Source organism: Urocampus carinirostris, chromosome 11 (genome assembly GCF_059441175.1).
Source record: "Urocampus carinirostris isolate Australia breed hairy pipefish chromosome 11, RoL_Ucar_1.0, whole genome shotgun sequence".
Lineage (NCBI taxonomy): Eukaryota > Metazoa > Chordata > Actinopteri > Syngnathiformes > Syngnathidae > Urocampus > Urocampus carinirostris.
This window is the reverse complement of record NC_142359.1, coordinates 41,085,372-41,229,550: the sequence shown is the minus strand read 5'-3', so window position 1 is coordinate 41,229,550 and position 144,179 is coordinate 41,085,372. Positions and strand designations below refer to the sequence as shown.

At 41.9% G+C, this 144,179-nt stretch overlaps 2 protein-coding genes, 1 long non-coding RNA gene, 1 other non-coding gene and 4 pseudogenes across 5 annotated transcripts in view; 3 read left to right on the top strand and 5 right to left on the bottom strand.

Annotated features, from left to right (window-relative positions):
* LOC148357390 (uncharacterized) overlaps positions 1-1,966 on the top strand; it is a 3,124-nt gene extending 1,158 nt beyond the window's left edge. The window contains exons 1-3 of the mRNA XM_088347693.1: positions 1-667; positions 765-1,256; positions 1,597-1,966. The exon at positions 1-667 is cut by the window's left edge and continues 1,158 nt beyond it. Of these exons, the coding sequence (XP_088203819.1) occupies positions 457-667; positions 765-1,256; positions 1,597-1,964 (1,071 nt within the window). The 5' untranslated portion in view covers positions 1-456 and the 3' untranslated portion in view covers positions 1,965-1,966. The remainder of the gene's footprint in view (positions 668-764; positions 1,257-1,596) is intronic.
* An 11,585-nt stretch (positions 1,967-13,551) lies between these two features.
* On the bottom strand, positions 13,552-13,623 carry trnaq-cug (transfer RNA glutamine (anticodon CUG)). The gene has a single exon. It is a non-coding gene; the product is annotated as a tRNA-Gln (tRNA).
* An 8,885-nt stretch (positions 13,624-22,508) lies between these two features.
* LOC148357388 (U2 spliceosomal RNA) lies at positions 22,509-22,623 on the bottom strand (annotated as a pseudogene).
* Positions 22,624-23,446: 823 nt separating this feature from the next.
* Positions 23,447-23,715, bottom strand: LOC148357387 (U2 spliceosomal RNA; annotated as a pseudogene).
* A 6,649-nt stretch (positions 23,716-30,364) lies between these two features.
* Positions 30,365-31,711, bottom strand: LOC148357386 (uncharacterized). Its single transcript, XR_015852077.1, has 2 exons — positions 31,584-31,711; positions 30,365-30,831 (listed from the first exon to the last, which is right to left on the bottom strand). It is a non-coding gene; the product is annotated as an uncharacterized LOC148357386 (long non-coding RNA).
* Positions 31,712-37,585: 5,874 nt separating this feature from the next.
* Positions 37,586-37,755, top strand: LOC148357385 (U2 spliceosomal RNA; annotated as a pseudogene).
* A 1,417-nt stretch (positions 37,756-39,172) lies between these two features.
* Positions 39,173-39,338, top strand: LOC148357384 (U2 spliceosomal RNA; annotated as a pseudogene).
* Positions 39,339-63,445: 24,107 nt separating this feature from the next.
* lrig3 (leucine-rich repeats and immunoglobulin-like domains 3) lies at positions 63,446-114,054 on the bottom strand. 2 transcript variants are annotated; one of them, XM_088347680.1, is made up of 18 exons: positions 113,600-114,054; positions 104,583-104,657; positions 92,094-92,228; positions 90,855-90,998; positions 87,442-87,585; positions 87,224-87,367; positions 84,086-84,229; positions 83,191-83,271; positions 83,035-83,106; positions 79,301-79,372; positions 77,748-77,911; positions 74,727-75,062; positions 73,413-73,694; positions 68,372-68,848; positions 67,273-67,431; positions 67,059-67,199; positions 65,048-65,284; positions 63,446-64,177 (listed from the first exon to the last, which is right to left on the bottom strand). In XM_088347680.1, the coding sequence occupies exons 1-18, from the start codon at positions 113,788-113,790 to the stop codon at positions 63,939-63,941; spliced, it is 3,237 nt and encodes a 1,078-aa protein (XP_088203806.1). In that variant the 5' UTR covers positions 113,791-114,054; the 3' UTR covers positions 63,446-63,938. The 2 variants fall into 2 exon arrangements, with proteins under 2 accessions (XP_088203806.1, XP_088203807.1); XM_088347681.1 differs by lacking the exon at positions 73,413-73,694.
* Between the last annotated feature and the right edge of the window lie 30,125 nt (positions 114,055-144,179).

Genomic DNA, 144,179 nt, shown 5'->3' with positions numbered 1-144,179 from the left:
GAGGCTGTGAAAAAGAAAATAAAAGGGGGGAAGGCGCCTGGGTTGGATGGTTGTACTGCTGAATGCTTGAAGAAAGGTGGCACGGCTATGATTGACTGGTTAGTAAGCTTGCTGAATACATGCTTTTTAAGTAGTGTGGTTCCTGTTGAATGGTGTAGTGCATGTGTGGTGCCATTGTATAAGGGTAAAGGTTAGGGGCCGGTCACACAGACATTTGCGGCTGAATCACGGCTAAAATTTTGCGTTTTTTTTTGCCCGTGGTTGCCCGGGATCGAAAATGCGCAAAATTTGACAACCCGCCGTTCGTCTGTGGTATGGCCGGAAAAAAGACACCGGCGACTGTTCCGCTTCCTCTCATCGCGTCATTTGTGCGTCATTTCCGTGTTTAGACCACGTGTATAAATACTGCCGAGCAATCATAACAGCGAAGTCCCGCGAAGCTAAAAATAGCAAACTATGGCACCGAAGAAGAGGCCAACGACGAGGTCCACGACCAAAAAGAAGAAGCAGTGTGCCAAGAAGCCCAAGTCAGGAACCACAGTGGAGGTGCAAGCTGTCGTCCATTCTGCCGCTGAATGTCCGAGTGCTCGTGGCGAGTTCGTGGCCAGTCCTGCTGCGAGTCCAAGAGATGCCGGTCTAGTTGAAGAGGAGGAAAAATCTCTTGATAGTAAGAATAATTTATAATATACTTTTTAAAAATTTTAAATCTTCGTCAAACAATTATTGTTAATCAAAAATACACTTTTACTAATCTGGCTTTTCAGGTGTTACATCTACTGCCACCACTGCTCCCACCACCACCCTCGCTGCCAACACTGGGGAGGGTGCCATGCGAGTGGAGGATCCTGTGTCGGAAGAGCCTGGTTCTCCTAAATTCCCGGGACCCACCCCACATCAAGAGGAGGAGGGGGGGCAAGAGCCAGGTCGCAATAATAAGAATGGCAAGGGCAAGAGGAAGGCCGATGGTGCTCCAAAGCAAGCTTGGAGTCTCCCCGACCAGGTAGAGCAGGATCTGGTTGAGTGGCTTCAGGGCAACCATTACCTTTGGCTCCGAAGCACCAAGGACTACCACAAGAAAAAGTCAGCGTGGGAGATGAAAGCACAGGAGATCGGGGTCTCGTACACGCATCTGCATAACTGGTGGAAGAACGTCAAAGATTGGTTCGTAAAGCTATCCAAGAAGACGAGTGGCCAGGCAAAAAAGCAATTGACGGATAGGGATAAGTGGGTGCTGAAGAACATTGCCTTCTACAAAAGTAAGTACATGTTATCACATTTATTTGAAAAGTTTTGAAATTTCACTAAAATAGTTAAATATAGTAATTTTATTGTATGAATTTCTGACAAATTCCGCTCAATTTGTTTTTGTTTTTTTTGTAAAGACATTCAATATATTTGTACGCTTCAGTAAACTTCATGATAATACAGTTTATTAAAGTTCATTTAACTTTATTCCAAAACTAAATTGCAAAACTATATTCAAAAGGTATATTCTAAGAAATTGTTGAGGTGATTAAATGTATGCAATGTCTTAACATGTTTTAATGCAATATGTCAATATACCATTATATTAAACAAATTTTTAACTTGTTTCAGGTTCGATCCACACTGAGGCTCCAGACACCCTCATCAATCTGCCACGTGCCTGCTCCCATGCGCTGCCATCACTGGAAACTCCTGACTCCATGGCAAGCCAGTCCAACATCCTGGAAGAGATGGAATTTGCAGCAGCGCAAGAGGGCTCGACCACGTGTAGTCACCGGCGCAAGACCAGGAGGAGGGATGAGGAGAGCCTGGATGAGGAGGCCTGGATCCAGGAACTAAATTCCACCATGAGGGCCAACCAAGCACTGCTGGAGAAGCTGGTGGAGGAGAAGTGTCAGGCTCAGTCAGACCGAGAGGCCTTCATCCGCTTGATGCTGACACGCTCCGCACTGCTCCCCAGGAGCAGTTCTCTGCCATGAAAGATCTCTTCACGGATATTATGCGTGATGGAGGACAGAGTCAACATTACAGCAGGCGTGACACTCAAGGGCCTTCTTCATCGTGGGCCAGACCGGGCCCCTCAGCGTCTGCACCACCAGGCTGCACAGCCTCCTCACAGCCCTACTTCAGTAACAGCCAGTATTACCTGCCCCAGCCCAACTATGACCAGTACAGCCAGTGGCAGTATGGTGGTGTTTTTCTGCAGCAGCAGGCTCCCCAGCAGCAGCAGCAGGCTCCCCAGCAGCAGCAGCAGCAGCAGCACCAGGAGGATGCTACGGAGTAGCGTATGATGTTTGATATTTTTCTGTTACTGTGTTTTTCAGCTGTGGAAGATGGGCTATGTTATGCCTTGCTGTTTACTTTGCTGTTTACTTCATTACTTTTGATACTTTTGATATAATAATAAAGTTGTTGTTAAATTGTTAACAATTGTTTGTGTTTCCTTGGTAAATAAAAGGAAGTGTGTGAATTGTGTGCAATAAAAATGTGAAGAAATATTACAGTAATAAAATAGTAAACCTCAAAAAACAAGAAATAATACGTAGATTAAGATTTATGTCTAAATTGAATGTTTAGTTATTGTCATTTGAAATTAGCCGATATGTTATTATTGTAATAGTTTATCATTTTTAATTTATTATCTTGTTATGAAATGTATTGTCAAGAAATAAAAATGGATTAAGACGAGGTCTCTATGGTGACAGGGATCCATGTTGTTACCCCATGACGTCTCGAGCAGCAAATCGCGCTGTATATACGCGGAGAAAGATCAGAAGATAATAGCTTTAATACAATATTTATTTATTGTTTACTAATATTTCCACCACCCCCCAACACAAATTAACACACAAACAATCAAATAAAAATCGACTGTGTCGCTGTCACAATAATTATAAACTGGGTAGGAGCATGTCTTCCTGCCATGGAACCCTTCCAGCCGGTGAGTTGCACCACTCCATGATGAGGTTCCTCTGAGCCTTGGCTTTCCTCAAATCTCTGTTGGGGCCTGGTACTCGGTCAGGTCTCGTGTCGTTGAGGTTCCTTCCCGCGCGCCAGGCACCAGGCACCAGGGTTCCATTTGGACGCTCCAAATCTACTAGTGTGTTATGCATCACCGGGTAACGTGTTCGCATCAGGTTGTGGAGGAGTACACACGCCTTGACCAGGAGCCTCACAGTGTCAGGTTTATGCGACATGGTAGTCAGGAGCACTTGAAATCGGTTGGCAAGGATGCCAAACGAGTTCTCCACTACCCTTCTGGCTCGCGAGAGTCTATAGTTAAATATTCTCTGCTTCCTGGTCATGTCCTTGTTACCATACGGCTTCATTAGGCAGGTCCGGAGTGCGAAAGCATCATCTCCCACCAGGAAGTAGGGTACATCCTCAGTGTCACCTGGGAGAGGATCAGGCTGTGGGAAACCAAGTAGGTCGTTGTTCAGGAGACCCTCTCTTAAATCACTTCGATTATAGATTTGGGCATCAGACGAAGACCCCTTGCCGCTGACGTCTATCCATAGGAACCTGTTTTTGGTTTGAACAAATTTATTGACACTAATAACAGAAAACAATCATGACAATCTCAACAGCAATTAAGCACATTCACAATAGCATATTTCAATATGACGTTTAACAGCAAACACAATGTGAGGTTTGAACGAACCTGTAATCCGATGTGACGACTGCCAGGAGAATGACACTGAAGAAGCCTTTATAATTGTAGTAGTCAGACCCAGTGTTGGCAGGAGCTTTACAGGCAATATGTTTGCCATCTATAGCACCAATGACGTGTGGAAAGTTCCAATTGTTCATCCAGCCGTCACTAATCTGACGCCACTCTCCATCAGTCTGTGGTGGCGAGAGCAGCTCATCAAGGTACTCCTCCACGATGGCTGCACACACTTCGCGCACCACCACACTGATGGTGTTGTGAGGGACCCTCCAGCCATACTGCATCTCGCGGTACTTGGCGCCAGAAGCAAGGTGCCTCAGGGTGAGTGCGACCTTCAGGCCTGGATCAAGGGGTGCTCGCCAGTTGGTGGTCTCCTTGGTAAGGGCAGGTGTTAGTCTTTGCACTACCTCGTCAAACATGGCAGGTGGCATTCTCATAAAGTTCTGGAATGCCCTTGGATCTTCATTACGGAGCTCCACCATGAGATGGTCGTACAGCCCAAGCTCAGGTCTCCTGCCAATCCAGTTGCGCGCCCAGATTTTCCGGACCACTCCACTCCTCCTCTTTCGTCGTCTTTTATCAGTGAGGAACCGATAGACCAGTAACATTTGATTCTGATGCTGCTGGAGCAGCAAGACGAGGTCACTACGGTGACGGGGATCCATTTTCAAATCTTGACTGTGAACGTGTGCTCCGCAAATTGCGCTATGACCGTGCTCGTGATTACCCGCTGCTATTTATAGCGTCGTAACCACGCCCTGGCCGCGGCCATAGCACGTCATTTTCGCGTCATTGCCTCGTGTTGACCACGTGTGCGGCACGCGGTTTAACACGTGCTCAAACTTTTGAGCAGCTCAAAAGTTTTGAACGCGGCCGACCACGTGAAAATTTCCGACCGCGAGTAAAGCACAGCTCTATCTCGTCTATATGGCGGTCTCAAAACGTCCAACAGCGCCCAACGGCATCTGCTTCACGGCCAGAAATTTCTGGTCGTGGTTCAGCCTCAATACGCTCGTGAGAGGCCGTGTACCCGCGCTCTGAATAATTGAGCAGGGTAAAACTTTTTCGCGCTGCCACCCGCGCGCGAATTTCCGAACTCGTGTTGAGCACCGCTGTATCTCGTCTTAATGGAGAACTCAATGCGTCCAATAGCGTCCGCCTCAAAGGCAGAAATTTCTGGCCGTGATTCAGCCGTAAATGTCTGTGTGACCGGCCCCTTATAAGTATGAATGCAGCAATTCGAGAGGTATCAGTTTGTTGTCCATGCCCGGTAAGCTGCATGGAAGAGTCTTGATTAAGGGAGTGAGAGGAAGAACGGATGAGGTGGGGATGGAGGAGCAGAGTGGATTCAGTAAAGGAAGAGTATGTGTGGATCAGGTTTTTGCAGTACGACAGGTGTGTGAGAAATATTTTGCAAACGGTAAGGATGTTTGTTTGGCTTTCACGGATTTGGAAAAGGCGTATGACAGTGTTGATAGAGAGGCGTTGTGGTTTACACGTCATTTAGCACTGGGGTCTCCACAACAAGTGGTGAGCGGTTAAAGGATAAAGAAAAGATTTATGAATAGGATTTCTTACCTTTGTGGTGGTCTGCAGAAGCCATGCTCTATTCCCTCGAAAGAAGGGAAACTCGCACATCTTCTTCATATTTTGCTATTATTTCTTTCTTAAATGCAATAGTTGTACGCACTACTCTTCTTTTTTCACCTGTAGCAACTTTGCTGCTTGCACCGACCTTCTTCCGAGGCATAATTAGGGGTTAAAGCACTCCGTTCACCGATATTAAAAACAAAAGCAAAAAGAAGTGCGCGGTCATGTGACAACAGTTCTTCACGAGGGGTGGGGGCAATCTACACTCGTACGCCACTCAGCATCGCCCCTAGCGTACCGGCGTTCGAACTCCGATTTTTTTGAACGAAAAGCGAAGCAAGAATTTCTCGAAATATTTGGTCAAGAACCGATTTGTTCGAACTGAGAGGCGTTCGAAAACCGACGTTCCACTGTAATACATTTTCTTATTCAAATTATGAATTCATTTTCTGCATTAAATTATTGTTGGTAATATACTGATTAAAAGGGATCACTACAAACCTGTCTTTTTTCATTTTCTCCTTTTATACTTCCGCAGCGAGACTGCAGACAGACATGTTGGCGACTTCTAGCTATGGATTCCTCAAAGTAAAAGAAATACAAATTTCTCATCCGGGACATAGGGGGAAATCAGATCTGAAAGATAATAGGGAGCAAGTCCATATATGATTTTATATAATACTAAGAGAACCTTGAAATCACATCTAAGGCTAACTGGGAGCCAATGCAGGTTAGCCAAAATCGGTGTGATGTGATCGGACTTTTTTGTCCTAGTTAAAAGCCTCGCTGCGGCATTTTGTACCAGCTGAAGAGACTTGATTCTAGACTTCGGGAGACCAGAGAGTAGTGCATTACAGTAATCAAGATGGGAGGTAACAAACGCATGAATTATGATTTCCGCATCCGACTGAGACAGTATAAAACGAATTTTAGCAATGTTACGAAGATGGAAGAAAGCGGTTCTAGTAATTCTCTTTACATGCGTTTCAAAGGATAGATCAGGGTCAAATATGACACCTAAATTTTTAACTGAGTCACTCTGTGTGATGTGACATTTGTCAATGTTCACAGCAGTTTTTGAGAATAAGTCACGGCATTTAGATGGACCAATGACTAACATTTCGGTCTTTTCGGAGTTAAGATGCAAGAAATTGAGTGACATTCACTCTTTTATCTCAATGAGGCAGGCCTCCAAATTTCCACAGTTTAGTGTGGCAGATTCCTCCAACGGAAGATATAGTTGAGTGTCGTCTGCGTAGCAGTGGAAACTGATATTGTACTTGCGAATAATATCACCTAATGGAAGCATGTAAATGCTGAATAGAAGGGGTCCAAGCACTGAACCCTGCGGAACACCACAGGTAACATTAAAGGGCTCAGTTGTGAGTGGTTCCCTGTGTTGACTCGTGTGAGACAGGGGTGTGTGATGTCACCATGCCTATTTAATGTGTACATGGATAGTGTGGTGAGAGAGGTGAATGTAAGAGTAGTTGGCAGAGGTGTAGAGATAATGGATAACAGTGGAACCGTGTGGCAGGTAAGTCAGTTGTTGTTTGCAATGACACAGCGCTTGTGGCTGCTTTTGAGGAAACATTGAGACGGTTGGTTAATGGAGTTTGGAAGAGTGTGTGATAAGCTTAAGTTATGTGTGAATGTTGGGAAGAGTAAGATGATGAAGTTTTCACTTGATGGTGTGGGCATGGCGTTGGAAATAAGGTAGCATGGACTGGTGCTGGAAGAAGTTTAAAGCTTTAGGTACTTGGGTTGTGATGTGGTTGCAGTTGGTGGAATGCAGTGCGGAGTATTGCGCAGAGTGAATCAAGGACGCAAGGTTTTGGGTGCCCTGAGGAGACTGATGAGCAACAAGAGTATGAGTATGGATTTAAGAGGGGACTGTATGAGAGTGTGATTGTGCCGACTGAGTGTATGTTGCAGAGACTTGGAGTCTTAACACAGATTTGAGAAGGAAATTAAGCGTTTTTGAGATGAAATGTTTGAGGAGTATGTTAGGAGTGACAAGACTGGATGGATTGAGACATGAAATTTTGAGAGACCGAACTGGAGTAGTAGTGGAACTGTGCAAGCGTGTGGATAAGAGAGTACTCGGTTGGTTTGGGCACATGGAGAGGATGGATGAGGAGCGAATGTTGAAGCGGATCTACAGAGCAGAAGTCAATGGAAGGAGACCAAGAGGAAGGCCGCGATTGACGTGGATGGATGGTGTTATGAGTGCACTGCAGGAAAGAGGTCTAAATATAGTGGAAGCTAGAGCTCTTGTTGGTGATAGGAATTAGTGGAAGGTGTTGTAAAAGGATAGTGGGATGTTTGGACGTGTTCTAAGGGATGGGCAGGGCACCTGTATGATGCGGCAGGGGTAAACCAGTCAAAGCTGTCGGGCCCTGCTGTTGAACAGACGAGTGTGTTGTGTCACCCTGACCCGAGTGACATGGCCACTTTCTTGTGTCCCGTTTCATCTGGAGGGACAAAAGCATGACCGACTTGGGTGCCGAGGTGCTGAACTTTTTTGGGTGTTTGGGCATTTGGATTGGCCATGGTCAAAAAAAAAGTGGTGTATGTTTTTTGCTACTTTTTCCCTTTTTTTATTTTCTTTGTTTTTGTGTATGTGTTTGTTTTGCTGTCGGTCACCCCTCTCGAGGGATGTGACCAGGTTAGATAGATAACGTGGCACAGTTCCAAGGTCATGGGATCAAATCCAGATACCAGCCTTCCTGTGCGGAGTTTGCATGTTCTCCCTGTGCTTGCGTGGGTTTCGTTCAGTTGCCTCCCACAGTTCAAAAGCATATATGTCAGGTTAATTGTCTTTAGGTGTGATTGACCGAGCGAGTTGTCTGTCTCTGAACCCAGCTGGGGATGGGTTCCAGCACCCCTGAAACCCTACTGAGGATAAGCGGTGCAGATAATGTATGGTTTTTAGATAACTTTTTGGTGTCTCACATGCTCAATTTTATTGTGTCTGCAATATATTCTCATCAATGGGTGTAGGCCATAAAATTATATCATTTATTTTCTTTAATAATGTGAACCAAAGTTCATTTTGCAATTAAGTGTTATGAATGTATATTTCTACTTGCTATTTTGTTCAATTTCTTTATGCCTCTGTCGTAAATACAATATGTGCTCATGGCCCTAAAAAGACTACAATTCCATAAAAGCCATTTACAGTAAAGGATTTTATACATTTGACTATAAAGGATTTTATACGATTGACTACAAATTATTCAGTTTAATGCAATACTGTGCTTTAGTTCAAGGCTGTTTTGTAATGCATGTTTTGTTTAGTGCTGTTGATAAGAGAACGCGTGGCGTTGCTGATGCAGAGTGGCCCGGCGTTGTTTTGAGAAGTCAGACATCTAGGCGCTCGTGCATGAGATTGTGAAACCCAGGGGGCTTCCTTGACACGCCCATGGGAGGAGCCGAGATGCCATCTAGAGGGAAACATGAGCCAAAAAGAGAAAGCTAAAGGACTTCAGAAAAAGGCTTCACACACACTGCAGCGTCACTACTTCAGCCGTCTTCGATGGAGTACACTTAGGTCTTCTGTTAAGGAAAATAAATCCGCCCCGTGTGAAAATGTCGACTTTCCTGTTAATTTTTTCTCAAGAAACGAGCGCGCATTAATTGTTGGGTGAATGTAGGTTGTGTTTGTTTAATGGAGTCAGATAACTAATTCGAACAATTTGGTAAACGATACATTTTGATAATCAAATTCCAACAACTGGAAATGACATTATTTGATTTTGGCGGGAGTTCAACTGTGGAAAAAAATAGATAAGTACTGTAGACTTAAATTTTTACTCTTCTTACTTTTTTATTTTAAATGTGTTTTACTTGTATGAGTGACTCTTAAATGTATACCTTGTTATGACAAATTATGGGAAATGTTTTCTTGAGAATTTTTTTTTTCAAACATAAGATTTAGTTTTTAAAGTTTTGTTAATTTGTGGAAAGTTAGTTAGCTAAGTTTATCACCTAAAGAGCTAAAGGTAGAATAGCTAAAAACATAACAAAATAACAAAAAAGACTCCGTGAGGTTCCACCCCGTTAGCCTATGAACAGGTTGGAGTGGGGACCAAACGGGGGAATTAGGTGGGGGAGTCATAATAGTAGTTTGTACTTTTGTAAAGACTCAATATTCTTGAAATCACATATTTTGAACGATCAACTTGTCTTGTTATGGCTGAAGGGTCATCCCTTTGGTTTGTATTTGGACAACCTGCTGCCTCAGGCTTTCAGTCACTTGCAAAGTAAGTGAAACTGAAAGTTAGAACACCAGTTAAATAGGGGTTGACAGATAATGAAGGATATTAAAAACATGTGCTTGAGTAGTACCATTAAGTGGGAGGCACCTGAGCCTGTTCTCGAATTTTGATCGGTGCATTTTTGGCAAAATACAGTTTATTGTTGAAATGCGTTATCAATTTTGTGAAAAAGCCTTATACTAGCATGTTATAGGCACAACAAAATGTCCTTAAACTGTTGAGTTGTGAAGATGACATTTTTTCAGAATTATTTAATTGTTTGTATATTGTTCTCCAATTTTTATTTACATTGTATGTGTTAATAAAAAAAACCTTTTCCCTCAAAAAAAAAACCTTTTGGGTAAAATCCTTGTTAGGAAACGTCAGGATCGACAATATACAATACAGTACAGAGACTCTATTTAAGAAAGCAAGCTATAACTAAAATTATACCCGTCCCTGAGCTTGACCACTGCGTATTTCTTAGTGTTCAACATATTAGTGTTTTGATAAAATGATCAAACATGTGACTTTCTTTTTTCTTTTCTTTTTTTGCAAAAATCATGACACCAAAATGTTGCTGCAACAAAGAATCACCCGTGTTTTAAAATTGTTTTGTGATGGTTGATGTATTTCCACGACGGTTTTGGGGTGACATGAGCTCTCATTATGGTGCTACTCTGATTTAAAAAAAAACAGTGTTTTAATTATTCAACATTCATTATGATTTGTTTTAAATATCACCTTCGATGAGTATAACGTATGCTGGCATTCTAATCCTCATTTACTTTGCTAATGACATGCATGACATTAATTAGAGCAGTTCGATTAGCATTAGAAACTGCTGCTGGACAGTTCAGTTTTTTTCATTATGAAGTCTCATCTCATTTCATTAGCTGCACCGCTTATCCTCAGTAGGGTCGCGGGGGTGCTGGAGCCCATCCCAGCAATCATCGGGCAGTGGGCTGGGGACACCCTCAACTGGTTGCTAGCCAATCGCAGGGCACACAGGGACAGACAACTCGCTCGCTCATTCACACCAAGGGACAATTCGGACCGGTCAATCCACCTGAAATGCATGTCTTTGGGATGTGGGGGGAAACCGGAGTGCCCGGAGGAAACTTACGCAAGCACGGGGAGAACATACAAACTCCGCACAGTAAGTCCGGTAGCTGGATTTGAACCCACACAGGAGGTTCCCAAGACCTTAGACCTGTGCCGCACACCCGCTAACCACTTGCTCTTGAAGTCCCCAAGAGCAAATTTAAAAGCCCCAATGTGTAATATTTGACCACTAGATGACATTGTGTTGTCTTTTGTGGCAGCTTCCTGGGATTGTGTGGTATTCCACTGTGTAAAAGAAACACAAGTTTTTCCACCTATAATTTTTTTCTGTAAATTACCATTGGTATGCTAGATCATGTATTTTTGCCTAGTGTTCAAATCGTTGTTGGTTTTTTTTTTTTACTCAATTAATGGTTTTGTAGTTAATTTGTGGAAAGTTAGTTAGCTAAGTTTATCACCTAGGAGAAACTAAATATTACCCGCTGTCCATTTAAACCAGGGTTCTAAAATGTATGGCCTGGCGGCCAATTGTGGCCCTCAGGATTATAGTTTGAGGCTCCCACCTTAATACAAAAGTTAAAGGGACAGTGTGAATCATATGACCACTAGATCTCTCTGTATTGTGGGACTGTAGTGCAACCAAAAATGAGTGCTAAAAAGCACATAGGAAAAAGAACCTAGAGAATCAGTGTGCCCAATACAAACGTTATTACTTTTAAAAAGAGAAATAAGTAGATAAAAAAGCAAGAAAAAAAGGAAAGAAGAAAAGAGAAAAAATAAAGAAAGAAGGAAGGACAAATAAAAAATAAAAAGACAGGTAGGAAACATTTGAGTAAATAAAAGGGGGTAAAAAAGAAATAAAATGGAAAAAAAGTAAAATAATGTAAAAAAGAAATACATTTGAAAATAAAATAAAAACAGGTCTTGTTTTGTGGGGGTACAATATATCCATATACTGGACTGTCTCAGAAAATTAGAATATTGTGATAAAGTTCTTTATTTTCTGTAATGCAATTAAAAAAACAAAAATGTCATACATTCTGGATTCATTACACATCAACTGAACTATTTCAAGCCTTTTATTATTTGAATATTGCTGATTTTGGCTTACAGCTGAAAAAAACTCAAAAATCCTATCTCAAAATATTAGAATACTTCCTCGACCAAGTAAAAAAATAATTTTATAACAGCAAAACTAAATCAAACATTTGAAAATGTCCATTGATGCACTCAGTACTTGGTTGGGAATCCTTTTGCACGGATTACTGCATCAATCCGGCGTGGCATGGAGGCAATCAGCCTGTGGCATTGCTGAGGTGTTATTGATGCCCAGGATGCTTCGATAGCGGCTTTCAGCTTATTTGCATTTGTAGGTCTGGTGTCTTTCATCTTCTTCTTAACTATACCCCACAAATTCTCAATGGGGTTCAGGTCAGGGGAATTAGCAGGCCAATCAAGGACAGTGATGCCATGGTCAGTGCACCAGTTACTGGTGGTTTTGGCACTGTGGGCAGGTGCCAGATCATGCTGGAAAATGAAATCCTCATCTCCATAGAGCTTTTCAGCAGATGGAAGCATGTAGTGCTCTAAAATCTCTTGGTACACAGTTGCATTTACTCTGGACTTGATGAAACACAGTGGACCAACACCAGCAGCTGACATGGCTCCCCAAACCATTGCTGACTGTGGGAACTTCACACTGGATTTCAAGCAACTTGGATTTTGCTCCTCTCCAGCCTTTCTCCAGACTCTGGCGCCTTGACTTCCAAATGAAATGCAAAACTTGCTTTCGTCTGAAAAGAGGACTTTGGACCACTCTGCAACTGTCCATTGCTTCTTCTCCATAGCCCAAGTCAGACGCTTCTTCCGTTGTCTTGAGTTCAGAAGTGGCTTGACCATGGGAATACGGCTATTGTAGCCCATTTCCCGGACACGTCTGTGAACTGTGGCTTTTGATACCTGGACTCCAGCTTCAGCCCACTGTCTTTGAAGCTCCCCCAAATTCTGGAAGCGGCTCTTCTTCACAATTTTGTTAAGGCTGCGGTCATCTCTCTTGGTTGTGCAGCGTTTCCGGCCACATTTTTCCCTTCCAACAGACTTTTTGTGGATATGCTTTGAAACTGCACTCTGTGAACAGTCTGCTCTTTGAGAAATTTCTTTTTGTGTCTTACCCTCCATCAGGAGGGTATCAATGATGGTCCTCTGGACAGCAGACAGATCAGCAGTCTTCCCCATACTTGTGATTTAGTTTACTGAACCAAGCTGAGTGTTTTTAAGGCTCAGGAAACCCTCGCAAGGTGTTTCGAGTTAATTAGGTGATTCAGGTGATTAGTTGAATAGCCTACTTGTATACTTTTTCATGATATTCTAATATTTTGAGATAGGATTTTTGAGTTTTCTTAAGCTGTAAGCCAAATTCAGCAATATTCAAATAATAAAAGGCTTGAAATAGTTCAGTTGATGTGTAATGAATCCAGAATGTATGACATTTTTGTTTTTTTATTGCATTACAGAAAATAAAGAACTTTATCACAATATTCTAATTTTCTGAGACAGTCCAGTATAAGCACTAAATAATACACAATGATTGTTTAATGAATTTGATTTTTTTTTAGATCTTATTTTTAACAGAATTATTTTTGAAGCTATTAGAATGCCATTATCGGCTCTTTTTCTTTTTTTTTTTGAAAACCTCATTCTCCCCAACCTCACCTGGGCCCTAGCTCTGACGGTCCCCAGGAAAGTTTGAGATCCATGTCAAGTCATTTTCATTTTTATTTGTATAGCCCTTAATCACAATTAGTCTCTAAGGGCTTCTTTAAACTAACTTTCTAAGATTCTTTGTACTCTTCAGACAACACATTCACAGGCACACAATGAATATAGCCTTAAACTCCAAAGTTTTTATTTCAAACAAAACAGTGGGGTATTAAATTACTGCACACATGTAAAAAGAAAGGCCGCAAGAAATTAAAACGGGCAAGGTTCCACCGAGATTTGAACTCGGATCGCTGGATTCAGAGTCCAGAGTGCTAACCATTACACCATGGAACCGAAGGACTGCTTTTGTACGCCAAAAGATTCTATCTATAATATCATGAGCAGAACCTGTCACTCTTAGGGCCTATATTCGTTTTCCTTGAGCTACATTACCGTGTATCACACTACTGTGACAGAAGGCCAAATTCTTCTGGTCCTTGACGAGAAATTCCACTAACCAGACACAACAGCAGGCCGTTTGAAAAGAGTCGGGACTTTCGGCTCCCAAGCGGCTCTGAAGATTGTTTTTGGTGCTATACAAATAAAAATGATTTGACCTGACTTGCTTCAATCAATTACCAATTATTAGGTAACATTATGCTCAAAATTATTTAAAAGCAGGGTGGGGGTTGGTGATTGCATACAGATAGACAGATAGGAAAAAAAGACAACAATGAAAAAAAACAAAAGAAGAAAAAGGAAAAACAAATAAGAGTCACTAGCCAGGACGGGAGAGCAAGGGCGGTATCGAAACAGGTATCAGGCAGGAAACAGGGCAAAACAGATCGGTGGTCGGGATGGCAGATCAGGGCAGAAACAGATGCAGAAACAGGTCGGCAACAGGTATCAGGCAGAAGAAAACAGGGCAGGAGAATGTCGGACAGAATAAGCCTGCCTGGCTGGCTGGGAGCAAAGGTTCGCAACGATCTGACGGAATCCTCTTGAAACTCATGGGTTTAAAAGGAGTCTCTGAGCCAATCAGCTCTCAGGGCTGTTGGTGCCAATTGGGCAGTCACAGGTGCCCTGAATCAGCAATCATGAGAAACTAGTTTGGGTGTTTTCCTGTTAGAATGGGTCACTGAGTATGTTGTCACTACCGCATTAGTTTTCCTGCAATATTAGTTTTATGATTCGTCACATCATTACTTTGATAACCATACTAATCTTTTTGTAGTTATAGTTGCGCATAATATCTATTCACAAATTGTAATGAAATATTTACTTGTTGTATTTATATAAATGTCTTCTTTCACATCAGTAGTTTTACAGGAATGGTCTTCCGATGAGTCAACCATATCTTATCATACAACCTCAAATTACATACTTGTGCAGTTTTAACAAAAATATCTTGTTCATTGAGTTTTTTTCTTTTGCCTTGTAATGAGAGTTCTCAGAAGCACCTGTTTCATGTTTTCCTTTTTGGAAATCCGCACCTTTTTCCTATAAGGGACGAGGGATACATTTTTTCAAAGGGGGATGCTCTCCTGAACAATTGGTCCGGAGTGCACAATAAAAGTCCTAAACTGAATTGCTCTTTTCAGCTCAATCTTTTTCTTTGGCCTGATCCCAGGGGTTGAACACGCAGCATGGACAAAGATTGTCTAATGCAAACGATCCTTTTTTGAAAGGCATTGAGGGAAATGTATGAAAACAGAATGGAGGTAATAAGAGGTTCTCTTAAGCAGGAGCTAGTAAGTTTTTCTCCTACTTTCTTCTCCTCTTTTCCATAAATGTGTTAAATGACATGGCTTGGACGATCATTAGAATCAGTAGGCTCACATGCTTGTGAGGTTTCCCGAGCATGCGTAAATTTGGAATGGAGAAAGGAAAATCTGGCTGCTGTTAAAAGTCATGGCCATTTTGTCACAGGTGGTAGTGCATGGTAGGTTATTCGAGCTATTTATTTAAAGGCGAATGTTTAAAAAGGTGTCCGTTCACCCAGATGTCATTTATTTGGCGGAAATGATTTTTTTTGTGTAATGGAAAATACTGTGCACGGAAATGGTTACGGTTAGGGGGGCTAGGAGTTAGGCCTAGGGCTTAGAGTTACAGGTTTAGGGATTAGATGTTGGAGCATGGTTCTCAAGCTCAATTGAGTTGAGGGCAGCTGAAGCCAGGGTCTGGTGAGCTTGGACAAATGGGATTTTCTACAAAAACAGCACCGATAAAAACATTACACTGTTAAAGGCACAGTTTTTTATATGTGTTTATATGTGTTTTTTATGTGTAGTGCAACCAAAAAAACGAGACCAAGGAAGACTACAAACTACGGAGACTGAAAGTCAGCGAAAAGCAACATTTTCTTGCAATTTTTACCCAGCCTTTCTCAAAGAAATACATAAAGAAGGGAAAAAATGTTTTTTTTTCCTTTTTTATCTTTTCTTTTCTTTCTTTTATTTGTCCCTTTTTCTTTTCTTTTTCTTTATTTTTTTATTTTCTATTTATTTTATTTTCAAAAGTAATAAGGTGTGTTTTGGTCACTTTGAGTCTCAGTATTTTGAATGAAAACTTTATTTCGAACATTAAAATAAAAACCGGACCAAAATAATGAGTCAACAACAAAGTAATGTCACATGACATGTTCGAAAAGGGGTAGTCAGAAGGAGATGCTTATTTTCCCTACCCCTTTATCTTCCCTATTTAATACATTTTACAAATCCTCTTCTCCTCTTGTGTCAAATATAACAAAATCTCATGGATATACTTATTACATAGGTCAGATATCAATAATTATAATAATTACAATAATCACATATTTTATACACTGATCTTCGTAATACCCATCCCTCAACGTCACTAGTTACTAAATATCACTGCGGCACCAATGGTAATAAAAACAATAAAAATAAACATAATATTTATAATAACAGTTATGATATAATAATAGCAACAATAACAACAAGTTAACCATAGTTTTAAACGCAGTATTTCCAATCTCACTCATATCCCATTTTCTTCATCCCTGTATTTTGCCCGTAATGTTTTTTTTTGTATTTAAATTTGAACACATGATTAGTTGGACATTGTTTGATCTCATTTTGTAAATTATTCCAAAGATTGACTCCACACACAGACACACACATACTTTTCCTGGTTGTTCTCACCTTTGGGATTTTGAATTTACTACAGCCCCTCAAGTTATAATTTTCCTCTTTCCGAATGAATAATTTTTGGATGTTTTCTGGCACCATGTTTTTGTTGACCTTAGATAACAGTTGTGAAATGAAAGATTTTATTAAATCATCCAATTTCAAGAATTTGGACTGCATGAATAAGATATTAGTATGATCCCGTTATCCTACCCTGTGTATGGTTTTTATTGCACGTTTTTGAAGGATAAAAAGGGGCTGTAGTGAACTTTTGTAATTATTGCCCCAGACTTCTGCACAATATGTTAAGTATGGCAGAACTAGGGAACAATATAATAAATAGAATGCATTATAATTTAAAACGAATTTGGCTTTATTAATTATTGAAATGCTTTTAGATACCTCAGTTTGTATGTGTCTGATGTGTGTTTTCCAACTTAATGTACTGTCTATTATGACGCCAAAAAACTTAATTTCTGATACAATGCCTATTGCGGCACCATCCATTTTTACTTCTAAATCTTGATTTGCCTTGCAATTACCAAAGAATATTACTTTGGTTTTATTTAAATTTAAAGATAATTTATTTATATCTATCCATACTTTTAGGTTAATTAATTCACAATTAATGCAGGTTACCAAATCATTATAGTTATCATTTGAATAGAAAATGTTAGCGTCGCCTGCAAATATTGCTAATTTTAATAGTTTTGAAACATTAAAAATATAATAAATATATAAATTAAATAACTTTGCACCCAGGGTAGAACCCTGTGGTACTCCACAACAGATGTCTAAGTATTCAGATTACAACTCTCCCATTTTCACGTCTTGCTTCCTTCTCGTCAAATAATAACAATAACTGTTTTTTTCTTCTATTATGATTTTAGCACTTGTTTTTGTTGGCATGGCAAAATACAATAACATTTAGTAACCAATGATCTTCTACTGTCAATAGACTTCAGCGCTTTATCACTGTTGCCGCTGGACCTTAGTGCTGCTTTTGACACTGTGGACCATGATATCTTACTAGACCGGCTGGAAAAATAGATTGGTCTCTCAGGAACCGTCCTCTTATGGTTCAGATCCTACCTCTCAGATAGGATGCATTGTCGACAGGACCCGCTTGTGTGCGTTTCTCTTAGTTTTATTGGGAAGAAGGGAAAGGATAGTACACACGAGCCGTAGATCGCTCTTTGCAGGGAGCAGGTTGCTCAGACGGGGAAGTGGTATTTCCGTGGCGAGCGATGGCGGTGTCGAGAGCGGAAAAGAACAGACCAGTAGCCGGGACGGGTAGCAAAAATCGTAGTCGAGATCAGAAAAGGGGTCGTTAGCCGGGAAACAGACGAGAATCAGAACAGGAGAGACTCAGGGTCGAAAAGCTTGCCAGCATAAGCTGAGGTCCGCAGACGGACTGACAACGGTGACAGGAAGACGGGGGTATAAAAAGTGACGAGTAGCCAATCAGCGTCCGAGGCATTTGGCACCAAAGGAGCAAGTGTGCCATTCTTGTGTTTCCAAATCAAACTTCTTTAAAAAATCCCGAATAAAGAGATGTGTTGGTGGCAAGTTAAATGAAACTGGAATCAAACGATTGTTTGTTCCCCCCTTTTTCCTTTTTCTTTTTCATTGTATCTCTTTTTATCCTTTCCCACTTTGAGCCCCAGACAAAGCGAAAGATGGCTCGGTCCAGTTGTAACAGCACGTTTCTTTTGGGCATAAAAACTAAACTGATTGACAAAAGCATTGGGAGGATGATCGCTTTGATGATTAGGACCTTCCCCTCTATTGTCATTTTTCTTAGTGACCAAAAAACAAGTCTTTGCTTAACTTTCCTTGTCACGTCATCCCAGTTGGTCTCGCCTCCTCCATCCGCATTAAATTTTATCCCTAGGATTTTCTGGTCTGTCTTTAACACCTTCAGCGGGAGTCCTGCCTTTTCTGTCTCTTTCCACGTTCCATAAAACTTCACTTGTGATTTTTCTCTATTTAGCCTTGACCCAGACGCCCTCCCAAACAGGTCAGTCAAGTCAAGGGCTCTTCCAACAGATGCGCGGTCAGTACATAAAATATTAAAATCATCCATGTACAAAACACACTTGGTAATTTGTCCCCCACTTCCTGGGATATTGATCCCTTCGACAAATATATCCTTTCTTAACATTTGTGCCAAAGGTTCAATGCAAAGAACATAGAGAAGGGGGAGACATAGGGCAACCTTGACGTACACCGCAGTTAAATTCCCTTTAATCATGAATTTGCTGTAGATGTCTCGGTATAGCAGTCCCACCCACTTGATGTATTTTTGGGGAAAACCACATTTTTGCAATACCCTGAAGAGGTATTGGTGCGAGACTCGATTAAAGTCTAGGTTTAGGACCGCTAGTCGCATGTTTCTGTCTTTCGCATAACAAATGGTGTCACGGATCAGCATGAGACTGTCGCTGATCTTCCTTCCCACGATGGCACAGGTTTGGTCTGGATCAACCAAGTATCCCAAGACTACAGACATTCGTGTTGCTAGAAGCTTGCTGAAAATTTTACAGTCCACGTTTAAAAGCGTTATGGGTCGCCAGTTTTTTAAGTCAATTTTGTCTCCTTTTTGTGCAATAGAGTAACTATCCCTATTCTGAAACTGTCTGGCATATTGTCTCGACTGGAAAATTCGTTAAAAACAGTAATCAGATCTGGTGCTAAAATATCCCAAAAAGTCCGGTAAAATTCGAGGTTGAGTCCGTCCTCCCCGGGTGATTTGCCTTTTTTCATAGTCTTTATGCAATCATTCAGTTGGTCTTGGGTAAAGTCCGATGTTAAAAAGGGGTCGTGACGCACTGATCTTGAAATATGATCTAATACATGCCCCATTTCATTCTCATGTGTTTCTTTCTTTTCAAATAATTTTTTGTAGTAGTCTTCGACTAATTTGGTTATTTCGCTACTTTCCTTTGTTATTTGCCCGTTTTCGTTTTGAAGTTTAAAAAGCCCCTCATTTTTGCTCATAATTTTTTTTTTAAAAATAGCGTGTACATTTTTCCCCTTCTTCTATTTCTCTTTCTCTGCTTCTTATTATGATGCCTTTGCTCTTTATTTCCGCCAAAGCGTTTAGTTCTTGTTTGGTCTCTTTGATTTCATCATTAAAGTCCATCCCCTTTTCTGTTAGGATGAAATAGCGTTGGAGTCTTCTTTGTAGTCCCGACATGCGTTTCATCTCTTTAAGTTTCTTGTTTTTCCCTGCATTTTTAAAAAAGGTCTGTGTTCGTTTCTTTGTCATTTCCCACCATTGTGCTCGTGAATCATACGAGTCTTGAAGGGTCTGCCAGTCTTTGTACAGCTCCCTGTATTGTGCGGCTAGAGCCTCATCCTCCAGCAGGGAGCAATTTAACTTCCACAGACCCTTCCCAACAGTCATACCTGAAGGAAATGAGAGAGAGCAGGACAGTAGCAAGTGATCCGAAAAAAAAAACAGGAATTAATCTTGCATCACTCTGTGCTAAACCCCTTGTAAATATGTAGTCTATTCGAGAGGCTCTGGCATTGTCACTACTGAACCAGGTGAAGCCCTCCTCTCCTGGATGTATGGATTTGAAACAGTCCACCAGTTTAAATGTCCGGCACATGTCTTGTAATAAAGTTGATGTTTTATCTACTTTAAACTCCTCATCGGTCCTCTTTCTATCCTTCCTACTTAGGATGCAATTAAAATCTCCTCCCACGATTAGTGGTTGATGGCCTAGCATATGCGACTGGATGTCCTCTAAGAGTTCGTACCTGAGTTGTCTGTCGGCATGGCCGTATATGTTAATGAGGTTAAAATCATTCCCTATATAAGAAAGTCTTGCTACGATTGCGCGTCCGTCTCTCATCACAGTACTCCCCTTTATGATGAGTTGAGGGTTGTTTATTAAAATGGCTACCCCATCGTTACGGTTTTCATTCGAGCCACTCCATAATGATGGATATGGCCAAATCTCTTCCCACTGTTTATAATTTTTTAGAAAGGGGATGCAGCATTCTTGTAGTAAAAACACATCCGTTCTGATAGTTTTTAAGAGCGATAAAACACTGTGAGCCTTAACCTTTGATCTCACACTTCTCACATTGATAGTAGAGAATGTAATGTTCATAATTGTTGTTAAAGTATTTAAACTAGTTAGACAAAACCGGGGGATCTGAGTCCATTCTTTGGTGATCATCGAGAGTGTCACCTGTGTCAGACACATCACTTAAGAGCAGTTCCTCATTTGGAGACTCACCGGGGAAAACTCTGGAATCCTCTGACTCTCTGTCTGTGGTTCCAGGTCTTCCCCTTTTTTCTGGGTTAGGGGGTGAGCCAGAGGACCTATCAAGGGGTCTCTTACTTCCCTGCCCACAAAGGGTCAGATTTTTTCCCTCCCCAACTTCCTCCGGCTCAACTTCATACAGTTCCCTTGTGGGCTTATTCATCGGCAATCGGCTTTCTTCTAAATCTCTTCTCTTTGTTTCCGGTGTTTTCACCACTCCCGATTTTGTCTTACTTTTACCCCTCTTTCCAGTGCCCGTATGGGTTTTTGGAGAGTCGTTCGCCTTTTCGATTTGTTTGTCTTCTCCAAATCCCGGCAGTGGCGTAGCAAACAAATTTGCTAATTTGGACTCTCTTCCAGGCCCTTCCTGATTAATGTGTTTTTGGAGTGGCAGTTGCCTTTTCTATTTGTTTGTTATGTCCAAATTCAGGTTTTTTTTTGAGAAATCGAATTAGAATTTCCAGGTCCTTCCTGATTCAAATTTGATTCTCTGGTCTTTCCTCCAGGGGTTTTGGTAGGGACATCTGTTTTTTCAATTTGTTTGTCTTGTCCATTTTCTTTGTGCATTTCTTGATCAAATTCATTGGGTATTTCCATAACTTTATTCATTTCCTGTTCATCTTCATTGGGTATTTCCATAACTTTATTCATTTCTTGTTCATTTTCATTTTGTATTTCCATAACTTTATTAATTTCATGTCTTTGTTATCTTTATTCATTTCATTGTCTTTGTTACATGTATTCATTTCATTATCTATGTTGTCTGACATCATTTCATTGTCTTTGTTGTCTTTGTTAACTGCCTTCCTAGCTTTCAATTTGTTAGCAAACGATTTCGGGCAGTTTCTATAGAGGTGATTCGTTTCTCCACAGAGATTGCATTTTCTGCTATTGATACATTCCTCAAAGGAATGTCCAATTGTTCTGCACTTTCCACAAAAAAAATTGATCACATACCTCAGCCAGATGCCCATGCTCACCACATTTGCGACAGAGTTTCGGTTGCCCTTGATAGTGGATAAAGCCATGGTTTTCCCCCAGGAATATAGTCGACGGGAGTTGTTTCAGTCCCTGAAAGCCCTGAGGATCTTGCCATTGTTGGACGGGTACCCTCCAGGCACCAGTCCAATAGCCTTTCTCACCCCTCACCTTCATAGCCTGGCCTTTTACCGTGCAGTATCTACTCAACCAATAACAGACGTCATCAGCACTGACTACTTCACTAAACATTCTGACAATGACAATCTTGTTAGCATTATCAGTCAGCTTCTCCACTGTAAATCCAGAAAACTGGGGCCTCACTCCCTCAAAGCGATTCCAAAACTCTTGATAAAGAGCCGCCGTTTCAAAACTTACATCAAAGCCCTTGCCAGAAGGCATTTTTATGACAGCATGTACCTCCTCCTTTTTAAACTTCAGAAGCTTTTCAATAAACTTGTTTATAAAATCCAGCCTTGACATCCCTCCGAAATTGCCACAAAATCTTTGAGCAAGAATCTCACGCAGTTACGTCTCCGCCCGCCGGTATAATGCCCGGCCATGGCAGGACTCGGCTGCTTTACTTCTAACTATGTTAAAATGGTTAGAATTGTAAAATTAATAATTAACAATATACTTAAAAGTACCCTCAAAGTTAGACAGATAGTACACAATGGGGTTTTTAAGGGTTATTATTCTATCTTCGTTATTCATTATCCATTATCCGTTATCGGTCAGTTCATAATACGCTACAAAGCCCAGGAGCCGGGACACTTACTCTCAGCCACTAGGCCAAGCTAAGGTCCTAGCCCTAAAGCCTTGCTGCGATCATTGCGAATGCACCGTTCCCGGAGGTACTGCAATACCGGGCCGATGCGTGGAGCGGACAGAGCAAGCTCTTATTCTATCTCCGGATTGCAAAAATCAAAGATCATGGCAAGAGGTAATGTCCTACCAACCTTTGAGCTCCACAGCTTACCACAATGCATCAATTTTTGGTTTGAACAAATTTATGTACACTAAAAAACAGAAAACAATCATGACACTCTCAACAGCAATTAAGCACATTCACAATATTATATTCCAATATGACGTTTTTAACAGCAAACACAAAGTGAGGTTTGAACAAACCTTCTCGAAAATCTTATTAGCAATCAAGCATATTCACAATTTCATTATATAACATCTTTGTTAGTGTCAATAGATCCGTCCAGGCCAAAGTCGATTGTCCTCGGTCTGAACAAATCTACCGACACCAACAGCAGCAAAACAAACACGACAATCTCAACAGCCATCAAGCATATTCACAATTTTTTTATATCTGACAATATGACGTGACGATATGACGTTTTAACATTTTTTTCCTGACATTTTCAACATCAATTAAACAATTTCAGAGTTATTTTCTTTTAACAGTAGTTAACCAGCGTGTAAAAGGCAATACTATTGTGCAAGGGCATAGCTCTGCCATCCCACCCTCCCAAGCAGCATTCTTCCAGTCCTCTGTGTGGGTCCTCTCCCTTCTGGGTTCCACAACCCAGGCCGTTGCTGCCGGGACTCCCACAGTGTAGCTCAGGCTCCCCCCTCCGTGTGGGTGCATCAATGGGGTTTTTGGGGTTTTTAAGGGTTATTGTTCTATCTTCGTTATTCATTATCCATTATCCGTTATCGGTCAGTTCATAATACGCTACAAAGCCTAGGAGCCGGGACACCTACTCTCAGCCAAAAGGCCAAGCTAAGGTCCTAGCCCTAAAGCCTTGCTGCGATCATTGCGAAAGCACCGCTCCCGGAGGTACTGCAATACCGGGCCGATGCGTGGAGTGGACAGAGCAAGCTCTTATTCCATCTCCGGAATGCAAAAATCAAAGATCAGTACACAATGTTAGATACCTTGCTTTTAAATTCATGATGGGGTCTTTAAGGGTTATTGATCTATCTTCGTTATTCATTATCCATTATCCGTTATCGGTCAGTTCATAATACGCTACAAAGCCTAGGAGCCGGGACACTTACTCTCAGCCAAAAGGCCAAGCTAAGGTCCTAGCCCTAAAGCCTTGCTGCGATCATTGCGAATGCACCGTTCCTGGAGGTACTGCAATACCAGGCCGATGCGTGGAGTGGACAGAGCAAGCTCAATTTTTTTTTGGCTTGAACAAATTTATTGACACTAAAAACAGAAAACAATCATGACAATCTCAACAGCAATTAAGCACATTCACAATATTATATTCCAATATTACGTTTTTAACAGCAAACACAAAGTGAGGTTTGAACAAACCTTCTCGAAAATCAAACATATTCACAATTTCATTATATAACATCGTTGTTAGTGTCAATAGATCCGTCCAGGCCAAAGTCGATTGTCCTCGGTCTGAACAAATCCACTGACACCAACAGCAGCAAAACAAAGCCATCAAGCATATTCACAATTTTTTTATATTTGACAATATGACGTGACGATATAACGTTTTAACATTTTTTCCTGACATTTCCAACATCAATTAAACAATTTCAGAGTTATTTTCTTTTAACAGTAGTTAACCAGCGTGTAAAAGGAAATACTATTGTGCAAGGGCATAGCTCTGCCATCCCACCCTCCCAAGCAGCATTCTTCCAGTCCTCTGTGTGGGTCCTTTCCCTTCTGCGTGGGTCCTCTCCCTTCTGGGTTCCACAACCCAGGCCGTTGCTGCCGGGACTCCCACAGCGTAGCTCCGGCTCCCCCCTCCGGGTGGGTACAGACGAGTCTTCTTTATGGCTGCGTCCTAGGCCCGCCGCTCGCAGATTGTATGGTATCTGCAGCCATTTGGAGCACAGCCACGGGGGGGATCTGCCTGCACCTCCATACCAGCAGGTTTCTGGAGGTCCAGATGGCGTCCTTGATGGCGGCGAGAGTGAGCCAGTCCCTGGCAAAGTCGTTCCGATGCCTCCTCGACCGACTCACCCCGTAAAGCATGTACTGTGCATCAGGGACCTCTCCTGCTGGCAAGTCCGGGAACTTTCCTAGTTGTTCGGCCATTGTCCACAAGACCTTGGCAGCGCTGCACTCACAAAAAAGGTGCCTCACCGACTCCTGGGCGCCACAGCCAGGTCGAGGGCACGTCGAAGTCGCTGACATTCCTCGGTGGTGCATTACAGCTCTGACTGGGAGAACTTCATGAGCCACCATCCATGACAAGTCTCGTAGTCTGTTTGGGAGGGCAGGATGATTGACGTTGCTCCAAACCGTTGTGGATTCGCCAAACGCAAGCCCCCGCACAGGGCTTACTGTAGCTCGCTTTTGCACAATAGCAATAAGGGCCCTGTGGTTTTGTAAAGTGTGACATTCTTGTGTTTCCAAATCAAACTTCTTCAAAAAATCTCGAATAAAGAGATGTGTTGGTGGCAAGTTAAACGAAACTGGAATCAAACGATTGTCTGGTACAAGCTTTAGCTTCCGCAAATATGAGCCCATCCAAAAACGGGTCATTGCTTGACTTTTCGGGTTGTTGGGTGGGCCCACAGCGTTTTGGAAGTGGAGAGAGACATATTTGCTTCCCAGGAAAAGCTGGAGGTCAGGCACTCCTTTCCCCCCTTTTTCCTTTTTCTTTTTCATTGTATCTCTTTTTATCCTTTCCCACTTTGAGCCCCAGACAAAGCGAAAGATGGCTCGGTCCATTTGTAACAGCACGTTTCTTTTAGGCATAAAAATTAAACTGATTGACAAAAGCATTGGGAGGATGATCGCTTTGATGATTAGGACCTTCCCCTCTATTGTCAGTTTTCTTAGTGACCAAAAAACAAGTTTTTGCTTAACTTTCCTTGTCACGTCATCCCAGTTGGTCTCGCCTCCTCCATCCGCATTGAATTTTATCCCTAGGATTTTCTGGTCTGTCTTTAACACCGTCAGCGGGAGTCCTGCCTTTTCTGTCTCTTTCCACATTCCATAAAACTTCACTTGTGATTTTTCTCTATTTAGCCTTGACCCAGACGCCCTCCCAAACAGGTCAGTCAAGTCAAGGGCTCTTTCAACAGATGCGCGGTCAGTACACAAAATATTAAAATCATCCATGTACAAAACACACTTGGTAATTTGTCCCCCACTTCCTGGGATATTGATGCCTTCGACAAATCTATCTTTTCTTAACATTTGTGCCAAAGGTTCAATGCAAAGAACATAGAGAAGGGGAGACATAGGGCAACCTTGACGTACACCGCAGTTGATCTCGATTGCTTCCGATAAATTCACGTTAATCATGAATTTGCTGTAGATGTCTCGGTATAGCAGTCCTACCCAATTGATGTATCTTTGGGGAAAACCACATTTTTGCAATACCCTGAAGAGGTATTGGTGCGAGACTCGATCAAAGGCTTTTTCAAAGTCTAGGTTTAGGACCGCTAGTCGCATGTTTCTGTCTCTTGCATAACAAATGGTGTCACGGATCAGCATGAGACTGTCGCTGATCTTCCTTCCCACAATGGCACAGGTTTGGTCTGGATCAACCAAGTCTCCCAAGACAACAGACATTCGTGTTGCTAGAAGCTTGCTGAAAATTTTACAGTCCACGTTTAAAAGCGTTATGGGTCGCCAGTTTTTTAAGTCAATTTTGTCTCCTTTTTTGTGCAATAGAGTAACTATCCCGATTCTGAAACTGTCTGGCATATGGTCTCGACTGGAAAATTCGTTAAAAACAGTTAACAGATCTGGTGCTAAAATATCCCAAAAAGTCCGGTAAAATTCGAGGTTGAGTCCGTCCTCCCCGGGTGATTTGCCTTTTTTCATAGTCTTTATGCAATCATTCAGTTGGTCTTGGGTAAAGTCCGATGTTAAAAAGGGGTCTTGACACACTGATCTTGAAATATGATCTAATACATGCCCCATTTCATTCTCATATGTTTCTTTCTTTTCAAATAATTTTTTGTAGTAGTCTTCGACCAATTTGGTTATTTCACTACTTTCCTTTGTTATTTGCCCGTTTTCGTTTTGAAGTTTAAAAATCCCCTCATTTTTGCCCATAATTTTTTTAAAAAAGTAGCGTGTACATTTTTCCCCTTCTTCTATTTCTCTTTCTCTGCTTCTTATTATGATGCCTTTGCTCTTTATTTCCGCCAAAGCGTTTAGTTCTTGTTTGGTCTCTTTGATTTCATCATTAAAGTCCATCCCCTTTTCTGTTAGGATGAAATAGCGTTGGAGTCTTCTTTGTAGTCCCGACATGCGTTTCATCTCTTTGAGTTTCTTGTTTTTCCCTGCATTTTTAAAAAAGGTCTGTGTTCGTTTCTTTGTCATTTCCCACCATTGTGCTCGTGAATCATACGAGTCTTGAAGGGTCTGCCAGTCTTTGTACAGCTCCCTGTATTGTGCGGCTAGAGCCTCATCCTCCAGCAGGGAGCAGTTTAACTTCCACAAACCCTTCCCAACAGTCATACCTGAAGGAAATGAGAAAGAGCAGGACAGTAGCAAGTGATCCGAAAAAAAAACTGGAATTAATCTTGCATCACTCTGTGCTAAACCCCTCGTAAATATGTAGTCTATTCGAGAGGCTCTGGCATTGTCACTACTGAACCAGGTGAAGCCCTCCTCTCCTGGATGTATGGATTTGAAACAGTCCACCAGTTTAAATGTCCGGCACATGTCTTGTAATAAAGTTGATGTTTTATCTACTTTAAACTCCTCATCATTCCTCTTTCTATCCTTCCTACTTAGGATGCAATTAAAATCTCCTCCCACGATTAGTGGTTGATGGCCTAGCATATGCGACTGGATGTCCTCTAAAAGTTCGTACCTGAGTTGTCTGTCGGCATGGCCGTATATGTTAATGAGGTTAAAATCATTCCCTATATAAGAAAGGCTTGCTAAGATTGCGCGTCCGTCTCTCATCACAGTACTCCCCTTTATGATGAGTTGAGGGTTGTTTATTAAAATGGCTACCCCATCGTTACGGTTTTCATTCGAGCCACTCCATAATGACGGATATGGCCAAATCTCTTCCCACTGTTTATAATTTTTAGAAAGGGGATGCAGCATTCCTGTAGTAAAAACACATCCGTTCTGATAGTTTTTAAGAACGATAAAACACTGTGAGCCTTAACCTTTGATCTCACACTTCTCACATTGATAGTAGAGAATGTAATGTTCATAATTGTTGTAAAAGTATTTAAACTAGTTAGACAAAACTGGGGGATCTGAGTCCATTCTTTGGTGATCATCGAGATCATCGAGAGTCTCACCTGTGTCAGACACATCACTTAAGAGTAGTACCTCATTTTGAGACTCACCGGGGAAAACTCTGGGACCCTCTGACTCTCTGTCTGTGGTTCCAGGTCTTCCCCTTTTTTCTGGGTTAGGGGGTGAGCCAGAGGACCTATCAAGGGGTCTCTTACTTCCTTGCCCACTAAGGGTCAGATTTTTTCCCTCCCCGACTTCCTCCGTCTCAACTTCATACAGTTCCCTTGTGGGCTTATTTACCGGCAATCGGCTTTCTTCTAAATCTCTTATCTTTGTTTCTGTTTTTTTCACCACTCCCAATTTTGTCTTACTTTTACTCCTCTTTCCAGTGCCCGTATGGGTTTTTGGAGAGTCATTCGCCTTTTCGATTTGTTTGACTTCTCCAAATCCCGGCAATGGCGTAGCAAACAAATTTGCTAATTTGAACTCTCTTCCAGGCTCTTCCTGATTAATATGTGTTTTCGGAGTGGCAGTTGCTTTTTCTATTCGTTTGTCATGTCCAAATTCAGGTATTTTATGAGAAATCGAATTAGAATTTCCAGGTTCTTCCTGTTTCAATTTTGATTCTCTGGTCTCTGCTCCAGGGGTTTTGGTAGGTACATCTGTTTTTTCAATTTGTTTGTCTTGTCCAATTTCTTTGTGCATTTCTTGATCAATTTTATTGGGTATTTCCATAACTTTATTCATTTCCTGTTCATCTTCATTGGGTATTTCTATAACTTCATTAATTTCTTGTTCATTTTCATTTTGTATTTCCATGACTTTATTAATTTCATTGTCTTTGTTATCTTTATTTACTTCATTGTCTTTGTGACATTTATTCATTTCATTATCTATGTTGTCTGACATCATTTCATTGTCTTTGTTGTCTTTGTTAACTGCCTTCCTAGCTTTCAATTTGTTAGCAAACGAATTCGGGCAGTTTCTAAAGAGGTGATTCGTTTCTCCACAGAGATTGCATTTTCTGCTATTGCTACATTCCTCAAAGGAATGTCCAATTGTTCTGCACTTTCCACAAAAAATTCGATCACATACCTCAGCCAGATGCCCATGCTCACCACATTTGCGACAGAGTTTCGGTTGCCCTTGATAGTGGATAAAACCACGGTTTTCCCCCAGGAATATAGTCGACGGAATTTGTTTCAGTCCCTGAAAGCCCTGAGGATCTTGCCGTAGTTGGACTGGTACCCTCCAGGCACCATTCCAATAGCCTTTCTCACACCTCACCTTCATAGCCTGGCCTTTTACTGAGCAGTATCTACTCAACCAATAACAGACGTCATCAGCACTGATCATTTCACTAAACATTCTAACAACGACAATCTTGTTAGTATTATCAGTCAGCTTCTCCACTGTAAATCCTGAAAACTGGGACCTCACTCCCTCAAAGCGATTCCAAAACTCTTGATAAAGAGCTGCCGTTTCAAAACTCACATCAAAGCCTTTGCCAGAAGTCATTTTTATGACAGCATGTACCTCCTCCTTTTTAAACTTCAGAATCTTTTCAACAAACTTGTTAATAAAATCCGTCCTTGACATTCCCTCCGAAATTGCCACAACATCTTTGAGCAAGAATCTCACGCAGTTACGTCTCCGCCCGCCGGTATAATGCCCGGCCATGGCAGGACTCGGCTGCTTTACTTCTAACTATGTTAAAATGGTTAGAATTGTAAAATTAATAATTAACAATACTCTTAAAACCGACGCCAATGACAGTATAAACGCATAGAACGAGCAGTGCTAACCTGATGCGTCCACCTTCAACCGCAGATATAGGCCCAATCCCATTTCTCTCACTCGGCCCTGAGGACCCTCCAGTGAGGTCCCTCGAAGAGGAGTGCCCTCCGCGAGTGAAGTGCAAAGCGGAGATGGCTTGGACAAGACTTGCAAGGTTCCACCCCTGTCCAGGAGATGGCGGTAATATTAATTGGCTGTAGACCTCAGTGACGTATTGGTCTACGTCACATGTAAACAACTCGAGTCTCAACTTGTAGTGTGTCAGTTGGAGAGTTCGTGCAACGTTAAAAATGCCCGCTACTGCTGTGTTATTACCGATTGCCTGAAAGCTCATCATCTTTTCCGTGTCTCCAATAAACGGAGGAGAAATGTGCTATACTGAAGACAGCTTCGGCGCTATGTAGTGCTGATTCATCTTTACAAGGTACGTACACTCATTAAAAAAATGACCCGTTCGGTCAAATACAGTAAAAGTTAACATACAATGCACGTTCACATAATACCTTATGTTTGTGTAGACATAAATGGCAATCTACTTATTAGTATCTTAATGCCATTTTATGACATATAGTAGGGGTCTTTAGTGTGTGACATGATGAAAAGTAAACAATTTGCATTCCGTGCTTTTCTGCATTACTATTCAATAAACATCTTTATTTTGAGTAACACCTTGGTGGTTTATTTCATAACGATGTGAGATACTGTGTGTGAACTATGTGACTGTTGGACAGAAAACAACTACAAATCACTCCAGTTTAAATAATAGTTTACTTTCAGAAAAACAAAATCACATTGGGCCGAAATACATAATAGTAAATAAATAATATGTCACAAATTGTAACAAAAATATACCAATACTTCCATAAAGCTGGAAAACACAAACTGGAACTTCATTGAGTTCTTAATAAAATAAAATATTTTCCTTTTATAAAACAAAGGGAAACATTGCAGGGATGTCACTGTTCTGGAAATTTGTCCACGAGCTTCCCAAAAAGGACGGGAACCGCTCAGTTTTGGCCACAGTTTCCTCGAGCTTTTTCCTCACTCCGGCAGACTCCGCTTTCAAAAAGTCAAGGAGTGTATCGTGCTTCCTTTTTTTTCTGGGTGATTTGGGGTTTGGCGCCGGATTAGAAGATGCCAACGACGTGCCCGTCGGTGTGGATGGCGTGGTAGCTGTGATGGTGGCCAGCTCTTCCACGGGACGTTCTACATTGGCCTTTAGGTTGGGTGGAAAAAACAAGAATTACTTAATGCTTGTGTATTGCACAAAAACAACTGCGTATAGGATGCTCAACAAGTTGATGTGAGAAATTATAGGATGTGTTCTGGATAATTATTTGATAGTGAATAGATACACAAAATTGACATGTTATTCTTATGGCTGTAAGAGCCTTCTATTGGCCAGCATCACATATGCTTTAGAATTGTCTCCACATTTGGACAACATTTTGAAAAGGTAATTAGTTTACTTAATATGTGTTTACAGAGAAGGCAGTGGACTGTGTGATAGTAATTTGTTTCAACTGTATTTCCACGTGAAATTCGGAGACATTACTCATAATGTATGATGAAAACTAATGCATTCTGATCTCACATGAAAGAATCATATTGTAAATAAAACACGACACCCGAAATTGTGTGCAGTAAACAAGCGCGTATGTCCAGAACGTTATTCTGACTATGCTCCTTTAGCGACTGGCCATGTACATGTAAAAGCACGACTCGTTTAAGATACAAACAGGGATGGGCTGAACCGTGATTTTCTGCAGTTATCCTACTTTAGAGTTTGTAGCGTGAAGATTATTTTTTGGCAGCTCCCTTGGTAGATTTGTGCACTTCGTAAAGTAGCGATTTTGCAATGTTCATGTTTTAACGCGAAAATACGATTTTCTATTGCATTTACGTCCAACTAAGATATCTCAATACATTTTGTTGCAAATACATGCGTGGTTGTGGAAAACTACTTACATTTGTGCGGTTCCTTTCCGGGCATGTTTGTTGATATTGAGAATTCGCAAAGCCTTCTGGGTAGTCACTTCGCCGCCAAGTGAGGTAGGGAGCCCCCTCGGTCTTGAAGTGGTTACGACATGGTTTGAGGTCACTTTTGCCTCGGACTTGAGAGTATCGGGACACACTCCATTTTCACGTGAACGCGCAAACCGAGTGACTAGGGCACATAGCGAGTGAAAGTGCGAAGAATGGGACTCGGCCATAGACTATCTGCCATCAGTTCATAAATCTAGAGTGTGGTTTGAACAAATTTATTGACACTAAAAACAGAAAACAATCATGACAATCTCAACAGCAATTAAGCACATTCACAATATTATATTCCAATATTACGTTTTTAACAGCAAACACAAAGTGAGGTTTGAACAAACCTTCTCGAAAATCAAACATATTCACAATTTCATTATATAACATCTTTGTTAGTGTCAATAGATCCGTCCAGGCCAAAGTCGATTGTCCTCGGTCTGAACAAATCCACTGACACCAACAGCAGCAAAACACAGCCATCAAGCATATTCACAATTTTTTTATATTTGACAATATGACGTGACGATATGACGTTTTAACATTTTTTTTTTATTTTTTTATTTTTTTTTTGGTTTGAACAAATTTATTGACACTAAAAACAGAAAACAATCATGACAATCTCAACAGCAATTAAGCACATTCACAATATTATATTCCAATATTACGTTTTTAACAGCAAACACAAAGTGAGGTTTGAACAAACCTTCTCGAAAATCAAACATATTCACAATTTCATTATATAACATCTTTGTTAGTGTCAATAGATCCGTCCAGGCCAAAGTCGATTGTCCTCGGTCTGAACAAATCCACTGACACCAACAGCAGCAAAACACAGCCATCAAGCATATTCACAATTTTTTTATATTTGACAATATGACGTGACGATATGACGTTTTAACATTTTTTCCTGACATTTCCAACATCAATTAAACAATTTCAGAGTTATTTTCTTTTAACAGTAGTTAACCAGCGTGTAAAAGGCTATACTATTGTGCAAGGGCATAGCTCTGCCATCCCACCCTCCCAAGCAGCATTCTTCCAGTCCTCTGTGTGGGTCCTTTCCCTTCTGCGTGGGTCCTCTCCCTTCTGGGTTCCACAACCCAGGCCGTTGCTGCCGGGACTCCCACAGCGTAGCTCCGGCTCCCCCCTCCGGGTGGGTACAGACGAGTCTTCTTTATGGCTGCGTCCTAGGCCCGCCGCTCGCAGATTGTATGGTATCTGCAGCCATTTGGAGCACAGCCACGGGGGGGATCTGCCTGCACCTCCATACCAGCAGGTTTCTGGAGGTCCAGATGGCGTCCTTGATGGCGGCGAGAGTGAGTTAGTCCCTGGCAAAGTCGTTCCGATGCCTCCTCGACCGACTCACCCCGTAAAGCACGTACTGTGCATCAGGGACCTCTCCTGCTGGCAAGTCCGGGAACTTTCCTAGTTGTTCGGCCATTGTCCACAAGACCTTGGCAGCGCTGCAACATTTATCTCACGATTATGGGATGCTTTTATTTAACAGGCACGCTTGATGCATTGCGAGCGTGATCCTACTAGCGCATTGGTACCTTTCACAGGCACGGTTTGGGATGAAAGTTTTATTATTATTATTAAAGCTTTGAAAACTTTCTCAGTGTACCGTCTTTCTTCGTAAATATGTGTAACCATGTATAATATGTATTTACAACTGTATATTTTTGAATTGTATTTATTTTAGAGACTCGTCCTGTTATGTGTTCTATGGGCCAATCAAAAAGAAGGGGCGGAGCAAACGCGGGCTGATGGGAAGTAAGGTAAAGCTGAGTTACCGGTAGATCTGTTTGTTGTTGCAGCGGACAATAGTGGATATATATTTCTCCCACCCTTGACTTTGGAAATATACATTTTTTTTCCTTGGATTACTTTCAACGGGACCCGGACTTTCCAAGTCTGCATCATACGTTAATTACGGGTATCATTTTGATGATGCCGATGGTGGATTTAAGAAAGTGCACTATCTATTTGACATTGGAATGCTGCATCCCCTTTCTAAAAAATTATAAACAGTGGGAAGAGATTTGGCCATATCCGTCATTATGGAGTGGCTCGAATGAAAACCGTAACGATGGGGTAGCCAGTTTAATAAACAACCCTCAACTCATCATAAAGGGGAGTACTGTGATGAGAGACGGACGCGCAATCTTAGCAAGACTTTCTTATATAGGGAATGATTTTAACCTCATTAACATATACGGCCATGCCGACAGACAACTCAGGTACGAACTTTTAGAGGACATCCAGTCGCATATGCTAGGCCATCAACCACTAATCGTGGGAGGAGATTTTAATTGCATCTTAAGTAGGAAGGATAGAAAGAGGAATGATGAGGAGTTTAAAGTAGATAAAACATCAACTTTATTACAAGACATGTGCCGGACATTTAAACTGGTGGACTGTTTCAAATCCATACATCCAGGAGAGGAGGGCTTCACCTGGTTCAGTAGTGACAATGCCAGAGCCTCTCGAATAGACTACATATTTACGAGGGGTTTAGCACAGAGTGATGCAAGATTAATTCCAGTTTTTTTTTCGGATCACTTGCTACTGTCCTGCTCTTTCTCATTTCCTTCAGGTATGACTGTTGGGAAGGGTTTGTGGAAGTTAAACTGCTCCCTGCTGGAGGATGAGGCTCTAGCCGCACAATACAGGGAGCTGTACAAAGACTGGCAGACCCTTCAAGACTCGTATGATTCACGAGCACAATGGTGGGAAATGACAAAGAAACGAACACAGACCTTTTTTAAAAATGCAGGGAAAAACAAGAAACTCAAAGAGATGAAACGCATGTCGGGACTACAAAGAAGACTCCAACGCTATTTCATCCTAACAGAAAAGGGGATGGACTTTAATGATGAAATCAAAGAGACCAAACAAGAACTAAACGCTTTGGCGGAAATAAAGAGCAAAGGCATCATAATAAGAAGCAGAGAAAGAGAAATAGAAGAAGGGGAAAAATGTACACGCTACTTTTTAAAAAAAATTATGGGCAAAAATGAGGGGATTTTTAAACTTCAAAACGAAAACGGGCAAATAACAAAGGAAAGTAGTGAAATAACCAGATTGGTCGAAGACTACTACAAAAAATTATTTGAAAAGAAAGAAACATATGAAAATGAAATGGGGCATGTATTAGATCATATTTCAAGATCAGTGCGTCAAGACCCCTTTTTAACATCGGACTTTACCCAAGACCAACTGAATGATTGCATAAAGACTATGAAAAAAGGCAAATCACCCGGGGAGGACGGACTCAACCTCGAATTTTACCGGACTTTTTGGGATATTTTAGCACCAGATCTGTTAACTGTTTTTAACGAATTTTCCAGTCGAGACCATATGCCAGACAGTTTCAGAATCGGGATAGTTACTCTATTGCACAAAAAAGGAGACAAAATTGACTTAAAAAACTGGCGACCCATAACGCTTTTAAACGTGGACTGTAAAATTTTCAGCAAGCTTCTAGCAACACGAATGTCTGTTGTCTTGGGAGACTTGGTTGATCCAGACCAAACCTGTGCCATTGTGGGAAGGAAGATCAGCGACAGTCTCATGCTGATCCGTGACACCATTTGTTATGCAAGAGACAGAAACATGCGACTAGCGGTCCTAAACCTAGACTTTGAAAAAGCCTTTGATCGAGTCTCGCACCAATACCTCTTCAGGGTATTGCAAAAATGTGGTTTTCCCCAAAAATACATCAATTGGGTAGGACTGCTATACCGAGAGATCTACAGCAAATTCATGATTAACGGGAATTTATCGGAAGCAATCGAGATCAACTGCGGTGTACGTCAAGGTTGCCCTATGTCTCCCCTTCTCTATGTTCTTTGCATTGAACCTTTGGCACAAATGTTAAGAAAAGATAGATTTGTCGAAGGCATCAATATCCCAGGAAGTGGGGGACAAATTACCAAGTGTGTTTTGTACATGGATGATTTTAATATTTTGTGTACTGACCGCGCATCTGTTGAAAGAGCCCTTGACTTGACTGACCTGTTTGGGAGGGCGTCTGGGTCAAGGCTAAATAGAGAAAAATCACAAGTGAAGTTTTATGGAATGTGGAAAGAGACAGAAAAGGCAGGACTCCCGCTGACGGTGTTAAAGACAGACCAGAAAATCCTAGGGATAAAATTCAATGCGGATGGAGGAGGCGAGACCAACTGGGATGACGTGACAAGGAAAGTTAAGCAAAAACTTGTTTTTTGGTCACTAAGAAAACTGACAATAGAGGGGAAGGTCCTAATCATCAAAGCGATCATCCTCCCAATGCTTTTGTCAATCAGTTTAATTTTTATGCCTAAAAGAAACGTGCTGTTACAAATGGACCGAGCCATCTTTCGCTTTGTCTGGGGCTCAAAGTGGGAAAGGATAAAAAGAGATACAATGAAAAAGAAAAAGGAAAAAGGGGGGAAAGGAGTGCCTGACCTCCAGCTTTTCCTGGGAAGCAAATATGTCTCTCTCCACTTCCAAAACGCTGTGGGCCCACCCAACAACCCGAAAAGTCAAGCAATGACCCGTTTTTGGATGGGCTCATATTTGCGGAAGCTAAAGCTTGTACCAGACAATCGTTTGATTCCAGTTTCGTTTAACTTGCCACCAACACATCTCTTTATCCGGGATTTTTTGAAGAAGTTTGATTTGGAAACACAAGAATGTCACACTTTACAAAACCACAGGGCCCTTATTGCTATTGTGCAAGAGCGAGCTACAGTAAGCCCTGTGCGGGGGCTTGCGTTTGGCGAATCCACAACGGTTTGGAGCAACGTCAATCATCCTGCCCTCCCAAACAGACTACGAGACTTGTCATGGATGGTGGCTCATGAAGTTCTCCCAGTCAGAGCTGTAATGCACCACCGAGGAATGTCAGCGACTTCGACGTGCCCTCGACCTGGCTGTGGCGCCCAGGAGTCGGTGAGGCACCTTTTTTGTGAGTGCAGCGCTGCCAAGGTCTTGTGGACAATGGCCGAACAACTAGGAAAGTTTCCGGACTTGCCAGCAGGAGAGGTCCCTGATGCACAGTACGTGCTTTACGGGGTGAGTCGGTCGAGGAGGCATCGGAACGACTTTGCCAGGGACTGGCTCACTCTCGCCGCCATCAAGGACGCCATCTGGACCTCCAGAAACCTGCTGGTATGGAGGTGCAGGCAGATCCCCCCCGTGGCTGTGCTCCAAATGGCTGCAGATACCATACAATCTGCGAGCGGCGGGCCTAGGACGCAGCCATAAAGAAGACTCGTCTGTACCCACCCGGAGGGGGGAGCCGGAGCTACACTGTGGGAGTCCCGGCAGCAACGGCCTGGGTTGTGGAACCCAGAAGGGAGAGGACCCACGCAGAATGGAAAGGACCAACACAGAGGACTGGAAGAATGCTGCTTGGGAGGGTGGGATGGCAGAGCTATGCCCTTGCACAATAGTATTGCCTTTTACACGCTGGTTAACTACTGTTAAAAGAAAATAACTCTGAAATTGTTTAATTGATGTTGAAAATGTCAGGAAAAAATGTTAAAACGTCATATCGTCACGTCATATTGTCAAATATAAAAAAAATGTGAATATGCTTGATGGCTGTGTTTTGCTGCTGTTGGTGTCGGTGGATTTGTTCAGACCGAGGACAATCGACTTTGGCCTGGACGGATCTATTGACACTAACAAAGATGTTATATAATGAAATTGTGAATATGTTTGATTTTCGAGAAGGTTTGTTCAAACCTCACTTTGTGTTTGCTGTTAAAAACGTAATATTGGAATATAATATTGTGAATGTGCTTAATTGCTGTTGAGATTGTCATGATTGTTTTCTGTTTTTAGTGTCAATAAATTTGTTCAAACCAAAAAAAAAACACATATATGAGCATCAGGATGTTCTGCTAAGAGCTTGCTCTGATTTGGATGGTCTACTTCGTATTACCTTGGCAGCAAGGCTTTGATGCTATGTTCTTAGCTTGGCCTGATGCTGAGTCCTTAGCTTGGCCATCTTGGCCATTTGATTTTTGCATTCCGGAGATGGAATAAGAGCTTGCTCTGTCCACTCCACGCATCGGCCCGGTATTGCAGTACCTCCGGGAACGGTGCATTCGCAATGATCGCAACAAGGCTTTAGGGCTAGGACCTTAGCTTAGCCTTTTGGCTGAGAGTAAGTGTCCCGGCTCCTACGCTTTGTAGCGTTTAATGAACTGACCGATAATGGATAATGAATAACGAAGATAGAACAATAACCCTTAAAAACCCCAAAACCCCGTATATGTTTGGAGCAACGTGAATCATCCTGCCCTCCCAAACAGACTAAGAGACTTGTCATGGATGGTGGCTCATGAAGTTCTCCCAGTCAGAGCCGTAATGCACCACCGAGGTATGTCGGCAACTTCGACGTGCCCTCGACCCGGCTGTGGCGCCCAGGAATCGGTGAGGCACCTTTTTTGTGAATGCAGTGCTGCCGAGGTCTTGTGGACAATGGCCGACCAACTAGGAAAGTTCCCGGACTTGCCAGCAGGGGAGGTCCCTGATGCACAGTACAGTTACGGGGTGAGTCGTTCGATGAGGTCTCAGAACGACTTTGCCAGGGACTGGCTCACTCTCGCCGCCATCAAGGACGCCATCTGGACCTCCAGAAACCTGCTGGTATGGAGGTGCAGGCAGATCCCCCCCGTGGCTGTGCTACAAATGGCTGCGGAAACCATACAATCTGCGAGCGGCGGGGCTAGGACGCAGCAATAAAGAAGACTCGTCTGCACCCACCCAGAGGGGGGGAACCGGAACTACACTGTGAGAGTCCCGGCAGCAACGGGAGCTACACTGTGGGAGTCCCGGCAGCAACGGCCTGGGTTGTGGAACCCAGACGGGAGAGGACCCACACAGAAGGGAGAAGACCCACACAGAGGACTGTAAGAATACTGCTTGGGAGGGTGGGATGGCAGAGCTTCGCCCTTGCACAATAGTATTGCCTTTTACACGCTGGTTAACTACTGTTAAAAGAAAATAACTCTGAAATTGTTTAATTGATGAATATGCTTGATGGCTGTTGAGATTGTCGTTTTTGTCTTTGCTGCTGTTGGTGTCGGTGGATTTGTTCAGACCAAGGACAATCAACTTTGGCCTGGACGGATCTATCGACTCTAACAAAGATGTTATATAATGAAGTTGTGAATATGCTTGATTGCTAATATGTTTTTCGAGAGGGGTTGTTCAAACCTCACATTGTGTTTGCTGTTAAAAACGTCATATTGGAATATAATATTGTGAATATGCTTGATTGCTGTTGTGTTGGTCATAATTGTTTTCTGTTGTTGGTGTCGGGGGATTTGTTCAGGCCAATCAACTTTGGCCTGGACAAATCTATTGACACTAACAAAGATGTCATATAATGAAATTGTGAATATGCTTGCTTGTTAATAGGATTTTCGAGAGGGGTTGTTCAAATCCTCACTTGTTTGCTGGTAATAACATCATATTGTAACATAATATTGTGAATGTGCTTGATTGCTGTTGTGATTGTCATGATTGTTTTTTTTTGTTATTAGTGTCAATAAATTTGTTCAAACCAAAAACACGTATATGTCTGTTTAGAATTTGATTTTTGCATTTCGGAGATGGAATATGAGCTTGCTCTGTCCACTCCACGCATCGGCCCGGTATTGCAGTACCTCCGGGAACGGTGCATACGCAATGATCGCAGCAAGGCTTTAGGGCTAGGACCTTAGCTTGGCCTTTTGGCTGAGAGTAAGTGTCCCGGCTCCTAGGCTTTGTAGCGTATTATGAACTGACCGATAACGGATAATGGATAATGAATAACGAAGATATATCAATAACCTTTAAAAACCCCAAAACCCCAACAGTAGATCGTCCACAACTTCCTCCACATAATTATCGTCACAAAAGGCGTCTTCCTCATTGTCGGAAAGATGTCCTGTCATACGGACAATTGAACGTAAAATAAAAGGATGCAGTCTTTCTCGACGCACATATTCTACTGGTCTTAATCTTACCTTTTATACTCCAGCGCCGTTGGTGGCCGTTAGAAAAATTACATAAGTTGGCCGCTTCACTGAATAAGCCGCAGGGCTGAACATTTGGGAAAAAAGTAGCGGCTTATAGTCCGGAATTTACGGTATGTCCTAAGATCGACTTTCTGGTCTTGCACTCATCTCTATTGAGAACAGGGTGCGAAGGTCTTTGAATCTTAAAGACATGGTCACCGCGTTTGCTCAAGCCAAGGCCCGGAGATGGATCATGTGATTGGGGGTGGTGCTCATATTGGAGGTTATTGGTTCATTTTATTATTAATACTAAGTGGAGCATTAGCAGGGGTCAAGGGGGCGTTTGGAGTCTTATGGTGAGGTTCAGGGGGTGTTTGTTTAAAGATAAAGGTCGAAAACCATTGCTTTATTCAAAGGCTTTAAGTTTAAAGGTTTTTTTGTTTGTTTTAAAAAAATGTGAAACGGTAGATTTTAATGTAACATCATTTATCATTTTGCACTTTGTTAGAATAAACAGAAACTTCAAAATGTTCATAATTGTGTATGAATTGTATGTAATATTGATAACTTGTGAAATAAAACTAAACTATACTTGCTACAATTTGTTGGTTATTTATTAAAATTACAAAGCCCCAAAGTTTGTCCTTGTGAAATTCTGTTGTGTGTAGAACCTAGAATCGCCACTGTTCCTGAGTCTTCCAAAGTGCTTGTGTGCTCAAACATACAATACACTTAAAGAACATCCCAAATAGAAAACAAGAAGAGCAATTTACTGTAATATACTAATTTAGTTTAAATGATAAAGCACAATACTGAAAATCAAAGCAAAACATTTAGAGTTGACAATATTTTACTAAATCTGCCCATCTCAGAACAGAATTTCTGGATCTGGTCGCAGGGAAAACTGTCGCTTGTCTTGCAATTAAAATAATATTGTCCTCATAGCTCCCCTTCAGCGTGCAGGCTCCTGAAGGCTTCCAGTTTTGTTTGGTCTAGGTCACGCCCGTTAGCATTCGTCTAACTGGCTTGCCTGCGGTGCTCCTTGTTTTTTCTCCTGGCTGGGTTCATGTTTGTTGCAGTAATTGTTTTTTTTTTCGTTGGCTCGCGGTCATCCTGGCTGCTTACTGCATGTTTTTGGACAGCCAGCAAAACAGAAATGTTCCAAAAATCATATGCATTGAAACTGCTATGTGCTCTACCATAACGCTTATCAACCCAAAACGAACTGCCAAATTACCAATAGATAAAATGAGAGACAAACGAAAATGTAATTTCTCCAAAATAATTATTTTAAACATGTTTAAGTGATTTCTATACAAGGTGCAAATGTCCCGTGCTTTACTGTTTGATTTACAATCCCCCCAAAATTAGATACAAAGTAATTTTGGTAACGTTTCCGCGAGGGGGGACATTTTACGTGGGGAGTGCGTTTTTCGGCACAACACAGATAGGAACTAGTAAGTATCCATACTTTTATAAGCTTTTAGTTAAGCACCAGTGTAAGGGAATATTCCATTTAAAATATAATGGTACAGATAATGAGGACTGAAGTCAGGCTGACAGGCTTGCCTCGTGAAAACAGAGGTTCGCTGACGGACTGACAACAGGTGAGTAAAATTATTTTGGAGGGAACGTATATGGGCCTCGCTCCACAACATGCACAGACGATATAGCAGAGAGGAAAAAACGCAGTATATTGCATCCATTCATAAGAGTTTTTCAAACCTTAGTGACAGATCATCAGCCTCTCGTGTCTAAATTCAATCCACGGAAAGGAATTCCAGTTATGTCAGCAGCGCGACTGCAGGCCTTGTTCCTTGAAGCACACTCACATTACATTGACTTTAAAGGGACTAAAAATCACTGCAACGCTGACGGTTTGTCACACCTCCCACTGTCAACATCTGAAAAAGAAACGCCATCAAAAGGTGACCCAGCTAAAATGTTTAACACAACATTGGTGGATCAGCTACCAGTTAAAAATGCCATGATACGAATGACCCAACACTTTCCAAGGTGTATGACATCATGATGCAAGGTTGGCCTGCACATGGAAATTCCTGTTTTTCAGAGTTCTGTGCAGGCATAATCAGCTGTCAGTTTGCCAGGGAAACTTGATGCGTGGATCACGTGTTGTAGGACCTTACAAGCTATGTATGATGGCCAGTGGTAAATAAGCAAATCGAAGACATCACCAAGACCTGCCCCGGGTGTCAGAGCATTCAAAATGCACCGCAACTGGCTCCCCAACATCTGTGGGAATGGCCATCTTCACCATGGCAGAGGGTACACATTAATTTTTGCTATACCATTCATGAGCTCAATGTAGCGGTCGATGCTGACTAAAAATGGCCAGTAGTTCCAATGAAGTCTGACCTCAGAAAATACTATCTCTGTTCCGAGAACCATCTTTGCAAGGAATGGTCTGCTCGAGCAGATTGTGAGCGACAAAGGCCCACAACATGCATCTGCAGCGTTTCAAGATTTCATTAAAAAGAATGTTGTCAAACACTTCAGGTCAGCACCTCACCATCCAGCAACAAACGGCATACCCGAAAGGTTCGTTCAAACATTCAAAAAGTCCATCAAAGCAATTACGAAAGAAGGCATCTCTCTTCAACACAAAATTGACAATTTCTTACTAGTGCACCGCAATTCTATCCATGCAACAACCAATCAGACACCTGCAATGCTGTTTATGAACAGACAGCTCAGATCTCGCATTGACATTCTGAAACCAAACCTGAGGAGAAAAGTGTAGAATTAATAGTTCTGCACAGCAGGAAGCTTTGATGTCGGACATAAGGTACAGGCACATGACTATCGTGAGGATAAGAGGACACATGGAAAGATTGTCACCAGGAGCTATCCTCTGATGTACAAAGTAGACACTTGTGCACACACCTGGAGAAGTCACGTGGATTAGCTGGTGAATTCTCATCCACAGGCCCCAGATCAACCAGGCCGTCTTCCTGATCCTGTAACCAGCGCTGACCCTAGTTCAGCGACACCCTCAGTTACAGAGGAGCTGCCCCCTCAAGAGAACACTCATCTATTTCCCAGGCGTAACCCTGAATGACTCAGGGTACCACCAGATAGACCTAATTTACGAGTCTCTTTATGGACTTTGATGAAATATACTGTATACATATACAGATGCTCCCCTACTTACGAACATTCTAGTTACGAACAATGGTACATTCGAATATTTTTTTCGGGATGTCAAAAAATATTCGGACATTGCTGTAAGTTGGATTTTGTATTGTGTACTCTTTTCCTAGTACAGGATAGTGCTTCGTTCTGTCGCTACCGGCGTGTGGCGGTGTGAGAGCTCATCCAGCATCCAGTTTTCTCTTCCAGTTCGTGTGTAGACATACTGTTGTCTATTTCCAATGAGGTAAGAATTATTTATTGTTTAATATCTTGTGTATTCAAGATGGTTGGTGTTAAGTGTAAAGAAGAGGCGAGCTGTTCCATTTGAAATGAAAGTGGAATAAGGAAGCTTGATGTGTTCGCTTTTTTTCGGCTTCTTTCCAACACGGAGGAGGAAGTAGCTTAACCCTTGAAGCCCCTCTTCCAAAAGTAAGTTAAACCTCACGTTATTTATCTTTATAGCACATTTTAATTTATTAAATGTTCATTTTTCAGTACAAAACAATACAGGGCACTTATACAAGACTTAAACATACTTATATAAACCTTAAACATACTTGTATAAACTTTAAACATACCTAATATAAACCTTAAACATACATTCCATACAAAATATAACACCGAAGCAACTCGCGAACAAATACAACTTACAACGATCGTAGGAGAGCGTCTAATATATATATCTTTATCCATCCATCCTTTATCCGCACCACTTATCTTCAGTACAGTCGGCTTGCTGGAGCCCATCCCAGCTATTTTCGGGCAGTGGTCAGGGGACACCCTGAACTGGTTGCCAGCCAGTTGTGGGGCACACTGAGACAGACAACCATCCACTCGCTCATTCACACCTAGGGACAATTTGGACCGGCCGATTAACCTCACATGCATGTTTTTGGAATGTGGGAGGAAACCGGAGTGCTCGGAGGAAACCCATGTAAGTACCTGGAGAACATGCAAACTCCACACAGGAAGGTTCAATCTCATGACCTCAGAACTGTGCCACACACGCACTAACCACTGCACTGCCATGCTGCCCAGATACACACACACACATGTATTGGAAAAATGTTAGGGGAAATGGATTTGTATCAGTTTAGTTCCTCTACAGAACATTACCATCGGGTTTCTGTCACCCGCTACATGGCAATTTCACAACAGATTCATGTCATACATGCTCATATGTTGTGCGTAGTTTAGCATCTGACATTCATCGAATTTCTAATGAGGAAGGGCAATATTTAGAAAATCTAGAGGTTTGTTGGTTTGGCATTTAAGCTATGAATACATTGGGCAAATACCGAAGGCCATATCCAGGTATTTGATGGCTTCTACTCCACAACTGACTCTGGGCAGATGTGGAGAGGCTTGCAGCACATCACAGACTTCAAGACCACCCCCAACACAATCCGCTCGGCGTACAACCTGCCGGACAACCTAAATGAATTCTACACCCGCTTTGAGGCCACAAACAGAGACACACACACACACACACACACCTCGACCACCAGACTCCTCTCACAACAATCAATAGTTTCATCAGGTCAAGTACTCAGAGTCCTGAAGAAAATCAACCTCCACAAAGCAGCAGGACCAGACAACATCCCTGGCCGTGCTCTCAGAGTACGTGCCAATGAGCTGGCAAATGTTTTTACCTCTATCTTCAACCTTTTCCTCATCCAAAGCACAGTTCGCTCCTGCCTTAAGACCACAACCATTGTCCCCACCTGGAAAACAAAGACTCCTACATCAGGATGCTTTTTGTAGATTACAGTTCTGCCTTCAACACGGTCATCCCCCATAAACTCACCCACAAACTATCCACAATCGGTTTGCACCCCCATCTGCGACTGGCTCCTGGACTTTCGAAGTGGCAGACCCCAGTCTGTCAGAATTGGAAATAGGACATCAGCATCACCACCGACATAGGAACCCCGCAGGCATGTGTCCTCAGCCCAATCCTCTGCACCCTCTTCACGCATGACTGCGTCGCCTTTGACAAGGACAACATCATCCTAAAGTTCGTCAACGCCACTGCAGTGATAGGTCGCATCACTGCGGTGGACAAAACGGCCTACAGGAGGGAAGTGGCGAGTCTGGTGACATGGTGTGAGGACACAACCTCACCCTCAATACGGATAAGACAAGGAGATGATAGTGGACATGAGCAAGAGGTGGCGACCTCATCAGCCACTATTTTTCCGGAAGCTTGAAGTAGAGTGGGTGAGCAGCTTTAAGTTCCTCAGTTTACACATCACTGAGAACCTCACATGGACCCTCAACACCACATAGATGGTCAGGAAAGCTCAACCGTGACTGTAATTCCCGAGGAGGCTGAGGAAGTTTCTAATGTCAAGCAATATCCTCAGCAAGTTCTACAGCTGCATAGTGGAGAGCATCCTGACCAACTGCATCACTGTTTGGTACAGCAGTATCACAGCCATGGACCGCAAACAACTGCAGACAGTGGTTAAGAACGCTCTGAGGATCACCAGGACTCCACTGCCCTCTCTGAAGAGCATATACCACCGCAGAATCCACAGTTCTGCCTCCATCTTTAAGGACCCCGCCCACCCACAACAAGGATTGTTTACACTCATGCCCTCAGGATGGAGGTACAGGAGTGTGAAATGCAGGACAACCCGAACTCTTTTTACCCCTTGCTATCAGACTCTTAAACGGCTGCTGATCGAACAATATACCACAGACACGTTCAGCACACTACAGACACGCTATTACACTACAGACATTTAAACTGGACCATACTTGGACTATTCTTGCACTACAGTCACTTTCAACTGTGTTTTATTGTACTTGTAATATTTTTTTACGTATACATGTATGTAGTTTGTTAGTTTTATTATGCCCGCAACTGTGTGGACAGCAAAGTAAGAATTTCATTGTGCAGGGAATCTTGGTTTTTTACTGTGCATATGACAATAAACACATTGAATCTTGAAAGAAAGGGAAGCGAAAGGAGAGTGAAAGAAAGGATTGTTAAATGGTACAAGGTGCAGGCAAGCTGCGAGGCCGCCGGCTGTTTTTTGTCACTGTCTTGCTCGTAAATTCCAAGCTTGTCACTTCAAGGCCTCACACCTCGCTCCAAACCTTCTAAACACACACTCCCACAAAACCTCAAGCGCTGACTACCTTCCACTCACAACTTCGACATACAGCACCAGAAGATATTTTACATTTGCTATTCCATCAAAGCAGATTTTTAAACTTGTTTTTAAAATCTGTAACATCTCAAAAATGTCTGTTAAATACAAAAATTTCTATCTCCGATTTTGAGTGACAAAGCTAGCGTGCGGGGGGGGTAAAACTTTTGTGTGGCAATTTGTATTGCAGGGGTCTCCAATGTAGTGCACCATGCTGCCCCTTAGGACAGTTGAGGTGCCCGCGAACCTGTTCTTAAAATAGCTCACCAGTGCTGGGTAGTTTTGATTTTGTAGTTAAAAAAAAGTTTTATTAGTAACAATTTGTAGTTTGATGCTTGAAAAGGGTTAGAGACCCCTGCTGTATTGGGTAAAAAGTTTGGCAGCGGAAAGAAATGCCCGCAGAACCTGAGCGGTTGCTGTCGTTTATCCCCCGGTTGACCATTTCTGCTAGCAGGAACCAGCGGAGTATATTTTTATCAAGCCGGTTGGCTCTCTTCAGCCCTTCTGTCTACCAAAAAGTGAACTGCAATTGTGTGGCCGCAAATTTTTGGTTAACCGATTTGTTTGAGTAGACTTGTTTGAGTACAGAGATATTACTGTATCTTAATCTGAGTATTCGCAGGATTTTTACAGAGAATTTAAAGTGTTGAAAAAGGGCCAGTGAGAAGTATTTTCCTTTTATCTCTCTTTCTTTTCTGCCCCTTTTTAGGACGGGTTGGGGGTTGGAATTATCATCGAGTATTTGTCAGGCAGCCAGTCACCGAGCCAACTGGTGATTTATGGTCACATCTGCCAGATGCAAAGTTCTCATATGTTCTTTTAATCATGCAAAAAGAGGCGGCTGGGATTGAAAACAAGATGGTCCAATGGGCTTTTCGAGAGCCTGCGCTCAGTTTTCCGATGTCAACTTGCGTGGACATATTATATGACCGTGGGACTGGTGTGGCTTTAAACCTCCGATCTTACTCTAAACTCAGCTGCTGTGTGGACCAAATTTAGGCTATTTCCGTAACTCCCCACATGGGTGACGATAACCTCCAGAATAGTTCTAACACTTTGTCTCTTAGTAGACAAAACTCATAGTGGATACAGAAGCGTGACCAAAGAGGGGCAGGGGTGGGCAGTGCCAAATCACAGATACCCTCTGCCCACCATAAGAAAAGTGGATGTAGAAAAAATTAAATAAAAAAAGGAAAAAGAGAAAGTAAAATAAAGAACACAAGAAGAAAAACAAGGAAAAAAGCGTAAAAGAATAAGAAGCTAGAAACACAATAGAAACGAATGAGAAGAAAAAGGCAAAAAGAACAAAAAAAAGAAGAAAAGACCGATTTCTTAGGGTCCCTTTGATCAGAATATTAACCATAATAATTTAATACTATGCACAGAATTAATATTTTTTTTAAATAAACAAATCTATTATTCTGCAGGATTATAGCATTTATTTTTTCCAACCTCCAGGGAACTTTTAACTCATTCAAACTTTGAACCTTTTTATACTAAGCAACTTTAAAGTCAAGCAACCGGAATCTCTGTGTGAAACAAAAAATGTCAATTTAAAATACGTATTGACCTTTCAGTGACACAAGAAATTAAAATACAATAATAAAGAAAACCGTTGTTTAAAATAACTAATTGTAAAACACAACCAGGAAAAAGACTGGAAACATAAAACCAGTGTCTGAAATAACGTCTGCCCGTTTTAACGTTTTATTCCGATCTCAAAATCTTCCTTTGTTTTAACTTTAACTTTGTGCTTCCAGAATTTCCCGAGCATTACAGTATAAGGTCGTATATTTGCATAATATTTACCAAAGTACACAGAGAACACAAGAAAAATGGAGAAGTGGTTAGGAATTGTTAAGATTTGTCAATTTAATTGCGCTCTTACTCGTGGTATTGCGGTAAAACGTTTTCCATTGTGTGACGTCATTACGCACGCACAATTTTTCGTTTTGCTAATTGTTGATCGTCATGTTGTATTGAATGGAGCCGTGTTCTTGTTTGCTTGCTGCTGATGAATAAATATGCTTAACGGCTGAACCACAATGTCCTGCTTATCTTCTCACGCATGAGGAAACTGCACACTCTGACATATCCTTACCAGGAATCAAGCCAAAACCTCAGCCCCGGAAGAAAGATTCAAAAGAACCTTACAAAATTGATGAACGTACATTAAAAGCATCATGGAAAGGCGAGTTTACGTGGCTTGCATCAGACAACGCAACGCAAACATTGAATGAATGAATATGAGTAAATACAGGTACATACTGATAGCTGGAAAACAGCGATGTCATACACATGTCATGAATGTTATAAGTAGATTATATAATGAACTTAATTTTAAATTGTTGTTCTGTTATATATTCTGATTATCAACCCTTAATACTTTGCAACGATGTTTTTCTGCGATTAGTTGTCTTACTGTGTTTCAAGTAGTGAAAAATGGGGCAGGCAACTTTATGGCTGGTGTCCGGTAACATTTCGTCATAAGTATCAGACACGGATAAAACATAAAAAAAATAAAAGTAAACTACAAAATATTTTAAGCTTTTAATATACCCAACAAACTTAAAGTCAACAACATAGAATCCATTGGAAAAAAATGCATAATGACCATTTAGAAGAGGAAAAAAACACATCTAGAAAGTAGCCAGCTTTCTATTGTTTTAAACATTGAGTAAACTGCTGCTGTATCGGCTGTTGGTTAAGTTTAACGTGTATTATTGCTGTGTAAAAAAAATGGGGGTAATAATAGTTGTGTACTCCTGTGAATATCATATGCACCCCCTGAGACTCATGTCTGGTGATGCCATGAGTGGATATAAATCCTCGCTGATTTATCTGTCATCATTCCTGGCTTTAAGTGAGCATGACCTCACATTCCCTCACCTTAGAGGCCACCTCGTCTTTTAGAAGTTTTTATTCCAAGATCCAGAAAGCCTTCACAAAAGTCACAACCAGTTTAGATATTGTAAAACTCTGAAACACGAGTCCCCCGGCAAAGCCTCAGAACCAACAAAAAACATTTTTGCCAGTCGCCTGTGTAGCGACCCCCTTTCATGCACGACACAAGGTTTCACAATCTCTGGGTTTATTGCCTGCATTCAATAAACAAAACAATACAAAAGTCAGGGGCCTCTGTTCACGACTGCAATTATCTTAAACGCTTACAAACTCACTTAAAGCAAGCGCTGAAGCCCATAAAGTGCCAAACGAAAAAAACAGTCGCAGACGCCCATGACTTAACAACTGAATGAGGTACCGGAATATTAACAATAATACAACAAAAACACAGATTTTGTGAGAATTCAAAAAAACATTCAAAACAATCAAATTTCAACTCTGTTACACCCACCCCCACCGAATTCTGGACAAAATCTGACACTTGGTTATAAAATCAAAATCAATATATAACAGTAGTCATTGGGTCACACATATTAGGACCGACTTGAGAAGTATCCTTTAAGGATGCAGTGGACAGAGAAAATTCTCTGAACCAGCCACCGGCTATAGAATGCCTTGCACATTCCACATTCACCCAAGACATATATAAGACATAAATGAGCACAAAACATTCTCTCCAAAACCAAGTTATTTCAGAAGAATTTTAAAGGGAAAAAATGTCATGCCCCAAGAGCTCGAACTACTGTGTTACGCATAGTCTAAACATTACACTGTAGGTGTCTGGTGACATCTTGTCTAGCCATAGTGTGAAGAAGCCTGTTGACTGGTCATATAACACGACCCAGGCGTGTAGTGTGGTGTGGTGCAGACTCTGGTTGATCAGTGTGGCTAACGTTACCTCCAGAGACAGCAGCCACTACAGATTGAACATGATCATGCTCACTAAGAGTCGAAATGTCATCCCTAACAGCAGTGTCGTGAGTATGAGTGGTCAAGGAATGACCAGAGTGATCAGAACTTTCAGAGTTCAGCCCATGCACCCACTCTCTGGTTCTCTCCCCAGACGCAGGCGTAAGATCTGTGTAGTTGTCAGGGCCTGAGATGCTCACAAGACTCTGCGCATCATCTGCCGCACATCCAGACCGGTTTAGCTGAGCAGGCACACGAGCATGAGATTCTTCGGAGACAGTGGGACTGGTCATTGAAGAACAAACAGAGGCAGATGATTGTGCAGAGGACAAAGACAAATCAGACTGGAGAGAGGGCTGGTCTTGAACTGGGAGAAAGTTAACCAACATCAGCAGGTTACGGTGAACAACCTTCTCATTCCCTGTGATGGTGTCTTGAATTTTGAATGTGTGTGTTTGAGGGTTCATCTCAATAACAGTGTAGATGCTAGACTCCCACCTATCAGCCAATTTTCGCTTGCCCCTCTCATTTTTGTTCGCCACAAGGACTCTATCTCCAACTCCAATTGACGGCCCTTTTGCTGCCCTGTTATAGAGTCGAGTCTGTCTGCCCTGTTCCTTTTTTGCATGTTCCTGAGCAATTGACATAGCCTCCCTCAGGTCTTCAGACAGTTTTGCAACATATCTGCCGTAGGTGGTAATGTCAGGGTCAGACAAAATGTTCCCAAACAGAGTGTCGACTGGGAGGCGAGGAACTCTCCCAAACATCAAGTAAAATGGTGCATATCTAGTAGTTTCATGAGCAGTGCGATTGTACATGAATGTGAGTGTTTGTAAACGTCTTGGCCAGTCCTGCTTTGATTCAGGAGGCAGAGCTCTGATCATATTGCCCAAAGTACGATTAAAACGCTCAACACTTCCATTTCCCATCGGATGGTACGGGGTAGTATGTGACTTACGCACCCCAGATAATTGTAAAAGTTCTGCAACCAAATTGCTCTCAAAGCTTGGGCCTTGATCACTGTGGATCCTCTCCGGAAAGCCATAAACACAAAAATACTTTTCCCATAGAACTTTAGCTACTTGCCTGGCTGACTGGTCTCTACATGGAAAAGCTTGTGCCAATCTGGTGAAATGGTCTGTTATCACTAATACGTCAACAGATTTGTTGTGTGAATCTTCAGCGGACCAGAAATCAATACAAACAAGTTGCAATGGGCGGGAAGTGGCAATGCTTTTCAGAGGGGCCCTCCCTGCAGGCTCAGTGACTTTGCTGACTATGCAACGCTGACATTGACGAACATGCATCCTCACATCTCTGTCCATATGCAACCAAAAGAATCTCTGTCTGGCGATGCTCAGGGTTCTTGACTGGCCTTGATGGCCCGCACTGTCGTGCACCCCTTTTAAAACTTCGGCCTTCAGGCAATCAGGGACCACTAACTGATGGCGTTTTGCATTTGAAATCTGATTACGGGATACTCTGTACAAAACATCATCACTCAGAACAAACTTCTCCCAGTGCTTCAGGAGGCCCAGAACTTGACTTGTCTCGTGTGCCCTTTCACTTCTAGACGGTCTTCGAGACCGTTCCACATAAAACCGAAGACGAGACAAAACTCTGTCCCTGGACTGAGCCTCTCGCAGGTCATCCATAGAGAAGGCAGGCAGACTGGGTAGTGTATCTGGAATAAGGTGGGGCATGTGGCTTATCAGTTGAGCTGCACGAGTTCTCGCACCAGAGGCCCATTCAGTGTGTGACTGGACAACAGCAGCAACTTCTTGATTGGATACAGTCTGGGCCGACACGAGTAATGACTGGACATTTGTAGCTATAGAATGGGACAGCTTCTCTGCCATGACAGGCTGATCTGTAGAGTCTCTGAGAGTCTGTTGGACGGCTGTATCAGACAAAACCGCAGCTTCCGCAGTGAGATCATGAAGAGGTTCACTGACTAGTCTGTGGCCAACATTCTGACAAAAAGGGACACGGCTGAGAGCGTCAGCAACCGTGTTTTTGGGACCAGGCACATATTTGATTTCAAAATTGTAACTGGCCAGCTTTGACACCCATCTTTGCTCACAACAGTCCAATTTGGGTTTAGTCATAATGTGTGTAAGTGGATTATTGTCAGTCCAGACGGTAAACTCATGGCCTTTCAACCAATGGCTAAACTTCTCACACACAGCCCACTTCAGTGCAAGAAATTCCAAACGGTGAGCTGGGTAGTTCTTCTGTGACCGGGTCAAAGACTTGCTAGCGAACGCAATTGGCCTAGCCACTGTGTCACCTTCACGTACCTGGGACAAAACGGCTCCAAGGCCATCCAGTGAGGCGTCAGTCGACAGCAAAAATGGACGACTAAAGTCTGGATGAGCCAAAACCACAGAATGGATAAGGGCCTTTTTGAGGTCTGTAAATGCCTGGTCGTGGTCAGCAGTCCAGTCACCTGATTTCAGTTTGCGGCCCACTACAGTGCATTTGGGCTTTCTGCCTTTCTTCTGTTTCTGGCCAGCCAGCAGATAAAACAAGGGCTTTGCGAGTGTTGAATACCCCGGAATGAAGTGTTGATAAAAATGTAACATGCCCAAGAAAGACCGTACACGTTTCTCAGAAGGTGTCGCTCCATCCGACTCCATCAAGTCCGCCACAGTCATTTTGCTTATACTTTCAACTTTTTCTGGATCGGTTGACACTCCATGTTCATCAATAATGTGGCCCAAGAATTTTACAGATTTCCTTAAAAAGTGACATTTCCTGGGGGCCAGTTTCAGATTGTGGGCACAGAGTCTGCTGAACACCATTTCAAGACGTCTGAGTGCAGAACTTTCATCAGGGGCAAAAACTAAAATGTCGTCCAAGTAGCATAGCAGACTTAAATAGTTTTGGTCCCCGAAAATGGAAGTCATCATCCTCATGAAACTCCCTGGGCTATTACAGAGCCCCTGTGGCAACCTGTTGTACTCATAAAGCCCCATAGGCGTAGTGAACGCTGAGTACTTCCTACCATCTTCGTGTAAAGGCATGTTGTAAAACCCAGACGTCAAGTCCATTGTACTGAAGAAGGAGTTGCCACCAAGTGTTGCTAAGCAATCAGCCTGATGTGGCAGAGGATGAGCGTCTTTCAGAGTCCTCTTGTTCAACCACCTAAAGTCAGTGCACACACGCATATCACCATTCTTCTTCCAGATGAGAACTAAAGGTGAAGCATATTCACTTGTCGACTTTCGAATGATCTCTTTCTCTTCCATTTCATTCAAGACTTGGCGTAATTTTTGATACTGACTCGGTGGCACACGTCTGAAAGGGAGTCTGAACGGCTTTTGGTCAACCAGATGGATTCTGTGAACAAAGTCCTTCGCCTTTCCGCAGTCAAGGTGATTACGCGAGAAGATGTCTTGGTAGTGAATGATCAGCTCTGACAACTTGTCTTTACACTCAGACGATGCATCACAACAGCCAACATCTAGTTCACCCAGGCCAATAGACTGTAGCTTCTCCTCAGCATTACTTACATCAGAGCAGACAGGGGGCAATTGCACAATGGAAGTACTCTGATGACCACTGACCAGGTCTAAATCCTCCAAAGCAACACAAGGCACAAAATCAGCCAGCTTTGCATTGCGTCTCAAAAACAGCGGATATTCTGTAACATTCATGACCTTCAGTGGAACCCATCCATCTGCCCACAGAGGTGTGACGATTCTGGCAACCATTAGACCCTTGGGGGCTGATCGTGCCGACGTAGGTTCTGTCATCGCTGCACTCCCAGGAGATACTTTTGCAGTTTTTGATAGCTTCCCCCACAAGAGGTACTCACGGCCAGGCTCAAGGCATGTGGCTGAATTGCAAAGCACTGTGCCTATCTTCTCGGGCATTTCACCACCACTCCATCTATGCAAGCCAGCTAGCATTGAAAGAAATTGCTCCGTTTCAGCATTAGTGGATGATGGAGCAGAGATTGCTGTCCAGTACGCACTAAACTTCTTTGACTCATGCAATATGTTTCTGATAACATTAGTTCCAATGATTAGGTCATCAGGTTGCCCCTCAACAACAATTGTTGGCACAATCATTTTACAGTTATTGATTTCCATATGGATGTTGAAAGCTGACTTTGGGCACACTCGTCGACCCCCAACACCAATGAGTGTCACGTTGGTGGAAAATTCGTCTTCTGTACGTACTGCTCCAACAGAGAGCATCTTACACAGAGCAGTCTCACTCATGGTACAGGCCATGGAGCCACTATCCAACATCCCCCCCAAAGTCATACTGCTCCCCACTCTAACTGGTACATAAAACAAACTATCGCTGCCCCCTACAGTATGTGTGTTTTGATAAACAATATTAGGCAACTGAGATTGTGTGAACGTGTCAGAATTAAAAACTGAATTGAAATTGAGATCAAATGGGTGGGAGAACTCATTTTGACCTGTACGGCCTCCCTCTGAATACAGGTCAGCTAGTTTCCCGAAACTGAACTGATTTGGGGAGAAACTTTGTCGGGGCAATGCTGCTTAGAGTGACCAGGGGCTAGGCACTTGAAACACAGATTATTCAATTTGCAATGATATAAAGTGGAGTGATCAGCGCCACCACACACCTTACATGGAGGGGAGTTGAAAGGACTTAGGCGCCTCTGAATACGCTCAGGATTGCGTGGCTCCACTCTAGACAAAACTCTCTCTAGCATGCTCATCATTCGGCCAAGGACATCACTGTCATCTTTCTGAGCAGGCTGTGGGACATGCTGTGGTGGGACATGCTGTGGTGGGACATGTTGTGATGGGACACGGACAGGCGGTGAGACATGCTGTGGGCGCTGGGCATGCTGTCGAACACACGAAAAATCTGTATATGGATCGGGGTTAACATGGTGGGGACAAATGGACTGGAGACCCGTCTCTATAGAGCCAGAGTAGGAACAACAAGAAGATTCACTGTCAAGCACTGCAGTCGGGTAATTCTTCAGTGGAGGGACACTGCAAGACCTAGTTGACGCCCCTGATTCCCTTTGATACTCATCTATCCTGAGTTGAACGTCCTTAGAAGTCCACTCATTAACAGGCTTGCATCTGAAAATGTTTGATAGCTGTGGATCAGGACAGTACTTTGCAAACATTTGTGCCACTTCCCCACCAAGGTTTTCCATTTTTCTGCCCAAGCGACGCAAACCCTCATCAGCAGTGTCTGCTGCTTTGTTTAGTCTGATCCAGTAGTCAACTGGATTTTCCTTTGGCGTGGGTAGCGTGGTGTAAAAATCTTGCAACGGGAGAGTTGACGAGGAATGACTAAAGTATCGTATTAGAATGTCATAAATGATATCTGGGTCTTGCCTCACATCAAGTGCCTCATCACTCCTGAGAGCTACTCTGACAACGTCTCTTGCCCTCCCTAAAAGCCTGCTTAGTATCTCATCTGCTTTTTCAGCTGTTGTATAAGACTGTTTCCGAAGCTGGGCTTTAGTCATGGTGATCCATTCTTGAATTGAAAACTTGTCAGAACCATTTCCCCTGAAAGTCACAATTTCACGTTCAGTCTTGACATGGACAATTACCGGTGTAGTGTTTACCTGCGTTGTGTTATGTGGTCTGGGGTCGTCTTTAGTCATAGCAGTCGCTGCTTTGCCAGTCATTGGTGTGTCATGTGCATGTGTGCGATCAATGAAACCAGAAGAGAGCAGACTAGCCAATACTGAGTTGCCTATCTGCTCTCCAATTCGGCCTACCATGTCTGTCAGGTGTTGCAGGGCAATGTTATCACTCATTGGGGTTGAAGTCTGTGCACTCTCCCTCAAGAACTGTTCACCTGGAGACCAGTTTGGGCTCATACCACGCCCCCTGTCCCTCCCATCACTAACATGTTCTTGGAGACCACCTACACCTTCACTTCCATACCCATTAGTAAGTGTGTTTGCATTCAAACCATTAAAATGAACACCCCTGCCAATAGAAAAGCCCTGAAAATCGCCATTTTGACTACTATATCCTTCAGCCATTATACTTTCAGTAATACAAAGAATTGAAAATAAAAAAGGGATAAAATAAAAACCAGAAATGAACTAATAATTTACGTATTGATAGCAAATGCACAGTGGCACAAATACATAAAACGAAATCAAAGCGCCAATGCAGTGCAACAGTACCCTCTAGTGGACACAAGAAGAACATGCAGCAACGCCGGGATCTGCTCAGAGGCTGATCAAAATGATCCAGTTGTGTAGTCACGGCACCAGTGTAGCGACCCTTTCATGCACGACACAAGGTTTCACAATCTCTGGGTTTATTGCCTGCATTCAATAAACAAAACAATACAAAAGTCAGGGGCCTCTGTTCACGACTGCAATTATCTTCAACGCTTACAAACTCACTTAAGCTACGGCAAGCGCTGAAGCCCATAAAGTGCCAAACGAAAAAAACAGTCGCAGACGCCCATGACTTAACAACTGAATGAGGTACCTGAATATTAACAATAATACAACAAAAACACAGATTTTGTGAGAATTCAAAAAAACATTCAAAACAATCAAATTTCAACTCTGTTACACCTGTAGCTATTTGATATCGTAAACATTTGCCTGTGTGTCATCACATCTGGAAATAATCAAGAGAAATTAGCTGCAGAAATTCAACGTCCGGCCATGAGAACATGCTACAATAACGTCCTGGCTTGAGGGGGGTTACCCTGGACATGGTGAAACGTGCCGATATGTCACTGCTCAACTTCCTGCCTTGTTTCTGTTGCCGCATAATCAAACACCAGAGGAAATCACATACTCTGTGAAAGGGAATGAAATTGCTCACAGCCATACATACATGCAGAAAATCTATTACTGGGGCCAGACTTGTACTGATTCAACACAAATTACTTTTTAATAACGCTATAACTCAATTCGGACTGGGCCCAACAACACAGTTGTTTGTTTTTTAATAATCAAAATCTCTACTATTTGGTTCCCTTTCAATTTTGTTGTGTAATTGTTTTAACGTTGAATACTAGCTCTGCTCCCTTTGAAGGGGTTTCCATGTCTATGTTTTGGTACCAAATCTGAAACCTGAAACCCATGTTCCGTCTAAACTGCACGCATGCACAATTGTGTACTGCCCAGAACCAGGGCTTGAAATGGCAAAATTTATTTCCTGGAAAATTCGGCCAGGATTATAGTGCATATTTTTAGCTTTTTACTTCATTTTTCTCGCTTTTGTTTTTTTCGTTCGCCAATTCCCTTTTTGTTTTAGTTTTTCTTGGTTTCTTTTTTCCACTCTGTATTTCCCCCTTTAATTTTTTCTTTTGTTTAGTGTTTCCTAGCTTATCTTTGTTTGCCTTTCCCTTTTTTATCTATTTCCTGCTTTGTTGTTTCATTTTTTTTCTAGCTTTTTACTTTTATTGGTTTATTTTGTTCTCCTTTTTATCTCTCTTCTTTACTTTTTATTTCATTTTATTCTTTTTTTTCTTTTTTTATTGTTGTCTTTTTAAGAGTTTTTTTTTGCCTTTCTAGTTGATTTTGTGCATAATTTTACACAAAAATTGGTAATATACAGATTAAAGCAATCAAAACAATCTTAAGAGCCCTTGGGAGCTGAAAGAGCCGACTATTTTTAGTCAGCCAAGCCTAAAGAGCTGCAAACGGATACATAATTCCCATCACTGTGAATGATATTCTGGGATGGGCTGCTCCCTCGTGGGGACTGACGCTCACACTGTGTGCTGTAGGGTACAGGAGAGTCCATACTAGGGTATACTTATATACACAATATTATATGAATGGGATCGCATATGCCCTGCCCTGACTGCCGTTGGTTCTATATCCACTTTTCCTTAGGTGGGCAGACCTCGTCTGTGTGTCGGAACTGACCGCCCCTGCCCTCCCACCTGGTAACGGCCCTGTTTATCCACCAACTTTTTTGCTTCTCTGGTGTAAGGCAAACGTCACAAGTTTGAAAGTTCACATTTACATGAATTACATTCTCTTTATTTTGGGTTATAGGTTCCTGAAAAATTTGCTGTTACATTCAAATAATTTGCAAATATATTAAGTAAATCTTTTTGCGAACATTGTACTTCTACTAATATATGTGATTATATACAGTTCTGTATGCTACAACCAACTAAATAAATCTACAAAATGTTTATTATGTAACAAAAGACAGTTTTTTTAAAAGTGGAAATCTCATGTAAAAGGTGTCGTGAAAAAATAATTCAACATTATTAATTTACCAAAATGTAACTTGAATGTATGTCAAATTTTGGACATGTTTGCTAATGATTGATGTTGCTCACAGTTATTCCATGCGAAGCTCACAGACCTTTTGTGATTGCTCAGACCTGTGATTAGAAGGAACATTGCTTGAAACTCAGCTCAGTTTGTTGATGCGAACACGATTTATACACCATGTTGCCTTCCCAAAGCACTGGCAAGACTCCGGACAAACTTATCTCATTCTTTTACAGTGGGGGAAACCTTAAAGGACACAACCCAGAAAGGTCAGCATCACTATAACAAACTCGAATGAGCTAGATGAGACATGCAGCAGTACATCTTGTACACATTTTCATTCTAACTGTCCGAATCCAAACACATACAGAGAAGACAGAAACTGGATTCAAAAGCAAAGGAGATGAAATACTATTTCCTAGAGCACGTGCAAAGCACACCTTTTTTTCCAAAGAAAGTGGGGAGGCTGAAATAATGAATCACAGAGGCCACCAGATGAGTGTGATACCCTCATACATACCTGTCAACCTGTACGTTTTTGCCATACAAAGTACGTTTATTATGCATTTTAAGACACGTACAACGTACAAGAAAATCCGTATGGAAAATCGCAAATTTGTCAATTATGGCTACCATCCGGTATACACCGACTATCACGAAACGGCAAATCAATCAAGTCAAACGAGTTCGCCGCGGTAGCCTCTATCTCGGTATCTTTTTTTTTCCCGTTGCAAACGAAACGAGCGGTTTGATGCTACTGTACGTATGCGTCTGCCGCCTAGGGATTTCCCATCATGCATCATTCCGTGGTAGTTGTGTAGTGAAAAGAAGTCCGTCTATTTTTAGAGAACCGGCTTTTTCGGCTCAACTCATTAAAGAGAGCGGCTCACTTGCTTTGATGCATTATATTACGAATTATTATGTTGTATAAAGAAGTTAAGAAAAAAGGAAGTTAAAAAGGAGAAAATGAAAAAAGACAGGTTTGTGGTTATCCCTTTAATCAGTATATTACCAACAATAATTTAATGCAGAAAATGAATTCATAATTTGAATAAGAAAATGCATTATTCTACTTAATTTCAGATTCAGATATACTTTATTGTCATTCTAGTACATGTGTATACAGAACAAAATGTCGATACATCTGACCCGCACAGTTTCCTTGAATGTACAGATATAATTAAAATGTTGTATTGAGTTGGAGTATTGAAGTACTAATAATATACTAAATAATTATGGCTATGTATAGTATTATACAATAGTGCAAAGAGTGTAAGAGTAGCAGCTAACCAGATGTGCAAAATGGGCAGTCAGGTAAACAAGTCACTGTACAGTAACAATAACACTGTAGCCAATTATATTTGCATGTATTTTTTCCTTCTTCAGTGAACGTCCAAGCTACTTAATTTTTTAACTTTTTTAATAATAAACCTCATTCATATCGAGCAACTCAGTATCTCACAACAAACTGTTAATTAACAATATTATGATACAACGAAACACATGTACAATATAACATGTTAAACTACATAAATAAACACGTTTGAAAAAAAGTATATGGTGTAAGATTATTTTGTATTTTGTAAGGGACAATATGACAGTTTGTAAGGGCATGGAGTCGTGTTATGTTTTCTGTTTGAGTTTTAAGAAGTTTATTGAGAAAAGGGAAAGGAAAAAACAAGAGTTCACTAATTAGCCAGTTTACTTTCACCTCTTTGATACAGAGTGTGTAATTTTACCTCTTTTATCTAAATGTGTTAGTTTGGGGTTATTAGTTGAAAGAGTAGTGGATGAGTGTGCACTTTTGGTTATTTTATTAGATACCTGTAACAAGATCACAGTCCAAGGGGGCAGGAGGAGTGGAACGCTGAAAAATAACTACGACGACAACATTGAAGAATGGACTGGTGCAAACTTTGGCACGACCCAAGAACAGGCCAAGGACCATCAACAGTGGAGAAGGCTGTCCGGAGTTCCGTCCTCATTGGTGCCCCAATGACCTGTGTGGTTAAGGGATCCGCAAACTGTGAATAGGATAAAAATACAATAGAGTCTAGTGACTAAATCAGGGGTTGCGAACAAGTTTGACTCAAAGAGCCGAAATTTTTAACTGTGCGAGTCAAAGAGCCACACCACGCACTGACCTGCCATGACAGACACACACAAACACACACAATTAAAAACATATTATTTGCCATAAGATACTCATCTCCTTACAATACAACAAGTATTGTTATTGTGTTGATTTTAAGGAAAGCGTCCACCCTCAATACACACATCAAATGCACCTTAGCCAGCATTAACACAGCAACTACCCTGAAGGTCACATACCCCCTCCACACACACACCTACACACACTTTTTATCCCTATCAAATTCTCTTCCTCTTTCTGACACACACAACTACTGAAGACACTTCAGATGCACACATTACTCTTAAAATGTAAAACAATGGAATATTAAAGTATTCACACAAGCATGTTCAGTCAGGTGTTTTTTTCCAAACTACACTTGGGCAAACTAAAAATGTCACGTATAAAATGGTTCAAAGAAATTGTATTCAAAGTGAAACACAAAAAATATTTGAATGCATGAAAAAATGTTGGGATTTTTTATCATTAAATCTTGATTCTTAATAAATAATACTCGCCTTCGCTGTTTGGTGTTTTAGCAATGTTCCATGCCACTTTAATCAATTGCTGAAACATTTGAGACTGTCTTTTCACCTGGCTTTTCAAGGTGTTCCATTTTTTGCTTGCGTAGTTCAGTACCTTTTGGGAATTCCCTGTCGATATTAGCATGGGCTGTGCTAAAATGACGCTGTAGATTAGAAGTCTTGAATTGGGATATCGTGGTACTGCAAAATAAACAGTGATTTGCCCTTCAGTTCAACAAAAATGTAAGCATCTTCCCATTCTTCCTAAAATGCCCTGTGTTCATCTTCATATTTCCGTTTCGCTTTGCATTTTGCCATTTTGACCATGAGGGGTACAGTCTGCATGATCATGAAATGTTTACTTAAATTCGCGGTGTAGTGCATACTTGTCAACCTTTACGTTTTTGCCGTACAAAGTACGTTTATCATGCATTTTAAGACATGTACGACGTACAAGAAAATCTGTACGGAAAAACGATAATTTGTCAATTATGGGTACTATCCGGTAAACACAGACTATCACGAAACGGGAAATCAATCAAGTCTAATGAGTTCGCCGTGGTAGCCTCTATCTCTGTATCGTTTTTTTTCGTCGCAAACAAAGCGAGCGGTTTGATTTTACTGTGCGCATGCGTCTGCTGCCTGGGGATTTCCCATCATGCATCGTTCCCCCCAAAAAATATGGTGTAAGATTATTTTGTAAGGGAAAATACGACCGTTTGTACGGGCATGGAGCTGTGGAGGTTGACAGGTATGGTAGTGCCTAAATGCGACTCCCCTGCAAAATCCTCTCCCCTTGCGTGAACATAATTGAAGTACTCTGCTGCGCTTCCGACAAAATCGATCGTATTCTATATAACAAGTCTATTAAAACAATAAAGCGAGCCAATTAAAACAAGTGATCGTAGTCTATATAACGCGTTTATTAAACTTATTTTATAGGATACGGTCGCTTTTGTCGTAAGAGCAGCAGAATGCGCTTTCACGCGAGGGGGGGAGGATTTTGCAGGGGAATCTGATTTAGGCACTACACTGGCATTAGACGTAACCTTCGCAGATGATTGGCAGTCAGTTATGTGTCCGACGTAGCATAAAAACAAATCTGCCAAATTATTTTTCAAAATATTATTTGTTATTAACTCTGATGGATTCAAGTGTGTTTTAAGAGGGGGGAAAAACTAACCATGAAACGAGGCAAAGAGCCACAATATATAGAAAATATGATGAGGCAAAGAGCCGCATTCTAATTGACCAAGAGCCGCGTGTTTCCACCCCTGGACTAGATGAACACATGTGGAACTTTGCAAAGGGAAATTGTTTACTTTTATTTAAAGTTACCTTGTTTGGATATTTGACTTGTCTATGAAGAATGTTTGTTATTGTTTTTAGTAAATACAATGTTATCAGTGGACGGATTCAAGCAGAGTGGTTCGCATAGCCTCATTCCAACGTAAAGTCTCCCTATTTTGCATAAACCCTGTGGGTGAGGGCTAGGCCACTTTAAATCATTATTGTTGTGTGGTAACATAAGCAAGAGAGCAAGAGTCATGCCCCAAACAATGTAGCGCTTTCAATAGGGGAGGGAAGGTTATTTGCGGCAAATAAAACGTGTACTTTGTCAGACAAATTTGACTGAACATGCGTAATTTTTTTTTATTCAAGCGTGCCACCCCAACATTAAAATACAGTAGAACCCCAAGATGCTGTGTCCCCACCTTATGTTTTCACTTTACTGTGTGGAATGTTTCTATGGCCTTCCTCGCGGCATTTTTTTAACAACATCAACAACGAATTATTTTGCATAAAACGAGTTGTGTCTAAGATGCCTATCTGCTATTGGTCATTTTCGTATTAAATGCTTATCTGCTATTGCATTGCATCACGGCATTACGAAAAACAATATGCTTGACTTTCCACACTGCCTTTATACGCATTCAGTTCAGAAACTCGTGTCTTCGGAAAGACTTTACAAGTCAGTGATACAATGCTGAATTTTTGTACTGTATTGGTTCACTATCAGTACTTAGTTACCGGTACTGTAGACTATTTTGATATTTTAATGTTTTATTAGGGGGAGCAAGGGTTCGGAACTCAATAGCTAGGCATTAACATAGGTTATATCCCTCCTATAAGGCAAATTCACTTTGCGATCCCCATCCTCACAATGGATTCATGTCATACCCTGGGTGTCTACTGTAGTTTTCAAGTTAACTGTTGTCAGGGAGCAAACATCTAAAACACCTCCATCTTTCACGGAGGTCTGCACAAACAACACTCCCAACAACCACAAAGAAGTGTAGTCGAGTCATGTGTATTTGTGTAACCCTTAATCTCAAGATGTCTTAAAGGGCAGTACAGACCAGACTATTATTACACCATCCCCTGATGTAAAACCTATGAGGGCGAGGAAAACTCAAAAACCTCAGCATCAAGAAATTAAGAAACTTTGTGATGAGACCGCACATGAGGTAATCCCCTTCCCATGACCAGGATGCAATGGATGTTGAAAGAGCATAAACAAACAATACACAGACATCATTAACATGAAACGTAGATCGTTCATACGCTATAGAAAAGAAGTGTGTTTTAAGCCTAGATTTAAAAACTTCTACTGAGGTTGCAGATCGAATCTCAGAGGGCAGCACATTCCACAGCACCAGGGCCCAAATGGAGACGGCTGTCAAACTTGTGGATTTTTTCTTAGCTCTTGGGATTACTAGATGACCAGCATTTTCTGAGCAAAGCCCCTAAAAATGAACTTAGGGGGAAATTGAGAAATTATTACAGAAATCTCTCCAGTAAATGCAGCAGCACACATTTAGCCGTTTTTATTTTGTTAATGTATGTGCAAATGATTGCTTCATTCAAAGTACAAAAGCGTGGAATAACTGAAATGGCAAGGTTGCTACATGACAGATGGTAAGCAAAATATATCTGTTTGTATACAATTTACAAAATAAAAAATATTTTCATAAAAAAGTTCTTAGTCATGTATCGTTTTACGAAACGGGACAAGCTGCATCAGGATCATAGAAGAGCAAAGGTCCGAGGGCTCTGAGAGTGGACAATCTCTTCTTTTGGACCTGCTAAGGCTTTCACTGTAGGACTCAGTGAAAACTGGTCTTGGGTCAATAGAACAACCTAAAGATCAAAAAGAAAATTTCATTTAATTGGGGCTTCTTTTGCCGTCTTTTACATTCACTCGTTGCACATTTCAGGAGTCTTTCAGTTGAAAAGTGTCAACTCAATGAGGTAGAAAAATGATTCCAAAACATTTTGGTAAATCACTGAGCTAACAGCTTGTTCTGCTCTGAGAAAGGTCCGTCCTGTTGCTGTCGAATGGCTGCTCATAAACGCTTTGGCTCTGCTCTGATTCTGAATCCTTGATGAAATTCTCCTCATAGTCCCAATCGGCGTCGGGAGCAGTGTACCGGTTTTCCTGGAGGTTATTCCTATTCCACGTTGCTTGAGGTAAGCTGTATCTGAATGTGGAGTCTTGCTGAGGCTTCAAGGGAGACTTCCCGAATGTTCCTGATGGAGAAAATGAACCGGTTCAAACACTTGTGTCATATGCAGGCCCGAGGGCATTTCATGTGGCCTGCGAGAATGCGGAGAGGAAAACAAGAGAAAAATCAAACAACATTGTGCAGTTTATAATAAGTCCACGGAATGTCACCTAAGCCAGGCACCACTTGCAAAACACCTATTGTAGCTGTATTTGCTGACTACCATTAATCGACCAGAGAACATTGCAGAAACCAATCCCAATATTTTATTTGAAATGAGAGTCAAGGACTCGCCGTATAAAGCAATAAGGAAAACACAAAATTAAAAAATAGCACCTGGTTGTCTTTGCAAAGGTGTAAACAAGCTTTAACTTGTTTCTATAACAGATATTAATTCTAACAGCTAAGTGCTTATATTCAGGCAAACAATTTCATAGAAAAAAAGCAGAATCTTTAAAACATTAAATCTATCAATTAAGTGTATATAATTAGTGTTTGTATGCTATTTTTGTCACTTTGCAGTTTGCCTGAGTTTCTCAGAGTCAAATAAACTCTAATGGAAATGAATAAAATTGTTTTGTTCCCCGTCCATCCCAAAAATCCCAGTTGATAAACACTGAAAAAAGATTATATTTGAGTGAAGGAAAAAAATAATGAAAAAAAAACCCTCAACAATTGTTTTATTTTCAAATCTTACATCTATGAATCATAATTTAATAGTAAGCCTCAGAAAAGACCCCCGGTCCTCCAGCTAAGACACACTTTTTATGCTTTGAATTTACTAGTCCGGCCTAAGTTAGAATGATTTTCTACCTTGCGCCCCCCAAGCTAAAATCGGTTTGACCCTCATAAGTCAAAGGCATGATAAAATTCTAGTAGTGAGCTACAGACATACCCATGCAATGAGGTGGACAATCGTGAATTCGGCCATAGTTAGTGGCTTCTGCCTCGTCTGTGGATTGTCTTCGGGCAGTATCCTGACCAAGATGGAGGCTGGTGTTGGGAAGCTGCATCAGGATCATAGAAGAGCAAAGGTCCGACGGCTCTGAGAGTGGATAATCTCTTCTTTTGGACCTGCTAAGGCTTTCACTGCAGGACTCAGTGAAAACTGGTCTTGGGTCAATAGAACAACCTAAAGATCAGAGAGAAAATTTCATTTAAAGGGGTACTCAAATTGTAAAACATACAAAATTTAAGAAAATAGTACATGTTTTTTGCATAATGTCTATGTCATTGGTACATTCCAATTATTTTCGTAGATAATGCATTTTGGGTCTGTCTCGTTTTTGACCTCCTGAGCTGTGACGTCATGTGAAGAGCACCAGCAACCTAGCAAGCCAGTCACTATATTGGTTGACATGTTAATTAGTTAAAAAGGTTTTGAGTGTTTTAAGCAAAGTTTTGGTAGCTTTTGTGGAGAATGCCTAGGCTTTGTGTCGCAGGTGGGTGCTCAATGGTACAACAAATGAGCAGCCTAAAGCCACACAGGCAAAATAACACACACATAGCCAACAGCAGCTAAACCAGGCGTGACACTGCAGACTAGCCGGCTGTTAAAATGGGAGTCTGGCAAACAAAAAACTAAGCTAACTAGGAGCCTACAACAAAAACCATTGCGAGATTAACCACGAACCCAGCCGGGGAAAAAACAATTAGGATGGCAGCCTAGCCAGGTAGCCGACTGCTAACAGGGCTAACCTGGGAACCTTCGGGAGCACGCAAGCTAACGGGGGAAATATCCCCAAAATATTATATTTAATTGCAAGACACACAGCTAAAATCACAAAATGAAAAGTCACAATCACATACTTAGAGGAGGCGAAGGCAAAAAAGAAACGCATGCTTTATACGACGGCAGCTAAATGTACTTTTTGTTTATCAAAGCACTGACAAAAAAGTCCCCTAACAACAGGGTATATGCAAAGTTCCAATTACTCCAGGCTTAAGTGAGCGCAATGCATTCGCTAATAACTACAATCGACGTCTGTTTTTCAACAGCAGCCGCCATTGTTTTGGTCTATGTCAGGGGTGGCAAACTCATTTTAACACGGGGGCCACACGATAGAACAAACATTCTGTCGGGGGCTGGACTAGTTGATTAAAGAGAAAGAAAAAGAGAGATAAAGAAATAAGACAAAGAGGGAGGGAAAAGAAGATAGAGGGCGGGACAAAGAGAGAGAGCGTGACAAACAAGAGATAAAAAGAGAAGTCGTGAGAGAGGGGGAAAGAAAGGGAGAGGAAGAATGGAATCCAATGAGAAATAGAAAGACAGAAGGAGGGAAAAGAGAAAAGAAAGCGCAAAGGGTAGGAAGAGAGAAAGAGAAAAGAAAAAAAAGGAAGTTAGAGCAAAATAAGTTAAAAAGACACAGAGAGAGAAAGAGACAAAGAGCAACAAAGAAAGAGCAAAAAGAGTCACAAAGTGAAAGAGACAGAGACAGAAAGTGGGAGAAAAGGTGTGGAAGAGAGAGAGGGAGACAAGAGAGAGAAAAATAAATACAAGTAGTGTCTTTGTGAGAGGCACCTGGCTTTGGCAACATCAAGTTGACATATTTCAACCTGTAGCTTGTTTTTCTCTTGCGCTTCTCTGAGTGTTGTCTCGCGGGCCGGATTCAATCCCTTAGCGGGCCTGATATGGCCCGCGGGCCGCCTGTTTGGCACCTGTGGTCTATGTTGTCTTCCGGTGACGTCACGGCTCTAGAGGATATGAGGTCAAACTGTCTACTTCGAGATTTATTTTCTTGAGATCCATGTCACGTGGAATATTATGGAACATATCTGCATGAATGTGGGGAGGAACACTACACATTCTGTGCCTAATTGAAAAAAACAAAAAAACGTTTTTTTGGTAATCTCTTTATTACAGAAGCACATTGTGGCCAAGTGGTGCAATTGAAAACCTGTCGGACCTGCATAGACCTCAGGGAGTTCAGCCGGGTACAAGTCTCGACGAAGCAGTGTACTTATAGGACCTTGGTAATGACATATAATAGGGTCAATAGACGCTGCTTCCATCTCGCCTTCGCTTCCTGTGTCCACCTGACAGAGGCCTTTACAGGAGATAAATCTGTAAGAAGCGCGTAAAATCCTCCATTGATCTGAAACAAAAGAAGTGTCTTGTACCATTCATGTCTTTGGGCGGCAAGTAGAAACCGCTAACGGATGACGCTATAAATTGATGGTTGCTTCCGTTCTCAGATGGGATGTAGACATCTTGGCGATCGGCAAGCGTGCCTTGAGAGGAGAGGTAGCTTGGGATGTCGGCCGGCAGATTGGTCTCATCTGTGGCGAAAGGAAATTTGTTCATTCACAAACCCAAAATAAACATTTGACACAGAAGCTTTAGTAAAGCACCTAGAGCAATTAGAGTTGCTGAGCCAGAGAACTGGGCGGAGATATACACAGGACAGGAAGTGCACTGAAGGTAAATACGCTGGTATCCTCGTTTGCAGTATTTTGTGACATGAATTTTGCCTGCACCTTGTTTTGAAACCATTATTTAGAACAAAAGTGACAGGCTAAAATGAGCCACAGCACTCTTAAGTAACTGCGGGAGTGAGTCAAATTTTAAGTAGTATATTCATAATGATTTGCAACACAGACTCTGGCATTATCATTTTTTCAGCGATTTTATGAACCATCAAGAGAGCCACACCATATATTTTGAGACAAAATTCAACAAAACCGATAAACCCGTTCTCCAGAAATAAGCTTATTATTTAACACATTGCATAGGTCCACCCATCTCTATCGCTTAAGCAATCAAATTGCTCTAAGTGTTTTGCTGCAGCTTAAGGGTATTTAAAAATAGATATGTGGCTTTTCTTCATAAAGTGTCTTCATAGATTATTTAATGAGATACTATACAAAGGATTCCGTAGCGATGGACTGCCAAAACGAGTTTTTTTTGGTGTGACATTGACTTTATAATTAAAAATGTGCCCATATACTCGGTGTGGGTTTGGCTTACCTTGCACTACAACAGACTTTGGTAATGCAAATTTGGAACTACATGGGGAAAATTCGCATGCAACCAATTTTGTCTCTGACCGATCTGCACTCATTAAAAGAACTATAGGTTCCAGAGCCATAGATTACAGTATAAATTTAATCGTTACATCTTTCAACTATTATCTAAGGTCTATTTTACACTGTTGCATATTGTTCTTTTGAAGGGTCACTGCAACTAATAAAACTTCTCTCTTTAGAAAACACTGCTCACCTGTGTTTGTGACGCTGCAGTCCTCATTCCTCCTTCGAGTGTGGTAGATGATCACCACCCAAACCAGTGAAGTGCCAACAACACAGCACACCACAGCTATAATCACGATGCCCACCGTAGTCCAGCCGTCCTCTTCTAAGCTTGCTCCAGCAAAACTCCCCAACCCGACTCCGCCTTTCGCCCCGGAGTCGCAGTTTGGGTTGGGTAAGACGGACAGTCGGATGCTTCCCCTTTCGGTGCCCAGAGCGTTGGACATCTCGCAGGTGTACTTCCCCATATCGCCTTCAGCCGCATCCACGATGATGAGGAGTTGGTTGGCAGCGGCGAAGAAATGTCTTTCGGTTACCACTAAGGGGCTGTCGTCTTTGGTCCAGTTGAGTCTCGGAGCGGGGCTGCCTCCCGCGATGCACTGTAGGACGGCCGTCTCACCTTTGGCTACCATGCGGTCCATCAGGGGCCGCAGGAAAGATGGCGTTTCTGCAAATTAAAAGTGACGAGGAACTAAGGGTGGGACCAAAAATATGAATTCAGGTGTATTTTGTGATTTTGTTTTTGGCGATTATGAAATTGACGTTTCTGCCCCTCCATTTTTTTGTGACATTATATCCGGTACGTAAAAATGGGGGAAGTAATATTTTCTGTTTATTCTGGACCCAAACATTTATTTTAGCTTTCCCTTCATCGGTTTCATTTTTCTTGTATTACAAATTTTTTAAAACTTTTTTATTTTAGTTTTATGAGAATTAAATAAATACTAAAACCGGCATATATATATATATATATATATATATATATATATATATATATATATATATATATGAATATTAAAAAAAAAAAAAAAAAAAAAAATATATATATATATATATATATATATATATATATATATATATACACACACACGTATATATACAGTAATCCCTTGGTTATTGCAGTTAATGGGGACCAAAACCACCCGTGAAAAGTGAAAATCTGCGAAGTAGCGACACCCCTTCAAAAATGCTTAAAAAAAAACAAAAAAAATAATCTCATCTCATCTCATTAGCTGTACCGCTTATCCTTATTAGGGTCACGGGTGGGCTGGAGCCCATCCCAGCCATCTCCGGGCAGTGGGCAGGGGACACCCTGAACTGGTTGCCAGCCAATCGCAGGGCACACGCGGACAGACAACTCACTCGCTCAGTCACACCTAGGGACAATTTGGACCGGCCAATTTACCTGAAATGCATGTTTTTGGAATGTGGGAGGAAACCGGAGTGCCCGGAGGAAACCCACGCAAGCACGGGGAGAACATACAAACTCCGCACAGGAAGTCCGGAGCTGGATTTGAACCCACGACAGGTTCCCATGACATGAACTGTGCCGCACAAGCGCTAACCACTGCGCCGCCGTGCATAATTTTTCTTACAAATTATTTTGTTTTATCATTATTATTTTTTAGACATGCGAAGCTCTGAACCCGTGAACGTGGAACCGCGAAGTAGCGAGGTCCTACTGTATATATATATATATATATATATATATATATATATACTGGATTGTCTCAGAAAATTAGAATATTGTGATAAAGTTCTTTATTTTCTGTAATGCAATTAAAAAAACAAAAATGTCATACATTCTGGATTCATTACACATCAACTGAACTATTTCAAGCCTTTTATTATTTTAATATTGCTGAATTTGGCCTACAGCTTAAGAAAACTCAAAAATCCTATCTCAAAATATTAGAATATCATGAAAAAGTATACAAGTAGGCTATTTAACTAATCACCTGAATCATCTAATTAACTCGAAACACCTTGCGAGCCTTAAAAACACTCAGCTTGGTTCAGTAAACTAAATCACAAGTATGGGGAAGACTGCTGATCTGACTGCTGTCCAGAGGACCATCATTGATACCCTCCATCAGGAGGGTAAGACACAAAAATAAATTTCTCAAAGAGCAGGCTGTTCACAGAGTGCAGTTTCAAAGCATATCCACAAAAAGTCTGTTGGAAGGGAAAAATGTGGCCGGAAACGCTGCACAACCAAGAGAGATGACCGCAGCCTTAACAAAATTGTGAAGAAGAGCCGCTTCCAGAATTTGGGGGAGCTTCAAAGACAGTGGGCTGAAGCTGGAGTCCAGGTATCAAAAGCCACAGTTCACAGACGTGTCCGGGAAATGGGCTACAATAGCCGTATTCCCATGGTCAAGCCACTTCTGAACTCAAGACAACGGAAGAAGCGTCTGACTTGGGCTATGGAGAAGAAGCACTGGACAGTTGCAGAGTGGTCCAAAGTCCTCTTTTCAGACGAAAGCAAGTTTTGCGTTTCATTTGGAAGTCAAGGCGCCAGAGTCTGGAGAAAGGCTGGAGAGGAGCAAAATCCAAGTTGCTTGAAATCCAGTGTGAAGTTCCCACAGTCAGCAATGGTTTGGGGAGCCATGTCAGCTGCTGGTGTTGGTCCACTGTGTTTTATCAAGCCCAGAGTAAATGCAACTGTGTACCAAGAGATTTTAGAGCACTACATGCTTCCATCTGCTGAAAAGCTCTATGGAGATGAGGATTTCATTTTCCAGCATGATCTGGCACCTGCCCACAGTGCCAAAACCACCAGTAACTGGTGCACTGACCATGGCATCACTGTCCTTGATTGGCCTGCTAATTCCCCTGACCTGAACCCCATCGAGAATTTGTGGGGTATAGTTAAGAAGAAGATGAAAGACACCAGACCTGCAAATGCAAATGAGCTGAAGGCCGCTATCGAAGCATCCTGGGCATCAATAACATCTCAGCAATGCCACAGGCTGATTGCCTCCATGCCACGCCGGATTGATGCAGTAATCCGTGCAAAAGGATTCCCAACCAAGTACTGAGTGCATCAATGGACATTTTCAAATGTTTGATTTAGTTTTGCTGTTATAAAATTATTTTTTTACTTGGTCTGAGGAAGTATTCTAATATTTTGAGATAGGATTTTTGAGTTTTCTTAAGCTGTAGGCCAAATTCAGCAATATTAAAATAATAAAAGGCTTGAAATAGTTCAGTTGATGTGTAATGAATCCAGAATGTATGACATTTTTGTTTTTTTAATTGCATTACAGAAAATAAAGAACTTTATCACAATATTCTAATTTTCTGAGACAGTCCAGTATATACACTTGTATACAGTGAAGAAAGTAAGTGTTTGAACACCCTGCTATTTTGCTCTTCCTCCCACTTAGAAATAATGGGGGGGATCTGAAATTTTCATCGTACGTGAGATAAAGAAAAATCCAAAAATCACAATGCATGTTTTTTTTAACGATTTAAGTATTTGAAAACCTGTGAAAGTAAATGTTAATATTTGGTACAATAGCCTATGTTTGCTATTGCAACGGTCAAACGTGTCCTGTAGTCTTTTACCAGCTTTGCACACACCACAGGAGGGATTTTGGCCCACCCCTCCACACAGATCTCTAGATCTGTCAGGTTTCTGGGGTGTCGCTGAGAAACATGGGGTTTGAGCTCCCTCCCAAGATTTTCGATTGGGTTCAGGTCTGGAGACTGGCTGGGCCATGCTACGACCTTGATATGCTCCTTACGGAGCCACTCCTTGGTTTTCCTGGCTGTGCGCTTAGGGTCGTTCTCACGACCCATCTCCAATGTTGACTGGGGAAGGATGTTGTTCCCCAAAATCAAACAATACACAGCCCAAAGTCATAATCAGTGCACTCGTCCTGTCTCATGTGTAGAAAAACACCCCCAAAGCATGATGCTACCACCCCCATGCTTCAGCGTAGGGATAGTGTTCTTCGGATTATACTCTTCATTGTTCTTTCTCCAAACATACTTAGTGGAATTATTTTGGTCTCATCCGACCACAAAACTTCCTCCCATGACTCATTTGTATCACCGAAATGGTCATATGCAAACTTAAGACGGGCCTTGACATGTGCTGGTTTAAGCAGGGGAACCTTTTGTGCCATGCATGATTGCAAACAATTATGTCTTAGTGTATTACATTAACCATGGAAAAGGTGGTCCAAGCTCTTTTCAGGTCATTGACCAACTCCTGCCGTGTAGTTCCGAGCTGATTCCTCACCCTACGAGAGGATGTCTTGCATGGGGCTCCACTCCGATTGAGATTGACCGTCACGTTTAGCTTCTTCCATTTTCTAATGATTGCTCCAACAGTGGACCTTTTTTCACCAAGCTGCTTGGCAATTGCTCTGTAGCCCTTTCCAGCCTTGTGAAAGTGTACAATTTTATCTCTGGTGTCTTTGGACAGCTCTTTAATCTTCGCCATGTTACAAGTTAAAGTCTTACTGATTGTTTAGGGTGGACAGGTGTCTTTATGCAGCTAACAACCTCAAACAGGCGCATCTGAATCAGGATGATACATGGCGTGCAGGTGGACTTTTAAAGGGCGCACTAACAGGTCTTTCAGGGTCAGAATTTTAGATTATACACAGGTGTTCAAATACTTATTTGCAGCTGTATCACACAAATAAATTGTTAATAAAACATGCATTGTGATTTCTGGATTTTTCTTTTTCGTTGATCTCACTCACAGTGGACATGCACCTACGATGAAAATTTCAGACCCCTCGTGATTTCTAAGTAGGAGAAATAGCAAAATAGCAGGGTGTTCAAATACTTATTTTCTTCACTGTATGTATATACAGGGTGGCCACAAAGTCACGCACCAATGTTAATATTTATTTTTAATTTGATACCACAGTTTGATTTACTTGGAGACGGCAGACCTACTTGGTTTATGCAAGACGGTGCCCCGCCGCATTACGCAACAATTGTGCATGACTGGCTCCACGAGAATTTCGAAAATTGGATCAGTCGAAGAGGTACTACAATAACTTCTTTAATTAACATAGGTGCGTGACTTTGTGGCCATATGTCTTGTATGTATATATATATATATATATATATATATATATATATATATACACACTATACATACATTATATATAATATAAAAGCATAATTCTCTTTACATTTTCAGTGTCAGCTTGAAATTTTAATTTAAATGGATGTCAACTCAAACCATTAAAACATTCTTTTCTGACCTAAAACTGTTAGCGTAGCATTAGCCAAAATGGCCCCGGCGATGTTCTGAGCGGTGCAGCTATAAACCCCGATGTCCTCAGTCTTGACGTCCACGATGAAGAAGACGTCGTCCTCTGGCATGACATGCATTCGGCGTTCTCGTGCGGCAGGGAAATCGACTCCTCCGTCCTTCTGCCATGCAATTTGCGGCGACGGGTGACCTACGGCTGCACACTCCAGCCTCGCGGTTGCTCCAGCACGAATACTGAAGTCCATTGGCATTTTGGTAAAAGAAGGAAGTACTGGAAAGAAAGTTTTGGTGACTTTAAAAGGAGCAGATCTGGATTCTGTTAAGATTATTAAAATGTGTCACTAAAGATAGAATCATAATTGCACACGTTTTCCGGGCAGCACGGCGGCGCAGTGGTTAGCGCGTGTGCGGCACAGTTCTGAGGTCATGAGATCGAACCTCCAGTGTGGAGTTTGCATGTTCTCCCCGTGCTTGCGTGGGTTTTCTCCGGGCACTCCGGTTTTTCTCCCACATTCCAAAAACATGCATGTCAGGTTAATTGGCCGGTCCAAATTGTCCCTAGGTGTGAATGAGCGAGCGAATCGTCTGTCCCTCTGTGCCCTGTGACTGGCTGGCAACCAATTCAGGGTGTCCTCTGCCCACTGCCCAAAGATAGCTGGGATGGGCTCCAGCACCCCTGCGACCCTACTGAGGATAAGCAATGCAGATAATGGATAGATGGCACGCGTTTTCCAGTTAAATTAGTGTTGTTATTTAACCATAAAAAATATTACTTTAATAATCACATTATTCATTGAGTTGTTATAAATGCACATCATATTTACCCACATATTTTAATTGCGTATTTACTCTCTGTATTCATAAGAATGTATCATTTCATATCAGTGTACTTTTCCCGCAATGGTCTTTCGAATAGTTAGTCTTATCTTATCATATTATATAACCTTGAAGATTCAGCTGTGTGATGTTTTAATCTCTTGTATTCTTTTACAGTTCTTTTTTTTGTCTCGTAATGCGAGTTCCCAAAAGTTTCTGTTAGAGCTCCATGTTCCATTTTGCAAATACACACCCCTTCATTCTTGCTTACTATTTATAGGAGACCTTCTCTTGACCAATAGGTCCGAAATGCACTCTACTCTATTTTATTTTGTTACTTTGTAATAATAGTCCTCAACTGAACTTCTCTCTTCAGCCTTTTTTTTTCCGTTGTCCAAATGCTCGGTCTGGTCCCGTAAATCGAACACGCGGCGAGACACGGATGTTGCTTGCAAACAATTTCTCTCGATTAAGAGTGGTAACTTACTGTTTACTGTGAGCCGGGCCTTGCTGGAGTAAGAGGAACCAAAGTGGTTGGAGATAACACATTGGTATCTCCCCTCACTTGAAAACTGAACATAACGCAGCTGCAGGGTGGTGGTGTACTCCGTCACTTCGGTCTTGCCACCGGAACCATCCTGAACTCTCATATAGGCCTGGTTGTAGATCTCTGCGTTGTTCAGGACCTCGTTGTCTTTCTTCCAGGCGAACGTCATGGGCGAATCGCTGGAGCTCGCGGCTGAGCACACAAAGGTCACGTTGGATCCTTTCAGAGCTGACTGGGTCTCTGGTTGCATTGTGATCTGAGGCTTAGGGAAATCATCTGTGGATGGAGGAACAAGAAGGATTTACTGTATTTTCCAGACCTGGGGTCACGAGCCATATATGGCTCTTTTCATGAGTACATATGTCTCGGAGATAAAATTATGCTCATCCAAATCTCAATTATAGTGCTTCGATTCTGAGTGTGAAGTCTAGTGAGCGAATTGCCGACATAGCACCTATAGTAATTAAGATCCAGTCCAGACATGCTTTTGTTGGGCTGGAGAGGGATGAGCACCACCAGGCTGTACTTGCCCAAGGCACACCACAGGAAATGGTGTCCCAACGACCCTCCACTACAGTTTGCTGTCAAGGAGTCACACCAACAGAACCCGTTTTAGCTTTACGTCGTTAAGGAATCCTTCATATGTAAGCTCATTAAACAATTTAGGTTCACTGTTGAGACACTTTATTATGAAACTGCACAGGGGAAAAGGTAAACACACAGAAACCTCGACCAAGCACACAGAGCAATTTCATTAGGTAATGAGTAGGGGATGGCGAAGCAATGTGCACAGCGGCTTCTCTCTGCCCAGCACTGTCTGAAGAGAAGGTAAATTCATCAACATCTTAGTTATCTTGCTGGAACCCATCCCGACTATTTCCTGCAGGGGTCATTTATATTTTTATACTGTTAAAGTTTTCATTGTAATTATTTGCTAAAGAAATAAGCAGAACATTTTAGGTGTTCAAAATGTTTGTATCATCATGTATCAAGTTTTTATCATAATTAAGAACTTATTCAACGGGGGAGGGTTCAGTTATTTAATGATCACAACATTGCTAAGCACAAAATATTGGTATTAATCGACAGTACTCTGTATTTCCTTAATACCAAAAATCCCAGTTTAGCCCAACCCTAATGTGTACAGTAATTATAGGTCGGTTTCACAATGACACGATTTTTATTCAAGGTGCCAAAAAAACTAATTTGCATATTTTACTCTGATAGGTTAAACAGTCTCTCTACTTCTTTACAAACTAATGTTAGCGAATGGAGAAAACAGAAATTCTTTCAACAAAACACTATCCAAACTCTTTACATTCATTAAATCGAGAGGGTATTGACGCACGGATGAAGAATTGGAGAGACTGTTTTACCTTTTAGAATGCACCGTGCAAATCAGTATTGAGTAAAAATAGTGTGAAAATTGGATAAGCTTTAAAGCCATATGTCTACTGTACCACTGGTGGTCTAGTGGTATTGTCGCGGCACTCTTACTGTCAATACTTGGGTTTGATTCCCATTGAATACAATATTCTGGGAATTCAGTCAGCGGCTTAACCCCTTAACGTTCCTGTAAAATTTGCCTATAATGGCAATCCAAGATACCAAAAGTAAATAGAATGCTGTTCTTAAAATAATTTGGAGAATATGGACGGTTTTGTTCTTTTTTGATAGGTAAGACTGACGTTTTGTCCCAAACTGATATAATCACTACAAGTGCTACTAACATTGAGTAATCTAAGTTGGAACACACAGAAAAAGAAGGTTTTTATTTCTGTTTAAAGTGTAGCATGGGCATCCAAGCTAGAAAACAGGTGAGACAATAGCTTGAAGCCTTACTTGGTAACTTGTCAAATTTGGTCACAATCTGAAAACCTAAACATTGTATTTTACACGTTTTTCTAATGGTACTTCTAGGCGTTTCTAAAAGTGGACATTTGAAGACAGCCAGTTCATAGCCTTGAAAACGTTTGCATTCGTGTATTTTACTTTGGCCAATTCATAGATATTGCGAAGGAGTTGTAAATGTTTGACCTCTCTTTCTAGAAGGCGATCTATGATTGTGCACACTTCTGCATAATACTCACATCTAAAAAGGGATCCCGGGCTGCATAAGCACATTTATTTTTGGCTCGATTTCAATACACATCGTAAAATTGAGAATTTTATCGGGTAACCAATGTGTTAATCCACATTCGAACTGTCACTATTGGCTAAGGATTTTTGGCTAAGCCGAAGAGGTTTTGATGTTTTTTTCAATACAGGCCCTCGTAGGTGCTGAAAGGCTAAGATCCGTGAAAAAAGTTTGCAATTGGCCAAGAGTGGTGTCAATCAAATGCCACAGAATAACGGCTATACCTGAAGTCATCTGATGATGTTTATTTTTAAAGGGGAGTTTTTAAACCAAACAGACGGAATACAAGAAGGATTGTCAAAAAATGCAAGAATGCTTTCTGGATTTTTTTTTTATCTGTCAGAATTATCGTGTGTCTTGGAGTAAATATTTTATATGATAGGATTTACTGGACTTTCGTAAATGTAAACACACATATTTGAGAGGAATCGTGTCATGAGTAAGAGTTCCGAGCCCTTTTGGTTGAGTACCGCTTTATAGTTTTCAAGTAACTTATTTCAGACTGATTGTGATACTTCTATGATGAGTACATTTTTAAATGGTCATCATACCATAAATCCCAAGAGTTTACGGTTTCCAATGATATGTGGCACAACTTATTTTAGCGACTAGTGACATCGTGAAGACACAACTTTGTTGATCGGGCTGTCTGAACGTAAAGGGATTAAGTTTAGTACATTTCCATCATCTAAATGGTCACCAGGGGGGAAATATTGAACAATCTGGGTCAATTCATAAAATGAACTGGGGTTGTTTAAATGTTCATTTTTGAAGTGTGGCAGAGTGCGGGCAAAGTTGCTCTCCAATGTAAACGCTTGGCTCACCACACACGAACTCCTCGGGGCCGACGGTGAATACGCTCCTGCCCTTCAGCATCTGCGGGTGGGCGCAGCTGCCATTAATGCTGGCCAAAAAGGTTTGTTCTACCACCCAGACTGGAAACCATTTCAGCTGGCAGTCGCACAGCAAGCTGGAAGTATTCAGGATCCTGAAAGGAATACAAAAAAAAAATGATTGGCGCGTAAATAATGCAAACTGAATAATGGTCAAACTGAAAAATCTAAATTTTCCCCTCATTATTAATTAAATGTATAGTTAAAGCTTAATAGGTCCAAATAAGTAACCTGTCAAACTTGAGTGACTAAAAGGTGTAGAGGTTAAAGCTAAAAAAATATATATATCTTCCCCCTCCCCCAAATATGTATATATTTTCTTTCTGGCTTTTATTTAATATGTAAAAAAACGTATTGTAGAATGGGACCGAGGGTGTAGAAACTGTCAAGAAAACTTTCATTTTTACGTCACATTTTCTTGACAGGACTGCAAAGCACCTTTCACACTTGTCACTTTGATATCTTGATTACAGCTTCGTACTCATAACTTCATTTTCAGGATTTTTTCCAGTTTTGCAAAATGTATATCAACTATTTGTTTTTCTCTATTTGGCTACTGATTGAATATAATTGTCCTTATTGTCATTGGCCACGAGATTAGACTCCATGGTAAACACGTAATAAATGCCTAAAAGTAAAAATATAAAAGACCTTCAGGATAAATATTGCAAAATATTTACAAAGTACTGGTTAGAGACTGACCTAAGTTAAAATAATAGTGTGATGAAAAACAATTGAGCATTGTAATAATAGTGCAAACAAATGAAATGCAATACTACTTAGCTTGAAATTCAGCCACAGTTGTTCAGTAATCATAGAAAAAATACAATAAACACTTGCATGTGAGATTTTGTCAACAGTGGCCAAAAACACTAAAATCAAACAAATTTCACGTAAGGTAAACCAAAAAAAATCGTATCTTGAATGAAACTTGTATTGATTTTGGAAAACGATCAGATTGAAATAATTTAGAAAAATTCATATGAAATATCATAAAATCATAACGGTCTGGTGTGTCAAAGTAAAACAGATGAAGGGGCCAAATAAAAAAAAGTGTAAAACCAAGGGATGGACGGATTGAATGTTGAAAAAAAAAAAAAATAACACATATAATGTAGTGAATTTAATTTAACTTTCTGAAAAGTTATTCAATGTATTGCTGTATGATCAGACAAAGAAAGCATTATTTTCTTATGGCTCTGTCAGTAATCTTTCATTTACAACATGCAAAAAAGATACATTTTCCTGATATAAAAATCCTAATCACATGAACATAAATGAAAAAAGTTGTTATTATTCAGGTACCATCAGTAGCCTATATTTTATTTTTTAGCATAAGTGGGCTAAAAACACTACAATAAATTAAATACAGTGATAAAAAATACACAACGATTGACTTTTACATCGTGTATGTGGTATAGGTTGACAGGTATGTTAATGATTTGATTGTGTTTACTAAAATGAGGAAAGAAAAAATAACTTACAGCTTTCTGAGATTTTTCATCTGCGAAAAAGCATTTGCTTGGATGGACATGATCGCGTTATTGCTCAGTTCTCTGTAAAATAAAATAGAAATGTTAGAAATGTGCAGCAAATAAAACATTCAGGTTAAAAAGATGGTCGTAGCCCTAAGAAATGACTGCACCGTAAACTTCAGTCAAATTCTGCCCACAAAAGCAATAAAGTTATAGGCATTCCCTTGCCGTGTTAACCCATAACGCTCCAGTAAAATTGGCCTAAAATCCCAATCCACGACATACCCAAAGTAAATTGAATGCTGTCCTTGAACCATTTGGAGAAAATGGACAATGCTGGTCTCTTTTGAAAGGTAAGACTTCTTTAAGTTTTCTCCCAAAGTGATATAATGCCGTATGTACCACTGGTGGTCTTGTGGTATTGTCGCGGCACTCTCACTGTCACTACTTGGGTTTGATTCCCATTGAATACAATGTTTTGTGAATTCAGTCAGCTGCAGATATCAACCCCTTAACGTTCCTGTAAAATTTGCCTAAAATGGCAATCCAAAATACCAAAAGTAAATAGAATGCTGTTCTTAAAATAATTTGGAGAATATGGACGGTTTTGTTCTTTTTTGATTCCCTGATCTGCTACCTTATCGTGGTGGAAGAGTTTGTGTGTCCCAATGATCCTAGGAGCTATGTTGTCAGGTAGGGTCACCCATGGCAAGCAGGTTCTAGGCGAGGGGCCAGACAAAACGCAGATCAGAAGACCCTTTATGAAGACAGAACATTTGGCCACGAATTCCCTCGCCCGGATGCGGGTTGCCGGGGCCCCCATCTGGAGCCAGGCCTGGAGGTGGGGTCCGCTGGCGAGCGCCTGGTGGCCGAGCCTTTGCTCACGGGGTCTGGCCGGGCACAGCCTGAAGGGACGACGTGGGTCCCTCTTCCCATGGGCTCACCACTTGTGGGAGGGGCCAAAGGGGTCAGGTGCGTAGAGAGCTGGGTGGCAGCCAAGGGAGGGGTCCTTGGCGCAACAATCCCAGCCTACAGAAACTGGCTTTTGGGACATGGAATGTTACCTCTCTGGCAGGGAAGGAGCCCGAGTTGGTGTGTGAGGTTGAGAAGTTCTGACTAGATATAGTCGGACTCACCTCCATGCATGGCTTGGGCTCTGGTACCAGTCCTCTCGAGAGGGGTTGGACTCTCTTCCACTCTGGAGTTGCCAGTGGTGAGAGGCGCAAAGCCAGTGTGGGCATATTAGTTGCTCCACGGCCCAGCGCCTGTACGTTGGGGTTCACCCCGGTAGACGAGAGGGTAGCCTCCCTCCGCCTTCGGGTGGGGGGACGGTCCCTGACTTATGTTTGTGCTCATGCAACAAATAGCAGTTCAGAGTACCCATCCTTTTTAGAGTCCTTGGAGGGAGTACTTGAGAGCTCGCCCCCTGGGGGACTACCTCTTACTACTGGGAGAATTCTACGCTCATGTGGGCAATGACAGTCAGACCTGGAGGGGCGTGATTGAGAAGAACAGCCCCCACTGACCAAAACCCGAGTGGTGTATGGTTATTCGACTTCTGTGGTTTGTCCATAACGTTTAATCCCACTGACACATCTTCCTCTGGAGAAGCCGGAGGACTCTGAGTTGGGCTCTCGTATTTCTGGGGTTGAAGTCACGGAGGTGGTCAAAAAGCTCCTCAGGGGCAGGGCCCCAGCGGTCGATGAGATTAAGGTTCTGGATGTTGTGGGCGTGTCATGGTTGACACCCCTCTGCAACATCGCGTGGACTGGCAGACTGGGGTGGTGGCTTCCCTCTTTAAGAAGGGGGATTGGAGAGTGTGTTCCAACTACAGGGGAACCACCCCTCTCAGCCTCCCTGGTAAGGGCTATGCAGGGGTACTGGAGAGGAGGGTCCGCCAGGAGGTCGAATCTCGGTTTCAGGAGGAACAGTGTGGTTTTTGTCCCGGCTGTGGAACACTGGACCAGCTCTAAACCCTCTGCAGGGTCTTTGACGTTCAAAGAAACTGTGCGGGTCAGATGTATCGACATTTCGTTCTGTATACACGTGTACACGAATGACAATAAAGTAAATCTGAATCTGAATCTGAATCTGAGGGTGCATGTGAGTGTGTCTATCCTACATGTGTTTGTGGACTTGGAGAAGGCATTCGACTGTGTTCCTCGGGAGGCCTTATAGGGGGTGCTTCGGGAGTATGGGGTACCATACAGTCTTATCCGGGCTGTGCGGTCCCTGTACGCACGGTGCCAGAGTCTGGTCCGCATTACCGGCGGTAAGTCTGATTCGTTCCCCGGTGAGAGCCAGGACACGCTGGAGAGACTATGTATCTAGGATGGCCTAGGAACGCCTCGGGATACCGTCGGATGAGCTGGAGGAGGTGGCTGGGGATAGGGACGCCTGGGCTTCCCTTTCAAGGCTGCTGCCCCCGCGACCCGACCCCGGATAAGCGGTAAAGACAATGGATGGATGGACTCTAAAGTTTTGTCCCAAACTGATACAATAACAACAAGTGCTACCATGTGAATTTCCCTGCGGGGATGAAAAAAGTATCTATCTATCCATCTATCTATCTATCTATCTACTAACATTGAGTAATCTGAGTTGGAAAACACATAAATAGAGGGTTTTTAATCTTACCTGAATTCTTCTTTATGTTTTGCAATCAAATGCCTGCAGATGAGTGTAGCAAGGGCATCTTAGGTGGAAAACAGGCGAGACAATAGCTTGAAGCCTTACCTGGTAACTTGTCAAATTTGATCACAATCTGAAAACCTAAACATTGTATTTTACACGTTTTTCTAATGGTGGGTCTAAATGTTTCTAAAAGTGGACATTTGGATATAACCAGTTCATAGCCTTGAAAACTTTTGCATTCGTGTATTTTACTTTGGCAAATTTATAGACATTGCGAAAGAGTTGTAAATGTTTGAATTCTCTTTTCAGAAGTCAATCCATGAGGGGCACACATGTGGGTAATAATGGTGAGTAAAAATGGACCCCGAGTTACAATTGCACACGTTTATTTTCTGCTCTGATTTGAAAACACATCTAAAAATTGCTAACCATTGTGTCGTTCATAATTCGAATCAGTTACTACTGGCTGAAGATATTCGGAGCTACAAGCCCGTATAGGCTAATGTGGGCTGTGGACTGTGAAAGAAAGTCTGCTGTTGGCGTAGCGTGGTGTCAGTCAAATGGTCAGAGGCTAACGACCATATTGGGAATAATTTTTTGAGTCTGTTTATTTTTAAATGGGAGTTTTGAAGCTAAACGAACTGATTACAAAAAGGACTGTCCAACGAAGCAGAAATGCTACTAGGGCAGATTTTATTTATCTGTCAGCATTATCGGGATTGGGAGTACATGTTTTACATGTTTGGATTCTCTGGATTGTCCTGGACGTAAGAAGCCATTTTTGGAGACATTCAACTTATTTGATGACGGCCAGGGGACATAATTGGTGAGCTTCGCCGGATTTATAGTTTTCGGTTGTCTCTGACTGATTGTGATGTTTCTGGAATGAGATATTTTTGTATTGGTCATCATATCTTGAATCACAACAGTTTAAGCTTTCCAATTATATGTGGCATATTTCAGTGACTAGTGACAATCGTACTGGCATGTTTTGTTCATCAAAAGTCCGGCAGCCAGTTGGGGGGTTAATCAACTCTTGGCTGCACAGAGCAACAGCTCTAAAAACATTCAATCAAAAATAAAAGTAGATTTGTGTATTTGTGACTCACAGGTGCTCTAATGCTTCCAGGCCAGAAAATGATTTCTTTGTTACTGAGCGGATTTGGTTTCCTTGCAGAAATCTGTGCAGAAAAAAAAAGAAAAATGAATCTTTTTTTTTTTGTTAAAATTAGTTAATCAATCGGGGTTCAGTGATTTGAATTTACATTCTCTTCAGTTTGTCCAACGCTGAGAAGGGCCCGTTCATGTCTTCAATGGTCCAGGAGATTTCATTATTTTGGAGATCCCTTTCGGCAAATACAGAAAATTGCTTTGTGTGATTGTGATGCTTTAATAGTTGAAAACAAATAATCTGTGAAAAATATTACACAGATTTTAATTATTTTCAGAAATATTAGCGTCCTTGAATTTTCAGAATAAAGGTGAGTGCAACCGACATTTGGTTCCAGTTCAAATTTGGCCTGTCTGAGATTTGAAGGGGGTTGTTATGTTGAAGTTGGGGGTTGCCCCACTTGAAAGGTTTTTTATGTATATGGTGAGACCTAAACATGGTAATTGAGTTTGCATCCCCAAAACAAATCGGCCACGTTAATTCGCTCAGGCAGAGGATTGAGCAGGATTTAAAAACTTGTCCAAACATCGAATGTTCGAATAGTGCTATTTTGAAGGTCAATGATGTGAAAATATGCCACTTCTAAACATTATGCATTAGGCAAATGCTTCAGTACTGAAGGTCACATATGCCTTGGCTAAAAATATATCATTATCTTAGCTGTACAGATTAGTAGCTTTAATAAATTAAAATACATTTACAAATGCTATATAAGGCAGATGTAACGTCCTGCTCCTAATAGCAGCACACGTGAAGCAAATTTACTGCAATTCAGTTTTTATTTTTATTTGTAGATCTATAGTTGTTATTTAGTTAGAGTTGTATACTCTCAGTCGGTAAGGACATGGTCTATAGGTAAGGCTTTTATGAAGGGGCGACGCTACTTTGCGGCTTTTCACCTTTCTTGGGGGGTTTTGGGTCTGGTCCCCATTAACCATGATAACCGAGGGATTACTGTACATTCATAAAGCACTAAGTATGTAACCCACAGCGTGTGCAAGCTGGAGAGGCCTCGAAATGCCCCGTCGGCAATGAAGCTAACACGGTTGTTGCCAATGTGAAGGGCGTCTAGCAGGCTGAGTCCCACGAAACTGGATTCTTCTAGTCTGGATAAGTGGTTGGAGGAGAGGTTGCTGTAGTTTTGGGGGGAACAAAAAAGAAGTATAAGAAACAAAGCACAAAATGTCCTGCCACTTGAATAAATAACTTCCATTTTTGGCTACGGACTCTATTTGCATTAATTTAGTTAGTGCTATTGGTGGCTGTGGACAGCAATGGTAGTGAATGAATTAGAAAGTGTGCCGTGAGTAAATGCTGAATGAAACAATACAATTTAAGGATATTTAAAAAAAAAACTAAATTGTGAATTTACCATGATTCTCTTTTTTTCTAAACATTTTCAGGCAAATTTGCACATTGTTTACATTAAATTAAAAGCTAACTTTATGAACAGACTTTATAAACAGACGTTTACTAAAATAGTGCAGTTTTTATGTCAAAATGTGTGTGGGTACAGCGGGCACGGCATTTATTCAACACTGAATGCTTTTACACGGCAATTTGAATGGCAGTACATTACCTAAAAAGTCATTTACAAATCAATTTTGGTTGAAGAAAATCTAAAAGGATTAAGTCAACAAAAAAATACATATCATTGCCGTCATTTGGTAAATAATCCCCTAAAAATAAATTGGAAATGTATACTATTTGTATTTTTCATTTGAAAGCCAGGATATAATAATAATATTGACAGATATAGAAGACAATTAAATGATGAAATTAAAGAACACTTAACACTTAACTTATTTTCAAGTGTAATCAGGTCCATAACAACCAATATCTGGAGATCTTTAGCAAAAAAGGAAACATACATTCAAATACTATCACGGAGTGGTCTCCAACGTGGTGCCCCCTAAGAAAAGCTGAGGTGCCCGCAGACCTGTTCTGAAATTAGCTCACCAGAGCTTAGTCATTGTGATTTTGTAGATTTTTTTTTTAAGTGTATGACTCCAATAATTAACCTGATAATAACATAGAAACAACATAGTAACAACATGATAAATTGTTATTTTAGAAATGCATATCAAACTGGATGCCTTTTGTGCTAATTAGTAACAAAAAGTAGCTTTCAGCATAAAAAGGTTGGAGACCCCTGTTAAAGCAAATAAATAAATTGAAATATTTAAACAATATATTAAACACGGCGCAATACTTTGTCATTGAGTGTCAAAAAATACACCCTGTCCCGTTATACTTTCATATTAAGGCGGGGGCCTCAAACTATCATGAGTAAAGACCCCTGGTTTGCTGACTTGTAATTGGCATAAAGATGTGGACATCAAAGCTCCAAATAAAAAAATCTAGATAGCTGGGTAAGTTCCCAGATCATTTGCAGCTAATTTGTTTGACGGTTAGTGATAACTACGCGTGAAAAAAAAGCAGGGGGTGAGAAGACAACAAAAACTAACAAACAACAATGTGCACAAGTGATCTGAGGGGGTGAGACAGGGGGGACTAGAGATGCGGCGGTGGCAATGGAAGAAATTCACTGGAAGCCTGATCTTTTTTTAACTATTAGAACTTTATTATTTTTACCACTAAGACATTGAATATAAAGAGACAAGCGTGGTTTACTTTAATTAACGCCTGCAAAGTCAGACAGTCAGACCTTACTTACCAACATGACCACGTCAATGTTGCCACGCAAGTATCTGTTCCTTTTTAGAGAATGCGCTCTTTTGACATGGCTCACCCAAACAGCTCTTCGGATTGTTTTTGTTGCTTCAATCCATATATTACCAATTCTAATGTAACATTATGCAAAAAAAAATCTTAAAAAGGGGAAATATAAAGCAAAAAAGGAAAAAGACAAAAATAGAAAAAGAAGAGAAAAGAATCGATTGAAAAATAAATAGAGAAAAAAGGGTGAAAAAGTAGTAAAGAGTATGGAAAAAGGAAACACGAGAAGAAAAAAAGAAAAAGCAAGAACTAAGGTAAAAAGTTGGGAAAAAAGATTGATTGATTTTAATAATTTGTAATTATATCGAGTCAATCTTTTTGGCAACACTATACATCCTCTAAATAGTTTTGATAAATACTGTACTGTTATCTATTCTACAACTAACTAAATAATTTCATAAAATGTTAGTATCATGTTGCAGGAAATGCTTTTGTTTTTACTGGAAAGCTCATGTAAAAGTTGTGGCCGGTGCAACCTCTCCAATAACATGTTAGAAAATTCACAACAATTTGTAAAAACTAACTATTGTTGCAGGAAACTCAGCAACATAGAATAGAATAGAATATACCTTTATTGTCATTGTTACAAAATGGGTAGAATATATTGTGACAACGAAATTGGACGTAGCACTCCTGTTTCACATTTTACATTGAGGATAAAAGAAAACAAAGAAGATAAAGGAACAAAGAAGATATAGGTAATAATTTACACAATATTTACACAAAGTGTGGGCATGTAGGATTTTACATACAGTTTTGGGATCGTATCAGTGCAATATGCGGTAGTGCAAAATAGGCAGCATTGTGCGAAGTGAGCATAGGCATGAATACAATTTTACGTCATTATGAGGTAGTGTGTTTGCAAGAGTTTCAGTTTTTTGTGCGGTGTGTGTTAAGGGTGTTGATGGCTCTGGGGAAGAAACTATCTCTGAGACTGTAGCGTCTGCCGGAAGGCAGCAGGTCAAAGAGGTGGTGGCCGGGGTGAGAAAAGTCCTTGATGATTTTTTCTGCCCTGCTGAGGTAGCGAGAGCAGGCAATGCAAAATGTAACTTGATTAAGGTTTTGGACATGTTTGCCACGTTTGGGAATGATGCTGCTCACTGTTATTCCATGGGTCACTCACAGCCTTTGTGTGACCACTTAGACCTGTGCAAGCCTAGAGGGAACGTTGATCTGGAGCAATTCATTTTTTCCTAGAAAAAAAGCCAAACAACTGTTGTGTTTTTGTGTAATGATGCATACGTGAAGTTCTCTGCATTAGAAAGAGCTTCAATGTGAGGAAGGGTGAGCAGGAGTGGCAGAGAAAAGGAGAGGCTAACACAGAAAAGGGTTGTGAGTATGAAGAGAACGTGAAGGGTGGGAGCGAGGAAATAAGGGGCCGCACTCACAGTTTGCCCAGTTTCTGGCAGAACTCCCAAGCATCGGGTCGGATCCTGCTGATGGAGTTGTGGCCGAGGTGGAGCTGCTGCAGAGTCAGCAAGCCATAGAGCCAACCTTTGCTCACCTCCGTCAGGTTGTTGAAGTCCAGCTGACTGCAAGCACAAAATCCACACTCGTATCCAAGGCTTCGATTAAAAAAGCCTGATCGATTTGACCAAGAGCTTACAGGACTTCCATGTTGCTGAGGCCCCAGAAGGCGCCGTCCATTAGGCGACTCAGGCTATTTCTTTGCATCTTCAGGGAGCGGAGGGCTTGGAGACCGTGGAACGTCAAGCCTTCGAGACGGCGAACACGATTCCGGCTTAGTTCCCTGTAACATAAGCCCATACTCTCTCTCTTACTCGTCTTTTAGAAGTGATCCGCATGTACAAGAGCGTTCTTCATTCGGGCCCTGGTGGTGTGGAATGCTCCGCCCTCTGAGTTTTGTCTGAAACTTTAGTGGAACTGTTAAAATCTAGGCTTATATTTTATATATTATGAATGACCTATGTTTCATGTTGACGATGTCTATTTATTGCAATATCCTTTTTGGCCTGGTCATGCTAGAAGGGGAATTACCGCATGTGTGGTCCCTTCTCAAGGTTTTTTCATTGTCCTCACCCTGTAGGTTTTAGATATGGGGATGGTGTAATAACAGTCTGTAGTCTGTGATCTTTGCAGCCTATTGAAAATTCTTGTGATTAAGGGCGATACAAATAAACATGACTTGACTTAGTTCCAAGATAAAGGTAGAACCTGCGGTTACAATATAAAATATGTTCTGGGGGATTGCTAAGCAATATTAAGCAGGAAAATACAAACTTATGGTAATGCACAGCTAATGCGTTCTGAACCCCCAGTACCCTCCACAAAAACTTAAAACAGGGCACTCAAATTGAATTTATCTGGTGGCCACCTGAGGTAGTGTGTGGGTGAGGTTGGGATAAAAAGACCCCACTCTTTTCAAAGATCGTTTTTTTTCCTACACCAAATAAGATCTAGAGATTACAATACAAAAATTCATTAGGTATTTGTATGAGTAGCAAATTTATCTATAATCAGCTAGGGCTGCAGTTAAGTGCCTCCTAGTGATAAAAATGTAATTCATTATATATACATACATACATATATATATATATATATATATATATATATATATATATATATATATATATTTAAATAATTAGCAAAAATACAAAAAAAAATACCAAATATAGATGTGAATTTTTTTTTAATACTTTTAGTTTGAGAAATGTCTATTCATTTTACATAACATGAGCCTCTCCTGGAGGGAGATGACATATTGTCTGCCATCTTCCTGCTACAGGTAACCTAAAAAAATAAAAAAAACCTGGCGAAAGGCTAAGCAAAAAGAAAGAAAGAAGAAAAACGGTGCTTTATGGTCACTTTGTGTCCTTTGCAGTTTTAATGCTTGAGATTTTTAGCAGTTGTTTTCTGTTGCATGACAAAATACTAAAGCTAGTTGTAGTGGTCAAAGAAATTGACAAAGTAGTTGCCTATCAACTTCATGTTCATCTCACTACCAACAGTATTTGTACCAACAGTTTATTTGAACCCTTTCAGTCTGGTTTCCGTCCGCGACAAAGGGCTGAAAATGTACTTTTTAAAATCCAAAACGATCTCCTCATTGGCGCTGATTCTGGTTTACTTTCCATTCTCATCCTCCTCTTAATAGCTTACCTATTCCCCTCAGGCCATATCCTCCAGAAATTCAATATTTCCTTCCAATGCTTCATGGATGACACCTAACTTTACCTGTCCTGCAAACCCAACTCGCTACGCCCACCACCCGACCTCAACTCCTGCCTTTCTGAAATAAAATCCTGGGTCACCGTCAACTTCTTAAAACAAAACAGCAATAAAACTGAACTCAGGCCCAGATGCACCCTCTCTAAAGTTGACTCCTTCTCTCTTTCCGTTGACAATTACTCAGTTTTCCCCTTCCCTCTGGTCAAGAGTCTGGGTGTCATCCTCGACAGCACACTCATTCTCATATTTATAACATCACCCGGTCAGCTTACTTTCACCTGAGCTTCATCAACCATCTCCGCCCCTCTCTCACCCCCCACACAACAGCCATTCTCGTCCATAGCCTTGTCACTTCACGCCTTGATTACTGCAATTCCCTCCTCTACGGTTTTCCTCAAAAGTCCCTCCATAAACTTCAGCTGGTCCATAACGCTGCTGAGCGCATCATTACCAAAACCCCCACTCGCCATCACATCTCCCCTGTCCTTAAGCAACTCCACCGGCTCCCAATCAACCATTGAATCAACTACAAAATTCTCCTCTAAACCTACGTGGCCAAACCTTGCCCCTCCCTACCTCTCCGACCTCATTCACATTGCCGCACCATCCCGCACGCTCAGATCATCCTCCTCCCTCCATCTCACTATACCCGCTGCCTGTCTCATGGGGGAGCAGATTTCAGCCGCTCTGCCCCCCAGCTCTTGAACTCGTTGTTGCCTGACCTTCGGAATTCTGCCACCGTGTCCACCTTCAATTCCGGACTAAAAACTCACCTCTTCAGACCTGCCTTTTCATGATCATCTGCCTCACATACCGCCCCTTTTAAACCTACTGTGGTTTTTTTTGCAGTGTATTACTTGCTTGTTTTTTTCTTGCCTAACTTTTGTTTGTTACTATATGTACAGTAACCTTAGGTGTCCTGAAAGGCGCTTCGAAGTACAATGTATTATTATAATTATTACTATGATTATAAATGATACACATTGTCCCTTTAATTTTCCTGTTGAGGCGGGGGCCTCAAGCCATCATCATCCCTGGGTTGTGACTTTGAAACTCCTGCCTTAAAATAACAAATAGTGCCTAGTAAGTGGTACTTATATGTAATATAAATTCATACGATTACATAACATTACAAATAAATACACAAGTACATCTAGGAATAGTTAAATTGTATTTGCTTTTGGTGTGACGTAACTTGAGCTGGTACAGGATAATTTTTGGGTGGATGCAGAGGGGGGAGACAGCAGTTTAAAATGAAAACTGATTTTAAAACATTCACTTTAGAGGATTGGCCGGCCCTTAGAAGCCTCTGTTGTTTTAATCTGGTTACAGACACGCAATTTGTGTGCCTACTTCTAGATTTTTTGATAATCCTAAACTTCATTTCAATGCACATTGGGTCTTTGCTTCTCCTTTTAGCCTCATTGCAAGCCTTGGGAGCCATAGCAAATAAATAACAGTAGATACAAATATAGTAACTTCTTGATAAGTGCAAGCTCTGTTTTCATTGTTTATGTAGGATTGTATCACTGACTCGTAAAGTCTTTATGAAACACAGATATTCTTAACTGAATGAAGAAAAATGCATTGTGGCATACAGTTCAGCCATTAGCACCGAGGCATTTTTTCAGCAGACCGGCATTTTATATGAGGTTGATCAATAGCAGACATGCTTGTTAGGGACTTAACGCACCTACACGGCATGTTTGATTTTTTAAAGTCTTCTGGCATGCCATATTAATTGTTATTGACGTCATATCGTGGGTGAAACAGGAGCAGAAAAATGATCTGTACTTCGGGATTTGCTGCAAAATGAAAAAAGAAGCTCACAGGTGTTGCAAGTTGGGCAACTGGAAAATTTTGGCTGGAATGGAGGAGAGACGGTTGCGGTTGAGTCGAAGAACTTGGAGCGTGCTGGAAAGGTTGCCGAAGCAGCCTGTCTCCAGAAGGGTGATGCGATTATTGTTCAGGTATCTGTGCGGGAGAAATTATGAGAATGGTAATCTCCATGATAAATTGAACAGACAACTTTTTTAAACGTTTGAATAAGAGCTGTCATGTGTTTATGTAACAAAGAAAAGAAAAAAAAAACATTCAATCTTTTTCCATTGTCGACACTGAGTTAATTGCATGTCATATCTAATCCCCAAAATTCATTTTGGTTTGCTCATTGTGTAAATCATTTCTGAAAGTTTTGTAAAGAGCTAGAGTGATGTTTTTCTCCATACAATATGTCAATAAAAATGAATTATTGATTTCTTTAAAAAATTTGGTAAAAAGATCGTTTGAATCAAAGATGGTGGGGAATTAGTTTTGAACACAATTGCCGTTAGCTATCAATATTATACACTAATGACATAAGTTGCTCATAGTGTCACTGGTGCTAAATCAGCTCCTTAAGTGGCATTTATATGGCAACAATTTATAGCGCTCGTACCTCCTGAACATTGCTATTGGCTAATGCTAATGCTAGCAATAGTATGAGTGGTAAAGGCTTCCTTTACTTTTGATCCATCATAACTACCGTACTTATTTGTATATTACGCACATTTTTTTTTATACAGGAGGTTATTGTATTATCGCAAAACATTCGTTTCAAACATATGTTTCGAACCCAGGTCCCAGCAGTGAGAGCGCGGAATTCTAACTCCTGAATCACTACAAGTGACAGATGAAAGGAAATTGGCTTTTATCCATTTTCTCATGTCACGGTACCAGAGACGAAAGCTAATTCAATTGTGCTAGTTGTCCATTTCACTTTTACATTGATAAATGAGTCACTTAAAATATGTGATAATGTGATAAAATCTGCTGCCTTTTTGTATGTCATCTATACCACTGGTGTTCCAGTGGTTAGAATTTGGAAATCTCACTAACGGGACCAGAGTTGAATTCCTATTGGATGCAAAGTTTGAGCTGAGAAAACGCAAAAACAAATTTCATTATGATTTCTAATTAAAAATGTGTGGTGCGCGTAATATAGTACACGAATATGCTCAGAAATTGTTGCATTAATGCCATTATTAACAACACTGACATCATTAATCTGCATCCATGAAAAACACTCACAAGTTCTTGAGAGGCAAAGGAGGAAAAGAGTTGGCCTTGATTTCCGCGATGTTGTTGTTGCTAAGGTCGAGCGTCTCCAGTGCAAGGAAAGGCCTGAGCTGGTCGGCTGCCATCTTGGAGAAGCGGTTGTTTGCTCTAAAAACACACACGCCATCGCACCAATAAATGACTGAAACGCCATGTATTTGTACGCGTGTCTCACATTCCTGCATACATAAACAGTGGAGATTCTCAATTAACAAAAAGTCTCAAAGGTTTACCACCCAAAGTTAGATCTTTTCGACAATATCCAGATGCTATAGCACAGGCATGTCCAAAGTCCGGAACGGGACCAGTTGTGGCCCATGCTCAAATTTTTAGCGGGCGGTAACCTTTGTCACAACATAAATAATATGGGGCCCGCCAGTAATGTTGACCGCAGGATAAAAAAAATTGTACAAGAAAAAAAAACATTTCACCAGATGACAGCAGTAACCCTTTGGCCACCTTATCCTTGACTTTCTGAGAGCATTTTGAATGTAAAAAAAAAAGGAAAGTTGACTGTGAGGACGTCGCGTCCAGGTCAAGTGGAAATTGGAGTATTTTTGTCACAAAAATCTGAAAAAAAAACACATCTGCCTAATTTGCCAAGAGACTGTAGCTCTTTTCAAATAATATAATATCAAGAGGCACTGCCAGACAAAACATGCTGACAACAAAAAGCTAACTGGAAACAAACCTTGTGAAAAGGTGAAGCAACTGGAAGCTGATTTAACAGCACGAGGTTGGGACGCTGAACGTTAAGCACTGTGCACCTTTCACGGAGGGTGAATTTATATAAGACTGTACAAAGAATGCCAGGCTGAATAGTTGTCCCTCACACATTTTCAGCTTACCAAATCTGGCTCGCTTTCTGAAGTTTGGACAGCCCTGCTAGAGCGCCAGACAGCCCATCTGTTTGGTGACGTGTTATTTTGTTTATAAGGTAATTATGAACAACGTATTAGGAAAAAAGTAACCTGCCAATTACTTGGCTGATGAATAGCATACCCTCAGTGAAAGCAGGCCTTGGCAGAGGCCTGCAATTTCCCGAACTGCACGCCTCCTAAATTGCAGTGCAGAGATGGCTTACAGTGCCCTCTTTGTGCATCCCACCCTGCTGCAAAGCCGGTGAAAGGGGGAGGCAGAAATTCCCTCCGATGCACCAGACTACAGGCTTCGTTTTCAGTATTCATGCTGGCCCCCCTCTACCTTTTGCCCCCCGTCCGACAGGTACACTTTACTGACTGCTGTTGGTTTTTCTGAATCTCTTTTTGGCCCAACAAAACACGGCAACAATTTCATAAGGTTAGTTTTACTAAAAATGTCCTGCATTCATATTTAACTTTGGTAATATTTCAATCAAGAGGGAATCAAGGAAGATGCCCCAATGTTTAGTTTAGGGCGGAAAATTACAGTTTCAATCAATTAATCCTTGGATTATTTTGTCCAGTAACTTGTTGAGGATTTCCTTATTTGCAGACGTGACAAATTTTGAAAATCGTGCTCCAGAAGAGTTTTCAGATTCTGAAAATATTTTTACATTTTTATGTTTAAAGTATTTCTTACACAATGTTAACACTGGTTACAACCAACTAGTGATCACATTTGGTATGGATTAAACTGTTTAATATTTATAAAAATCAACAGAATGTTAACAATAAACATTTTCAATAGAAAAATAAAACATTGCTCGAATTTGGGGAGATTTTCATATTTTAGCAAATTTGTGTTTTTTTTTTAATTTTGTATGAACTAGCAATGTAAACTACGAAAGATTCTTATTATTTGGTAGCTCTTGAATGTGATTCAAAAATGCTTTTGTTGAACTTCTGTATCATTGACTTACTATTATTAAATACCCGCAAACTTGATTTAAGTGACCGATTTTCAAATATTTTTTATGAGGACACAGGAGAAAGAAGAAAGTGTTATTTTGTCCAACTCCGCCCCCGCTCTTACCTCTATTTACTATATGCATCAAATACACATCGTCAAAAAACAAATACCTTGGGATTTTGTTAGAAGAGATAAAAACGTTGATTGTTTCATTTCTAACGTAAAAGACTGCCTCAGTAAATGAGAATACTGTGATAACGTTAATTAATTCCTGTACTGTAATTCAATTAAAAAATACCATACATTCTGGATTCATTACAAATTGACCAAAATATTTACTTTTAATGTTTTTATACTGTTGATTGTCTCGTAGGCTACTAGTATACTTTTTCATGAAATCCTAATATATTGAGATGGGATATTTGAGATTTTGCCATAAAAAAAAATAATACAGTAAATATTTGGAATATCTTAGTTGATATGTAATGTATCCAGAATGTATGATATATTTGATGAATTGCATTACAATAAAATGAATAACTTTATTATAATATTCTCATTTTCTGAAACAGTCCTTGAAAAGCAAGGCACACATGAGTGGTAAGAAGGAAAATGCACCAAGGTTTACTTTTCAATAAAAAAACTATTATTTTGATATTTAATTAATATTTTAGTTATTCTGATGATTAATATGACCATTACTTTGATAAAACATTTGAATATCTGTACAATATATACATTGCAAATCCAAAACAAACAAAAAAAAAAAACACGATTTTTTTTTTTTACTGTTTACAATCTGTGGATTTTATAATTTCTTAGAAAAGGATAACAACATCAAAATATAGAATGATCTATTAACTATCAAATGATTGATTAGTTGTTGCACCTCAAATTTTGGTTGTATTTTCCAATTTCTTTTCATTGCAACAGACGCATCTTTGCATTATGGCATCGTCACAGACCATTTGTGACAGGCAAACAAGGAGCCAAGGATCGATAGCAGCCCAAAGACTTTGGCTGTGGGGGCAAGGGTAAAATAAAACCCACCAAGGATAGGTCTCTGCTCCAAGTCTGAAATGAAGTGTGGAGCCGAGTGAAGATGAGCTGTTAATTAGTGACATGAGTAGGTTGAGTCTTATTCTTAAAAAAAAAATCAGATCGTTGTCACCAATAAAACTGCACAGGCCCATCCTTTGTTAGAAGATTTGCAAAGGGAATTGCACAAGAAAGGCCCCCGGTCTCTCACCAAAAGCACCACACACCACCTGTATCTCAGTTTTCATGTTCCCCAGTTGACTGGCCGCTGAAAGAAAGGAGGCCGGAGGGAAACAAGTCTTTCCAGTTTCAGTCAGGTGGTTTATCTACGTATTTTCTGCTTCAAACCTGGGAGACTTTTGACCCGGAAAATCAAAAAGGATTCCAGTGGATTTAGCAATATTGCATATATAATACTCACAGTCTCAATTTCCCCCCTTTTTTTCTTAAAACGACTTCCACTTGGGCTATAAAATGTAGTGTACCCCAACTGTGGTCACTCAGTTGTGACATCATTGCAGCCTCTGTCAGACTATATGCGTTGCTTCGACACGCTCGAATTAGCTTTTCTTTTTTTATCTGTCTTGGCGCCAAGGTTGACATTTGGACTGCCCCAGAGACAGGCCTTTTTACCATTTAATATAAATAAAATGTAATATTTTGATGAAATAAAAAATTGGTCACCCTTCACCCCCACCGTTGCCCCATTCCTCATACCTAATTTGGTTCCCCCTTAACAGTTTTATTAAAAGTAGGAGAAAACCAGATAGGCGTGGTGTAAAAAAAGGGCTCTCTGAACTCAGTTGGGCAGTTTAAACACAAAATAATCAGCTTTCAAATTTTTAAGGACACCTTAAACGACGTACCCCACCTAGATTTAATCTTGATGATGTATGTTTATTGTCTGTACAGCCCTTTGAGACTGCTTGTGATTAAGGACTATACAGATAAACATAAGTCGACTTGACACTGGCTGGTGGTGTCCTGCGGAATTTAATCAATGAAAGAAATGTGGCTTGGCCCAAAAAAGTAGAGGTCGACCAATTAGCAGCCCCGATATTTAGGAATTTGATGGATACAGGTATCGGCCTTTTACTTGTCCGACGCGCCGGTTATTAAGCACAACACATATAAACAGCAGGGCCGAGCCTTTTTCTCCCTCTCCTGCCTTCTGTCAATGACGCCACCCACCCTGCACCTTCTGATTGGATAACCGACCGGGGGCTGAGCAGCCAAAGCAGGAAGCTGTTCCCAATCTGCACTGTCCGCAGTACCAGCCTGCAGACTGGAGCGAAAGTTTGCGCTGTCATGAATATGTTTCACCATCGAAATTATTGTCTTTTTTCTTTGTCTTTTTTTTTTGTGACCACCCTTGACTGAAATGTCGAGGAACTATCGACGCACATATGAAAATAGACAACCCTAATTTCGACCCCACAGAATTAGACTCCGCAAACTCAGATTTTCCTCTGCTCCTCAGCGCTGTGCTACCGATACAACGAGAGTCGTGTTCGTAATCTGTAGGTGTTTAGCAGAAATATTGATTGCCGTGTTTAAATCAAAAAAGCGATTGTTGTCAATACTGTAGTTTATTAAGACATATTCATGCGAAAGTCACAAACACTGAAGGCGACCCAATGTAGCTAAACGCTATAATATTCACGAACCACGACTAGTTTATAGCCTTTGTAGCGTACTATAGTAGCCTTAGTGTAATGCATGTTTACTCTATGTAGTTGTTCACTGATTACTGTGACTAGAGCACCATTGTTCATTGGACCCTGGTTTTATTAGATTTCCCCGTGTAAACAAATATTTGAGATGAATTTAAAATCGGACTCCCCTATACTGTTTGCAAAGTAAGACACACTTCAAACCAATTGTGTTGAGTGATTTTGGTAGAGAACAGAAGAATACCACACTTATCAGTCATGTGAAAGTGAAAGATTAGTCATGTTGTTTTGAAATCTTAATTTATTAACTTTAAAAGGTTTCAAAGCACTATAAAGTGTTGTTTGAAATTGTAACAAATATTTTTTGTTTCTTTTTGCATTATTAAAAAATTCTTAAGCCAATATTTAGGCTTTCACAACAAATAAATATCAGCTCCAAACATCGGTTATCTGCATATTCCTAATACTAATAAGTGGAAAACCTATTGTCCGGAAAACATTGTATACGTTGACTCCAAACTTTTAGTTTTTAAATTTTTTCCACATTAAATCAACAGTAGAACTTCAAGTGATAAAATATGAAATTAAAAATTGTAAACTAGTTCACTAGCCGAGCCTTGTAGTTGTAAATGTTGCTGCAGCATTGTGTGTTGGGAATGTTTTATGACTTGAGGTTGCTTTTGCTAAAACTGTCGGTCTATGATTGTGCATGCTCATGCAGAAATGTGCAGTGGTGGAGAGAGTGTGTGTGTATGGTATTTCCTGTTGGAAAGAGAACTGAGTTTTGAGAAACCATCTGACGACTCTTACAGCAGTGGCCCCTGTAATGAAAACCAGGACTCGCAGTTAAAATGCTCCTCTTTGTGACGATTTTACGCCAATCAGCTTTGGGAATTTTTTTACAGAAGGTGAACGAGTTGTACCAATTGAGGAAAATCCTTACAAAGATCTTGTCCTAAGCTATTTTAAAAAAAAGGGATTACAGAATAACTTATAAAAAAAAATATGCACAGAACGTGTAGTGTTCTTCCCTACCATCATGCAGATATATTCCATTATATTACATGTGCCATGGATTTTGAGAAATTAATACTCAAAGTAGACGGTTTGACATCATATCCCCGACAGCTTTGATGTCAAAGAATAGCGGGACTCGTCGAAAAACAGACGGCGATTGTAGTAATATGTGAATGCATAGCGCTCATTTTTGTTTGGAGTAATAAAAACTTTGCTTACCGCGTTACTGACTGTTTTGTCAGCGTTGCTTAGATCATCAAATGCTGCGTACCTGCCAGAGTGCGTTCCTATTTTGCATTTGCCTCTTTTTAGGTATGTTTTCTGTTTGTGTTTTTTTTGCCGCATGTCTTGCTAATAATATAAAATTGTCCAGATAGCTCCCTTGTTTGCATGCAGGCTCCTGAGGGCTTCCAGCTTAGCTCCGTTAGCAGTCTGCTTGCTGGCTAGCCTGCCGTGGTAATTGTTTTTCCGCCCGGCTGTGATCGTGTTAAATCAACAGTAGAACTTCAAGTGATAAAATATTAAATTAAAAATTGGAAACTATATATATATATATATATATATATATATATAATATATTATTATTGTTGTTTTTGTCGCCCGGTTATCCCGGCTGCTTACCGCATGTTTTTGGTCAGCCAGCATCCCGTTTCTCCGCCAATCAATTCTTGTTAGCCATTCATGCAGCGAGCTAGCCTGCCTTATCTTGGCTGGTTTAGCCCCTGTTAGCTCTCTGTATGTTATTTTCACCAGTTGTCCCCATTTTGTCTGTAGTACCATTGCTGCACCCACTTGCAACAAAGCGCATAGTCATTCTCCACAAAAACTACCCAAAATTTGCTTAAAACACTCAAAACCTTTTTTGACTAATTAACATGTTGTGTATACAAACGCTCCCCTACTTACGACCATTCAACTTACGTAAAACTGTAGATACGAACATTTTTGGGGGATGTCGAAAAATATCCGGACATTGTTGTAAGTTAGATTTTGTATTTTTCAGAATACAGGACATTACTATAGTGCCTCTTTCCACCGCTACCGGCGTGTGGTGGCGCTGTGAGAGATCACCCAGCACCCTCCCCGAAGAAGAAATCCGGCTGCTCCTTCCTAGTACGTATGTAAACATACTACTGTACATGTACTGTACCTTGGGCGCGCAAAAAACTTTGACGTATTTATTGTTTAATATCTCGTGCATCCATTCAATATGGTTGGTCTAAAGTGTAAAGAAGAGGCTGGCTGTTTATTTTTAAATAAAAGTGGAATAAGAAAGCTTGATGCGGTTAAGAAAATGGTCAGAATGCTTTTTTCGGCCACTTTTTAGCACGGAAGAGGACCTCTTGAAGCGCATCTTCCAAAAGTAAGTTAAACTCAACTTTGTTTATTTTTATAGAGAATATTATTATATGACATGTTTATTTTCTTGTCCAAAAAAATACAGGTTACTTATACAAGCCTTGAATACCTATATAAACCTTAAACGTACAAAATATAGAACTTAAGCAACTTATGAACAAATTCAACTTATGAACGATCGTCCGTTCGTAAGTAAGGCAGTAGCTGTATATGTATATAGAGTGGCTTGCGAAACTATTTGAACTTTGTGACCTTTTGCCACATTTCAGACTTCAAACATTAAGATATAAAACTGTTTCTTGAAGCATCAACAATAAGTGGGACACAATCATAAAGTGGAACACTATTGGATATTTTAAACTTTTTTTAACAAATAAAAAATGAAAAAGTGGGCGTGCAAAATTATTCAGCCCCATTGACTTAATACTTTGTAGCACCACCTTTTGCTGCGATTACAGGTGCAAGTCGCTTGGGGTATGTCTATCAGTTTTGCCCATCGAGAAACTGATATTTTTGCCCATTCCTCCTTGCAAAACAGTTCGAGCTCAGTGAGGTTATATTGAAAGCGTTTGTGACAAGCAGTTTTCAGTTCCCTCCACAAATTCTCAATTGGTTTGAGGTCTGGACTTGGCCATTCTAACATCTTGATATGTTTTTTGGGTGAACCATTACATTGTGGCTTTTGCTTTATGTTTTGGATCATCGGACCTGTCTGGTGTGTTCCTGGTTCTTCATGATGCTCTCTGCGCTTTAAACAGACCTTTGAGACGATCACAGTGCATTTATACAGAAACCTGATTACACACAGGTGGATTCTGTTTATCATCGTTAGTCATTTAGATCAACATTGAATCTTTCAGAAATCCTCACTGAACTTCTGGACAGAGTTTGCTGTACTGAAAGTAAAGGAGCTGAATTTATGTCCGGATATATTTCGACATCCCCCAAAAAATGTTCGTAAGTATCGTTGTTCGTAACTCGAATGTTCGTAATCAGGGAAGTGTCTGTATATATATATATATATATATATATAAATATATATATATATAAATAGACGTAAGCTATAGAATAAGTGTATTTAAAGCCTAGATTTAAACATTTATCTTTATAGTCAAGTCTTGTTTATTTGTGACGCCCTTAATCACAAAGAGTCTCAAATGGCTTCACAGACCACAGATTGTCAACGCCCTATGTGTAGATCTGTGTGGAGGAGTGGGCCAAGATCCCTCCTACTGTGTGTGCAAACCTGGTGAAAGACTACAGGAAACTTTTGACCTCTGTAATAGCAAACAAAGGCTACTGTACCAAATATTAACATTCATTTCTGGATTTTTCTTTTTAGTTTATCTCTCTCACAGTGGACATGCGTCACGATGAAAATTTCAGACTCCTTTGGGAGAATGGCAAAATAGCTGGGTGTTCAAATACTTATTTTCTTCATGGTGTACATATATATACATACACACATACACATATATACACACATATACACACAGAGAGAGGGATAGAAAGAGAGAGAGAGAGAGAGAGAGAGAGAGAGTGGGATAGAGAGAGAGAGTGAGAGAGAGAGAGGGGGGTAGAGAGAGAGAGAGAGAGAGGAGAGAGAGCAATAAATATTTATAGATAGATAGATGTTGTGCAAAAATGATGTAATATTTTCTCACATTTCGTATGATTTAGAATTTGGGTAGCCTTTTAACATCGCGAGGACCGTCTGACCATCCTTTAACCTAGGATCTACAGGTCATTTGTAGCAACACGGTCTTGAAGATTTGGTAGACTCTCCATCAGTAAGTTTCTAGGAAGTTGTTCAATTAATTAAGATGATCACGAGGCAATGACTAGCATCTGAAATGAAATGAAATGATCTGCATTTATATAGCGCTTTTCAAGTCAATGACTTCCCAAAGCGCTTTACAATGTGATCCACATTTCCCAATAGCGGCCTTGCAGCCATGTAAGGCGCTAACCTGCTTATTGGGGGTATTAGGGGTTCAGTGTCTTACCCAAGGACACTTCGACATGTAACACAGGACGAGCCGGGATTCGAACTGGGATCCCTTGATCCCAAGACGAGCTCTCTACCTCCTGAGCTACTGCCGCCCCCTGCAGGGTTATTACTGTTTGTTTTTACGGCAAGTTGTGAGGTCAAGGATGTCGACGAGAACTGCCACTGTGTCTGACTGGATGTTTGAATTGGTGCTATTTGATACTCTCAGGTTTTTTTCCCCTTAACTACCTTCTCAACTCAGAGAAATTGAAGGAGGGAGAGAAATTCAGAAAAATGTTCCACTGGAGAGAAGAGAAAGATGGCGGGTGAGGGTGAATTCACTCTCAGGAAGAAGAGGGGGTGTCGTAAGAATGCCAGTGAGATTTTTATATTTTTGTTTCTCTGTGGTTGCGTTTGCATTTCATTTTGCTTCAACATATTTGAAAAGAATCATAGCTTTTCTAGATACTGCCAAATGCTAATACTTTAGGGTGGAGACTTCACCTTTCCTGCAAACCCAACTCGTTACTCCCTCCACCCGACCTTAATTCCTGCCTTTCTGAAATAAAATCATGGTTCACCGTGAACTTCTTCAAACTAAACAGCAATAAAACTGAACTACCTCTCATCGGCACCCTCTCTAAAGCTGACTCCTACTCGCTTTCTGTTGACAATTCCTCAGCACGCCTTGTTTACTGCAATTCCCTCCTCTACGGTCTACCTAAAAAGTCCCTCTATGAACTTCAGCAGGTCCATAACCCTGCTGCACGCGTCATCACCAAAACCCCTACTCGCCATCACATCACCCCTGTCCTTCAGCAACTCTACTGGCAATCAACCATAGAGTCAACTACAAAATCCTCCTCTACACCGACATGCCCATAACCTTGCCCTTCCCTACCTCCCCGACTTCCTTCACATTGCCGCACCATCCTGCACGCTCAGCTCATCCTTCTCCCTCCATCTTACTAGACCCGCTGCCTCCCAGCTCTGGAACTCATTGTTGCCTGAACTCCAAAACTCTGCCAAACTGTCCACCTTTAAATCCAGACCCAAAACCTACCTCTTAAGACTTGCCTTTTTTATAATCATCTGACTCACATACCGCCCCCCCTTTTAACTCTACTGTGTTTTTATTTGCTATTTATTACTTGGTTGTTTTATTCTTGTTCTATTATTGCTTTATTGCTGTTTGTTACTCTATGTACAGCGACCTCGGGTGTTCTGAAAGGCGCTTTGAAATAGAATGTATTATTATTATTATTATTCCTCTTATTTTATGCGAGTGTCCACAGTAGTCACAGTTATGTTTGGGGAAATTGTAGTTAAATCAAGATTGTGATTTGTTTATAAGAATTTGAGATATTTTATTTTTGCTTATCGCCCTTCAATAATAGCATGTGCCTATAAAAGATCTAACACATTTTTGGCACCATCAATATTATTCTAATATAATAAAATCAAATTCATTATGTGTGTCTTTTGTATAGAATAGCTAGATGTGGCATTTGTGCATCCAACATAAAACGATGATAAGTGAACGCCCCACGGCGGCCACAGAGTTTCATGTCAGGGCTTGAAGAGGCGTACTCCTCATCAAGCCACGAGAGAGAAGAGATACATTCTTCCCAAATAACTTCATGCTGGTTGGTTGGCTGAGACGTGCCAAAGAAAGCAAAGAAGATTGTTGAGGTTTTACAAAATAATATCGGCTGTTTTCCATGAAGTACATACTACGTGCTTCGTAGTCAGTGATAATAGACAAGGAAAGAAACAATCCAGACTAGAAGTACAACAAATAATCAATTAATTGGGATGTGATTTCAAAAATGAAACAAAAACTAGTTTGAGAAATAATAATCCGTTCAGATTTCTTTTAGGTTACAAATTTTATGAATCCTGGAATTTCAGCCACTTTCTCCAGCCGTCACCATTAACTGATGATTAATAAATTCAATTTGAATTGAAATTCCTAGCGCTCCTACTTACAATACTGATATCAAAAAAAGAGAAGCTTAAAATAAGCAAAGAATTGTGCCATTGTTAGCAGCACAGCGGCGCAGTGGTTAGCGCGTGTGCGGCACAGTTCTGAGATCGTGAGATCAAACCTCCGGTGTGGAGTTTGCATGTTCTCCCCGTGCTTGCGTGGGTTTCCTCCGGGCACTCCGGTTTCCTCCGGGCACTCCGGTTTCCTCCCACATTCCAAAAACATGCATTTCAGATTATTGGCCGGTTCAAATTGTCCCTAGGTGTGAATGTACGAGCGAGTTGTCTGTCCCTGTGTGCCCTGCGACTGGCTGGCAACCAGTTCAGGGTGTCCCCTGCCCACTGCCTGAAGATAGCTGGGATGGGCTCCAGCACCCCCACAACCCTACTGAGGATAAGCGGTGCAGATAATGGATGGATGGTGCCATTGTTTTTCAGTATTTTTGTTCTGTAAGCTATACTAATAAACATGACTTCATTCATAAAATTCATTCATAAAATAATAAAAAATATATATTATTAACAATAATTAAAACTGTTTTCTAGCAAAACAAAAAGAATAGTCAAAATAAGGAAAAAAATAATTTCCTGAAATAACATTATTTTTGGTTTTGCTATGTAACTGCATCATTGCAAAGAAATGGTACTTACTGAGACCATTTACAAATATGAAATGAAATGATCTGCATTTATATAGCGCTTTACTAGTCAATGAAAACTTCCCTAATTTTAACGGTGAAACCAGATGTTAGAATTCAAATGATTGTAATTGATTAAAACGTAGTGTATAATATTCACACCAAAAACAGACCTGGCACTGTGGGGTAAATATGTTTTAAAACATTTTACAGAAAAATATTTATTATGTTAGTTTCTTTTCTATGAAATCATTTTTTAACTTAGTTTCATGTGTTTTTTCTAACCCCAGCTCTTAAAGGTGCAGTGTGTATTATTTGACCACTCGATGGCACTGTATTGTTAAATGTGAACAACCAGTGCCAAATAAGCACGGTGTAGCAGCAAGACGCCAGACAAAAATGGCGCGACTACTAGATATGGATTCTGCTGTGTAAAAGTAAAATTTCTCAACCTATGAATATATATGAAAATTAACATTGGTATGATAGTTCATGTGTTTTTACATATTATTCAAATTAGTTTTTTTTTTACTAAATGAAGGTTTTTTTCGCACCACTAAGTTTTACACACCGTCCCTTTAAGATAGTTTTAATAATATGTTCCTTATAGTTGGGTACATGTTATATGTTACAATATTTTATAGAGGACTGTTGCCTGAAGGTGCGCCTTATAGCCCAATGGTCCCTTGTTTAAAAAAAAATCCATGAGAACAACGGTGACAATTATTTTTTTTTCCTTTTTTGCAATGTTACTGCCTGTATGTCTGCATGCTTATGGTAGTTTAGTCGAAAATGATTGTCATTAAGTTTTTCCCATCCTTTTTGCAGGCTAAACCAGCAGTCGAAGCTACGAAAATAACATTTCCATTGGCATTTTTTCGTGTTGGAAATCTGCCTGGGAACTAACTGGGCCAAAAACGTTTTTACTTACAGAACCAGCGTGGTGATGTTTGACGCATACGGCCCCAAATCAGGTAGGGAGTCCAGTTCGTTGTGGTTCAGCTTGCTGTGAAGGGGAAAAGAAGGCAGTTCAAAATAAAACTGACACGAGTAGTTTTCTTTGCAAGCCACCACTTACATTTCGGTCACATGTGGAAGGTAGGAAAACAAGGAGAGCAGAAGAGAAAAAAAACATCAGGGAAAAGTTTGGACTACATTTGTCAAACAAGTGAGATCTCTCTTTTTTTCCTAATTCCTCTCTTTCCCTCTTTCTGTCTTTTTTCTCTCTTTCTTTCGCACTCCCTTTTTTAGTTTCTCTTTCTGATGCTCACTCCTTTTCTCCCTGTCTTTTTTTCTTCTCTCATTATTTTGATTTTTCTCGATCGTTCTCACTTTCTCTACTTCTTTCTTCTTCCTTATCTTTCTTTTTCTCTTTTTTCTTTCCTTCTTTTGCTCTCTCCTTTCCATCTCCACTTTTCTATTGCGCTCTCTCAAGTTCAATCACTCTTTCTGTTTTTCTGTCTCTAACTCTCTCTCTCTGATGCTGTCTCCCTTATTCTTGTTATTTTTATCTCTCTCTCTCTCTCTCTCTCTCTCTTTCCTTCTCTCTCTTTCTCTTTTTTTCCTTCCTCTCTCATTCTTTCTCTTAAACCTACTGGTCTGGCCTCCATAAGATTTTTTTTAGCATGTGGCCCCCAGCTAAGATTACTTGGACACCCCTGGTACAGACTAAAGCTTGTGTTAAAACAAAAGACACTAATTTATTCTAATTTTTATTCAATTTACTTTTTGAAGAATCTTTCATTAAAATTAAAAGTAATTTGTTTTTCATTTTGAATGAATAACCTTATTTTAATGCTAGCATCTAAATCAGTGATGCGAATCACTAAAGTAACTAGCATGACAATATGCTGAATGCAGGCCGGCGCGTTCCGGAAACGGTAAAAATATGCCTTATGCCCTATCATAGTAATGCTACACTAGCAGAAGTGAGGTTAGAAGCTAAGAAAATTTGATTTAAATTAATACAACAAAAGTATTTAATCGTGTGTATAATACTCACTCGTATATGACGTGCACCCCTAGATTTTTGTATTAAAAATCAAGATAACATTTTCTTTTACTTTTTCTCAGCTTAGGGGATGCGTAGTGTGAATCGAAAGAAAGCTCAATAATGTATTTTATATGACAAAGTCATAGAAAACCCTCATAGTTCTTTTCTTTTCAATATTTGATACAATAAGAAAGCATTTTTATATATATGAAATGAAATTATCTGCATTTATATAGCGCTTTTCAAGTCAATGACTTTCCAAAGCGCTTTACAATGTGCTCCACATTTCCCAACAGCGGCCTTGCAGCCATGTAAGGGGCTAACCTGCCTATTGGGGGTATTAGGGGTTCAGTGTCTTACCCAAGGACACTTAGACATGTAACACGGACGGGTCGGGATTCGAACTGGGATCCCTTGATCCCAAGACGAGCGCTCTACCCCCTGAGCTACTAAATCTTTGTGCCCAGGCATACACCACCTCGTGTTAGCGAGTCCACCCCCTCTCAGATTCCCGCAGCCGGGAATCGGAGAAGAGGTTAGCTCCGGTAGCTACATGTTGCTCCAGGTAGCTCTACGTTAGCGTCCGGGATGCTAGACGTGAGCCATGTTACCGTAAAACACAACAAACTGCACTTCCTGTGCGCTTTGTTTTTCACCAGCACAGCCAGTTTGTCTGTCTTATTTGGTATAGAGAGTTCACATTTACCATGATTACGGACAGCACCGAAGACTTATGACGCCGCTAGCCTGCTACACCGTGCATCCACAATAGGCCCCCCTCATCACGCCGGCGCGAGAATTATTCAGGGCAAGTTGATTCTGGCAGCGCCAATAGACTTTTGTTTGAAATGGTACTTAGTCTCCATCTTGCGGTGGAATTTTTTTTTACGATTTTAATTTTTTACAATTTTTTTAAGGGGAAGCCCGTAGTTTTTGTGATCCAACCGTAACACCATAGTGGGTTCAAGAAAACCGTACTCATTACGGCAAAACCGTAGTACTTGGCAGGTATGAACTACCGTATTTTCCGCACTATAAGGCGCACCTAAAAGCCTTTATTTTTTTCAAAAGCTGACCATGCGCCTTGTAATACAGTGCACCTTATTTATGGATCAATCAAGTCGCAAAGTCTTCCAACTAACTTGCAGCCGCCGACTAGATTTTCCCCCGAACGCCAAGTAGTCCGCGGTGTATGCTGGGATTTATTTACCGACGTTTCATTGGCTAACCAATGTGTCAATCATCATTTGAATCGATCACTATTGGCTAAAGTTATTCGGAGGTCAAGGGGCGGATCCTTTTTATCGTTTACAGGCTGGCATAAGCTTAAGCCGCAAAACAAAGCCTGCAATTGGCCGAAAAAGATGTGTCAATCATCAGTTGAATCGATCACTATTGGCTAAAGTTATTCGGAGGTCAAGGGGCGGATCCTTTTTATCATTTACAGGCTGGCATAGGCTTAAGCGGCAAAACAAAGCCTGCAATTGGCCGAAAAAGATGAATGTGAATAGCACGTGGTTGACGGCATACAGAAAGCATTTTTTACTATTCTGTATTTGTAAATATTTTATTCTCCTGGATTTACTAGACTCACGGATATAAGAGGACCATGGCTGCACATTATTATTGAACACAACGACTTTGGTGAGCTACTCCGGCTATATATTTTCCCTGTATCTTGTTTCAGACTGAACTCGATATTTCTGTGATAAGCGGTGCAGATAATGGATGGAATGGAGTGTCTATTTTTAAATTAAACTCAATTCCAAGTGTTTATTGTCATATGCACAGTAAAGTTGCAAGCGAAAAAGAAAATAGAAACTAAGGAATGGTTGGCATTTCTTGAATCCCAAGACTTTAACCTTCCGAATGATGGAACGATGCATTTGAGTGACATCGTACTGACACCGCATCCGCACGTGTTCTCGACACGTATTTGCGTCTTTGCAAGCTTTCGGAATGTTAAGGGGGTAATAAGTTTGACTGAACTATCCGACTGTTTTGTCGACGTTCCCATTGTAGCGCCTTATAATCCGGTGCGTCTTATGTATGTCAAATATAGGACCATTATAGGGGTGCGCCCTATAACCCGGTGCGCCTTATAGTGCGGAAAATACGGTACTCTAAAACAGCCACATACTAAAAAAAATGTGTACCCAAAATATATTTAAACATTGATAATGATTTGATTATATAGAAAATAAAGATGCATGTACTCATAAAAAAACTAGGAATAAAACACTTTTAAACCAATTACCGTACCTCCCAGTAGGAGAAGGAAAAAAAAAGCAACAAACTCACAATAAAATTAAATGTAGTCCCCCTCAACCACAATTGAGATGGCGCCGATTGACTGGACCGAAAAAGAGAAAGATCGAGCAGGGCAACTACAGTTAAGGAGTGTTATCTACCCTCCGTTTTTCTTATTCTTAGCATTAGTTTGCCATGATAAAGCCCCGCAACCCACTGAAAATGGGTATGCGACCTACTGTTGAGTCCAGACCCACCAGTTTAGAAACACTAGTCCAGTGGTTAGGATTCGAGACTCCACCGCCGCCATCCACGTTTGATTCACATTACATCCAATGTTTTGCGACTCTGGTCAGTGATATTTTTTGTCAATCGTGTCATTGCAAAAATGTGGTAATATAAAACGTTGTTATTTTTGGGTAAAAAGAAAATAAGGCGCTATACACGAATAGATATGGTATGTTAATCGAAAAAAATTCAATCTCGCCCTGGCCAGGTTCAATTTATGTAACCTTCAAAAAAACTCTCAGAGGTCATTTTTAAAGAAATCAATTGAAGCCACCTGGTTGCCATTTTTAGCTTTGAACGCTGTTCCATGAGATCTTGTTTTTTTGGAGGGCTAAATTCCTCTCAGGCTAACCTAAGCTTTTCTTGGCCGCAAGTCAGAGGGAAGCGCGAGTCTTACTTACTTTTCTTTGTGGCCTTGTTTTGAAGAGGCGCCTGAAAACCCAAGACACACAGTGTGCCAAGCGTGCTTACAATAAAGCCGTGGAGTTATTGAGTCAAAATCAACGCCGTGGTGCCAGACTCGGCTTCCTCATCTGGAATCTATCAAGTTACACTAGAAGAAGGGTCTTCAATCTTTTTCTTTTTCTAATTAGCGCAAAGGGCACGCAGTTTGATATACATTTCTAAAATAGTAACTTAGCTAGATGGCATGCTAAATAGCTAAAAAGGTAGCTTGATAGCAGGGTTGGGTAGGGTTACTTTAATTGGATTACTTTCAAATTACTTTTTGATTACTCCAATACCAAATATGCTAATAAAAGACAAAAGAAACTAAATATGAATAGAATTACAACACGTGGAAAGCTTTCTCTCCTGGCTTTGATCTCTTTAATCTCCGGCAAAACTAACATAAAATGCAACAGAAACAAAATGAAAATAAATCCAAACAGATTGCCAACATCATTTCTGCCGTTCCATGTATTCCGTTACTCCCCAAGCCTGCAAAAAATTTAGTAATTTTATTCACATTTAGTTTCTTTTGTCTTTTATTAGCGTATTTGGTATTGGAGTAATCCAAAAGTAATTGAAAGTAATCAAGTTAAAGTAACCCTACCCAACCCTGCTTGATAGTCATCTATCTAGATAGGCAAACAGGTAGAAAACTAACAGGGAGCTAGATAGCTAGCTTAAAGAGTGAAAAGCCATCTAAATAGCCAGATACAAAGCTAAAAACAAAACTAAATATCTAGCTAAAAATGAGGCCAAATTTCATTTTTATATTATAACTAGCAAAAAGGTAAAATGTTATCTAGATACCATGCAAAAATATGAAAAGCTTGATAGATAGCTTGCTAAAAAAAAAAAGTAGATTGAACGTTAGCTAGATAGATAAACAGGTACAAAACTAAAAGGGAGCTAGAAAGCTAGCTAAACGGGTAAAATCCATCTAATTAGCCAGATAGAGAGCTAGTTAGAAAGGAGGCCAAAATCTTGCTTGATAACTAGCAAAAAAGGTAAAATGCTTGCGATCAAATGTAAAAAGATAGCTAGATAGCTTGCCAAATAGCTAAAATGGTAGCTTGATAGTTAGCTAGAAAGGTTTACAGGTAAAAAACTAAAATGGAGCAAGACAGCTTAAATAAACAGATAGAAAGCTAAAGACAAAGCTAGAAAACTAGCTAAAAAGGAGGCCAAAATTTAGCTGAATAACTAGCAAAAAAGGTGAAATGTTAGCTAGATAGCATGCAAAAGAAACATAAAAGCGAGCAGGATAACTTGCTAAATACGTAAAAAGGTAGGAAGATAGCTAGCAACAAAGCTAAAAGGCTAGCCGTATAGCCAGCTAAGAATAACTGCACATGTTTTGTTATTTTCTTTATAAAACCCCAAAATTGGAATTTAGTTTTATGTATTTCCTATAAAACAGACCAACAAAAATATTAATAAATAAATGTTTTTGATACACAAATATACACAAATACCCCTCTACTCTTATTTAATAACTTGGATGCACTGGTCAATGACGTTAGCTGTGTATGCTAATATATTGTATCCTGAGTGCCATCAAATCTCTAATTGACTGGAACCAAAAGCTGCTCCAATTGTATATTATTTTTTATTTTAGCTACAGTAGCTACATTGAGTATATGTTGCATGACTCGAAATGGCTAATTTCCGATTCCCTGCAGAATCTCATCCCCCTTCAATCAAATTCGCACTTGTACATCGGGGGTGAGGGGGTTGGGGTCATTGAGTAACAAAGATAGAAAACAAAAATAATTTGTTATTACCTAAATAATTTTTTTAAATCCACGATGACCATGTTATTACCAGGTTAATTATCAAAAAATATGGTTTGACGGAATCAATTAACCAATAAAATAATAATTTCACTAGAAAATCACAATGACCTAGCACTGGTGAGCTATTATCAGAAAAGGTCAGTGGACACCTAAACTGTCCTTGGGGGACACCCTGGTGCCCATCAGCACAAAGTTGGAGACCCGTGCACAAGAAGGAGGGAGAAACTTAGTGATATATTCACAGTGTCGGGAAAAGCGAAACTTTCACAGTTTTGTGGCACCTCGGTTTAAATTCAGGCAGCTGTTAAAACAAAGAGTGTGATTGTGTTTTGTTGTTTTGGTTCCAGGACCAGAGACCAGATGGGAAAAGTGCTCGATTAAGACAAACCCAAGGTAACTTCGACACTTCCACTTCCTTCACAAAGTATGTTAGATAACATTGCGAAAAGGCGCAACTCTGCATTCTTATCAGAAGCTGAGAAGTGAATGAAGGAGTTACACCTCAGTTGAAATAGCTGTCGTTATCGCACACCAGTGTTGGGCACCTTACTCCAAAAAGTAATTAGTTATAGTTACTCACTACCTTTTCCAAAAAGTAACATAGTTACTCTATAGTAAAAGTAAGGCTACCACTTCCTGTGGTGTGTCTCGGGCAAGTAATAGTTACATAAGTATATTAAAGGTCGACCGATTTTCGGGCGGGCCGATAATCGGCACGATATTTGGCGTATATCGGTATTTCAATATTATGAAGCCGATACTAAGCACCACACCAATCAAAAGCAAGCCCCAAACCCCCCTGCATACATACATACACATATGTCATCATATTATATTGGTAATTGCACTCTTTTTCCTTTAAATTCTATGTGTATTTGTGCACTGAATGGGGCATCTTTGAATCTTATTGACACTCTGTGTAAATTAATATTTTTTATGTATTGTTTTTCTTCCCGACCAATGCAAACCCTTAGTTGTATTTTTGAGATGTGCAACAACACAATAATTATTTTACACATTTTTAAATGAATCATAGTTGTTATTTTTTTAAATCTTCGTTAAAATACATGTAGGATTACAAATCTTCCAATTCCATCTTCTCCACAAAAAGTAAATTATTTAATTGGGCATTAATCGTGAACTTACAATGTCACATTTAAATGTCTCCCCTCACCCCTTGCTCCTATTTTATTGCAGACTAATCGTCCATGCCCCTACTTAATCATTTACCATGGCTCTGGTGTTGCTAAATCAGCAGAAATAATAGGGTGCTGGAAAACAAAAGGGCCCCGCGAGTTTAAGGGCTTTAAGATGTGATGGGGAGCCACTCATAAATTAGCATGCCAGAGTGAAAAGACTTTTCCCACCCCCACGAACAGCCTTGATGACGAGGCGACTTCGGTCTGTTTTCTCTGGCAAAATGTAAAAGTTTCCACAGCAGCCTCTTCTAGACCTGAAGAATTCAAATGGAGGAGTTTTTTTGGACTCGGACGTCCAGTTAAATGTAACCAAATGCCGGCAATTAAAAACGACCAGGCTTCAGGCAGATCAATAGAGTCTGTTAACATGAATTATCTCTAGTCAAGTGTATTTGCTATTTTGGCTTTGCTCGAGTGAGGAAAAATGTTTATGATTAATGGAAATAATAAGTGAACTAAACTTTTTCCAAATTCAACTACAAACGCAAATTTTGTCTTTTTTTACTCCTACAATATTTTTCAGTATGACCAAAACTATCTGCTCATTCATGCCATAACGTATAAAAACGTTTTCAGAATATTGTCCCTGAGTGCTTAAACGTAGAACATGTTTAAAAAAAAAAGTTATTAAGCAGGGGTCTCAAACTCATGAGCTTGACATAATTGTTCGCCATCTTGCTGCTAATGGTACAAAAAAAGTTCTGGCAAAAGGCTGGGCAAAAATAAAAACGTTGTTTTGAGGTCATTTTGAGTCTCTGTAGTTCTCATTATAACTTGTGATTTGTAACACTCATTTTAGGTTGCACAACAGGATACTAGAACATGCAGTGGTCCTTTTACCTTTCTCATTAAGGCGGGGGGCCTCAAAGTATCATCCTGAGGGCCGCAAATGGCACACTGGCCGTGACTTTAAGACCCCAGTTATAAGGGCTTTGCTGCTATTAATCAGTAAGTATAAAGCCTCATGGAATGATTCCAGTATGAAAAACCACCACTGGATGGCAGAAATGGCATTCATCAGATCTTTTTCAACAAACTTAGTTTTTTGCTTTTTGTATCAATTGTGTGACACCGTATGGCAGTGTGGAGGCAGCCCATGCGCCAAGTATGCGCAGTGTGGTGATAAAAACGAAGCTATAAGCAGACAGTTCACGCTTCAAAGCTTTATTCTTTCTAAAAAGATGCTGAAGTCCCTTCGTCATTGTCGGGACAAAGAGGGATGATGTTTCGTGCAAGTCTGCGATAGCCATGACGACCCGTTTATGGAAAGTTTGTTTATATATTCGAGGTATCACAAATATATTTAAAAAGCACCGAAGTGAAATTTCTGTTTGAAATGCATTGTTTCACACAAAGCTGTTGTTCTCAGAAAATTTTGGGGAAACGAGTATTTTCAAGAAAATTCGTGAGTGTTGTCTACGGCACAATGGTCAAGGCTATAAGCATACTTTTTTTTCTGAAGAAAAATAAGGGTTCAAGCTTTCTTTTAGTGTCTCCTGTGCCTATGTAACCACAGAGCTTTAGTTAATAAATGTTTTCACGTTTTCTTAAGTTCTCCAAACAGAGAGGTCTAAAATTGGGTTGTATTCAGCATTTCCAAGATGGAACCAATTCAGTCCAATAAATAGTTGTGAGATATACATCGTCTAATATAGCCACCCCCCTACCAAAAAGGCGTTTGATGTGAGTTTAAAATTTAAAATCTCACCAAAGGCACTCTTATTACTGCTGTAAAGAAAATACAAATAAACCTCTGTTGAAAATACTCATAGATTCATAAAAGGTTGCAAGAGATGTGCAAGTTAAGCCAATTCCCCAATCTTTGCTCCTAGTGTGGTTTGCAAGTCGGCCACTTTTCACTGGGAGAGGAATCTGGACCTTCTCTATGCCAAACTTGGGTCCACCTCTCATGGTAACTGTATAAAACTCCCACAAAAATAGTATATTTAGAAGTGGAGAGAAAAAAAATACTTACACGTGAACGGCCCATTCAGGAAGCGACTTTGGCATTTTCCCCCTTTTCAGTAGACTGCAGTCCACTACTAGATCCCCAAAACAAGAGCAAGGAGCAGGACACGTCCTCGCGTCTCCACAATGTGTTGTTCCCAAAGATAAGAAAAACACCACGGAGCACGCAAGAATGCGCGCTTGCGTGGATAAAAACATTTTATTTTAACGGCCCAAAACAAGACACCCCCAATTTTTTTATGTTTCTCCTCGTGCAATAAATCATCAAAATAGTTGGAAAAATCAAGTATATCCTTTTAAATCCTCTTCTGTGTTGTTGTACTGGTAAAAATGTTGAGTAGTGAAAGAAAAGCGTTAATCTTGCACTTGCCCATTCCTTCCATGGAAACTTTTCTCTCGGGATTGTTCATTTTATCGCACTGTGTGAATTGTGAGGTACACGGGCGCATGAACCTCAAGCGATGGGAGTAGGGGCGGGGGCAAGTATTGTAAAGAATTGTGGGTAATGTAGTCTAAACGTGTCCGCCTAAGTCCACCATTAATATGTACTGTATAGAGCAGGGGTTAGTAACCTTTTTGGTCTGGAGTGCCACTTTCAAATTTTCATGTAAATCAGTGGGCCACATAAAGATTAATGACTCGCACAACATTTTTTATGATCCAACAGAGCTGTAATTTTACACCAGTCCAAATATACAACATGAATATACATTTTAATCGTATAACTCCTTTTTTTCAACCCTTTTTTGAACCAAGGTATACTTTTATTTATAAAAAAGTTCAGAGGCACGCCGTCCGTCAAAAATGTTTGAAAATGAAGTTATACCAAATATTTCACTGTACTACCTCATAAGCAGATAATTAGAATATAAAAAGAAGAAAATAATACTTAAAATAAAAAGAATGATGTGTTTTATGTTTTTTTTTTTTTACAGTGCAATCTTAAATTGCTTTGTTGAACAAATTAAGTCATTAAATGTACTGTGCTACCTCAAAAGCAGATAATAAGTGTCATGAACCAGAACGGACTCTCGGATCCAATAGCGTCAGTTTCAAAAGTGCTTTTATTTGAAAGAGTTGTTGGAGCTGGCTTGGGACGTCAACGCTTGTCGGTCGTCAGCCTCTTCGGGCGGAATGGCAGCTCCGTGACAGTTGGACAGAAAGTACAGCTGAGTCTGGCGAAGCACTCAGGGATACAAAGAGTATACCCGGACGTCCATCTCTGGACGCAGACCGCTTAAGTGGAGAACGTCAGCCAATCAGGAAGTGCGCTCGAGCGCGCCAAACGATTGCCCCAGGTGACTTCACTTAGGCAATCATGACAGAACCCTCTGGGACGACCACGGCGCAGTGCTGGTTGGTCTGGATGTAGTCGATGGAACTCCGCCACGAGATATCGGTCGAGGATCTGCCGGGTGGGGACCCATGACCTCTCCTCCGGACCGTATCCCTCCCAGTCGACCAAGTACTGGAATCCCCGACCCCTGCGTCGGGAGCGGAGCAGGCGACGCATAATGTAGACAGGTTCCCCTTCCAGAAGTCCCGGAGCCGGGGGAGGAGGCGGTACGGGTGCCCACGGGCTCTAGCTGATGGGCTTGATCCGGGAAACATGGAACGTGGGGTGCACCCTCATAGACCTTGGCAGGCGGAGGGGTTGATAATCTTTTATTTTGGGAACGGGGCTAGAAATCGTGGAGCCAGTTTCCGCGACTCAACCCTTAGTTGCAGATCAGCGGATGAAAGCCGATCACTCTGGCCCACATGGTAGTACGGAGCTGGATTCCTCCGTCGATTAGCCCCGACTGAATGAGACTTGCCTGCCCGGAGGAGTGCGGCCCGGGCACGAGCCCAGGTTCGTCGACAGCGGCTGGCGTTAGCACTAGCGGAGGGGCAGGAGGTTTCCCCTTCCTGGCTAGGGAACATAGGAGGTTAGTAGCCATATACGCCCTGGAAGGGGGACATTCCCGTGGAGGAGCTAACCAGGGAGTTGTGGGCATACTCCACCCATGCCAGTTGCCGAGCCCAAGACAACGGTTCATGAGAGACCATACAGCGGAGCGCCGTATCCAGATCCTGGTTATCTCGCTCTGACTGGCCGTTGGACTGAGGGTGGAACCCCGATGAGAGGCTAACCGAGGCTCCCAGCAGACGGCAGAACTCCTTCGAAAACCCGAACGAGAACTGGGGACCCCGGTCCGAGACAATGTCCTGAGGAATGCAATGGAGGCGGAACACGTGGTGCTTAACTGCCTGTGCAGTTTCTTTGGCGGAGGGCAGTTTGGGTAGTGCCACGAAATGGACCATCTTGCTGAACCGGTCTACTATGGTAAGTACGGTTGTCATCCCCTCAGATACTGGCAATCCTGTCACAAAGTCCATGGCGATATGGGACCACGGCCGACTGGGAACCAGCAAAGGGTGTAGTAGGCCGGCCGGGCGTTGGTAAGAGGCCTTGTTCTGGGCACATACTTGACAGGCTGATACGTATCCTCGAACATCTTTGGCCATGGAAGGCCACCAGAAACGTCGGGACAAGAAATTGAGGGTCCGAGCCGACCCCGGGTGGCAAGACAGGCGAGAATCTGCCTCCATTGAAGTACCTCAGACGGTAAGGGTTCAGGGACGAATAGTCGGCCCTCGAAACAGGAGCTGGGACCGGCTTGATCTGGTAGCGCCTCTCTGACTCGGGCTTCAATATCCCGGAAAACAGCCGCTACCATGCGGGAAGCCGGGAGAACCGTTGCAGGACCCTGAAGTTGCTCATCTGGCTTCTGGAATTCCCGAAGAGGGCCTCGGGCTTCACGTTGCGAGACCCGGGTCTGTAGGACAGGGTAAAACTGAAACGGGTAAAGAACAGGGACCAACGTGACTGATGTGGGTTTAGTCGCTTAGCCGATCTAATATATTCCAAATTCTTGTGATCTGTCCAAACTATGAACGGCACAGTTACCCCCTCCAATCAATGCCGCCTTTCCTCCAGTGCTAGCTTGACGGCCAACAACTCACGATCCCCCACATCGTAGTTGCGTTCGGCCGGGGATAACCGCCGGGGAAAGAAGGCGCACGGGTGCATTTTCTTGTCCTTGTCCGACTGCTGGGACAGGACGGCACCCACTCCCACATCTGAGGCGTCCACCTCCACTACGAGAGAGTCCAGGTACCTGGAGTATAGGAGCCGTAGAGAAATAGTTCTTTAGACAGTCGTAAGCCTCATTGGCCGCGGGGGACCACCGCAACGGCCCCTTAGGGCTGGTGAGGACAGTGAGGGGAGCTGCCACCGAGCTGTAGTTCCTGATGAACCTCCGGTAAAAGTTGCCGAATCCTAGGAATTGTTGAAGTTTCTTGCGAGGTAACGGCTGATACTTTAGCAGGGCCCATCTGAAGGTTCCCCTCCGACACAATGTAGCCCAGGAACAAAACAGTCTCAGCATGGAACTCGCACTTCTCCGCTTTAACAAATAGAGAGTTCTCCAGGAGACGATGGAGAACGAGCTGGACATGCTTTTGGTGCTCCTTGAGGGACTTCGAAAAAATCAAAATATCATCCAGGTACATAGATACAAAGCCATTGAGCACATCTCGTAAAATGTCATTAATCAAAGATTGGAAAACGGCGGGAGCGTTGCTTAACCCAAACATTACCAGGTACTCGTATATTTAGTTTCTTTTGTCTTTTATTAGCATATTTGGTATTGGAGTAATCCCAAAGTAATTGAAAGTAATCCCCTTAAACTTTGTGACCTTTTGCCATATTTCAAACTTCAAACATCATGCTATAAAACTGTAATTTATAGTGAAGAATCAACGATAAGTTGTCACGGGACCGGACCAGATCGGAGGCAGGAGGCAGGAAGGATGAACTCATTCGCGTTAACGATCAGTTACTTTTATTAAGGAAATAAAAGTCGTCCAACACTCAGGGACAAAAACAAAAACAGGCTTACAGGCAAACAGGAACTCAGACTAGGAATACTCACAAAACAGGCTTTTACTCAGAACGGGCAAGTACAGGTTTCCTCGAGTCAAACAGAACAGAATAATGCAAAGTAATGCAATGAACCCGCAACCGGCAATCCCCAAAGCCCGCCCTTAAGAAGCACACACGCAAATTAGAAATCTGCTACAGCCGGTGCCAAGGAGGCGGGGCCAGACGGTCGCCGCGGCGACCATGCTGGACATGACAGAGCCCCCCCTTTAAGGGAAAGCTCCTGAGGTCCCAGAAAAAAAGAAAATAAATACCTCGCACCCCGGAATGGGTCGACGCTCCCGATAAGGGCAACCCCGCTCCCTCCTCCGAACACGCAGGAACGGGGATAGGCAGGTGCCGTCGGCATCGGACGAGTCGGACTTGGCGCTCGGCAGGGGGGGTTGGACAGGCGATCGGCAGCGGAGTTGGACAGGCGATCGGCAGCGGAGTCAGACAGGCGATCGGCAGAGGAGTCGGACAGGCGATCATCAGGGGAGTCAGACAGGCGATCATCAGGGCAGTCAGACAGGCGATCATCAGGGGAATCAGACAGGCGATCATCAGGGGAGTCAGACGGGCGATCATCAGGGGAGTCAGACGGGCGATCATCAGGGGAGTCAGACGGGCGATCAGCAGGGGAGTCCGACGGGCGATCAGCAGGGGAGTCCGACGGGCGATCATCAGGGGAGTCCGGCGGGCGATCATCAGGGGAGTCAGACAGGCGATCATCAGGGGAATCAGACAGGCGATCATCAGGGGGAATCAGACAGGCGATCATCAGGAGAGTCAGACAGGCGATCATCAGGGGGAATCAGACAGGCGATCATCAGGGAGAATCAGACAGGCGATCATCAGGGGGAATCAGACAGGCGATCATCAGGGGGAATCAGACAGGCGATGATCAGGAGAGTCAGACAGGTAAGCAGGAGTCGGACATGAAAGCAAGGGAGTCAGACAGGAAGCAAGGGAATCAGACCGACAAGCAGGAGAGTCAAACAGGCAAGCAGGAGATCAGACAGGCAAGCAGCAGGGGAAATCAGATAGGCGAACAGCAGGAGAATCGGACAGGCAGGCAGGAGAGTCGGACAGGCAGGCAGGAGAGTCGGACTGGCAGGCAGGGGAGTCGGACTGGCAAGCAAGGGAGTCGGACTGGCAAGCAAGGGAGTCGGACTGGCAAGCATGTGAGTCGGACTGGCAAGCAAGGGAGTCGGACTGGCAAACAAGGGAGTCGGACTGCAAGCAAGGGAGTCGGACGGGCAAGCAAGGGAGTCGGACTGGAAAGCAGGGGAGTCGGACTGGCAGGCAGGCAAGAGAGTCGGACATGCAGGCAGGAGAGTCGGACAGGCAGGCAGGAGAGTCGGACAGGCAGGCAGGAGAGTCGAACAGGCAGGCAGGAGAGTCGGACAGGTCGGCGTCAAATCTTCCCAGGGACCACATTCGAGGCACAGCAATGGCCACGACGGGCGGGGCCGTGGTTCGAATGGGCAGGGAAGGTGACCTCTCTGGGCGCTTGCCAAACGACGTCCTCCAGCTCTCCCCAAATCGTGTTGGGATCGTTCGCTGAGTTCACATTTTGGCGGGTTCATTCTGTCACGGGACCGGACCAGATCGGAGGCAGGAAGCAGGAAGGATGAACTCATTCGCGTTAACGATCAGTTACTTTTATCAAGAAAATAAAAGTCGTGGGCAGCACGGCGGCACAGTGGTTAGCGCTTGTGCGGCACAGTTCATGTCATGGGAACCTGTCGTGGGTTCAAATCCAGCTCCAGACTTCCTGTGCGGAGTTTGTATGTTCTGCCCGTGCTTGCGTGGGTTTCCTCCGGGCACTCCGGTTTCCTCCCACATTCCAAAAACATGCATTTCAGGTGAATTGGCCGGTCCAAATTGTCCCTAGGTGTGAATGAGCGAATGAGTTGTCTGTCCCTGTGTGCCCTGCGGTTGGCTGGCAACCAGTTCAGGGTGTCCCCTGCCCACTGCCTGGAGATGGCTGGGATCGGCTCCAGCCACCCGCGACCCTAATGAGGATAAGCGGTTCAGCTAATGAGATGAGATGAGATAAAAGTTGTCCAACACTCAGGGACAAAAACAAAAACAGGCTTACAGGCAAACAGGAACTCAGACTAGGAATACTCACAAAACAGGTTTTCATACGAATATAATGTTACTCATGTCTTGTTCTTGCACATGTCGACTGCACTACGTTTAATGCTCAAATTGCACAATGTCTGACCATTTCCTGTTTCATGCTGACTATTTTTGCACTATGATGACTTTGCACCAAATGCAATATTGCACAACCGTTACGATACCAACGTTATCACGACAACCCTGTATGTAACATCCCACATGCCGACATTTCTTGTGTAAATACCATGTAAATTATAACTATAGCCTTATCCCCCTTGTCTTATAACATTATCTTCTCTGTTCCTTTATCTTCTTGCTCATACCTCACTATGAATGTGTAAAACTGGAGTGTCATGCCCAATTTCGTTGTCACAATATGTTAGCCCATTTGTAACAATGACAATAAAGGTATATTCTATTCTATTCTTTTCTATTCTATTTTACTCAGAACGGGCAAGTACAGGTTTCCTCAAGTCAAGCAAAACAGAATAATGCAAAGTAATGCAATGAACCCGCAACCGGCAATCCCCAAAGCCCAGCCTTGAGAAGTCAAGTCAGGTCAAGTCAAGTCATTTTTATTTGTATAGCCCTAAATCACGAAGAGTCTCAAAGGGCTTCACAGATTATTACACTATATTGCACAGACTATTTTTCAGCCGACGAGAAGAGTAGGTTATTCATATGCTATGGAGTAGAAGTGAGTTTTAAGTTTAGATTTAAACATTTCCACTGAGGTTGCAGATCGGATCTCAGGGGGAAGAGCATTCCACAGCACCGGTGCCCGGATAGAGAACGCTCTCGAACCAGCAGAACACTTCTTTGCTCTTGGGATCACCAGAAGACCGGCACTCTCAGATCGTAGGCTTCGGACCGGGACGTAGGGGCAAATCAGATCTGTAAGATAAGAGGGAGCAAGTCCATGTATGATTTTGTACAATACTAAGAGAACCTTGAAATCACATCTATGGCTAACTGGGAGCCAATGCAGGTTAGCCAAAATCGGTGTTATGTGATCGTACTTTTTTGTCCTAGTTAAAAGCCTCGCTGCGGCATTTTGTACCAGCTGAAGTGACTTGATTCTAGACTTCGGGAGACCAGAGAGTAGTGCATTACAGTAATCGAGACGGGAGGTAACAAACGCATGAATTATAATTTCCGCATCAGACTGAGACAGTATTGAACGGATTTTAGCAATGTTACGAAGATGGAAGAAAGCGGTTCTAGTAATTTTCTTTACATGCATTTCAAAGGATAGATCAGGGTCAAATATGACACCTAAATTTTTAACTGAGTCACTCTGTGTGATGTGACATTTGTCAATGTTCACAGCAGTTTTTGAGAATATATCACGGCATTTAGATGGACCAATGACTAACATTTCGGTCTTTTCAGAGTTAAGACGCAAGAAATTGAGTGACATCCACTCTTTTATCTCAATGAGGCAGGCCTCCAAATTTCCACAGTTTAGTGTGGGAGATTCCTCCAACGGAAGATATAGTTGAGTGTCGTCTGCATAGCAGTGGAAGCTGATATTGTACATGCGAATAATATCACCTAATGGAAGCATGTAAACGCTGAAAAGAAGGGGTTCAAGCACTGAACCCTGCGGAACACCGCAGGTAACATTAAAGGGCTCAGATGTCATTTCACCATATTTAACACAGTGCGTCCTATCTGAGAGGTAGGATCTGAACCACGAGAGGACGCACACACGCAAATCAGATAATCTGCTACAGCCGGTGCCAAGGGGGCGGGGCCAGATGGTCGCCACGGCGACCATGCTGGACATGACATAAGTGGGACACAATCATGAAGTGGAACACACTTTATTTGATTTTAAACTTTTTTAACAAAAAAAAAACGAAAAAGGTGTGTGCAAAATTATTCAGCCCCTTTACTTTCAGTGCAGCAAACTGTCCAGAACTTCAGTTAGAATCTCCTAATGATTCAATGTTGATCTAAATGACTAACGATCGTAAATGGAATCCACTTGTGTGTAATCAAGTCTCCGTATAATATATAGTCTCTGCACTATGATAGTCTCAGAGGTCTGTTTAAAGCGCAGATTGCATCATGAAGAACGAGGAACACACCAGGCAGGTCCGAGATACTGTTGTGGAGAAGTTTAAAGCTGGATTTGGATACATAAAGATTTCCCAAGCTTTAAACATCCCAAGGGGCTCTGTGCATTGTGAGTATTAGACCACTGCAAATCTACCATGATCAGGCTGTCTCCCTAAACTTTCAGCTTATACAAGGAGAAAAGATGCAGCTGAGAGTCCCATGATCACTCTGGATGAACTGCAAAGGTCTACACCTGCGGTGGGAGAATCTGTCCATGGGACAACAATCACAGCAACAACAATCAGTTGTATACTGCACAAATCTGGCCTTTATGGAAGAGTGGCAAGAAGGAAGCCATTTCTTAAAGTCATTTAAAGTTTGCCACAAACCACATGGGAGACACACCAAACGTGTGGAAGAAGGTGCTCTGGTCAGATGAGACCAAAATCGAACTTTTTGGCAACAATGCAAGACGTTATGTTTGGTGTAAAAGCAGAACAGCTCATCACCCTCAACACACCAACCCCACAGTCAAACATAGTGGTGGCAGCATCATGGTTTGGGCCTGCCTTTCTTCAGCAGGGACAGGGAAGATGGTTAAAATTGATGGGAAGATGGATTGAGCCAAAAACAGGACCATTCTGGAAGAAAAAGACCTTAGACTGGGACGAAGATTTGTCTTCCAACAAGACAATGATCCAAAACATAAAGCAAAAGCAACAATGGAATGGTTCACCAAAAAACATATCAAGGTGTTAGAATGGCCAAGTCAAATGCAAGCGAATCTGTGGAAAGAACTGAAAACTGCTGTTCACAAATGCTTTCCATATAACCTCACTGAGCTCGAGCTGTTTTGCAAGGAGGAATGGGCAAAATATCAGTTTCTCAATGTGCAAAACTGATAGAGACATACCCCAAGCGACATCAGCTGTAATCGCAGCAAAATGTGGCGCTACAATGTATTAACTCAGTGGGGCTGAATAATTTTGAATACCCACTTTTACATTTTTTATTTGTTAAAAAAGTTTTTAATATCCAATAAGTGTGTTCCACTTCATGATTGTCTGCCACTTTTTGTTTATTCTTCACAAGAAATTAGTTTTATATCTTTATATTTTAAATCTGAAATGTGGCAAAAGATCACAAAGTTCAAGGGGGCAAAATAGTTTCGCAAGCCACTGTGACACGGGAGGCATCTGTACATTGGATTAGTTTGTTGTATTTCATGTGAAAGAAAAAAATTAAAAGATGAATAAATATATGTGTTTAATATATGAATAAAATCTTATTCTATTCTATTATTCAGTTGCATACAAATGATTATCAATACTGGGATAAATTGTTTTTGTCTATGGTATCATGACCGGAACCCTCAGTGGACCCAAATGCCTAACGTTTCACACAATGCTTTATTGGGGAATTGAGGAAGTCAGGCAAGGGGAAAAAAACCAACAGCGATCCGGTGCTCGAGGAACAGCAGGACCTCGCGAACGAAGCGTGGTCAGAGATCGGAAGCAAGTCGGGCAGCCGGGACGGGAGAACGGAGCGTGGTTGGAGATCGGAAGCAAGCCGGGCAGCCGGGACGGGAGAAGGGAGCGTGGTCGTAGATTGGGAGCAAGTCCGGCAGCCGGGACGGGAGATGGACAGTGGTCGGAGATCGGGAAAAGTCAGGTAACTGGAGACGATCGGAAAGCCAGGGACAGACGAGCGGGAAACAGAAACAGGTCGGGAACAGAACAGGAACCAGAATCAAAAATGCTTGCCTTGCATGTGCGGAGGTTTGCTGACGGACTAACAAGGAGTGAAAGAGAGAAATTTAAATTGAAGGCGGTCTAATTAGGGAATGAGTGGCAGCGTGGGCTGCCGAGTGAACGCAGGTGAGGGCAAATCATGACACATGGAGCCCAACTCAAATTTATTCTTTTGAATTTATAAAATTAAGTTAAGTTAGAAATCAGGTTGCACGGACAGGTGCTGGAAGAAGTTGAAAGCTTTAGGTACTTGGGTTGTGATGTGGCTGCAGTTGGTGGAATGGAGTGTGAGGTATTGCACAGAGTGAATCAAGGAAGCAAGGTTTTGGGTGCTCTGAGGAGAGTGATGAACAACAAGAGTATGAGTATGGATGTTAAGAGGGGACTGTATGAGAGTGTGATTGTGCCGACTGTGTTGTATGGTGCAGGGACTTGGAGCCTGAACGCAGATTTAAGAAGGAAGTTGTATGTTTTGAGATGAAGTGTTTGAGGACTGTGTTAGGAGTGACAAGATTGGTTAGACTGAGAAATGAAATTGTGAGAGACAGAACTGGAGTAGTCGTGGAACTGAGCAAGCGTGTTGATAAGAGAGTACTCGGTTGGTTTGGACACATGGAGAGGATGGATGAGGAGCGAATGTTGAAGAGGATCTACAGAGCAGAAGTCAATGGAAGGAGACCAAGAGGAAGGCCGCGATTGACGTGGATGGATGGTGTTATGAGTGCACTGCAGGAAAGAGGTCTAAATATAATGGAAGCTCGAGCTCTTGTTGGTGATAAAAAGGAGTGGAGAGGTGTTGTGAAAGGATAGTGGGATTATGGACGCGTTCTTAAGGATGGGCTGGGCACCAGTATGATGCGGCGGGGGTAAACCAGTGAAAGCTGTCGGGCCCTGCTGTTGAACAAAAGAGTGTGTTGTGTCACCCTGACCTGAGTGACATGGCCGCTTTCTGGAGACACGAAAGCATGACCAACTTGGGTGCCGAGGTGCCTAACTTGTTTGGGTGTTTGGGTAATTGGGTTGGCCATTGTCCAAAAATTTTTGTGCGTTTTTTTTGCTATTTATTTCCCTTTTATTTTCTTTGGTATTGTATGTGTGTGTCTTGCTGTCGGTCACCCCTCTTGAGGGATGTGACTAAGGTAGATAGATAGATAGATAGATAGATAGATAGATAGATAGATAGATAGATAGATAGATAGATAGATAGATAGATAGATAGATAGATAGATAGATAGATAGATAGATAGATAGATAGATAGATAGATAGATAGATAGATAGATAGATAGATAGATAGATAGATGGATAGAATTTCTAAAATAACAATTTTTCACGTTTCTACAGTGTTATACGCGGGTTATTTTTAAAATCGGATCAACAGTTTAAATAATCATTTTACTACAGTCCGTTGTCACCTCAACTGTTCTTAGGGGGCACCCTGGTGCCTGCAGGCACCATGCTGGAGACCCTCAACTTAAATTATAGCTGAGCATACCTAAGTGATAGCTCTAAACCAGTGTTTTTCAAGTAGTTGTGCCGTGAGACCTGCTCTAGTGTGCCACAGAGAATTGCCGGATTTTATCTTTGCCAAAAAGCATGAACAGCATTGATCAGGCAAGTAACTTCATACTCATCCATATCAGTAGGTGGCTGCAGATTACTATTTTCAATTATGTTTCTCTGTGTGTACTGTTATGCCCTATTAATAAATTTTGTAACTCAACTGTCATTGCAAAATGGTGCGCCCCCCTGTTACATTCTAAAAGCAGTTAATAAGATATAACTTTTACCACATTCTTACTGTTTGTACTTTATTCACGAAGTATCACACTACTCACAATGCATTACCAACACAACGCAAAACACATCTTAATTATGGGTGGGCATGCTTGTATATACTGTACTTACTAGAGATCCCAAGAGCCAAGAAGAGATCCGCAGGTTTGAGAGCGTTTTCCACTCGGGCCCCGGTGCTGTGGAATGCTTTGCCCTTTGAGATTCCACCTGCAACCTCAGTGAAAGCCTTTTCAATCTAGGCTTAAAACACACTTATATTTTATAGCCTATGAATGACCTAAAGTAAAGAAAAGAAGTCTTTGAACACCCTGCTATTTTGCTATTTCTCCCACTTAGAAATCATGGAATCATGAAATTTTCATTGTAGGTACATGTCTACTTTGAGAGGGATAAACTAAAAGAAAAATCCAGAAATCACAATACATAATTTTTTAACAATTTATTTGTGTGAGATACAGACGCTCCCCTACTTATGACCATTCGAGTTACGAAAAACAGTACATAAGAACATTTTTTTCGTGATATCAAAAAATACTTGGACATTGCTGTAAGTTAGCTTTCGCATTGTGTGTACATTTTCCGAGTACAGGACAGTACTGTAGGTCTTGTTTCCCACGCTAGCAGCGTGTGGCGATGTGAGAGGTCAACTGGCATCCACCCCGAAGAAGAAATCCGCTTCCTCTTACTGTGTGTGTTTTATAATGCAAATGAACTAGCTATCTGGCTAGCTATTTTAGCTTTCTAGCTAGCTATCGTCCTACATCTTTCGTGTTTTAGCCATATATCCATCTAGTTTTTTTTTTTCATTTTTTGCATGCTATATAGCTAACATTTTATCAACTTTCGATAATTATCAAGCTAAATGTTGGGCTCCTTTATAGCTAGCTATCCGGCTTTTGTTTTCTATTTTGTTGGGTTTTTGCTCATTTAGTTTTTTACCTGTTTACTTTTCTAGCTAACTGTCAAGCTACTTTTTAGCTTTTTAGTGAGCCATCTAAGTTGCTATTTTAGAAATTCGTATCAAACCGGGTGCCCTTTGCACTCATCAGTAAAGAAAGTAGCTCGACGCTTGAAAAAGGTTGGAGACCCCTTCTCTAAATCGTTATTCCGCATTTAACATTAATGTTACGTTTCCAGCTCTTTGATGTCACAAAGCAGGTGATGGGTGATGTATCTCTTTTGAGGTGGAGAATGCTGTATGGCCGTGCTAACTCACATCTGCCAAACTCATTAGTGTGAAAACAAAAAGGGAGGGGAAGTCACACCTTGCAGCAATTTTCTTACATGCTCCAGTTGCTTAATCCATCAATATATTGCATTGCCCTACTGGGGATTTTATATGAAAACAATTCATAATTTTTGTTGTTATTATTATTATTATTATTATTAGTAGTAGTAGTAGTAGTAGTAGTAGTAGTAGTAGTAGTAGTAGTAGTAGTAGTAGTAGTAGTAGTAGTAGTAGTAGTAGTAGTAGTAGTAGTAGTAGTAGTAGTAGTAGTAGTAGTAGTAGTAGTAGTAGTATTATTCAGATTTAGATTCAGATATACATTCTTATACACGTGTATACATTATTATTATTATTATTATTATTTTATTATTATTATTATCATCATCGTCATTATAATAATAATAGTTATTATTATTATTGTTTGTATTATTATTATTAATAATAATATTAATATTGATATTAATATTATTATTATTATATGAAAACAAAATAAGGAGAAGCTACAACTTGCAGCAATTCTCTTACATACTCTAGTTGCTTAATCCATCAATAAATGGCATTGCTCTACTGGGGTTTTTATATGAAAACATTTTATTTCATTATTATTGTCATTATTATTATTGTTATTATTATTATTGTTATTATTATTGTTATTGTTGTTGTGTGGTTATTATTATCACAAGCCAGAAACGAAGACAGGACCCAATAGTGGTCGTTAAACTCACTTTTATTGAAATAGAGAGCAGTGCTTGTTTCCACGATCCGAAAATCGTTCGACACGGGTGGCTAACGGCAGGACTGTCCTCGCTCGACGCGGAAGCGCCACTTCCGCGTCGAGCGAGGATAGTCGTGGGTGGCAGGTAAGCTGGACGGTAGCCGGGACAGGGGGGCAAGGGCGGTAATTGAGTCCAGAAAAAGGGTCGGCAACAAGTATCAGGCAGGAAACAGGGCAAAACAGGTCGATGGCCAGCACAGAAGAGCAGGGCAGAAACGGGTCCGGAAACACGTCGCCAACGGGTAATCAGGCAGGAAAAAACAGAGCAGGAGATTGTCGGAGGGTACGGTGGTTGCTTAGCAAAAGCGTAGGTTCGCAGGACGGTCTGGAAGCAGGGGGGTTTAAAAAGGGTCCATGAACCAAACAGCACATGGGGCTGTTGGCGCCAACGGGGCATTCGCAGGTGCCCCGAATCAGCAATCATGACAATTATATTATTATTTATTTTCTTTTATGTTATATGAAAACAAAAAAAGGACAAGCAGTCACACCTTGCAGCACTTCTCTTACATGCTCCAGTTGCTCAATCCATCAATATGTTGCATTGCCTATTCTTGTCAGGCAGGATGTAAGGACACCTGAGATCACTTGCACTCGTTTCTTGGTTTTTATTGGAAGGAAGGAATGACAAGACGTGAATCTTCGATCCGTTGTTTGACGGATTGTCGAGACTTGACAGGCGGGTGAAGGCTTGGCGGGAATGGTCGCGGACAGGCGTAGTTGTCGTGTTGTTGGTTGGGGCTGGAGAAGAAGGGCGTCGTTGTGTTCGGAAGAGAGATCAGGAGTCAGGCGGGCAGGGCAGGTCGTAGGCAGATTCAGAAACGGGTCGGAAACGGAGATCAGGTAGAAAAACAGGAGGCAGGCAAAGAGTCGGAGGTACGGGCTTTCTGAGCAGATGGCAACAGATCGCATAGTACAATCGGACAAAAGTGTTACCGGAAGCTGGGGATTTAAATGTACAGGGTGCGCCAATCAGCTGTCCTGGCTGTTGGCGCCAAATCCTGAACACAGGTGTTCCCGATCCGGGTGATTGTGACAATTCTGGGGATTTCACATGAAAACATTTTATTTTATTATGATCCTTATTATCGGCGGCACGGCGACTGAGTGGTTAACGCGTCTGCGGCATAGTTCTGAGGCCAAGGGATCAAATCCAGGTACCAGCCTTACCAGCCATTTTGTCAGTTCTAGCCATGCTTGGGTGGGTTTTCTCTGGGCACTCACCAGAGTCATCCTCCCATATTCCAAAAAACATGCATGTCAGGTTAATTGGGTGGTCCAAATTGTCCCTAAGTGTGAATGAGTGAGTTAGTTGTCCGTCTCTGTGTGCCCTGCGACTGGCTTGCAACCAGTCCAGGGTGTCCCCTGCCCACTGCCCGAAGACAACTGGAATGGGCCCTCATTAAAACATGTAACACAATCACAAATTTAACCCAAACCCGACTTCCCGCGATTGTAACTGAATACAAAGTACTCAGTCCAAAAACCACAGCCGGCAAAATGAATGGAAAATGATACAGGTACTTAAAGTTTGATGCAGACCTGCATAGTCCGGGTCCCGTTGAAAATAATCCAAGGGAAAAAAAATTATATTTCCAAAGGTAAGGGTGGGAAAAATATATATCCACTATTGTCCGCTGCGTCCACAAACACGTCTCACCTTTACTCCACTTCCCGTCAGCCCCCGTTGTTTTTGCCCCTTCTTTTTGATTCGCCCGTGGAAAACATATCAGAATAAGTCTCTAAAATTAATACATTACAAAAATATACAGTTACAAATACATATTATACATGGTTACACATATTTACAAAGAAAGACGGTACACTGAGAGAGTTTTCAAAGCTTTAATAATAATATTATAACTTTCATCCCAAACCGTGCCTGTGAAGGGTAGCAAAACGCTACTATCAACTGTAGGAGAAATTGTAGGTTCGATAATCTTTTAAGTCTTCTTTCGTGATTGAATTAAGTACATCGGGAACCAGCCATGAGGGGGAGCCTTTTATTTCGTCATCCCAAAAGAACTCCGAGAACTCCAGACATAACAATGCTTTTATAGCTTCAGCCCAAAAGGCGGCCCTAGTCCTCAGTAATCAACACGGACATGTTGTTCGTACCCTTATTAGGACATGTTGTTGCCTCAGTTTGCTCAGAGAGTCCTTGAAGAAAGGCCTTGCAGGTCTCATGCCCATTTTGGTAAACTCGACTATCTTGTCAAGGATCTTCTCGAATGATGTCAACATTCCCTCACTACTGTAAGCAAGTCTTTCTACATTTCTAAATGTATGCAACTCTATTCTACAAATGCAAGTCTATTTTCCACAACATATCCCCCCTTTGGGAGTTTATACTCCCACTTTGAATGGAAATTAAAATTGAAAAATCAATACAGGGTAGTGGTAAAGTATCTTAAATCGTAGCTACACAGAATTATCGGAAAAAATAAAAATGAAAATAAGATCCTGGCGGTCAGCCTGCTGCGATTATCCCAACTCTTGTTATTCATGTTTCGATAAAAACCCCAACACTCCAAACATCTGACCCATGCACTAACCCCCCCTTCATTTATCTTTATCCGTACATACTGGATTATACACGTAGACCGTCGACGGTTGATCGGTACGTGATAAAGGTAAATGAATAATTGAACTGATAAGTGATAACAAATTTTGGTAACAGTCGTTGATACATTTCAAGATGAGTGCATGACTGGATAGTGATACAGTATACACATTGGCCTTTGGCCTGACCCCCGTGAACAATTTGAAGACCATGCATTGTCGTATTCGTCAACGGGTGTCGTGAAGTCAGATGTTGGAGTGAGTGTTCATCCCAGCAGGCATCACGCGCAGTTTCCATGCAGCCCAAAACCCGGAAGCGACGATGCATCCTGACCATCCTAGACAGCAGCATACTCCCCGGCAGTGTGACATACCAACAAGAGAATCACAATTAGAAAACAACATATTTGTAGCTTTTATTCCTAGCGCTTTTGTGTGTTGTGTGTCAACCGAAATTACTATTAGATATTTCATTTATTCCAGATCATTGTATGTGTCCATTCCCTCAGATGCTCCATCATCTAGTGTAGGTTTTCCCGATTGTTGATGCCACCAGATAAAAATCATGACGTTCTCCTATTGTACTAAAGGCCTTGTTAGTGTAATAAATAAAACGTCGTTGGTTGTAATAAATTAATAAACGTAATTAATCCAGTCTGCGGTCTCATCCGGAGTTATCCAGATAAATATTGAATATTGACACTTGCTTTTTAGCCCATCAGTCCAAATGGGAAATTGACATATAACCATCCCAATTAATTTTACCTTATTCTCATTTTTTTTTTTTTTTTTACCAAACCAACTAAATCTACTTTTTTAGCTTCGCCTACTTAATGTGAAATTGACGTGCATTGATCTTATAACCATGCCTTCATCCCACATTAATCTATCCCAATTCACTCAATTGGATTTTTTCCTCGTCTTTTCATTACTTAATTCTCCAATTCTTAACTATAAAACGAAACATTTTTATTCATTTTCTGTCACTATTCCATCTTTTCATGGTGTGGTTCTGGCATTAACTTAATGCATCTAAAATAACTCAACATAATTTTTCTAAACTTTTCACCCCTAAATTCATCGTTTTCCAACCGAAAAACATTTATTTTCCGGGAACTCCATAGGCTCTCGGACGTTACGTTGCACACCCTTAACGTCAAAACGATTTCCCAAACAACGAACGTTTTAGATTCCTAACGAGATGTGCTATCGTTTCCATCCAAAACAATACATTTCAAACCGTCATACTCTTCAAAAAACGTTTTTCTCGTTACAATGAGCACTGTATTTCTTCCTTTTTCTTTTTCCTTCGATAGTTTTCTGTTATTTCTTTCAGTTACGTGGGCCGATTAAACGCCAGCGCTGGACAACCATATAAGACAAGAAAGATAAGAATACAGGAAAGAATACAAACACATTGAACAAACATAAAACATAAGACAAGACAGATGGCCCACAAAATTTAATTTACTTAGTTTAATTAAGTCAGTGCACATTGAAGCCATGCGCCTACACAACTACCGAGTTTTGGTTATGGTTTTGTGAGTATTCCTAGTCTGAGTTCCTGTTTGCCTGTAAGCCTGTTTTTGTTTTGTTTTGTCCCTGGGTGTTGGACAATTTGCTAAATAAGAGTAACTGGTCGTTACGCGATTGAGTTCTGGTCCAGTCCGCACTTAACTCAACCATTCCTGCCGTAGTATTTTATAATATTTACAAAATAAGATTCTGTAATATTTTCGAAGTAGGTTTTAGTACACCTGAGGCTTTATGTTTGAACGATTTCTTTAGTAGTGCTAGTATTAATGCTGTTGCAGTTTTGTAGCAGTATTCTTGCAGAATTATAGCTACACCATATACTATGTTCCTGTTTGTAAGCTCCATATTTCGTTTCCTAGCAATTCCATTTATATTATTGTAATACTTTGCCATCTCATTTCTTGTTCCCTTTTGGTTAACTGCAAACGAATAGCTGGATTAAACCCTAGAGGTTTAATTCTGACCCAATTGTGGAAAAATGTGTTCGATTAACTTGTTTACCCCCGTGCTCAGCACATTTCTTTTTATAATACAATTTTTATGTATTGTGTGGTATGTATTTTTGTTTTTTTGTTTTTTGTAAATACTGTATTAAACCTTATCTTTTCCGTTCCTTTACCTCACTTTGATGATGGAGTGTCATGTCCAATTTAATTGTCAGTTACAATATGTTAACCCGTTCAGTAACTATGTAGTATATCACTAGTGGCATTTCTGCATTACCGTATTACTGTCGTAGTACTTCTACGGTGTTTTTCTTTCAGCGAATTTAATTTCACTGTGTGACGTTTGAGTGTTCCATATCAATAGAGGTGTAGGACTTAAAATTCGACTCCCTCCCGCCGTCACTTATGAGTGCTGAGGCTCATTTTGTCTGTCGTTTTGTCTCAAAGTTAATTTTGTGAAAATGCCAAAAATTCCTAAAACTGAAGATACTTAGTATTTACTTTTAGCACATGCGCTGGGCAATGGAGTAAAATGCGCATGTCCTGTTTATAGTTCCTAACACCCACCCAATCAAAATTGTTTGAGTTTTGGGTTAAAGTTTTTTCCTGTGAGTTTCTATCAAAAATGTCTCGATAGTGAACCTAAGTCGTTTAATCAGCTTTCTTATAAAGTATTTTTAGTAATTTACATCCAAAACAGGGACTGCTGGTGTGACAACGTGACTGTAAACTGGAGTTACTAGAGTTTCCATAACATGAGCATCACCTAGAGGCAGTGGATATGACACAATAATTAGAAGAAAATAGTGCTTCTTTGGGCACTGTGACTCTCCTCTTTTATCCTGTTAAGCACTTTTATTTCGGTTGCACTACACAATGTAGAGACATCTTGGGGTCAATTTATACACACTGTCCCTTTAAAAGGTTTTGAGTGCATGTTTCTCATGACACCATATTTTACCAATTATATTTTACACGTTTTCGCCTTATCCCAATTTTTTTTTTTTTTTTTTTTTCCGTAATAATTTAATTTTGGTACTTTCGAGTTTCCATACCTCAGGGCCAATGAGCCCTTCATGAGGTAAAATGTACTTGTACTTTCCAAATTCTCAACCGTTTTGGCATGTTGTACAGTAGTGTCACACTTAACCGGGCTGCTGTCTTTTTGATGCGTCAAGGTCTGCACTTCCGGACCCGCGATTTCCATTCGCCGTTGTGATTTCTCGAGCTCTGCTCCTAGTAACAACCATATCAAACAACATATTACCACACACCACTTTATCATACACATCTTGTTTTCCTAATTTAACATTACTGCCCTGTTGATCTTGGTTGATCCCATTGACGGTGGCAGCGTGAGCCTTGGTACAGTGGTTCAGATGGTACCAGGTTGAGCTGCCCTCGACCTGGACTGCGGTCGGCGTTGCCCTCACGACGGTGTACGGTCCCTTACGCCTCGTTTGGTTCCACTCTCGTCGAAACTTTGATGTAGACGAGATCCCCTGGGACCACCTTCTTCCCCAATGGTTGTTCGACCTTGGACCCTCGTCTCTTAACCAGCCGGTAGTTGACAGCCGTCAATTGTCTCATACAGTCTCTCAGTTCAGTTTGTAGTTGCTCAAGTGGCGGTCCCTTGTAGGGACCTCTTAGATGCGGCGCCGGTCTGCCTGTTAGCATCTCATGCGGTGTTAAATGCGTGATCCAATGAGTTTGCATGCGATAACTCATCAGCGCTAACTGTAGCGCATCCCCTCAGTTGAGCCTAGTACTCACACAGATCTTGTTTATCTTTGATTTTAATATTCCATTTACTCTTTCCACGACCTTTTGAACTAATGCTTATTACGACCATCTGAGCTTATTTCAGACGGTATACCAAATCGCGGAATAACTTCTCTGATCAAAAACTTTATTACTGTTTCCCCGCACCTAGATCTTTTGATGGAACTGCTCCTGATATTGTTCTCTGCACAGATTTCATATACTGGTTGAGCACTCCGTCTACCGTGGCCTGTAAATACGGAGACCTGTAACCTTATTTCTCCAGCTATTTTACAAAGGTATTCCCCTGTTACCTATTCTCCTTAATAATCCTCCTGATGCTCCTGCATCTGGAGACACATCACCGTTTTCCTGGAAAGCAGATTCAAAATACAATTTTAGCAGTATTCCTGTGTTAAAAATAAAATAATTTACAATCCAAACGTATCAATATTCCTCAGATTTGTAAACACCACGTCAATCAACAAGATCCTAACGTGATTCAATGCAGACTCGTGTTGTTCGTTATCACCGCCTCGTCGACGGCCTTGGCTGTCTGGCTCAGTCCATTGTGACGTTCCAGCGCAATCAGCTGCAGGAATGTGTCCATGAGCCTTATCAGTGCAACACTGACCTTGGTCGTGCCCAGTTTTCCTCCTCTTTCTCCTCGAAACTGGCTGCAATCAGTTCAGATTGCCCCCTGCTCACTGTTTGAGGACAGCCTGGATGTGCTCCAGTGTCCCCACGACCCTGCTGTAGACAAGCGGCGCAGACAACGGATGAGTGAACGTCTTTGTTTGTTCTTTGCTTGTTTTTCTGTCCATCTTCAGCCCTTTTCAACAGTCCGTTTGACTTCAGAATCCTGTTAAATCGGTCATGTTTACAAACTCGGATGTTTAGTCTAGGTCAAATGACCATGAAGACATCACCTTAGCAATTAAATTCTTAAATTTTTCATGGTCTTCCCCAAGATCGAGTAATCTGCTCCTTATTGTCTTTTGAAAATGCTTGACAAATCGTTCTCTTAATTTACCCAAACTATACCTTTAACGGAACAAGATCTCACAAATCAGAGGCCACACGCAGACGAAGCGCTGGACGAATCATTCATCCCAATGTATTCCCCAGTAACGTAAGTATCTTACACTTATCTCACACACCAGTCGCGCAATATTTTTTCATCCCGGTTTCACTGCTTCCCAAAACCCCTCATGCCGTTAAACCACTCTCTACTACCACTGTGTCCTCGCCCGCGAGAATAAGCAGTGACTCCATCTTTCATCCATACGTCCTTAACTCCCCTCCCAACGCCAAACAAACGAAAAACAAAACAGACAAAAAGAAACAAAGGCTCTCCTCCGCACAACGTCGTCCCAGCCCTTAAACAGTTAAGAAATCATCCGCACACACTCACTCCGGCGGGCGGGGTCGAGCGAGCGGAGGAGAAACCGAACCGAACAGAACACACATCCACATACAGAGAGACACACGCACAATTATCGCCAGCTGGCACACACCCCCACACACAAAGTTCGATTACAACTGTCTCAAACACACTCCCATCCCTAACACGCATTCAGACGCGCGAAAGATACACACAAGACCGCAAAAGGCAAAGACGCACACCAAACAACTCACGCACACACCAACAGCCAACATTCCCGAGCGAGATAACGCTCAGAGCGAAAAAAAAAACGTCAGTACACACACAGCTCCTCCAAAGCTGTCTATACGCGAAGTCATCTCAATAATACAACATCTAAACATCTGCTCATTAACCTCTGCCGGTATAACTCTTCACATAAAAAACACATCCCCGTAGGACCATTAATAGATCGTCTACTTTCCGTCACCGAAAACATCAGCAACTGATGGCCCGTTATCATCGCCTTCTAGACTGACCTCCCCTAACATCGCCACGGAGCGGCAGATTATCACAAGAAAATTCCTGAGCGAGATATCGCTCAGAACGAAAAAAAAACGTCAGTACACACACAGCTCCTCAGACGCTGTTTATACGCGAAGTCATCTCAATAATACAACATCTGAACATCTGCTCATTAACCTCTGCCGGTATAACTCTCCACATAAAAAACACATCCCCGTAGGACCATTAATAGATCGTCTACTTTCTGTCACCGAAAATATCAGCAACTGATAAAGTCTTATCATCGCCTTCTAGACCGATCCCTTTTAACATCGCCACGGAGAACCGAACCGTCACCAAATGCACAAACACCGACACTTAGTTCACTGTTACTTCATCTAGACTCCCCGGAGCCCGACCAAAAAACATCACAACAGTCCCTGAGCACAAGGTTGTCTCCGGACATAAATCTCATATCAACTCATACAATCCGTCCAACTTGTTGCCGGACTACAGACGGATTACCCACGTGCACGCATTTTCATAATTTAGCCCTCACGTCACAGGCCCCAATGTACTTCACTTACCCCGACAAGCCAACCGAAATAAGGAAAGAAAAACCTTGTCCTTACCTCAACCGCTTCTCGGGGCAGCGTTCACGACGAGAAGTCAATTTGAGCCAAAAAAACACGTCAGGGCGCCATTTAATGTAGGAGAAATTGTAGGTTCGATAATCTTTTAAGTCTTCTTTCGTGATTGAATTAAGTACATCGGGAACCAGCCATGAGGGGGAGCCTTTTATTTCGTCATCCCAAAAGAACTCCGAGAACTCCAGACATAACAATGCTTTTATAGCTTCAGCCCAAAAGGCGGCCCTAGTCCTCAGTAATCAACACGGACATGTTGTTCGTACCCTTATTAGGACATGTTGTTGCCTCAGTTTGCTCAGAGAGTCCTTGAAGAAAGGCCTTGCAGGTCTCATGCCCATTTTGGTAAACTCGACTATCTTGTCAAGGATCTTCTCGAATGATGTCAACATTCCCTCACTACTGTAAGCAAGTCTTTCTACATTTCTAAATGTATGCAACTCTATTCTACAAATGCAAGTCTATTTTCCACAACACAACACACTCGCAACACAGCAGACGGTCCTGTTAAAAAAACATACCGTACTTGTAGTCATCACGGTAAACCGTCCTCATCTTCCTCCTTATAACTGACGTCATCAAAGTCGTCTTCCCAAGTATGGGAAAGAGAGTATGTCATATAGACGTCGTCCCACGCTCCCATATTCAAAAACACGCTAGCAACACGCTCGCAAAGTAAAGTTTACGTGCAGTGCTCTGTTTCATTCCTTATTGGACTGCTCGATTGCATTTAGCTTGAAAGCTACACCATGTGCCTTTCTTTTTGCAATTTGCATGGTGAGGATATGTCACAATCACCCGGATGGGGAACACCTGTGTTCAGGATTTGGCGCCAGGACTGCTGATTGGCGAACCCTGTATATTTAAATCCCCAGCTTCCGGTAATACTTTGTTCGATTGTACTATGCGATCTGTTGCCATTTGCTCAGAAAGCCCGTACCACCGACTCTTTCCCTGCCTCCTGTTGTTCTACCTGATCTCCGTTGCCGACCCGTTTCCGAATCTGCCTACGACCTGCCCTGCCCGCCTGACTCCTGATCTCTCTTCCGAACACAACGACGCCCTTCTTCTCCAGCCCCAACCAACAACACGACGACTACGCCTGTCCGCAACCATTCCCGCCAAGCCTTCACCCGCCTGTCAAGTCTCGACAATCCGTCAAACAACGGATTGAAGTTTCACGTCTTGTCATTCCTTCCTTCCAATAAAAACCAAGAAACGATTGCAAGTGATCTCAGTTTTCATTACATCCTGCCTGACAGAACAATCGAACCACATCATGAGATCAGAGCACGTTTCTCCGAAGGAAGAACCAAGCAACTCAGAGTCCCCTTCCGCTCTACAACGGTTTCAATGGACCGAGAGTGCCGTACAGAAGTCTGCAAGTGACGTTGCCACACTACAAGATCAAGTCCAACAGCAACTAGGTCTTCTGCAACAGCAACAACACCTATTACTACAGAACCAACAGCAGGTCACGAGCCTGTCTGAGCAGCTGTCAAAATTACTGACGTCACCATTTCCGCATTCCGTCAACCCGTCTCCAAGTCCACAAACACTCCCGCCGAGTCTTCCATTGCCTACCTTGCATGTCTCCGAAGCAGCAGAACCCCATGTGGGTGCACCCGAAACGTTTTGCGGCGACCCTACCCAAGTCCGTGCCTTCCTCGTAAACTGTAGACTCATTTTTGATCTCCAACCCCGAAATTTTCGATCCGAGGGAACCAAGGTAGCGTTCGTCATTAACCACATGACTGGGAGAGCTCGGCTTTGGGGTACTGCCGAGTTTGAACGAGGATCGGTGGCATGTTCCTCGTTTGCACTATTCTCCCAGGAGATCCTGAAAGTATTCGATACTGGGTCTGCCTCGTCTGACGCATCCCGCTCCCTGCTTACCATTCGCCAAGAAGAACGTTCGGTCGCCGATTACTCAATTGACTTCAGAACACTCGCTAGCCAGAGTAATTGGAATGAGGAAGCATTAGTGGACACTTATCTCCACAGTTTGGCCGATTACTTGAAGGACGAATTGGTGTCCCATACTCCGCCTTCTACCCTCGACGAAGCCATTGCACTGACGGCGCGAATTGACCGTCGGGTCCAAGCACGGCGACAGGAGAGGGGAAGAACAATACGACTCCCGACCAATTCGCCCAAAGAGCCAAGTGGGTTCCAAACGCCCCGATCCCCGATGACAGTTACTCACGAAGCCATGGAGATTAATCGGGCAGCGCTATCGGCCGAGGAGCGCCGGCGGCGGGTTTCTGAGGGACTTTGTCTTTATTGCGGCGGCAAGGGTCATCGAATCTCAACGTGTCCGTTAAAAGGGGGGGCTCGTCGGACAACGGAGGCGTCCGATTGAGTTCTGCCCTTATCCCGTCCTCCGAAACCTCTCGACCTTTCCTCGAGGTGCATCTCTTGATTGCTGGTTCCCCACAGAGACTTTCCGCGCTAGTGGATTCCGGGGCCGAAGCTAACATTTTGGACCTCTCCCTCGCCCACAAACTCAAGATCCCATTGAATTCCCTCGCTACTCCTATCACCGCCCGAGCACTAGATGGCCGTCTTCTGGGCACAGTTACCCATGTTACCGAACCAATGGAGATGAGACTTTCTGACAATCATAGAGAGCAAATTCGGTTCCACCTGCTCCCATCCCCCGGCCAGCCACTCGTTTTGGGCCATCCATGGCTGGTAAGGCACAACCCTCACTTTGATTGGCGTTCGGGGACCGTCATGGAATGGGGCGTTGAGTGCCATCAAACCTGTCTACGTTCTGCATATCACACCGACCGACCCGTGGCTTCCAAGTCTCCTCCTGACGTGTCCAAGGTCCCTGCCTGCTATCACTACCTACGGGAGGTCTTCAGCAAAGCCAAGGCCACTTCCCTTCCTCCACATCGCCCCTATGACTGTGCTATCGACCTTCTGCCTGGCTCTACTCCCCCGCGGGGTCGTCTCTATTCCCTTTCTGCACCCGAAAGACAGTCCATGGAGGAATACATCTCGGAGGCCTTGGCAGCCGGAATAATTCGGCCATCCTCTTCCCCGGCTGGAGCTGGGTTTTTCTTTGTTGGCAAGAAAGATGGTTCTTTACGACCGTGCATTGACTACAGGGGTCTTATTTCCCTTCGGGGATGAACAAAGTATCTATCTATCTATCTATCTATCTATCTTAATGACATAACAGTTAAGAATCGCTACCCTTTACCACTGCTCGCCTCCGCCTTTGAACTGCTGCAGGGGGCCACAGTGTTCACTAAACTGGACCTCAGAAACGCTTATCATCTGGTCCGTATCCGGGAGGGAGATGAATGGAAAACGGCCTTTAACACTCCCACGGGGCACTACGAATATTTAGTCATGCCTTTTGGTCTAACAAACGCCCCCGCCGTCTTCCAGTCCCTTATCAACGACGTGCTGCGTGATGTGCTCAACAAGTTCGTGTTTGTCTACTTGGATGACATTCTGATTTTCTCTAAATCCCTGGAGGAACACACGCAGCACGTCCAACTTGTCCTTCGACGACTCCTGGAAAACTCCCTCTTCGTTAAGGCTGAGAAGTGTGAGTTCCACGCCCAATCCGTGTTATTCCTGGGGTATATCATCGCGGAGGGGAGATTACAGATGGATCCTGCAAAGGTGTCGGCAGTCACCTCCTGGCCTGTCCCCACGGATCGCAAGAAGCTCCAAGAGTTCTTGGGTTTCGCCAATTTTTACCGACGACTTATTCGGAACTATAGCACGGTAGCGGGTCCCCTGACGGCTCTCACTAGTCCCAAAGAAACATTCAGATGGTCTCCTGCGGCCGATAAAGCATTCACCACCCTCAAGGCTCGATTTTCGACGGCTCCCATCCTCCAAGTACCTGACCCGGGGCGTCAGCTAGTTGTTGAAGTAGATGCCTCGGACATAGGAGTTGGGGCTGTTCTCTCCCAAAGGTCGACCGAGGACCAAAAGATGCACCCCTGTGCATTCTTTTCACGTCGCTTATCCCCTGCCGAACGCAATTATGACGTGGGGGATCGTGAGCTGCTAGCAATAAAATTGGCCCTTGAGGAATGGCGCCACTGGCTGGAAGGGGTGCCAGTTCCGTTCCTAGTTTGGACTGACCACAAGAATCTTGAATGCATCCGTTCTGCTAAACGTTTGAACCCGAGACAATCCCGCTGGTCACTCTTCTTCACCCGTTTCAACTTCACCCTTTCCTACCGCCCCGGGTCCCGCAATGTCAAGCCAGATGCCCTCTCTCGCCAGTTTCAAAAGGAGGACAATCATTCCCAGGGTCCGACAGCCATCCTTCCTGAGTCCCGGTTACTGGCCACTCTCACCTGGGACATCGAGGACCGCGTCAAAGAGGCCCTCCAAGACCAAGCAGGCCCCAGTACTTGTCCAGAGGGGCGGCTATTCGTTCCGGAAGCCCTACGGTCAGAGGTCCTTCAATGGGGGCATGACTTTCGCCTCTCCTGTCACCCAGGTGCTAACCGCACCAGCAACTTCCTGGCCCGACGTTTCTGGTGGCCCTCATTGGCAAAGGATGTTGAGGAGTACGTCGGGGCTTGCCAAACCTGTGCCCGGCAGAAGGCTTCGAATCGACCCCCTGCCGGATTGCTTCAGCCATTACCAGTCCCCAGCAGTCCTTGGTCCCACATCTCCCTGGACTTCGTTACTGGGCTGCCTGCCTCGGAAGGGATGACAACCATTTTGACGATTGTGGATCGGTTCAGCAAAATGGTCCACTTCGTGGCCTTGCCCAAACTTCCGTCCGCCAAAGAGACGGCGCAGGTGGTCCAGCTGCATGTCTTCCGCCTCCATGGAATCCCAAAAGACATTGTTTCAGACCAAAGTCCCCAATTTGCCTCGGGATTTTGGAAAGAGTTCTGCCGTCTCCTGGGGGCCTCGGTCAGTCTCTCGTCCGGGTTCCATCCGCAATCTAATGGACAGTCTGAACGCCTCAATCAAGAACTGGAGACGGCTCTCCGCTGCCTGGTTTCCCGTGAGCCTCTTTCCTGGGCGCAACAGCTGGTATGGGTGGAATACGCCCACAACTCCCTTGTCTGCTCCTCCACTGGCATGTCTCCCTTCCAGTGCGTCTATGGCTACCAGCCACCCTTGTTCCCCAACCAAGAGGAAGAGGTTTCCTGTCCATTGGCTCTTGCAAATGCCCGTCGCTGTCGTCACACTTGGGCTCAGGCACGGGCTGCTCTTCTTCGGGCCGTCCAAAGTTATTCAAAGGGGGCTAACCGAAGAAGAATTCCGGCTCCAACGTACCAGGTGGGCCAGCAAGTATGGTTGTCCACCAAGGACCTTCCACTCCGGGTGGAGTCCAAGAAGTTGGCTCCCCGATTCCTGGGACCATTTCCGGTGGACAAAATTATTAGTCCGTCGGCAGTCCGCCTGCGCCTGCCCAGCACCATGAGGGTTCACCCAACGTTTCATGTTTCCCGCATTAAGCCTGTCCGCCAGAGCCCCCTGGTCCCTGAAGTTCCTTCCCCCCCAGCCCCTCGCTTCCTGGATGGTGACCCTATCTACACCGTGCGACGTCTGCTCCGCTCTCGTCGTAGAGGACGTGGTCTCCAATATCTCGTGGACTGGGAGGGATATGGCCCGGAGGAACGGTCCTGGATCCCCACCCGGCAGATCCTGGATCGCTCGCTCATCTCCGAGTTCCACCGCCAGTATCCAGATCAACCTGCTCCTTGCCGAGGTCGTCCTCAGGGTGTCCGGCCAATGACTACATCTCCGCCGGGTCCATCATCGACTACGCCGCCTGAAGACGACGATGGGGCATCGGTCCGCTCAGAGGAGTTCTAACTGGCCAGCCTGTCGGATTATGTTCCTGCATGTTGGATTATACTTTTGCCTGTTGGATTATACTCTTGCCTGTCGGATTAATTTTTTTTTTTCCCTTTTTTCTGGGGACTTCTGGAGCCGTCCCTTGAGGGGGGGGTTCTGTCACAATCACCCGGATCGGGAACACCTGTGTTCAGGATTTGGCGCCAACAGCCAGGACTGCTGATTGGCGCACCCTGTATATTTAAATCCCCAGCTTCCGGTAATACTTTGTTTGATTGTACTATGCGATCTGTTGCCATTTGCTCAGAAAGCCCGTACCTCCGACTCTATGCCTGCCTCCTGTTGTTCTACCTGATCTCCGTTGCCGACCCGTTTCAGAATCTGCCTACGACCTGCCCTGCCCGCCTGACTCCTGATATCTCTTCCGAACACAACGACGCCCTTCTTCTCCAGCCCCAACCAACAACACGACGACTACGCCTGTCCGCAACCATTCCCGCCAAGCCTTCACCCGCCTGTCAAGTCTCGACAATCCGTCAAACAACGGATCGAAGATTCACGTCTTGTCATTCCTTCCTTCCAATAAAAACCAAGAAACGAGTGCAAGTGATCTCAGTTTTCATTACATCCTGCCTGACAGGATATTTCTACGCTAATTTAATTTGTGCACAAGCTAAGAAGTTGCAGGCTTCCTCGGCGCATATATTGCACCGGTCTAAATCTTACCTTTTGCACTCGAGCGCTGCTGGCGGCTTTTAGAAAGATTACGTAAAAGGGTCGCATCACTGAATAAGCCGCAGGGTTGAACGTTTGGGAAAAAGTAGCGGCTTATAGTCCGGAATTTACGGTAATTACTTTTTTAAAGTAATGTGCCCAACACTGATTATCATGAATAACAAAGTAGTGAAAATTGTTTTAAAAGAGATTAGGTATGATACTCCAGGCTAAACATGTAAGAGAAAATGATGGCTACCTCATATGTTTTTGCATATGGTAGTGGTTCTGGTCCTTGTCAAATGCAATAAAAAAAAGGATTACTGTATATTCAAGACCATAAGGCGCACATAAAAGTCACTGATTTTCTTCAAATCGTGTAGCTCGCCCACTCATGCAGTGCGCCCTGTTTCTCATACAGTGCGGTGAATGCAGACCATCTTGGTAGCTTTAAGGCTGGGCGCCAGGCTCCGAGACTGGGGTGTTCAAGCCTTGGCCAAGTCAAGACTACAATATTTTTGGGTTAAATCCGATGTTTTTGTGAGATCGTTTAGATTTCCAAAGAATTGTGACTTCTATGCATCTACCTCACTTTCCCTCCATCGAATGCTCTCTGTGTTTTCGTCCACAATGGTGTGTTGTTTTTGATGCTACGTGGAAGAAAATGGAAACCGAGCAGCTGAGAGAATTTTGAAACTTAATAAATCGAGTGTTTGCAAGTGGAGAAAGCTGAAGAACACACTTAAGTTTTTACTTGCGTGTTTTACTTTGTAATGATTACTTAAATAAACCACAACCAAACTCAGTTTTCATACTGCTGTATTTTTAAATGCTTAAAACCCCCCCCTTATATGAAATGTCCCACCCTCACACAAATGTTACTAAAAGTCTTCGTATCAAATTTTTGGGGGAATAAAACACAATGCGTCCTATCTGATGCACCTTGTATGTACGAGGGGAAACATTTCATGCAAGTAGAGGGCATCCTTACACTATTGTGCGGATGAGCCCTCTGTTGGTGTTAATACAGTAAAATAAAGAACTACACTGACTGCGCCCTTTCACGCGGTGCGCCCCATGGTCTTGAAAATACGGTACAGTAAATGAATCACAAGAAATTGGAAATTTCAGTCAGTGATTGAAATTGACATAACAGCCAATCAGCAGCATTCGGAAAATGGGTGGGATTGAATATTTACTGAAATTATTTGAATCAGCTGCACTGTTTTGGCTGTGATCCTTTCTCACCAGTTAACTTTTGCTGGCGGAGAGAAGCACATTTCGGTCATGTGTGGTAAGAACTAGTTTTATCAAGCATTTTGTTGAGTAAAACAAACAACAAACAGCATCCTAGCAGGAATTAGGGGCCAGGGATGGCAATTTTGTCTGTTTGGAGTGATTAATTAGATCCCTGCGGACACTTGCAGAATTTGGAAGAGCCTCCAATCGGATTGCTTCCTTATGGCCTCCTCTATTGACACCAGACAAACAGCTTTAATTTTGTTTCCCATTTAGACAGAACACCCCCCCCCCCATTTAGAATAAATACTG

Coding starts and splice junctions, on each gene's coding strand:
- lrig3 (XM_088347680.1), bottom strand. CDS start 113,790: ATGTTTTTATCCACGCAAGCGCGCATTCTTGCGTGCTCCGTGGTGTTT. Junction 83,107..83,190: donor TTGGACAAACTGAAGAGAAT/GTAAATTCAAAT, acceptor TTTTCTGCACAG/ATTTCTGCAAGGAAACCAAA. Junction 75,063..77,747: donor CCCCGAGGAGTTCGTGTGTG/GTGAGCCAAGCG, acceptor CTCCATCCACAG/ATGATTTCCCTAAGCCTCAG.